The sequence below is a fragment of the Schistocerca gregaria genome, chromosome 5 (assembly GCF_023897955.1).
Source record: "Schistocerca gregaria isolate iqSchGreg1 chromosome 5, iqSchGreg1.2, whole genome shotgun sequence".
Taxonomy (NCBI): Eukaryota; Metazoa; Arthropoda; class Insecta; order Orthoptera; family Acrididae; genus Schistocerca; species Schistocerca gregaria.
Window position 1 is genome coordinate 148,482,674 of NC_064924.1, and position 124,545 is coordinate 148,607,218.

The following is a 124,545-nucleotide window of genomic DNA, read 5'->3' on the forward strand; positions in this document are numbered from 1 at the left end:
ATAAGAGCTGAACCATCAGCTTTCATGAGGTCGCTCCAACTCCCCTGATTGGAACGCAAGGGTCATCTATCTCTGTGTGCTTGACAGTCTGGTTCGGAGTCCCACAGTCACAGACCGGTGACTCTGTAGTGCCCCATTTCTAGAGTTAGTAGGCGCATCAACCACGCCCAGTGAGAGCTGTGTTTAGTTTCACCCATAGTTTCCTTTCGATTTCCGTGTCAGTGGTATCACAGTTATACTTTCTGAGCCATTCACGCTCTTCAGGGTTTTCAGTAAGTTGTCAGTTCTGATCCCACCGGACTCTCACCTCGATATTATTAGCATTTAGCTGTTCTGCTTGCAGTAACGGCGGGTGTCTTGAACGGAGCCTATTCCGTTGCATATTTGGTATGTCTCCCTGTATGGGTAATTCCACGTTCTCCTGTAGCTTGCGGTATTCCCGAAGCAAGATCTCACTTCTACGGATTGCGAGAAGATAGATGTTGCTCAGCAGAGAAAGCCAGTAAACGGGCGTTGCTCGGATTGTCCCAGTTATTAACCGCATTGTGTGTTTCAACTAGATGACGATCAAGTCAGTATGGCAGCTGTATAGCCACAGTGGGGCACAATACTCGGCCTCTCGAAAGACCAGCGGAATGGTTGATGCGAGCAAGGTATCTGCTGAAGCTCCTCATGTCACTTCAAACAATGTTTGAATACTATTGTTACGGATTTTCATCTTGGCAGCGGCATTTTCAACATGTTTTTTATATGAAAGCGTGCGGTGAAGGTGACAAACAAGGAGTGCAGTTGTGTAATTTCATTCTTGTCAAGATGGGGGTGACAGTTTTCTTCCACGCTCAGTGTTCAGTGACGAGGCAACATTCCATTTAAATGGAAATGTTAAGTGTCGTAATGTGAGAATATGGGGTACGGAATAACCACATAAAATTGTATAACGTAGAGCGACTCTCCAAAATTTAATGTGTTTTGTGCAGTTTCACAGAAGAAGGTTCATTTTTCTCTGCCGAGAACACTGTTACATGAAGCATATATCTCGATTGCTTGAGAACTTTCTTTTCCCACAGTTAGAGACTCATTCGAAATTCATTTACCAACCCGCATCTGGAAGTGGGGGAATTTTTAAATTAAAGCATTGCTTAATGATGAATCGGTCGCACTGGACCGAATGGTTCAGCCTACATTACTGGCGTGCGAGGTCATCGGGCTTGGCTGTACGCGATTACTTCGTGTGGGAGTTTACATAAGAATTCGTTTATGTGTCTCCGTTACCAGCAAGAATGAATGAACTGAGATATCGCATAACAGCAGCTAAGGAAGCTGTGACTCAAAACATGCTCGCTGAAGTTTGGGAAAAACTTGAATACCTCAGTGCATCTCAGGGAAGGCATATTGAACACCTATGAAAAGGTATCAAAAAATAACTTTCTGTGTTTGCCATTCAACAAAGAACAAATCTGTTGTATATGTTTATTAGTTTCAGAAATATAGACGTGCCAAATCGGATAACTCTTTTTGATACACCCTGTATAGTGATATCATACCCTCATATAAATGCAGTCTAGCCTCAACTTCGAGTCAGTAACTAAAGGGAGACATAAGAAGAACCAATAAGCCATCATGGTAGTTTTAGCCACGGAGAAATCTTGTAACAAGTCGTTTAGGATAACATATTCGCCATTACATGGGAATAAAGATAAATTACGGAGCAACAAGAGTACAATATATTTCAATATATTTACAAATCCAGATTCACAACAGTAGAGATTTATTTATTCCAAACTTCTCTTTGAATTAGAGGAAATCATTTTAAGTGTGTGCATTTGTATCACAGCACTGAAGAGATAAAGTGAAAAGCACGATATTTTGAAAGGAAGAGGAAGGGGATAACGTTACTTAGACAAATGAATAAGTTAGTCGTGAAGAAGTGACCAAAATACGTTGATACAAAACTGATGACATGGCATTAAAAGTCACTAAAATCAATGAGCGGCCTGTAACAATGAATCTGAGTAAAGCAGAAAGAGAATCAGAAGTTTAGGCACTCAATTATAAACTGACCATCCTGCTTCATTATGTATTTCGTTCTATTCATAGAGAAATTTCTGTTGCACTTCGCATATTTTTAGTGCAGACACGTGACATTAATGTAATTCTATCATTCAAGAGATACTTTTATTTATGAATCAGCCAGATACAAGCATTATAGTGTTGTAAATCTAGTATTTGTTCGCCAGGAAAAAAATACTTTTTTGTACTCCTGAAATTAGCTTTATTTCGGTTTTACATTGTTTCAACACTGGTTTGGTTGAAAAGCACCATTTCTACATTTTATAAGTTCACAGGAGTTCGAAAACTCAGCAAGACGTCGTTATGTACGTGGTTAATTTCCCATACGTTCCATATGACGTCCCATCGTAGGTACTGAGAAGTTAGCACTGTTGATTTCTGTCAGAACGGTAACATGAGTGAAGATGAAATTAACACACGTCAAATTACAACAAAGTTTATAACTTAATTTCTCTATGAGATTTCACGAAGAAGCTTAAAGATGTGCGATAATGCTTCAAATATAAGATTACTCTTCAGATGTAGAGACGGACATCATTCTTCTCTACCTGGTTACTCTTCATCGTTAACTGAAGCTTGGAATCATCTCTTTCGGCGGAACCAATGCACGACGCCCTCTACGAACCAAGATGCCATGGCGACGAGAAGCAACACAGTCAGCAGGTGAATGCACAGCGGGTAGTCTCCTGTCGCGTCACGAACGTAGCCTGAAAAATGGAAAACTAGTGAAGAATCTCATAACGACTCCCTTTTGCTGAAACCACTCACACAAATGGATAAAAACTAGTCACAGAGCCCACTTACATTATTTATGTGCTAATTATATAGTGCAGCGAAATTATATGATTCTCTGCAAAAATATTGTGTAGCTTCTGTATTCATCTGAATCAGAATCTACTTGCTTTTCACAGTAAAATGTCAGGAAGGTGAAACGTTAAATTAGTTACTTAAAGTACTTAAAATAAAAGTAAAAGAGATCTGGACAAAGCAGTCATCTTGAAATTGTAAAGCTGGGATTGCTTACCAGCACTTCATTATATTTTATTGAAGAACTGATGCGATCTCTTCACATACACAGACACCATCTTCTTCAACGTGCCCAGTTTATAAAGCATTCACTTTCAACTTTCGACAACCAGAGTGCCCTGGACAACATCAGATGGACTTCTTTCTATCTCTGGAAGGACAAAGCAGGAATCTTATATCCTGCACTCATATCATTCGTGAAGAGTTATATACTTGAAACTTTATCTACATTTAGGCGTTTTTTCCCGGGTACTGATGCAAGAAGAGTGAATGTATCTGGAGATTGACTGCTTGATGTTGCTCGGTTGCTGCTATTTCTTTAACCCGAAAACAAGGTAGAACTGAACATGCTTTTTCTCATTGGCCAATAGCTGACTGTACACGATTTTATATATATATATATATATATATATATATATATATATATATATATATATATGGTGTTTCAAAAATGACCGGTATATTTGAAACGGCAATAAAAACTAAACGAGCAGCGATAGAAATACACCGTTTGTTGCAATATACTTGGGACAACAGTACATTTTCAGGCGGACAAACTTTCGAACTTACAGTAGTTACAATTTTCAACGACAGATGGCGCTGCAAGTAATGTGAAAGATATAGAAGACTACGCAGTCTGTGGGTGCGCCATTCTGTACGTCGTCTTTCTGCTGCAAGCGTGTGCTGTTCACAACTTGCAAGTGTGCTGTGGACAACATGGTTTATTCCTTAGAACAGAGGATTTTTCTGGTGTTGGAATTCCACCGCCTAGAACACAGTGTTGTTGCAACAAGACGAAGTTTTCAACGGAGGTTTAATGTAACCAAAGGACCGAAAAGCGATACAATAAAGGATCTGTTCGAAAAATTTCAACGGACTGGGAACGTGACGGATGAACGTGCTGGAAAGGTAGGGCGACCGCGTACGGCAACCGTAGAGGGCAATGCGCAGCTAGTGCAGCAGGTGATCCAACAGCAGCCTTGGGTTTCCGTTCGCCGTGTTGCAGCTGCGGTCCAAATGACGCCAACGTCCACGTATCGTCTGATGCACCAGAGTTTACACCTCTGTCCATACAAAATTCAAACGCGGCAACCCCTCAGCGCCGCTACCATTGCTGCACGAGAGACATTCGCTAACGATATAGTGCATAGGATTGATGACGCCGATATGCATGTGGGCAGCATTTGGTTTACTGACGAAGCTTATTTTTACCTGGACGGCTTCGTCAATAAACATAACTGGCGCATATGGGGAACCGAAAAGCCCCATGTTGCAGTCCCATCGTCACTGCATCCTCAAAAAGTACTGGTCTGGGCCGCCATTTCTTCCAAAGGAATCATTGGCCCATTTTTCAGATCCGAAACGTTTACTGCATCACGCTATCTGGACATTCTTCGTGAATTTGTGGCGGTACAAACTGCCTTAGACGACACTGCGAACACCTCGTGCTTTATGCAAGATGGTGCCCGTTCACATTGCACGGCCGACGTCTTTAATTTCCTGAATGAATATTTCGATGATCGTGTGATTGCTTTGGGCTATCCGAAACATACAGGAGGTGGCATGGATTGGCCTCCCTATTCGCCAGACATGAACCCCTGTGACATCTTTCTGTGGGGACACTTGAAAGACCAGGTGTACCGCCAGAATCCAGAAACAATTGAACAGCTGAAGCAGTACCTCTCATCTGCATGTGAAGCCATTCCGCCAGACACGTTGTCAAAGGTTTCGGGTAATTTCATTCAGAGACTACGCCATATTATTGCTACGCATGGTGGATATGTGGAAAATATCGTACTATAGAGTTTCCCAGACCGCAGCGCCATCTGTTCTTGACAATTGTAACTACTGTAATTTCGAAAGTTTGTCTGTCTGCAAATGTACTGTAGTCCCAAGCATATTGCAACAAATGGTGTATTTCTATCGCTGCTCGTTTCGTTTGTATTGCCGTTTCAAATATACCGGTCATTTTTGAAACACCCTGCATATATATATATATATACCACATGCGCATCGTTCACGTAGTACACAGAGGGAGTGCATTCTAAACGCGCATGGATCAGATCACCTTCTAGCCATGAGTATCTTGTTTCACATATAGTTTAATGCGAGAGAAGGTCTGCCTAATTTCGGTAAATCAAGGTGTTCTTACATGAACTTTCATGTCTTATAACCTAGTGCTTGCGTGAGTTATAGGAACGAGTTTCGAAGACCTCTTAAAGTATTATGGTTTTATCTCCCAATGCAAGTACAGCAAATTGTAGGCTTTACTTAAATTACTTAGAGGTCTTGATTTTGAAATAATTTAGATTTCTTCATACGGCTCTGACACAAGGGTAACTGACAAAAGTTTTTCAATGACGTTTTTAGTCTCATGGTTAGTAAATACTAGCAAACCTTAACACACTGGGGCATAAAGAGTTTTTCGTAACATTCATCAACTATTCTGCCACAGCACTAAATTATTAGCAAACGAACGAACAAACAAAAATGCTAGTCTAACAATGACTGAGATTATAAATCTTTAACTGCACTCAACAATGGCAAATGTTGTCACAAAATACCATATAAGTGTCACAGATAACGACTCACTTAATCTCCTAATTCGACAACGCTATGTAGCCTCAGCATCTGATCCGTATTAACAAACTTCCATTTCCAGACAATATTTACTAGTAATAGGTTTGTAGTTTTAAATACTTAATGTTCAATACAAAATTAAAAGTGAAATAGCAACTCATATCACCAAGCTAAACTATGCTCACACGTTCAATAGTTTAATAGCAAGAAATATACTATTTTATACAAATACGGCTACTGTTATTGAGCTTATCCGCTGCTTTCATTTCTATAACCATCTTCTATAAGAAACAACAACATAACACTTCTAAGAACTTTTTACCGCATGGTAGCATGTCGAGTATGATACGGCACAATACAATCCGCGAAACCATTCTGTATAGATGTTCATACGACAATGATACAGATATCTTCTAGGGTGTGGGATACCTAGCGGCACAGATGTCGTCGACACCCACAAATTATTTCCAGTGGCTATTTTTCATATATGGCTTACAGTCATGAATCAAAGGTAGTGATCAGGCTATATTAAGCCTTTCTCTACTCTCCTCAGGACCCTGTTCAAATCGGTAGAATATGTTGTTACAATCATTAGTAGTAACGTACTCTTGCTTGTTTTGGTACTGTTCCCCATGGAGAGGTAGTTTGCCTTCAGCTGTAGGTAACTTCCGAAAGGTGAACGCTTGTTCCAGGTCAAAGATAAAGTGTGAACGACATTTCTGATTAAAAGGCCAACTTCTAGACGACCTCAAAGCAGCTTGAAGTCGAGAATTTATGTACACGTCTATTAATTTCATTTCCAAGTGCTCTACGCATTATAATCTCTGCCGTTCCTTTTTTATACTTACTGGAAAACATCATGGCCACCGGAGCACTCGATAAAATTTTTTGATAGATTGAAGCGCCAAAGAAACTGATATAGACATACGTATTCAAATACAGAGATATGTTAACAGGCAGAATAGGGCGCTGTGATCGGCAACACCTATACAACACAACAAATGTCTGGCTTAGTTAGATCGATTACTGCTGCTACAATGCCAGGTTATCAAGCTTGAAGTTAGTGTTACAGTCGACACACGAGCGATGGGACTGTTGATGACTCTAAAAAAGTTGCCTGGTTGGACGAGTCTCGTTTCAAATTGTATCGAGCGGATGGACGTGTATGGATATGGAGACAACCTGATGAATCCATGAAACCCGCATGTCAGCAAGGGACCGTTCAAGCTGGTGGAGGCTCTGTATTGGTGTGGGGCGTGTGCAGTTGGAGAGATATGGGACCCCTCTTACATCTAGATACGACTGTGACAGATGACATGTGCGTAACCGTGCTGTATGATCACCGAAATCCATTTATGTCCATTGTGCATTCCGACGGACTTGGGCAATTCCAACAGGACAATGGACACCCCACACGTCCAGAATTGCTACAGAGTGACTCCAGGAACACTCTTCTAAGTTTAAACACTTCCGCTGGCCACTAAACACCCCAGATATGAACATTATGCAGCATATCTGGGAAGGCTTGCCACATTGTGTTCAGTAGAGATCTCCACTTCCTAGTGCTCTTACGTATTTATGGACAAGCTTGCAGGTTTCGTGGTGTCAACTCCCTCCAGCACTACTTCAGTCATTAGTCGAGTCCTTGCCACGTCGTGTTGCGGCACTTCTGCGTGCAGGTGGGGCCCTACACGATATTACGTATTTAGGCAAGTGTACCAGTTTCCTTGGCTCTTCAGTGTATAAAGTTTCCCAAAAACGTATAAACGTAGCATTCCGAGGGCACTGTCAAAATAAATAAAATTTTGGTCGGTTTGTGACCGCATTGTCAAAATATAAAATGTAAAACCACCGACGTTTCGGTCAGTGTTTTTTTTTTTTGTATGCGTCCCCTGATACGTCGAGAACAGCCTAAAGAAAATCACTTGCAACAGGGACCGAGACGACAGAAGTTTTACATACTGATAATGCGGTCACAAACATACATACATTTTATTTATTTTTTCCCCAAAAATATTTTTTAAATATTCTAAAAAAGGTGAAAAATATAAATAAAATATTATTTTGTTGATAATGCTTACTGCTTGTCTAATAGAATCGAGGTTTTATTAATGATTTCTACTCGGAGAGAACATTATTTTTTCTGTGAAAAGATTTGGCTGCATTTGGCTCCGCCAACGACGAACTAATAAAATGATTATTTCTCAGTTTTGTCTTTAGTGAAAATGCCCTCCTCATTTTCTCTTTCTGGAAATAAGAATTGTCTTTTATGATGGAAAGTCGTAGCTGATAGGATCTCTTCTGAAGAAAATTTTTGTACCAAAAGTTACAAAATAGGAAAATTGCATGCTTGTAAAGGAAGAAAAATCAGTTTGAGGCAGAATGAACATTCTTTCTTTTTCATCTTCTTCGTATACTTGCCGTTTGACTTGCCGCATACTTGTTTAGCCCGACGGTGTAAAATCATCATAATGTCTTCACCTTAAGGAAAGCACAAAATTATTGGAAATTTTTATTCATAACAGCCTTCCATATGCCCACATCAACGACAATTTATCAGGTGACCCATGAAGAATAAATCATGATAAGATGCATTAATTTCATGTTATTAGGCAAAACCGACTCATTCGTTGGTGGGAACAAGAAAAAATTTTACCCTTCCTAAAGACCTCTTCTCCCAGTGAGGCAACTGAAGCTGATATTTAGAGTTATATCTTGAAATCTGAATCTACCTTTAGCAGTCTTGTAGCAGGATGCACGGCTCCTGGGTTCGGTACTGATATTCTTTTCTTCAGAATACCGACAGAGACTCGACAGGTTTTTCTGGCGCCCTATTATTGTTTCTGCATCGAAACTTGGTATTCAAGAAATGTAAATGGTAGAAAGGGCGTCATTTGGCTCTTCATTACTGTCTCTATTATTTTGTAACAAAACAGCTCTACATGTCTCACAATTCAATATCGGCGTGTCTCAGCTGTGTACCAAAGATGAACTGTTAATATGTATGCAATATGTAGTTAATTATTTGTAGTTGGTTTCACATGAGAATTTTCTTTATTACCATTTGTATATGGTTGTTATCTTCCTAATGAAGTTATTTTGTTAGAAAGTTATGAGTGTCATCTTCAGCCACTTAAGAAGGAGGTGCACGGCGCCGTGTCTCGGAGCACTACTCTTTACTAGCAATCAGTCAGTCCAGGCAGTGTCAGGAAAGAATAATGTGCCCAACAAAATATTAATTATTGTTCACTAAAGTGGTGTAAAATGTAAAATGGGAGCATCGTGTTGATACCTTGACGGTAACAAGTCGTCTCACTCAAATAACTGCCTCGGATGCATCATGTTTCCAAGCAAAATTTGCTTGCTGATTGCTCACGCCACAAGTGCATTGTAGTGTTTGAAAAAAAGCCGTGAAACTCTATGTGGTTATTTCTGCTACTTGATACCAGGTATATTATTGAAATTTGTCATAGTTTTAGTTGTTTTCAGTGTTATTATACCCAAAAAACCGTGACAACCATGAGAGCGACAAGTTATTACAGAGGTGTGCTGCCGTTGCGACCGTTTGCGAAACCGGTCATTATTCAAGTGCAACCGACAGCCAGCCGACAGGAGGACGCCTTGGGGGATATGCCAACACTCTTATAATATTGTTAAAATATAGAAATATTTGTTGAAAAATAATGTTGTAACCACTTATGTTGATATACTCAGATTGTAAACATTAAACGTATGTGTTTCATTTACTCTGTGTCGCTTCATACCGTCTATTAAGATAAAGCGCTTCAAAAGATTTCTGAAGAATATTCAAGAGACTAATCCTTCAGATTGAGTGAAAATTAATTAAATGTAGAAAGGTAATTAGCGTTTCAAAAAATGTTCTTAATATAAAAACGAACAATAATATCTCTCACTATAAACAGTTTATTCTAGAGTGAAGCTGGTTTTTTGATCGTAATGTGGAACCTTTGGCTGTTTTGAAACTGTGCATTCTAAGGCAGAACAATCGAGAAGATCGAAATAAGTCGTGACACTGAACATTCAAGACAGCTCATAATGTGTTTTATTGTGATTACATTACCAGTCAGTACTTACGGTAAGTGTTAATTAACAATTACGTGTAACTGACTTCATCGATAATTATGTAATATCGAAAGGCTCTCCAGTAATCGCTATAAACTTGTGGGAACTTAAATTGTCGTATTAATCAATTTAGAAAGGCAATAACATTACGTCTCGATACTGAATTTGTGCGAGTGTTAATATCTCTGACTACGATACGTTATTAAGTATAGTTTTGACTGCAGATAAACTAAATAGTATCACCGGAAAGCTCATGTTAATCATAGATATTTATTTTCAATTCTGTAGATGAATTATCGAGTCGTGATAATTCAGAGTTGTGTGAAACGTGAACTAAACAGTTTTTTATACCAGAGAGAACATTTAACGATCGATATAATACCGTCCAAATTTTGTTTCGTGAAACTTGCAACTTTTGAGACTATACTGATTTTACGTGACTAGCAGTAGGAAGATCTCGAGGTTTTCTTTGTTTGAAATAAAAGGATATGCAACATTCAACTGAATCTATTAATTGAAGAAGCTATATCGTCGTGAAGACTAATTTTTTTATGAGCCAGCTCTGTATCGGTGTTGCAGAGACTATACACTTCTATCGCTGGAGGCCCGTGGTAAAAAATACAAGAAAGTCTTATACATCTCGAAAATAATTGCCGTGGAAGATTTATGGGCCACTTTTCATAACGAGGAAATGAAGACTGAGTGGTGAATCTCAAGACACACGCCTGCAGCTGGCAACTTGCGTATTGGTGGGGCACAGCAGTTCGCTGTAGGTGGGTATCTGATACCAAGTAACGACATGTCTATACAGCTTATCAGAGAAGATGTTACATTTCATTGCCCCTATTTTCCTTTAAAATTTCATCTATTACCAGTGTAATTTTCACTTACCACTAGACTATTTCTTTTCCTATTCTGTTACGTCAATGAGGTTTTAGAGATAGTATTAATGTTTAAAATCTGTGTGTTTGTTTAGAATAGAAGTTGACTGATAAATACACACTGTTTGCAGTGTGTTCTTTAAATCTGGTGGTAAAATTTTGTCCGCTTTAGCCAATACAGAACTTTGTGCCATCGTCATAGGTGGTTTTGTTTGTTCCAGAAGATTCATATTCTGTTCGTTGGGCTTGAATGTAATCTCGTCGTAAGAATATTATTTGTATGAAAAGTCAGTTGTATATATGTAGACTTAAATAGTGCAAGTATTTTATTTGATATTCTTTCTAGATAAATTCTAAGTAGGTAGGTTGTCCTACGTTTTGTTTGTTAAGGTTTCTCTGGTAAGATTTATGTAATTATGTATCATGATGGATTTCAGTTTTGTATGGTTTTTATATAATTTTCTTATTGTTCCTGGATAAATATCGTTTTTGTAGGCTGTTTAACACAGTGGTTTCATTTCTTTTTATATAGCTGATTGTTCTAGAGGTAAACTGATTATTTGATTAATCATGGAGTTGAAGAAGGGATGCTTTTGTGTTTTTGGATAGCATGAGTTGGCATTTATTATATTATCTGTGGTGGCAAATTTTCGGTGTATATCAAATGTGTGGCGGTTGTTGTATTCGCTTATTTTCAGGTCAGGATAGTTTATTGAAATGTCTACTTCCTTTTCCATAGTAAGTTGGTCATAGTAAATTTGTCACTGGAATGAAACCTGTTTAGTGCCTGATGGATGTTTTTGATGTATGTATTTTTCAGCCAATTAGTATTAAAGTGTCATCTACGTATCTGTAATAGTAGATTACCTTGTTAAACATTGGCCACTGTAAATTTAAAGAAATTCTTTTAATATGTTGGGAAATATACCTGCAATTGTGGCAACAACAAGGTTTCCCATAGCTACTCCATCTACGTGGGTGTATTTTTTCCATTGAATTCGAAATAAATTTGTAATAAAGTCGTTATAAGGAGATCTGTGGTTTCGTAAGTTCTTGCAGCAGAGGTTTTCGTATGCTTTAATGGATTTTGCTTCATACTTTTTCTGTCTCTTGTACTAGTGTGTTGATACATAGGTTTAAATGTCAGGAGAGACAAATTTTCCATTAGGAAGAATTTGTATATATTTTATTTCTTTTGCTAAGTTACGTGAATTTTATGGTACATTTCTTGTTGTATGTGTACAGATTGTTCAATTTTTTACTATTGAAGAAATTCACAATCATGCAGATCGTAACCGATATTGTATGTACTACTGGTTGAAATATAAAGTGAATTCAGTCACTAATACAATACGTACAGTAATACTAAAGTTTCCTTTACAGAGGAATTATTTATTTACATTTTGCAAGCTTAACGTAAATTAGGGATTTTAATGTGTAATATACTTCCTCTTTCAATAATTTCACAAATTTGATTGGAAAAGAAAAGTAATAAAATATTGATTGTTTCATTTGTTCACTACAGGAAGGTGATAATCATGAAAAGTTCTAGCAATGATTCAAGTGCAAATACAAAAAAAATTGTCCTTTCAGAACTAACGACAGTTTTCTTCAGTGAATATATTATCCATTTTCGAATGGAAAATGTGTAAGGTGAGATTTGTGTGGTTTCTTTAGCACTGGTGTATAATGGCCAATAAAAAACTATCTAAAAGACAGATAGGTAAGATGTGAAGTATATGTAAAAAATGATTATTTATGAACGACTCCAATAATATCCACTAAACGCTTTGGATAATAACGATAGCCTCAGCCATTCTTTCAATAGATGTCATAACATGATTAACTTCTCTGAGAAATTGATACTAGTGAAGTAAATTTCAAACCTGTTACTTTTTCAGTAAAGGTAATCACCAACAGCGTCGAAGTTTCATTTTACTAGCCTTTTCCAGTACACAATTTACGTCAGTAGCTGCTCGAAGGTCGTAGTACAGCCACAAAAGTCAAGACACGATTTCCAACAGAGAAGCGACAGAAAAAGAAAGATGAAATAAAAAACAGTAATGTCACAAATTTTTACTTAATAATAGGGCCCTATCATCAGACAAATTTTATCCATTTTTCTCTAAATCCTTAGGAAAGCATCCAGTCTGTACCTTGTGCTATCAATAAATCGTTACCTTCTAAAGTTACTATTGTTATCAGTCCTTTAGCCTTTTCAGCAGTTACAAGAGCAAGCGCAACAATAATTCCTAAGTTTTGTTAAGTTTAAAAGTGTGTGTTACTTCTCAGTGTCACTTTTCTCTACATTTAGTCTTGAAAGTATTAAAAGAAGTACGATTTATAAACAGATTTTTAGCATCGTACTCAAAATCTCTTGCAGTACTCATTACAATACCAATTGCTTTTACATAACTTATCATGCCCCTGTGGACAACTTAGTAAAGACGTGGAGTAAAAAAAGTACAAAACTACCTCGACATGCAGAAACTGTTGATGCCACTATGTTGTCGCAACTGCCGATCTTGATGAATGGTGACAGAAGGACTTTTTCCCACATGTCCAAAGGAAAACACTGGTCGTTGATACCGTCTGTGAGGGTCCAGTATCGACAACATAAAAGTGCAAGTGGCAGCGTCATTGTTATAACCAATCTTCCTGCAGAATAAGAAAATGCTGACTGGTTCCGGCTTGTTCCAATTAGTTCCTACTTGTTGCACCAGGCAAAAGTGATCAGTTACACATTTGTGGCTTTTAGGAAAACAAGTCCTGTCTACCGGACATTCATTAAGAGAATCGTGGTATTTCATTGAACCACAATGCACATATGTTTGTTTTGCATATTCAAGAAACTGGAAACAGAACTGCGAATGCAGATGGTCCCTCAGATCATTTAGTCAATCAGTAACTCTGTCTCAGATGCACGAGTCATCTCTTCATCTCTGCTCTCTACAACAGACGAAGTTTTTACACAGACTGGTTTCATAGAAATTACTATAAATTGGCAATGAAATAACTGTCACTGTTCCTCTGTGTGAGTGCATAATGATAAATAGTCTTGCTGTCTGACATCAGGTTGCTATCACCCGCTGCTAACCAGACTGCCTCCTCCTAGCACCTGTCTGCACAGGGAGCATTCACTGCTATTGATAGGACCTGTGCTGTGTGCAATCGATTTTAGCTTATGCTGTAGTAAAGTCACAGTAATAAAATTTTGCCTTTTTCCATGCGTTGTTTGTTTCCCCAATATTCGACGTCTTTCATGACTGCATCACAACTAACATTGTATGAAACGTTTATCCATGTTTAACTATACGTTTGTCGCAGGTATTAACCGCTCTTTAAAATAGTTCAGTCTGTGTACGTGTGTGTGTGTGTGTGTGTGTGTGTGTGTGTGTGTGTGTGTGTGTGTGTGTGCCAGTTGTTTGTGGCATTTATCAGAAGCGTTACTCGTTATGTTGTCGTTATTCCATAAAGAGTACTCTCTCTGAGGAACCGGTTGTAATATCAAATTAAAAATTAAAATACTACTTCAGGGTATCACGATTAGACCAGTACCGAATGGAGAAAGTGATGTTATGAGACTCCAACCATCACAAAGAACGTCGGAATATAATATCAAAATTAAGGAACCAGCAGTGATAAAGTTTAGTAACGGGGTTTGTATGCTAAATTGCTGAGAAGTGAAACAGTAGAGAATGTGTCATGCGAACATTTCAAAACAGTATTTAGAAGCCTTATTATCTAATCCATTATGATATTTTCATTCAAAGCTCCAAAAGAAGGAAAAATCACCGTATTATCCACGTCCAATACAGTTAACTCCTTCATCAAGTTACGTAGTTATAAAGTTGTGACCAGTGTAGGCTTTTCGTTTGCCCGAGTACTGTAAAACGTAAATCATTTTTCCCTTTCACAAATTTTGCCTTTTTTCGTGGAAGAAAAGTCGCAGATCGTTGGCGGCGCAACACACAAGCATCTAGTTCTTTATTACAATGCGAGTGAGTGTGGCAAGAATTTGTCAACATTAGATTTTAGCAGAGGGTGCCACGTCTCCTTAAAAACAAATACTGTTATTTTTTCATCATTTTTGTGATTATTTGTGCCTAATAGAGGCTGTTTCTTTGACCAGATACTGTAAACTCTATATAATTTTTTCGCTTTCAGATACTTGGACACTCTTGTGGCAGAACACTGGCAGAAAAAGGTATGCTAGTCTTCAGAAGTTGTTCGTAGTGAGTCATGAAAACACAAATCCACTAAATCCTTTACTAAGAGATCAGTCACTGTTCTAAGAATGCGTCAATGTCATCGTAAAAGTAACTTCTTGAGACACTTTGACATTCTGTTAATGGTTGTCTGAACACTGCAATTTGAAATTAATTGTGAAATTTTATGACTTTCTGTACTACCCGTCTCAAACCGTTGCATTCTGGTGGTCTGTGTGAATATTTCCATTTGAAACGCGTTATGCAATTTTTTGACTTTCTGATCCGTTCTGTCGCAATTCGTTTTGACGGACTGTGAACGAACACCATTATCTTACATACATTTTGGAAGTGATTGGCGTTCCGATTCGTTCTGTTCCGTTTAGTTACAAGATGACCACTTTTATCCCAGATACTACTGGGTGGGGCAACGATTCTTAGTTTACAGGGTGAAAATCTTTACCCCTAGGGACAACGAAGCCCAATTTACAGGTTGATCTCTTGCAGTAATATAGTGTTACAAATAACAACTCTAGCATTACAGTTAATCAAAGACCTTAGAGAAACTGGTTTATGTTAAATGTCGATAAAACAAAAAATGTGTGTTTACAAGAAAATACAACGTCTTTTTGATGTTACATATTAATGTTTTATTTGAATTATGGATCCATATGTGCTTCACCCCCCCCCCCCCCATGAACCATGGACCTTGCCGTTGGTGGGGAGGCTTGCGTGCCTCAGCGATACAGATGGCCGTACCGTAGGTGCAACCACAACGGAGGGGTATCTGTTGAGAGGCCAGACAAACGTGTGGTTCCTGAAGAGGGGCAGCAGCCTTTTCAGTAGTTGCAGGGGCAACAGTCTGGATGATTGACTGATCTGGCCTTGCAACATTAACCAAAACGGCCTTGCTGTGCTGGTACTGCGAACGGCTGAAAGCAAGGGGAAACTACAGCCGTAATTTTTCCCGAGGACATGCAGCTTTACTGTATGATTAAATGATGATGGCGTCCTCTTGGGTAAAATATTCCGGAGGTAAAATAGTCCCCCATTCGGATCTCCGGGCGGGGACTACTCAGGAGGATGTCGTTATCAGGAGAAAGAAAACTGGCGTTCTACGGATCGGAGCGTGGAATGTCAGAGCCCTTAATCGGGCAGGTAGGTTAGAAAATTTAAAAAGGGAAATGGATAGGTTAAAGTTAGATATAGTGGGAATTAGTGAAGTTCGGTGGCAGGAGGAACAAGACTTCTGGTCAGGTGACTACAGGGTTATAAACACAAAATCAAATAGGGGTAATGCAGGAGTAGGTTTAATAATGAATAGGAAAATAGGAATGCGGGTAAGCTACTACAAACAGCATAGTGAACGCATTATTGTGGCCAAGATAGATACGAAGCCCACACCTACTACAGTAGTACAAGTTTATATGCCAACTAGCTCTGCAGATGATGAAGAAATTGAAGAAATGTACGATGAAATAAAAGAAATTGTTCAGATAGTGAAGGGAGACGAAAATTTAATAGTAATGGGTGACTGGAATTCGGCAGTAGGAAAAGGGAGAGAAGGAAACATAGTAGGTGAATATGGATTGGGGCTAAGAAATGAAAGAGGAAGCCGCCTAGTAGAATTTTGCACAGAGCACAACTTAATCATAGCTAACACTTGGTTTAAGAATCATGAAAGAAGGTTGTATACGTGGAAGAACCCTGGAGATACTAAAAGGTATCAAATAGATTATATAATGGTAAGACAGAGATTTAGGAACCAGGTTTTAAGTTGTAAGACATTTCCAGGGGCAGATGTGGACTCGGACCACAATCTATTGGTTATGACCTGTAGATTAAAACTGAAGAAACTGCAAAAATGTGGGAAATTAAGGAGATGGGACCTGGATAAACTGAAAGAACCAGAGGTTGTACAGAGTTTCAGGGAGAGCATAAGGGGACAATTGACAGGAATAGGGGAAAGAAATACCGTAGAAGAAGAATGGGTAGCTCTGAGGGATGTAGTAGTGAAGGCAGCAGAGGATAAAGTAGGTACAAAGACGAGGGCTGCTAGAAATCCTTGGGTAACAGAAGAAATATTGAATTTAATTGATGAAAGGAGAAAATATAAAAGTGCAGTAAATGAAGCAGGCAAAAAGGAATACAGACGTCTCAAAAATGAGATCGACAGGAAGTGCAAAATGGCTAAACAGGGATGGCTAGAGGACAAATGTAAGGATGTAGAAGCTTATCTCACTAGGGGTAAGATAGATACTGCCTACAGGAAAATTAAAGAGACCTTTGGAGAGAAGAGAACCACGTGTATGAATATCAAGAGCTCAGATGGCAACCCAGTCCTAAGCAAAGAAGGGAAGGCAGAAAGGTGGAAGGAGTATATAGAAGGTTTATACAAGGGTGATGTACTTGAGGACAATATTATGGAAATGGAAGAGGATGTAGATGAAGACGAAATGGGAGATACGATACTGCGTGAAGAGTTTGACAGAGCACTGAAAGACCTGAGTCGAAACAAGGCCCCCGGAGTAGACAAAATTCCATTAGAACTACTGACGGCCTTGGGAGAGCCAGTCATGACAAAACTCTACCAGCTGGTGAGCAAGATGTATGAGACAGGCGAAATACCCTCAGACTTCAAGAAGAATATAATAATTCCAATCCCAAAGAAAGCAGGTGTTGACAGATGTGAAAATTACCGAACTATCAGTTTAATAACTCACAGCTGCAAAATACTAACGCGAATTCTTTACAGACGAATGGAAAAACTGGTAGATGCGGACCTCGGGGAGGATCAGTTTGGATTCCGTCGAAATGTTGGAACACGTGAGGCAATACTGACCTTACGACTTATCTTAGAAGAAAGATTAAGAAAAGGCAAACCTACGTTTCTAGCATTTGTAGACTTAGAGAAAGCTTTTGACAATGTTGACTGGAATACTCTTTTTCAAATTCTAAAGGTGGCCGGGGTAAAATACAGGGAGCAAAAGGCTATTTACAATTTGTACAGAAACCAGATGGCAGTCATAAAAGTCGAGGGGCATGAAAGGGAAGCATTGGTTGGGAAAGGAGTGAGACAGGGTTGTAGCCTCTCCCCAATGTTATTCAATCTGTATATTGAGCAAGCAGTAAAGGAAACAAAAGAAAAATTTGGAGTAGGTATTAAAATTCATGGAGAAGAAGTAAAAACTTTGAGGTTCGCCGATGACATTGTAATTCTGTCAGAGACGGCAAAAGACTTGGAAGAGCAGTTGAACGGAATGGACAGTGTCTTGAAAGGAGGATATAAGATGAACATCAACAAAAGCAAAACGAGGATAATGGAATGTAGTCAAATTAAATCGGGTGATGCGGAGGGAATTAGATTAGGAAATGAGACACTTAAAGTAGTAAAGGAGTTTTGCTATTTAGGAAGTAAAATAACTGATGATGGTCGAAGTAGAGAGGATATAAAATGTAGACTGGCGATGGCAAGGAAAGCGTTTCTGAAGAAGAGAAATTTGTTAACATCGAATATAGATTTATGTATCAGGAAGTCGTTTCTGAAAGTATTTGTTTGGAGTGTAGCCATGTATGGAAGTGAAACATGGACAATAACTAGTTTGGACAAGAAGAGAATAGAAGCTTTCGAAATGTGGTGCTACAGAAGAATACTGAAGATAAGGTGGATAGATCACGTAACTAATGAGGAAGTATTGAATAGGATTGGGGAGAAGAGAAGTTTGTGGCACAACTTGACTAGAAGAAGGGATCGGTTGGTAGGACATGTTTTGAGGCATCAAGGGATCACAAATTTAGCGTTGGAGGGCAGCGTGGAGGGTAAAAATCGTAGAGGGAGACCGAGAGATAAGTACACTAAGCAGATTCAGAAGGATGTAGGTTGCAGTAGGTACTGGGAGATGAAGCAGCTTGCACAGGATAGAGTAGCATGGAGAGCTGCATCAAACCAGTCTCAGGACTGAAGACAACAACAACAACATGTGCTTCACATTTCAACAAGGCGTCCTCAGTGGGTATCGTGGAATATCGAATTACTTCTCGTTTCTACCTTTAAAACAGTGAATGGAAATACTTCAAAAGAGAATGAAGAGGTCTTTATAGTAAAGCCTCGCAGCTTTTCTCCAAGTAGAAAACCGACTTCAAATTTCAACTTTTTCGTGTAGTCACTCCAGTTTCTCTACAGATAATAAACGCCAGTTCCATCGACAAAATTTTAGAGTTATTTATATTTCGGTATAAGGCACCCATGGCTTCCGATAGCTCGTAGCATTTTTTTTTTCCTTACACTGAAAATACCTGCAAGTAACGAGGACATGCTCTGTGTGCCTTGTTGTAAAAGGGCTCAAGGTGTTGCCTTCTAAATACTGTTTTGAAATGTTTGAATGACACTTTTTCTACTATTTTACTTCTCAGCAGTTTACCATACAAACCCCGTTACTAAACTTTATCATTGCTAGTTCCTTAATTATGATACTATATTCGTGCGTTCTGTATGTAAGATGGAGTCTCATAACATCACTTTCTCCATTCGGTACTGGGATAATTGTGTTAGCCCTGAAGTATTATTTTAATTTTTTAATTTGATATTACAACCGTTTCCTCAGAGAGAGTACTCTTTACGGGATAAGAACGACAACATAACGCGTAACGCTACCGATGAACGTCACATACAATTGGCACACATACATACACACACGCGCGCGCGCGCACACACACACACACACACACACACACACACACACACACACACACACACACACAGACTGAACTATTTTAAAGAGCGGTTAATACCTGCGACAAAATTATAGTTAAACATGGATAAACATTTGATACAACGTTAGTTGTGATGCAGTCATGAAAGTCCTCGAATATTTGGGAAACAAACAAACATGGAAAAGGCAGACTTTTATTACTGTGACATTATTACAGCATAAGATAAAATCGATTGCACACAGCACAGGTCCAATCTATAGCAATAACACATACTTCACTTATCACCTTCAAGCTCACGTTGAGTGCCGCTAGGGCTATTTTTTCCAGTAGTGTTGGTTGTACACTAACAGAGACACACAGCAACATGGATAGGTTTACTAATGAAGAGTTAATAGAAATGCATCTCCTGCAAGGGTGCACTGAACGCAGAGGGAGAGTAGCAAAGTGACACTAAGGTGACGGCATGAGTCGTCGTTGTGTTATAGAAAGCTTTCTTCTATGACTTCATTCTTTTCAAAAACAAGATGAACGAATTTTAAGACATCTATTCAAGTTATCTGTATTAAGATTTTAATACGTTTCTCGGAATACGTAAACGAATGTGTTCTAATTATAACAATCGACACGTATGAAAGTTACATAAAGTGTACTCTCAGTGTAATTCAGAGTGAAATTTCATTAGCACAAAAATTCAAAAACTACACAACGTATCTCTATGTTCACAAGAATAATGTTTTGCTAAACCCTCATGCCAAATTTGGTGCCCCTAACTTTAATTTCATCCTAAAAACGATGAATTATTAATAACTTTCCAACTATTTTTGCAACATTATAAAATAGGGACTTTAAAAAGTATTTTTGCATCTCGGACAAGGATCTATAATGAAAAAGATGGATCACCACATACGCAATTTTTCAACCATTCTCTGCAATGTCTAAGAAGAGGTGCGTCTTATCATGCATCACCATCAGTTCAGCCATGAAACCAAACACTCCATCGCTGTATTGACAAAGTATTTCGCAGAGATGTCAGTTACCTATAAGGATGGATTGCTCTCTCATTCATCCAGCTAGTACATGCACTGAAGTCTAGTGATGTGTGCGAAGTATACTTATGAGGTGTATGTATGTATGTATGTGTGTGTGTGTGTGTGTGTGTGTGTGTGTGTGTGTGTGTGTGTGTGTGTGTGTGTGTGTGTGTGTGTGTGTATGTGTTTGTATGTGTGTGTATGAGAGAGAAAGAGATAGAGGGAGAAATAGTGACTGCCTACGTAATTTAGGTGAAACCTAGACAATTTTTGTAAATACTGTAGTACAAGCAACACGTTTTTTAAATGGCACCATTATCCGCAATTTGGAAGAAAGTTAGGTATTTAAAAAAGGAAATACTAGTGATATCGATTGAACAAGCTGAATACCCACTGTTTCTGTGCCTTCATAGAATATTTTAAGTTCCTGCCTCTTTGACATCGTGTTTGTCACGTCAGTGGTAAGGGGTGATGGAATCATGTGTAATGGGCATAGACTTTGACTTTAGTGGTATCGCACTGCGCAATATTGCTTTCAAAAAGTGCTCGCCATCTAGGATTGTGACAGTGGTATCACATAGTTCAGTACCGCGTTTAAGTGCAAAGTGAGTCAATGTCGCCGTAGCCATAGTACTGATACCATTGTTCTCAACTTTGTAGCTCTTAAATTTTAGAAAAAAGTTCTTATAGCTAACCAGTTCGATAGTAGTATGAAATGTTGAATGAAAAATCGTCACTGAGAGATAAAATCGTATTTGGTTATGAAACCGTAAAGGTAAAGAAATTATAAAATAAAATTATGAAGCAATAAAATAATTATTGTAAAGATAACATCATAAGTTTATCTAATAACATTTGTAAACAAATGCATAGCAATGATCATATGAAAAAGGTTAAATGTTCTTTCATAATGAGTTATCTATAGAAAATCACATAGCTCTGGAAATAAATATTAAAAATCAGTTATTAAATTTAGTGAAAACATTGGTATTACTAGTGACTAAAAGAGAGTACAAACAAACAATTTAAGAAAAATGTACTTATGAGTGGCTATATCATAAAGTGATGGACGTTGTTGGGGGTCCCTTTCTTATAAGTAGATAGACCTTTTAGCAAATTGGAAGGTAAGGGCCATCATAACAGTCATAAACAAATGTTGTGCGGACAACGTAGAATGAAGTGTGTCAGTGTGTCGTTTTTTAATGCAGGAGAAAAATACTGGTAAATTACATAAATCAAACTTCAGTAGCAAAAACTCATGGCGATTTCGCAGTTCCTCAGTTATGGAACTGAGGATTTAGTCGTAACTGTCTAAAATGATCATTGCACATTCCCATAAGTACTTCCATAAACAATGTGAGTTCACAGATGTTTGAAAAAGAAAATTATGCACTAGTCCTCTACTCAGTATATGTAAGTATGTGTGTGTGATGCGGATTTCCTTACCTATAGCGGGGCCAGCAGTGAACAGGAAGACACCGCTTGTCACCATGTTAAGGCCTACGGCGGCTGGAAGCTTGTCGTCGGGGCACACCTCGGCAACACACAGGTTAACGTTGATGATGGCGGCTCCTCGAGAGAATCCAGCCAGAGTGTTCCACACATAGAGCGCCACCGTACTAGAGGTCGTGGCAATCACTGCAAAGAAGAATAGTGGCCAATAGCAAAGCGACGTAAATGGCGGTAGCTCATTCAAAGCTAAATTTTGAGTGGTACACTATCACTTAACAAACGACCAACTGAACCACATGTAATACCAAAGAGAAATGTCAAATGGTTCGCAGCGTGATATACAGTGTTGAACATTTCAAAAAGAAAGTATAAACAAAGCAGCACTTAGATCATGGATGGAAGTTATTCAGTTCAGCAACATAATTTAGTGTCACTCAAAACATAGTAAATGCAAAACATAGTGCATTAAGTATAATTATATTGTTGTCCATAACATTGAATGAAGTAAGAAAGGAAATACAGTAAACAAAAAATAGTACATCCATGAGGTGTCAGTTTGTGCTGAAAGAATCATCATCGTTATCAGTATATAGAACAAGCAGAGACATGGAATATGTCTAATTTAAAGACAAGCTTCTCCAACATTTTCTGACTTCTTTTGCCTCCTCTACCATATTCTAATTGTTTCCCTAGCCTTGAACACTTTCATATATTTCCTTCAGCCTTTTGAGGTCTTTCTCTTGGTTTCCTAATGTCTTTCATATGTTTGGTATCCTTAAATTCATCTCCTGTGTCAATAACGCTCTTTCATCCCTCTAATTAAATTTCCTATTCTTCTATTCCGCGAAGTAAGTTAACTTCAGTGTCCATATTGCTGCATCCTAAGATAAAATGAGTATATACACTTTTCCATATGCCACTTATCGACCTTTGGGGAATATTTGTGTTCCGTTTCTTATGGTGTTGAAAAATTTACTGTTTTTCTACTGCTTTAATTTATCTTTTTCTGCTGTCACCTTCTGGAGCCAGTGCGGTTCTGTATAGACCAGTGCTACCATCAGGGTGAAGCAGTGGCGATGGAGAGAGATGAGTTACATCGGCAGGCGAAGGGGGAAACAGCCAGCAAGGTGTAACTAGAGAGTGCCCGCCTGGACACACAGCTGGAATCGTTGCAGGACAGAAAGGTACACTTAAATCTACATACGTACTCGGAAGTTCATCATACTACGTGTGGTGGAGGGTACCCTGTATCAGTATAATCGTTCCCTTTCCTCTCCCACTCGTAGACAGAGCGATGGAGAAACGATTCTCTATATGCCTCTGTATGAACCCTAATTTCTCGAATCTTAGCTTCGTTGTCCACATGACAAATGTACCCTGATCAGCTAGAACATTAGGACCAACAACCTACTACCGATATAAACCCATCCAGGCGATACGAGCGTTACCTGGCGAAGAATGAGTGCTAGGCAGACACACACAGGGGGGCATGTAGTGTCAATGAGAGTGCTGTCCGTGTGTAGAATGGGGGAGGCGTTTGATATATCTGAGTTTGATCGAAGGTAGGTTGCAGGCTCGGCACGAGCATCTCGGAAACTGCAAGACTTCTCGGATGTTCGTGGAGTGCTGTGGTGAGTGTCTCCGACACGTGGCGAAAGCAAGGTGAAACCACATCCACACGTCGTAAGGTTTGGCAGCCACCCTTTTCATTACAGATGTCGGACGTAGTAGGCTGGGTAGACTGGCAAAACAAGACAGGAGGCGAACTGTGGCGGAACAAACCTCAGACTATAATGCAGGGCAGAGTACATGTGTGTCTGACCACACACTGCACCGAACCGCTTAATGATAGGCTTCCGGAGCCAACGACCCACCCAAGTGCCAATGTCAACATCACGACACCGGCAACTACGACTGAAGTGGGCACATGTCCATCGGCACTAGATGTTGGCGAAGTGGCAGAGCGTTGCATGGTCTGATGAATCACGATAACTTCTTCATAATGCAGACGGAAGGGACGGAATCTGTCGTCTTCCGGAGGAAGAGCTCCTTGACACCTATACTGCGGGACGGAGACAAGCTGGCGGTGACACCATTATGCTCTGGGGAACATTCAGGTGGGAATCCATGGGTTCAGTGTGGCTGGTGCAAGGCGCCATGACGGCCAAGGGGTATCACACATGGGTTTCCGACCACGTATACCCCTTCATGACGATCATATTTACCGACGGCAGTGGCTCTTTTCAGCAAGATAATGCGCCATGTGGGGGTCAAGAGTGTAATGAGTGGTTCGAGGAACACAGTGGCGAATTCCAGTTGATGTTCTGGCCGAACAAAGCGCCAGATCTGTACCCGGATTAACACACATGGGATGTGATTCATTGTGGTGTCGGTCCTCACCCCCCCCCCCCCCTTTCCAAGAATTTAAGGGGATAAGGTAACTTGTGTGTGTATATGTGGTGTAAACTCCCTCCAGCGACCTATCAAGGCCTCACTGTTACCATGCTATGACTCGTTCTGGATGATCAGTGTATGCTGGCGGCAGTAGGATCATGCTCTCAATTTTCTCAATACTGCTCTTCAAAAATAACGTCGCCTTTCCTCCATGGATTCCCATTCGAGTTTTCAAAGCCTCTTATTAAAAACTGTGTGTTGATCGAACCTACCGGTAACAAATGTAGCAGTCTACCTCTGAATTGCTTCGATGTCTTCTGTTAATCCGATCTGGTGAGGATCCCAAACACTAGACTCGCACTCAAGAACAAGTCACACTAACGTCCTATACGCGATCTTCTTTACAGATGAACCACACCTTCTCAAAATTCCCCCAATAAACCGAGGTCCACCATTCGTCTTCCCTACCGCAATCCTAGCATGCTCGTTCCATTTCACATCGCTTGGAAACTTTACGCCCAGATAATTAAACGATATATCTGTGTCAAGCACAGCATTAATTGTGTCGCGCTTGACACAGTGTCTCTCCTACCCAAGGTTCCTTCAGCAAACAAAATGACTGCGTCATTGTGATCAATTACCTATCCAGAATGTCTAACAATGACAGAGATCTTCTATGACTAGAGAAACGAGCACAATCGAAAATACGCAGAAAGCTACAGTCCAGTCATTCCTTTTCAGGAAATATTTCAGTTATACTACATGCAGTAAATGCCGGGTGGCTAGTGCCTCCCGTCGGGTAGACCGTTCGCCTGGTGTAAGTCTTTCGAGTTGAAGCCACTTCAGCGACTTGCGTGTCGGTGAGGATGAAATAATGATGATAAGGGCAACACAAGACCCAGTCCCTGAGAGGAGAAAATCTATGAACCAGCAGTGAATCGAACCCAAGCCGTTAGGTATGACATACCGTCGCGCTGACCACTCAGCTCCCAGGGGCGGACACTGGATGTAGTAATAGTAAAGAAAAATTACACAGTTTAGTTTTCAAATTAGTACCATTACTGCATAAGTTACATGAGAGAGTATAGAAATGGCACCTGATGCGCTTGAAGAGGGTGCGAACATCACAAGTACATTTTTAGATCTATGATAGGTAATTAACCCTTCAGACGAATCACATTAGTATGCTGACATTTCGTGTTGGCACAAGTGTAGTTCGTACACTATATAAATCACTTCAGAAATAGTTAGAACAGAGAATATATTTGTAATAATTGGCAGAACGTGACAACTCTTGGCTAGAGACACAAAGAAAATAGAACGTGATGAAAGTACAGCAAATGAGATCGTTAGAGTAAGTATAGAACACAGTTTTGTATGTTGTGTAATAAAGAAAAACACTGTTCTCACTGAATCAGTTTGTCAGTGAAAGCGATGTGAACACATGAAATCTAAGGAAAGAGAACATGAATAACGTGCTTGATTCTTACGATTCTGTAATCAGTATACAGCAACCGGAAGTTTTTTTGTGTAGATTAGGAAAATTATAAAATATTATTGTATACAGCGTTATGCAGGGTGTTAAATGCTATAAGTGCAGTACATTATTGTCATTGGTACATTAATGAGTGCGTTAGTTGCTTTTTTTCTCTGCACCTAACATTTTTCTAGCAAACACTTTACATTATGCGCTGCCTGATGTTTTCTGTGTGTTTGTAACTGCTCCACTAATTGGACTACACCATCAGTGAAGGCTAAGCACTTTGTGTCCATGCATCCATACATTGACACCTGACGTGCTGCCCAGCTGAAAACATTCGTTAATGGCTTCCTCTTCCCGCATGTACTTGGAAGTGCCTACCCACTTAAAAACACACTACACCCATGGCTATAATTAGTAATCTGAAGTTGAGATAAACACTGTTGTAACGTCGTTCAGTATACGTCTCTCAGTCACCAAAAAAATATCAGCACTTATACCCCTGGAAAAAGCGTTCGACAATATTAAATGGTGCAAGCTGTTCGAGATTCTGAAAAAAGTAGGGGTAAGCTATAGGGAGAGACGGGTCATATACAATATGTACAACAACCAAGAGGGAATAATAAGAGTGGACGATCAAGAACGAAGTGCTCCTATTAAAAGGGAGTTAGACAAGGCTGTAGCCTTTCGCCCCTACTCTTCAATCTGTACATCGAGGAAGCATTGACGGAAATAAAAGAAAGGTTCAGGAGTGAAATTAAAATACAAGGTGAAAGGATATCAATGATACGATTCGCTGATAACATTGCTATCCTGAGTGAAAGTGAAGAAGAATTAAATGTTCTGCTGAACGGAATGAACAGTCTAATGAGTACACAGTATGGTTTGAGAGTAAATCGGAGAAAGACGAAGGTAATGAGAAGTAGTAGAAATGAGAACAGCGAGAATCTTAACATCAGGATTGATGGTCACGAAGTCAATGAAGTTAAGGAATTCTGCTATCTAGGCAGTAAAATAACCAATGACGGACGGAGCAAGGAGGACATCAAAAGCAGACTCGCTATGGCAAAAAAGGCATTTCTGGCCAAGAGAAGTCTACTAATATCAAATACCAGCCTTAATTTGAGGAAGAAATTTCAGGGGATGTACGTCTGGAGTACAGCATTCTATGGTAGTGAAACATGGGCTGTGGGAAAACCGGAACAGAAGAGAATCGAAGAATTTGAGATGTGGTGCTATAGACGAATGTTGAAAATTAGGTGGACTGATAACGTAAGGAATGAGGAGATTCTACACAGAATAGGAGAGGAAAGGAATATGTGGAAAACACTGATAAGGAGAAGGGACAGGATGATAGGACATCTGATAAGACATGAGTGAATGACTTCCCTGGTACTAGAGGGAGCTGTAGAGGGCAAAAACTGTAGAGGAAGACAGAGATTGGAATACGTCAAGCAAATAATTGAGGACGTAGGTTGCAAGTGCTACTCTGGGATGAAGAGGTTAGCACAGGAAAGTAATTCGTGGCGGGCCGCATCAAACCAGTCAGTAGACTGATGACCAAAAAAAAAATGCCCCTAACACTCTATACATGGTTACACGAAAGAAAAAAATACACGTAACTTCCATTTAGTACGAAGAAGGTGTAACTAGACATTAAATTTCCTATCTGTCCAAGGGAATTTAAGTACTATTTTAAAATGAGAGGAACTTTCTTACATGAAGAACTACACTGCAGTGTCGCAGAAGGAACATCCAGCTTCTCGTAGCCCTACAGTATTACAAGACCTTGTTCAATCTTAGTGTAGTGTTGATAAAGGCGTTTTCGTTTTCTGTAAGCCATTCTTGATAGTACCAACTCACCACGTCTAGTGCCCAAAGGTAACTAACGCTCAAAACTGCTACAATAGGTGTTTATTGCATACCTGATTTATATCCTCATAGTGGTGCGAAATTTGAAAAGATATCGTCATCCAGATCTAGAAACACACGTACGAACTTCCGTTTATGTTGCAAAACTCTTTGTCTTTAAGGCAACGTAAAAACAATTATCAGTAGGACAATAAGTTTGAAAGAGGGCCTGTAATGTGGCTATGAGAAGTTGGATGTTCCTTCTGCGATATTGCAGAAATACTTGATAGGAAGGTAGCCACTGTTCATAATTGCTGGCCACCATGGTCACGAATATGTACGGTGGAAAGAAGATCGGGCACCAGATGGCTAAGTGCCAGTAACAAGAGGAAATACCATCGTGTTCGGCATATGGCTTGGAGTATCTTACAGCATCTGCAGGAGCAATCTGAACAGCAGTTGGCACCCCAATGACACAAAAAACTGATACAAATGGGATACTTCAGAGATAGCTCCGAGGCAGCCGCCCTGTTGCTTGTATTCCACTGACCCCAAACCACAGCCATTTCTCACTTCAGAGGTAGCTATCAAGATCTCATTGGAGGGGAGGATGGAGGTTCGTTGTATTCCCAATGAAAGCTAGCTTTTCATTAGTTCCAGTGATGGTCGTATATTGGTTAGAAGCAGGCCAGCTGAGAGCCTGCTACCAAATTGTCTGCGTGCTTGACGCACAGGACCTACACCTGAAGTTAAGGTGTCGGGTGCGATTTTGTATGATAACAAGAGCACTGTCGTGGTTATCCTACTCACGATGACTGCAAATTTGTACGTCGGTCTGATGACTCGACCTGCTGAACGGTATTCATGAACAGTATTCCAGGAGTGTTTTCCAACAGGATAACAATCTTCCACATACCTCTGTTGTAACTCAACATACTCTATAGAGCGTCGACACGCTCCCTTTACCTGCTCTATCACCAGATCTGTCTCCAGTAGAGCCCATATTGGACATCATCGGACTATAGCGCCAGCGTCAACAACAAACAGCATAAACCGTCCCTGCACGGACCGACCAAATGGAACAGGCATGGAACTCCGTCCCACAAACTGCGATCCAACCCCTGTACAACACAATGCAGTGCCGTTTGCTTGCTTTCATTCAACATTTTGGTGATTACACCTGTTATTCGTATACAAGCATTTCACTTTTGCAATGGCTTATCTCACCTTTGATCTTGCAATGTTAATAACTTAAATAGACAAATGTATTCCCAAAATTTCATTACTGCACAGTAATTTTTTAATGTCGTTGAAATTTTCTCCATTAGCTTATGTAAATCATGCTGTGGACAGTTTGCAGTCTGGAACCGCGCGCCCGCTACGGTCGCAGCCTCCAATCCTACCTCGGGCATGGATGTGTGTGATGTCCTTAGGTTAGTTAGTTTTAAGTAGTTCTAAGTTCTACGGGACTGATGACCTCAAAAGTTGAGTCCCATAGTGCTCAGAGCCATTTGAACCATTTTTGACAGTTTGCACAAAACTGATATCTGACTCGTCCTCTCTTTGGTATCTTCCTCATGGCCTCACAGCCACACTTGACAAACATTAACAACAGTTAAACCGTTGTAGTGATGTTTCCACAGCCATTCAAAGCTATTGAGGAAATTACAGTTTTCGATGAAAACAGTTGTACCTGCTTCTGTATTTCGGTTAACATCATTTCTACAAAACCTCGTTATGATATACTAAATTATTCACAAAATAAAATATAATTTAGCCTTTAAGTATGTACAGTCATTCAGTTCGCTATAGTTGAATGCATGAGTTACGGAAATTAGGTTTTTGAATCATTAAGATGCTGCTTTGAGCCTCAGTAATGACTGTCGGGTCTATATAGTTCTAACTTATCAGATACAAAGCCAGTTTCACCAGACCTGTTTCTTGAAGAATCTTTCCTATCAGAAATAACTAAAAAAAGAGAATTCGATGTTAGTTTTGGTTTTGCAGAGACTGGGGTCCTGACCTGAGCGGGTGATTGTACAGAAGATGGCGCCCACGAAGAACGTAATGCGTGGCCTGATCTTGAAACGGTCCGTGAAAGAAGGCACCGTGATCCTGGACACGAAGTCGCCGGCGGCCGTCACGGTGAGGCAGAGCGCCGTGTCGGACAGCGAGAGGTGGAGGTGGCGCTGCAGGTACAAGGGCAGCAGCAGCGAGAAGTTGATGGCTGCCACGGTCATGCACGCCGAGCCGAACATCACGTTGAGGTACACCCAGTTCCGCATTAGGTCCAGGTCCATGAAAGCCATCACTCGACGCCACACTGTTTGAGTCTCTGTGAAGTTGAACAATTAACCTAAATTCGGCTGCAGATTATTCTATCAAAAGAGAATACACACATTTTTTGGAGTGGACAAAGATTTTCTTCAGTCTTCGCAAGAGCTGAAAATAAAACTTCTGTTGATAAAACGTGTTCGATGCTGCAGATACGCAACAACCATCAGGTATGTAATGGAATGACGACAACGGAAATCTGTACCGGACCGAGACTCGAAGCCACATTTCCCGATATACACGAGTGGTCGCCGTAACTATCCGTGCAACCAGACCTAAACATATATATGTTGTCATTCACATCATGTAATTCTCGTACAGGAGGTTGTGATGGGGGAGGGGGGAGGCATTTTGATTGAAAGTCTCTGCCTGGTATCACTGGATTAGTTCGATATTGCAGTACCTGTGTTGTTAAGCGCTATGTGATGTTTCTTCAGAATTGCATGCACATCCTGTCTCGTGCTTCTTAATGCCAGAGGTACTGCAATATCGTACTGATTCGACGATACCAGGCAGCGAATAAGAATCACAAATTCCCCCCACCCCTCCATGCGAGAATTTCATAAAAGGTGAACACTCGGGTTCTAACGCATAATCGATGGCATTTGGATGTTTGGCCAATTCCAAAGCAGTTCATTCCATCACTCACGTAAAGCTGCAAATCCGGGATTGAGTACTGTTTTGGCACAAATTTCCGTTGACGTATTCCATAGCACAGCCTATGGTTGCCTGCATTCACAACTGACTTATTGCATGATGCCTGTAGTCGCAGGAGTGCTTGATTCTTCAGCCATGCATGCATATCTCAAGGAACGTTGCACAGCGTATCTCAACAAATGGGCATTTCAGTATCTACATAATTGTGGTTCTCTAGGTTTACAAGTACAAGAATGACAAGATAAAATTAGTGACTCAGTAATGTACTGACGTGGTGCTTAAATTAAACAAAATACAGTACATGAAAAATGTAATTTGAGATAGAGGCTCGTTGGAAGTTAGGGATAATATAAAAGTAAGCACACTGAAAAGTACTGCAGCTTGTGGTCTAGTGGTTAATATTGTCACCTCTAGATCATATGGTTACAGGTTCGATTATCGGCCGGATCAGACATTTTCTATGTATTGGCTTTGTCTTAATCATTACATCTCTCTTTCATCATCGTGGAAGCTGACGAAGTGGCGTCAAATATGAAGAATTGCAGCAGGTTGCTGAAAAACTCCAGATTAGATATCCCAGCTAATAATGCCATGCAATATTTCATTTTACTGCACAGAGTATTAGTCACTCCCTCAGATATCATGTCTCTTAGCAACGCCTCTACCATTACAATGGCCTAAATAGTGTGAAGAAGAGAGTTCAAAATTTTCTTCACATATGTGGTTGAATCCACACATTGCTAATTAGGCCATATTGGATTATTAATTGTGAAGATGTTAGCTGCTACGTTTTAGCTGCTTTACCAGAAAATCATAGATATTTTCCCTTAGAGCATGGAATGTGGTGATTTAATTGGCCAGTCGAGACGCAACAAATGCTTCTGTGATCATGAAACAGGAAGGGTACGTAGCAACCCTTTGTGACTCCAAATTGAAAGACGGGAGTATCCACGTCATCTGTATTGGGGTGATGTAGGAAAAAGTGCAATGCTAGGACCCTGAAAATGTTGAAATAAGCATCTCGATCATTACCACAGTAAACTTAATGAGTGAAGTTAAGTCATGCTAGGAAGCCCAGCATAAAACACCACAGAACTACCTCTGGCGTGAAGTACATACTCTAAACTCTACAATTTAAATGCCTAATTAAGCCAAAGATGCACTTGACAGCTTCGATCACTTAGAAAGTCCGCGTCCTTGGGTGAGTGATCAGCGCGTCTGATTGCCACACATCGCACCTAGGTTCGACTCCCGGTCGGTTTGGAGATTTTCGCCACTGGGAGATTGGGTGTTGATTTGTCCTCCTCATCACCAACACGCAAGCCGCCCACTGTAACGTCACCTGAAAAACGCTTGCAACTCAACTGCTAAAATTCACAATTTGAGCAAGCACGACCATAATTTTCTCATTTAGAAAGTCACTAAATTGCGACCACGCTACACGCTTCCAGTCATCTTCGGTCGAGTTTCTGAAGACGTGCACTGTGAGCAAAAGCCTTTTGTGAGGCACACGTCTCCGTACGCTCATTGTCTGCAGTTCCCGTAATACTGTTTACTCCGAAACTGCCTGAAATAAGTCTGTATTCATTGTCAGTACTGTCGTATTTGAAAGCAGTCTTATTGGTAACACGTCTACAATTGGTCGTTCCAACCAGTGATCGCTTTGCTACCAGTGTTTTCATGTCGCTCTACGTGGCTCCGACTGGCACTGCATTTTTTGTAGAAACACTGAACAGTCTACATCGAGAGCTACCTCTACGTCCATTACCATTAATTACGAATTTCGCAGCACATCACAATTCCTGGCCTGCCTAGATGTTAGTGTCGGTGCGACCCACGCAGTTCTGGCCGGGTAGACGGCGGACATCTGTAAAGGCCGGCTCCCACTAGAGCGCGGCAGCGGGGTGTGCGGCGACGGCAGCGGCAAGCTTTTTCCGCTTTGATGAGGCTCCTCGCGGAACTGGCGTTCCCACCGCCTGGAAGCGGCAGACGCTAGCGGTAGCCAATGACGGACAGCCACTGAGGTACGGGGCGGGACCCACTGAAATGCCCTGTGCGTTTGATTAGCTATATCTTACACCTACATGCAGGAAAGACGAAGTTGGGTGAAGAAATGCTAATTTTTTATTTTGTGTGCAAGGTACTCTTTCACATATTTCATTATTCATGTTTTCTCATTTCACCATAAACAGATTTCATGACTACCGTTCATGGTTGTTCATTATCTCCTGACACATTGAAACAATGTACGATAAGAGAGATTATTCAGATAGTAAAGCGAGACAAAAATTTGAAATGTGATACGGTAGCAGGTATACGAAAACAGTAAGAACAAAAAGGTTAGGGGGAAGGGATAAAAGTGCAAGCCACCTCATAGAATTTCCCACAGAGCATAATGTAATGATCGCCGGCATCTTGCTTAAGAATCACGAAAGAATGCTATATATTTGGAACAGAGTTTTCGAAACCAGATTTCAAATTATAAGATATTTCCCGATGCAGCCGCAAAACCTACAATAATTTATTGGTTACGACCTGCCGTTTACAACTAAAGAGACAGTAAACAGTAGCAAATTAAGGAGATGGAACTTGAATAAGTCTAGACCCACAGCTTTTCGATAATCTTAAATTTACCATAATGCAACAAACTTAATGCAGGACAGAGGAAGAAATCCGCCAGAATACGAATCGATATCTTTGAGAGAAGAAGTGGTAAATGCAGAAGAGTATGTGAACCGGAAAAAGATGCGGTAGAAATCGTTAGATAAACGTGACATATTGAATTTGACAAGAGGGAAAAATATAAAAATGCAGCAAATAAAGTAGGCCATGAGAAATAGAAATGTCTAAACATGACGTTGACAGTAAGTCCTAAATTGCAACGCGATTTTGAACTTGGAAAACATAGGAGAAAATGAGAAAGAAGAAAGAAAACTTTGCTCAAAGGAGAAGCAACTGTCAGGAACTCATTTGGCAAGCCAGAACTAAGCAAATAAGAGAAGGCTAGAAAGCGGAAGGAAGATGTAGAGAGGAGAGGGGGAGGTGCTGTACAAACTAACATAAGCACAATGTTAGTATCCTGTGAAATGTCTGAACATGCAAGGCAATACTGCTCCTACCACTTAGCTAAGTAGAGACACTGAAGAACTGCGAAACTGTGTTTATAGCATTTGCATGTTTAGATAAAGGTTTTGACAACCTTAATTAAAACATTCTTTGAAGATCTGGAGATGTCATCGATAAAACACAGGGCCAAAAGATTATCTACAACTTGTACAGAAACCAAACTGCATTTCTAAGACTTCAATGACTTGAAAGGGAAGCAGTAATTGAGAAGGCAGAAATAGAGAGGATATATAATGAAGATTGTTAATAACAAGAAAAACGTTCTGAAAAAGAAAATTTGTTCACATCGTATACAAACTCTAATGGTTGCGTACTATTTAACTAAGGTATTTGTGTGGAGTGTGGTATTTGTATGGAGTGCAGCCTTGTATGTAAGTGAAACGTGGACGCTGAACGGTTCTGTCAATGGACGCTTTCAAAACGTGGTTATCAATGCTGAAGATTAGATATGAGGATCGTGTAACTAAAGAAGAGGTACGGAATTAAATAGAGGAGGAAGAGGAAATTACTGCAAAACTTTCACTACAAGAGGGGTAAGTTGACAGGACATATTATGAGGCATCAAAGAGTGAGGGCAAAGCGGTTGAGTTGTAGTATTCTGATAATAATCATCTGTTGAAATGCTATTCTACTATTTTATCTATTAATGTAAGCAGTGAATTTACTCTTCCATGCACTCCTCCAAAAAACATTTAAACCAAAACTGAAATCAGCTGAACACCAAATCCTTCAACTACTGTCTGACAACTATTGCATTCACTTTCAACTTTCTATAACTATCTATTACTGGCTAGCCACACACACATATAGATATAAGGAGAACAGAAATAAACAAACATTAGTTTTCATACAATTCTTTAGGTTGGCAACATGTACACATACAAACCAAACAGGAAGGGACATGAGGTGAACACATTGTAGTTACGACTTGAAAGCAGTGTTTTCGGTATAATGTCTACAGCTAGTGACAGAAGAGAAAAGAGCAAACATGAAAATGTGCTTACGTTCCATAATCTAAGTTTTACTTCAACCTCCAGCATGTGACCAGGTGAGGGGAAACACAGATGTCTGCCAAAAACTCGATTCACTATAAGTAATCAGTTATTCACGTAAAAAAGATGTGAACTGCTTTATAACCTGCAAGTATCATATATCAAAACAAAAAAACTCAACTCTATCGTAGAGTAGAGAGACACATATTAAAGAGGCTGCCAGTTCAGTGGGGAGCCTTGTAATTGTGACACCTGCACAATTGAAGGCCTTTGACACCAATGAATAAAATTATTGACAACATGGCAGATGTCTTAAAGTAAAAGGCGAAACGCGTCTTAAACCAATAAAGTACACTAGATAAAGAGAAAAATGTTTGTTACTTACCAAAGGAAATAATCAATAGCTGTAGATACTTAGCAAATTACATGTTGTGACATACCAGCAAATTAGTTTCGGTTTAACTTCTCATTCCACATGCTATTAAACGCTGTTTAAAAAAAATCATCTATCCCTTCTGAAAAACTGTAGTAACTTTCATAAATCAGTAGATAAACAGATATTGGATATTTATCATCATACATGACCTTTTATAAGTCATCGTTTGCAAAAAAATACGTTTCGATTTCAGGAACCGTTTACGAAATTTGCAGTTGATACAACCATATGGTTTACGACGAGCAGGACAAACTATCGGTCGTTTCGCGAGCGACCCGCGCACGGTCACCGCACAGCCCGTCCGTCGATGTATCATTCAATATCTCGAGAGCGGTGATAGCTATCGTTCTGTTCTCAGCTTTGAAAACAATTTCGATATGTTGACTAAATTTCATACGCAATAATGTATTACTTAAAATGAACTGTACGCAAAGTCCACGCAATGCGTTTTTACCTCTGCACAATCATTAAAATTTCGTGTAAGGGTTTACGTAAATGCGATACAGCAAGTAACCACGACGAATAACGAAAAGGAATTCGGTCCTTTACCGAGAGAAGATATCCGGCTGTAACATACCCAAGAATCAAATTTGTCTACTAAATAGTTTCCTTGGAATCGGATGATAAGTATATCATAGCTGCTGGCGCGTGCGCGCGGCGAAAGTTCTTGTGGCCAGGGGTTCCGTACCTGACGTCACGCTCAGCGCGTTCTGTGATTGGCGGCGCGGACCTGGAGCGCGGCAGGCGGCAGCGAAAGCGTTTCGACATGGTCAAACCGCGACGCAGACCCCGCCACGCCGTGCCGCTGACGGCGTTTCCATGGCAACCACGCTGCGTGCCGCCCAGTTTTGACGCGCGGCAGCCCTAGAGAGAACCAGCCTTTACGCTCTGTACAGCGAGAGAACAGGTCTGACAGTTGAAGTGGCCTTGGCGAACGTGCTTTGCGCATCTACGGCAGCCGGTCATATTCTGAGATTTTGCTTACGTTACCGTGGCAACGCCCCAGTGATGGAGTGGTGCTAGAGGACCCCTGCTGTCAGTCAGTGGTGCTGCGTGCTTCATTCACGTTTGTATGTGTATTCCACTGGTTATGTGAGTTTCTGGCCATATGTATGGAAAATGGCTTCCTGTAGTGCAGAGAAGATGATTGTTGGGAAAGAAGCAACACTAAATTCTCAAGCACACGAATTTACATGCGGTCTGTCTGTTTACTTGACCAGGGATGGGGACAATGGAAGGCCTTTGACACCAATGAATAAAATGATTAACAACATTGCAGAAGCATTGAACATCTCTTCAGCAAGAGTAGAGAGACACATATTAAAGAGGCTGCCAGTTCAGTGGGGAGCCTTGTAATTGTGACACCTGCACAATGGAAGGCCTTTGACACCAATGAATAAAATTATTGACAACATGGCAGAGGCATTGAACATCTCTATAGCAGGAGTAGAAAGACACATATTAAAGAGGCTGCCAGTTCAGCGGGGAGCCTTGTAATTGTGACACCTGCAAAGTGAAGGAAGAGATTGTGTCGTGTGACTGCAACAGAAAATGTGGATGAAAGTGCTGTCACACAACATACATACACGTAATATAGCAGGAAGGCAGGAAGGTGTACCCAACAGTTAAAAAGTTTATGGCTTCACAGACAGACAATGAGTAGTTAACAGGCAGAACAATAAGTCTCTCCATTACTTTTTAAAAACAAGCCAGCTTATGGTGGGAAAAATTCTCTGGAAAAAAGTACTAATGGAATGTGGAGACATTGTAGAAATTTTCTGTGTGAGTTCCTAGCAGTGAATCCAGAGAATATAATAAGAGTACCGGAAAATAGATCAGAGGCTGTGCCCAGTGCTATCGCGTCGTTTCAGTGAAAAAAAAATACTGTCGATTGCCACGGAGAATTGAATACAGATACTTCTAAAGACTACTTCATGAGTCGTGTACTACTAAAAGTCAATTATGGCATGGTTTCATATTGTACAAAGAATCGAACCATTCTGTACATCCAAAAAAAGGCACCAACAGCTGCTGCAAGGAGAGATGAAATAGTCAGCTGGTTGAACGATAAGTAAAATATACTTTGAACAGAATAGGAGAAAAGCAGAGCTTCAAGTATTAGTGAAGCGATTTAAGCCACGGAAGATGTAGTATGTGATGGATACGTTAGCAGAAAACCACAGCCACAAAGTTATACGTCTTCTACCGTATCAATGCCTTCACAACGCGATCGAAGTTGTTTGGGCTCAAATAAAAGCAGATGTCGGGAAGCGACTTAAAACTTTTGCATTGCAAGACACAGAGAGGATGGTAAATGAGGCTGTCACACGAGTAATGGCAGAAGATTCGAAGAGTGTCGTAAAAGAAGTCTTAAGACTAGAGAATCCATACAAAATATTGTAATTTATTTATCAGATGTTGAGGACAGTAATATTGATGGTACCAAAGCCTGTCGAGAGATGATCTATCAGACGAAGATGATCTTGAGGCCACCGTTCTCTTGTATCACAACTAAAGGCAACATCTTCATTGGATATTTTATACGTAACATTCGTACAACTTACTTGTACCAAAACTAAAGGCAACATCTTCAATGGATATTTTATACGTAACATTTGTACAATTTACTGTACCTTGTTAATGTTGAAAGTATATGTGTGTGTTTGTGTAAGGAGGCAAACACTACCAGCGCATGAAAAAAAGAAAAAAAATTGATCAAGGGACACGGCGGTCAATAGAATGTTGCCAACAAGAATGCTGCAATGAGTCGTGCGGCAATGTTATAGGTTCCACTGCCGCGGGACCGAAGTGTGGGAGGGGAAGATCGGACACCCAGCTCCCCACCCCTCCAGTCTCTGGCCCACTGCACTTCCATGATGAATACTGGCGACTGCACTGCCAGCTACCAAAACACTTATTTCGCCGTACGAAGTTTGGTAACTGACATAGCACCCGTGAGGCGAGAAGCGAACTCGAGTGTGGAGTATGGAAACTAAGACAGTGGCAGCTTCACTTTAGAGACAGTGCCAGGCCGCAATGGGCAGTGGTTGACCAGTCTTCAGTGTAAGCAGGGGCCATGTATGGTGAAACAGCCGAGTTTGCTAGTGTACCAGCGTGGCTCACCCAAGAGCGTAACATCCTCATCCAATGAACGGATCACCATCGACAGTGCTGTATGTCCTCGCTGTATGCAACATAGCAGATGGGTTTGGAATGTAATGTATGTCATGGGAGCAAGGTCTGATGATCTGGAGTTATAAGCCTCCACCTCTCCTCCCCTTGCTTGCGAACTACTGGTTGCGAAATTTTGTACAAACACCAGAATTCGAACTGGCTACCGCCTTGTCAACAGCCACAGCACAGGATTGCGTTAGCTACTTCGGCTAAGGAGGCAGATGTAGAGTGCCTCCACTGTCCTGATAACTTGAATGACATTTCTGAGCCTATAGTCTGTAAGAAGCTGACGAATCTTTAGGGTAGGGTGCTTGTAATGAGGAGCTTCCATGTTGTGTTCTGTAAAAGCATTGACACATGTGTGAGGATCAACCACACAGTTCTGACGCCCCCATTGATCGAAAGCCTCAATGCAGTTCATAATCCATACCCAGTCTGCTTCCAACAGAATATCATACATGAAATCCAGTACACATCCATATGACTGACATCCATTGCACATTGTAGTATCTCAGCTCTATTTTCGGCCTCCAACGTAGTAAAATTCATATCGATACGTAAATTGAAATAGATACTATCACTGATGATATAGTAGAGCCAAGCATTACACTACTTTTTGCGTCTTCTTCCGTCTCCCTCTTTTCGAAGACGAAGGTAGCACTAGAAAAGTTCAGTCGGCGTTTATCAGTAAAAGCAGATAAAACGCTTTTTGTTACTAGCTCCACCATTAACTAACATCAACCATTATATGCGGCTTAATCAGTAAGAAAATAATGTTGCGTACATATTTACAATATATTTATGAGGCAATGTACAAGAAGTGCATATTTGTAGAAAACCTTATGATTCGCAAATAAGGAAAAAAACAAGACAGGTAACTTAAACTATGTTCTCGTGTCTTTTGTGCTTTATTAATCGAAAGAATTTTTCATTCTCCAAGAATCCTACCCTTAGACGAGTGAAGTAGATATAGTATTAGAATTTATAACATTATCTGTCCCATGTAGTACACTACAAAGTTATTAATTATCACCAAACTTTACATGAGAATAAGTCAAAAGTTAATGAACCAAAAGCATATATACATTATTTTGCTTATTAAACGGCTATAAATGAAGAAAGTATTATAAAAGCGTTAACCACAGTGAAAGGATCTGCCGTAGTCAGTGATCTATTACAAAAAAATGGCAATCTGAATTTTACGTATTCAAGTAATTGCCAAATTACTATTCCTATTTGTTCACTATTATACTAGCTATACTGATGTGGACTAAAAATACTGAGAAAATGTCCACACAGAAAAGGTAATTACCAAAAGTAATCTTGCCTAGATACAGAATGCAAATTGTAAGAATTTTTATCTTATCTTCGACTTTACACTTACATTTTCAGCACTGTGACAAAACTAATGCCAGTAAAATTATCAAATAATACTAGTTTAAAATTTCAGAAATAGTTGATTGTATAATTTTGGATTTTCAGTACATTTCGAAAGTTTTGATTGTGCAGGTAACATTTATTTTCCTTATTGGGCTTAACGCTCCAAGATTGTTTCTGTCGATTGGTCAGGTTGTTTTGTACACAAGTAGCACTTGAATTAGGCTTAATTGAGTGTGTTATACACAGTAAAATGATTCTTTTTAACTTTTTATTAACTGAGATGTAGTCAGACACTAACATGGATTTACATAGATCATTGTATGCAGGTCACAAGATGAGGAATCATTAACTACCGAACCGGAAATTATGCGTGTAAACAAAATTTTGCAGATTAACCAGGAAAATATTTAAGACACGTTAGTGAAACTGGAATTAGCTGTACCTCTTATTACTAAAATCAGGAAAGAACAAAAGGGAATCACAGAAAAAATAAATACAGAACACAGAATTGTAGAACGAATAAACAAGGCAAATCGGAAGTAGGAAAAATTTACTTTCTCACAGTGGAGCGAAGTCGCTTGGTAAGTGAAGAAGACTTAATTAATGAAATGATTGAAAATCTACCTTGTTGAATGGATAATATTAAGGATGAGACAGAAGAGCACGCTAAAGAGAAACATGGTAAGCACGTTTCCTCAAGAGGAGAAGAAATGACCATTTGAGCCAATGAAAGGCAAAGAATTGAGTAGATGCATTTCTAACTGACGTAGGGATGCAAATAAACAAAATCACAGTGAAGAAACACAGTCCCCCCCCCCCCCCCCCCAGTTCCAACGATACATTTATTGCACACTTCCATGAGTTGTTTTATCTGCACTGTCTGCCAGATGCCTCCTCAGTCTCAACAAAAAAATCTTTTCTGCCCATCAGTGACTGACAGCAGTCTTTGGCCTAGTGGGCAGTGGATGGGGGAGCTAGCTTCTGAAATTACTGAAACTGAAGAAATTATAGGGATGTCATTACTCCTGCAATTTTGCCGTCCATATCTCAATTCAAAATCGTGCATAGTTTAATGAGGGAAAAGAAAAACAAATATGATTGCTGTGTCCTCAAATAATAACAAAAATGAAATGACAGATTAGCTCCAGCGTTTCTAACTAATTTAAATAATAACATAGAAGTGTTGGACTCTGGGACATCTGTTTTCGTTTATGATAGTGCATAAGCTACAGGTGCCAACATCAGCAGAATTAACAATGGTAACAAGTATGCTGTCAACAAACAAAGCAAAATTAGGAAATGCATGTACTACATACTGTGGGAGTGATACCATGTTTCCCTGCATATTTCATCGGCGAAAAAATGCTCCAGCACCAGCAGTTCGTGACATTTCCACTGCGATGGCGGAGGTTCATTCAGCTGTGTTCATAAGATTATGTTAAGATGTCATTCTTAATAGCTGGAATGACATACAGAAAATGACATTTATCTCAGGATACATGGTGAGGTATATTGCATTAATGACTACTGTAGCATTAGAGAAATATTCAGCTTATGATGATTTCAAGAAGGAATTTTTGGCCCAGCACTGGTCAGAAGGAGATATAGGAAGATTACATAAAATGCTTAATTCTGCCACATGTATCATGAAGCAAGGAAATCTGAATGCATACTTTGCAAAACATGTAAATAAAACAAACTATTGGGATCAAGAATTGGCACCCACTGATATGTTAAAATATTAAAGGGAAAATTCTACTTATTTTCAAGCAAAATTTAGTTACCTTTCATGATCACAATATGAACGAATTTTTATCCACAATTGATATTAATTGTTTTACACGAAGAAGATAGGCATAGTAGCGATAACAATACTCATGTGACACATGATAACAATCAGTGGAATACAAATAAGCAAAATGGATGACGCTCCCATAAAAATTCAAATCAGTGAAAGGCACTAACAATGCATGAAGACGTGTGTGGTGAGTGACAAATTAATAATAACAAAGATGAATGACACTCACTTAGATCAAGTAAAAGGTGACGGTAAAACAAATGACCATACAAGTTAGACCCAATGTACTGGTCGGAGATAATGTGACAGGCATTTGTAATTCCACAGATAAATCCACAACTTTCATTACAACGATGGCCTCGACCTGGGAACAAATTGTGAGTCATCTACGAGAGCTGTCTGCGGCTCTAACATACGTAGAAGTAATCAGGTATCACCATTCGAATTCAATGAATCGATACGCCTACAGTTATTGATTATGGCGGTGTCATAACATTGATCTCGACCATCTTATCAGACAAATATCTGCACACGAGAAAAGGCCAGTGCTCCCTGTGAAGCCATGCTGAATCCTATGTTCGAAGATATGCAAAATGAAGCTGTCAAGATGCAAACTCATCTGGAAGCAAAACTTAAACAGATGGAGTGACTCATCATTCATTTTGCTGACAGCCTTATTGCTGACTGGATGCTACATGCTGATTTACTTGTAGAGACGGACACAATGATAGGCTTTTCTGTAGAAGCATTCGTTTTATGATAAGGAATCCGTACAGTGGAGGTAAATTTATTAGTATCAGCCGAATGCTGCTTATGCGAGTGCAGATGATGGACACCAAACCCAAACCCACATATTTGCGCACCGTAAACACTCTCTTTGTCAGTCATACAATAACAGTCAATGAAGATCAAGTATATGAATCGTATCGGGTTAATGACTATCAGCGAGTCAATCCGCACGGCATTATAACTAAACGTAGTGATCTTTTTAGAAGAAGGCAGGAGAAATTAAATGTAAAACCGGAACAGAAGAGAATCGAAGCATTTGAGATGTGGTGCTATAGACGAATGTTGAAAATTAGGTGGACTGATAAGGTAAGGAATGATGAGGTTCTACGCAGAATCGGAGAGGAAAGGAATATGTGGAAAACACTGATAATGAGAAGGGACAGGATGATAGGACATCTGCTAAGACATGAGGGAATGACTTCCATGGTACTAGAGGGAGCTGTAGAGGGCAAAAACTGTAGAGGAAGACAGAGATTGGTATACGTCAAGCAAATAATAGAGGACGTAGGTTGCAAGTGCTACTTTGAGATGAAGAGGTTAGCACAGGAAAGGAATTCGTGGCGGGCCGCATCAAACCAGTCAGTAGACTGATGGCCAAAAAAAAAAGTGCAAACTATAAACTACACCTCACCAACTATTCAGTCTGCCATCACAGTCTATTTCATGGGCAAAAGGACCCACTGTTACCAAAAAGATAACCCAGACATTAAGTTGGCGAATAAATAAAGCATATCAAATATCTGTTGTTCCAACCAAACAAATAACAATCGTCGCCATCGACATTTGGGAGCCTCAGGAGCCTGTTACATGGTAACACTGTATGAAAAATTTAACAAATTTTCACAATCTCTGCTATCAGGTATGTGACCAATATGACCCTGATTAGATTAATATATGCTGAATATTTTGTGAGTGTTGGTATGTCTGAAGCGCTGCCCTCAGATAATGGTACCTCATTTACAAGTGACAAGTGGGAAAGCTTTTTCCAGAACAATTACGTAAAACAAACTTTTATTTGAGAATACCACCCCAAAGGTAATCCTGTCACATGATGCTACTGTAAATTGTTTTTATCTATGCATACTTATGTAGCAGGAGACTGTGCAAAAACTAAGTGAACAGACAATTATAGGTACCATCCAACACAATAGTAGATGATAGGCCAAACAGGACAACATGTTGCACACCATTTGAGTTGTCATCTGACAGTCTGTAAGACAATGAATGGTGTGATCTCCTTTCAAAAGCAGTGTGAAATAAGCAATCTTGTGTGTAAAGCAGCGCAGAGGAAATCATATTTCGGTAAAAACGTTACTCAGACCAGTGACAGTAAATTCTGTAACACGGGCTTCATTTGACATCATCCAAAATCTTCCCAAACACCTCTAAAATAAATTACAAGGAATTTCTGTGGAAGGGACCATATGAAATTATATTTTACCAACCCCCAGGATTGTGTTTACTGAGCCTCCCCAGCTCAGTTAGAATAAAATGATTGTATCCATATCAGCATACTATAAGGGAAAGAAACGTGAGACATGACTCTTGTCTTGCACTGTACATAAATATTTCACACAGACATGAGTTGATATGATTTATGGCGTTTCATAGCAGCACATTTCATGTTTGTGTCAGCAAGTAACCTGTTTGCTACACTGTATAAGAATAACTTATGATAATAATTACGATATCCATATATTGTTTAGCTAGACAGTCTTTTCCATAGATAACCTTACACTAGGATTAAGATACAGAAGGGCAAGGTAGATACATTCCTTGTCGTTGTTATGTAGGTGCAACACTGATGAACGGCGGTTATGGTTTATTTACCAGTAGTTTGCTACATTGTCTTTGTTGGACGTGGCTATATCCCGTCTTTCCTTCTTGCAGTTTAGGGAATAAGCCCAGCGCAGAGTTTGGCTTTGAAGGACAAAGTTTGATATGTTTGCCCAGGTCCAACTTGCAATCATCTTAACATACGTAATGTGACTCTACCTCATGATAAATAAATAATCTATTTGCTAAGAAGTGTGGCTGTATTTTAGAATTGCTTTTTTTAAATCATTACTGTTCAAAGTTGTTTACTATGACTAAGTTTAGTTAGGTAAACGTGTGTTGATTTTACGCTTTTCATTGCACACAGAACGTTGCTAGTAAGAAATGTATGCTGGGGGACTACGATGTTTAATTTATAAGTGTACGTTGCATCCCACAACAAACGGGAGTGCATGTGTTAACTGTACTGCCAGTATGTAGTGCTTAAAGAATTCCTTGTATTGTATGTTATGGTTAAATACGTGAGTTTTGTGGGTTGATGACTATAGGAGGTACAGAGTTGTTGAACTTATGAACAGTCTCCAATGTGTCATAATGAACCACTTGGCATATAACTTATTGACACGTTTCCTCAATTCCATCGAAATTGTTAAACCTCCAAGAATGTGTTCAGGAATATTGTGTGTTTTAGTAGTTTCAGTAGAGTGCTTGGGCTGCGTTTACCCAAAAATTATGCATGAAAATGATTGCGAAGGACGAACTGTTAATTCAAAAGTTAAATATGAAGAATAAAGTGACGTGGAAATTTGTAGAACCGTCTGTAATTCTGGGATCAGTCACTCTACAATACAATATAAATGAGTAAAACGCAGTCTAATCTGTTGGACAAAGAAGCAATACACATCCAGTCTAAAACTTTCCACTTCTTTTTAGCGGTTAGCAGTATAAATTACACCATGAGGTTAAATTTGCTGATAAAATGTGTTGTTCTATCTTGTTATAACTCCTCTTGTGTATCTTTCTATGCAAAATACAGTGTACTACTTTGTGTTTGTCTCTGTAGAGGTAGGAGAGACCAGTGTATTATTTGTAATGAATTGAGCTTTTTTTCGTAAAAACTGTTATTTGTGCACTCATATTCAGAATAAAAAAACAGAACACTATTAACGACTAGAGAAGTGACGTTTATATTCACAGGATATGTACATCAGCATGTTCTGCAGAAGAGATTAGCATTTGAACGGTGTCGGCCCGCGGGTTCAAGTTCAAAACACTGATATCACGGAGCAACACCATCTGCCGGTAAAATGTGCCTGTGGCTCTTGTTCTCTCTATAAACCGAAGAAAATGGATCATAGTGACTTGAGCAGGCGTTCAGCATGCCATGAACACATATGTGCAAACCGAACTCTAAAATCAATGAGTTACAAAGATGGCGCATTATTGACATGAGAGAATGTGATGCAACCATCCGGGAAATTGATGCTCGTGAGGAATGAAGTGTCTAAGCAGTGCAGCGAGTGTGAGCAGAATGGTTCACAGAACACCCTAAAACACGAAGGGATGGGTCACATCCATTGCACCACCTAGACCCCCCCCCCCCCCCCCCGCCAAGCAAGCTCGATACCTCATCTGAATGGTATTGCATATCAGATCTGCGTCCTCCTCGGCTCTGGCGCAACAGTGGAACATAGTAACACATCGCACACTGTCCCAGTTCACAGTCCGTCACCGTCTACTATGGCGTGGGTTACATCCACGTCATCCACTTCTGAGGCTGCATTTTATGAACGTGCAGAATCACGCTGGACGACAATGGTGTACGGGACGATTTCCCTGGGGACAGGAATGGCATCAGATTGTGTTTTTGGATGAATCCAGGTTCTGTTTTGCTTAAAAATGATGGCCGCATTTTGGTGTCCCACAGACAGGGGGAGTAGCATCACAGTCATTAGATTTGTAAAAGACATACAGTGCAACTCTGACCCTGCAGGGCGGGATGCTGTTGGGTGCTACCACAAATCAGAACTGGTGCCCAGGGTACTGCGACCAGTGTAACCTATGTGAATGACATTTGCAACCTACAGCTATACCCTCTGTGCACAAAACCCCAGACGCCATTTTTCAGCAAGACAATGCACGACCAGATCTTGCTGCATAGACAAGTACCTTATTAGTGTCCAGCATATCAGCTTTCTTCAGTGGCCCGCCAGATCAGCAGGCAGGTCGCCAATCGAATTTGTGGTGAATATGGTGAAACAACAGGTACAGCACTGTGACCCAATGCCAACCACCGCTGATGAACTTTGATGCCAGGTGAATGCAGCATGAATGGCTGCACAACAGGACGCCATTCGCGCCTTATACGCGCCAGTGCCATCATATGTGGTAGAGCTTATCCTTGCCCATGGATTACCCTGTGCTTACTAGGCTACAATACACATGCCGAACTAAGGTGACAGTAATGCTAAACATTTCTGCAGATCATTGTAATGTAAATGTTTTATGAATATGAACGTCCAGTCTCTAGTCGTTCAAGGTGTTCTCTTTTTTCTGAACCTGAGCTACACAGGGGTAAAGCAGACCCACATCCTAATTGGCAACACCTCCTGTCGTGCCACACTGCAGCTGTCAATCCCTCCGAATGCCTCATGTTAAAGCTGCATCCGAAATCGTGTATCAAACCGGTATAATGATGCCTGATGTCACTCTGCTGTTGGTTTTTGGGATGGTATACCAACGGTTATGTCATGGTGAAGATGAAGACGATCATCCAGACAAAGCGAGCATATTAATTTCTGATATCGAGAAGAAAACTGTGTAATGTTAAAACATTCGTATAAAACCAATAAACTGCAAAAACTTGAACATTATTCATTGTACTTCAAATACAATACTTGCTGAAAACATAGAAATGGAGGCTGCAGAATAAGAGCAAAGGAGCACAGTGGGTTTGCTTACAGCGGAAAGAGTGCACGAAATGAAAATTAACCGAAGTATAGTGCAAGTCTATGGAGAGCACTAAATTCATTCTTTTGGTCTTCTTTAGAAGCCTTTTAGCATGGTTGACTGCAGTGGACTGTCGATGCATGCACGTGCTCCCCCTATCGTCACATGAATGTGAGCCAATGTCCTTCTACCGGCGAATTTGTAGTTTCAGCGCTCTTATAGATAACACATCTTCTTCTGCAGGCAATGACATTACGATTCATTCACCAATTCACCAGTCTTCATTTGGCAGCCTCTGGCTAGTTTCTTTCTGAATTTTACTTTTGAAAAAATCTATTTGAAACCATGCGCCACCCAGAAATATTCTTGTAACAGTGGGTACAGTGACATGTATAATGAAACATTTTCGTTCATGTCTGATAAACCTTTTAATAGACTCCTGAAAAGTTGAAACCTTCATGTGCTGTAAATCAACGATGAAGTAGCAGTGTTATATTGTGGATGTAAACATTCGTCTGTTGATGTCAATCATTTCCTCATAGCCATTATTTTATATTTTTCTTTTTATGTTTATCAAACAATATTTCAAAATCTCACGATCTCCGTCTAAAAGACAACGATAGCTGTAATAGACAAAGAACTTTGAAACCTTAACAGTAGGCTTCCAAATACATAAATTTTTCATTGTTGTGTAGTGAATGTCTAGAACTGTACACATGAGCCATATATCTTTAAATGACAAAATTAATATCTCTCTCATGGTAACTCAACGTTAATCCAGGAAGTAAGTTACAAACGCAGGCAGAAAAGATCCTAAATTAAAGAATTTCTACCTAAAATGAGGACAGTGTAGTATCTCAGTTTTATTTCGTGCCCTCCAACGTAGTGAAATTCATGTCAATGCATTATATTAAACAGACACTATCATGTATAATGTTGTACAGCAAAGATTTACATTACTCTGCATGTTCTACTATCTGCATCTTTAGAAAGACGGAGATGGCAGCGGAGAGGCTCAGTTTTCGTTCATCAGTAAAAGTAGACAGAAATACGTCTTTTGTAAGAAATTCTGCAATTACATGTGGCTTAATCAGTATGAAAATAATATGGTGCACTCAGTTGTAGTATATTTATGAAACAATGTATAAAGACTGCATACTTGGATAAAGCTTTATGATGCTCAAAGATGAACAGATCAAAGCACGCTAATTGAAACTATGCTTTTCTGTATTCGGTTGTTAATTAATTGCAAATGTCTTTTATGTAACCGAAGGATAAATAATAATAAATTTGTAACACATTATGACCCATGATATAGGTGGCACTGTTATTAGTCATTACGATATTTTCTATGATATTAAAGCAAAGTACAACTAACGAAAAGAACAATTAATATTTTAAATCGTAGAAGAATTCAAATGAAGACTGATGTCGATGGGGTGGTAACTGATGTCTCCTTATCCACCCAAGCAAGAATTTTTTCTTCTAAATGAAGAGTTCAGTTATTGATACTGTCTTGGACATATGTTTTGGATCGGATGTCGCCTACACGCCTGATTCAATATGATAGCTTCTCTATAGTTCTTATTAGCATTACTAAACACTGAAGATATATTTACTGCTTCTGAACGCCGTAAATCACAAGATCCCGTAAATCACAAGTTCTCCAAGACAGATCTACTGTACACTTCAACTTGTAAACATAGGCTGAAGTTTTAAAGGCCTTTACAAAATCAGTGATAATGGTAGTGTATCTTTACTATACTTTCCACACATTAATGGAGTTTCTTGTGTTTAATCACCATAGTGAGTACCTACATGTTCGTCAAGTTAGTCTTCCTTATATAAGCTACATCCAAAACATATCAATCCATTACCTCTTACAAACAACTATTTGTAGTTTCTCCAATTCCTCAAAAAGCAGTTTGCTTAATAGTTGTTGGCTCAGTCGCCTTTAGTCATAGGATTTGTTAACTGAAACTGATACACATCACGTTCTTTATAATCCCCAAATAATTGTGTCATCATGATGGACACAACCTGTAGATTTTCCAATTGCTTTGGGATGTGTAATGTGTTACACATGGGAATGAGCTTTACTACAAGGTTTTCTCTAGAACTGTTGAGTGTATTTCTGCACCACAGTAAAATTAAGCTCTTTAGGTATAGGGTATAATATAATTGTAAGGTATTTTAAACCAGTAGAGAACATTTTTTTTTTTTTTTTTTTTTTTTTTTTTTGTAGCGCTTTGAAAGTCGAACCCTTCAACAGCCACACAGCCACACAGCTTCACACATCCAGATCTAAATTTAATGAGCTCTCTTTTTGTATGATTTAGGCTGAACCGGAGAAATCGAGATGCTATAGACATTACTTTATGTGCTACCGCATATTATTTTTAATTTTAGATGTGGTAGATGTCAAGGCATGTGATTCTAAAATCTGAAGCAAATAATTTTTAAATTGTGTACTGAGATGTTTAGTACTACATCATATTCTGTTCATTTATATGAAGAAATCCATTTTATATTACGCCATTGAAAAATATTATACATATGTATGTATTTAGTAATGGAAAATTGTTGTATTTTACAGTGATTGTTGTATGTTTCTAGGGTCTCACAAGAATACATTAATAGGCAAGTCTGCGAAGATCTTGATCATTCCTAGTCTTCATCTATAGCGTAATGTATGTAGCTGAATAAGTTTGACAATAAACATAAAAAAATTAATGACTTAGGTGACCCACTAAAACCATGAATCTTGTGAAGGACAGGTGGTTTGGATGCCTTTGTGTTACTGATAATCGACCACAGCTGCAACCACATAGGAGGGAAATTTGTGTGGAGAGACAAGAAAATGGTATTTGAAGAGTGGCAGCAGTCCTTTCAGTTGTTGCAGGAGGCACCACTCTGCTCGGTCACCTACCATGTTGGTGCTGCAAAAAGTTGAAGGAAGGGAAAACTAGGAACTTCTTACTTCCTGGGGATAGCAGCTCTACTGTGTGACCTACAGAGCTTCATCGAACCAGTCTTCAGACTGAAGAGTGCTATAGCACGAACAACAACAGCTACAGCAGCAACAACAGCAACAGCTAATCTAAGATGTATATAAAGTACAACAATGTTTAACCTTTGGTATTTAACTAAATTGCTTTGGTATTACGGACTGTCTTTCCAGCAGCAACTTCCATACAGTTTAAGATTTTTTAGGAACAGCGAATATACCTTTTTTGAGAAGTTCTGAATGGTATTGAAAATTAATGCATGCCAGTCAGTTTTAAACATTATTTTAAATATAGAAACTTATGGTAATACATTCTTTTCAGTATGAATTTGTAAAAAGTTTGATTATTTCAAGGAAAACAAATGTACCTCCCTTGACAACTGTGAAGTACTTGATATCGATCCTTTGCTTACAACTGCAAAAGTAAGCCGGAATAGAGCTAACAAGCGTTTAGGCTGCTATAATGATCTGCACTGGTTTGGTCAAGAGACAGATCCTTCCTCATGAACCCATACACGAAAATAAATCTGACAGGCAATGCACTGAATAATTTAACAGAGAGGCCTTCATACGTTAGTACCGGGTGTTGGTTCTTACAACATTCTCTGCAAGTTTAGTTATGTAGAAGGGTTTCCTATACCAAATGAATGAAAAGCCTTGGCCCAAACTGGCCTCAGTTTATTACAATTACTCCTCACTAGCACATGCATAATCAATAAAGTAATAAATGTCACAATAAAGTCATTAATAAAAGACAGAGTGAGAGAAAGTGCTAATTCAGGACTAAAACTAAACTAAACTGAACTTCTCCCGAACAGGCCATGAATACCCTACGGTAATGACCGGCCGCCGTGTCATCCTCAGACCACAGGCGTCACTGGATGCGGATATGGATGGACATGTGGTCAGCACACCGCTCTCCCAGCCGTATGTCAGTTTCCGAGACCGGAGCCGCTACTTCTCAATTAAGTAGCTCCTCAGTCTGCCTCACAAGGGCTGTGTGTACCCCACTGCCAACAGCGCTCGGTAGACCGGATGGTCACCCATCCAGGTGCTATCCCAGCCCGACAACGCTTAACTTCGGTGATCTGACAGGAACCAGTGTTCACATTAAATCAAGTTTAAACCAGAACTAGGCTGATTTGGCAATGCCGACAAAGAAGAAGTGTGATGTGAGTGACTATCGTTATAAATACACATTCTCGAAAAATTATAATCATGGATGTCAGTGCAGTGATTACCCTGATCATGTCAGGAAGTTGTGTGAAACCCACACACAAATTGAAGACGGTGCTTGGTCATGGATGAGCCCTCGATAAGTGCTATTCATTAGCCACAGTGTGATGGGCTGCCCCCCAGAAATGTAAGTCTGAAATTTTCTGTGTGCCCAAAGCCAGTGTCCTCACGGTATCCGCTTCTCCATGTCTCAAAATCCAGAAAAACGTCTCCCACGTCTCCACCCAGAGTGTCCAAAGAAGTTTGTCTTTCCTCTTTACCTAGCTCAGAACCCATACAAAAGATATTTCGCAATCAGAAGAGTCAACTAAGAATCACTAATCATAATATGTCTTAAAACCTAGCCAACGTTTTATAAAGTAACCAGTGAGCTGCCCTAAGAAATACTCAACTGTGAGAAAACTAAGCTTCAGAATCCTGATTTCATATATCTTTTTATGTCCCCAGTGAAATGTTTTCCTGCATTTGAAGTTTCGAGAGAAACTGCCACTTTCTCATTTCGTTTAGATCACGCAATGAGCTTACTTCCCGCCTTGCGAGAGAGAGAAATTCTCACATCACGTAGAGTTGTGCCTATTTGTCGTAATTCCCACAGAGGAGAGAAAAAAAAGCTTTTAACAATAAACAGCTAACAAGCTGCCCACGAGAAAGGAGACCACCCAGCGCACTGCCTTAATTTTGAAATGTTGTCCACTTGTGCCATACTAGCGCCGAGGCAGACAATACCGGACCCGTAAACGTGTATGTTGCTCTCAGCATCCAGGTCGCTGTTCCCTGCTCCAAGTGGCTTAATGTTTGGAAGCTGACTGTTCTTGAAATAAGTGTCCAAGGAATAGAAAAGCAACTGGAATCATTCAACAGAGGAAAGTCCACTGGACCTGACGGGATATCAATTCGATTCTACACAGAGTACGCGAAAGAACTTGCCCCCCTTCTAACAGCAGTGTACCGCAAGTCTCTAGAGGAACAGAAGGTTCCAAATGATTGGAAAAGAGCACAGGTAGTCCCAGTCTTCAAGATGAGTCGTCGAGCAGATGCGCAAAACTATAGACCTATATCTCTGACGTCGATCTGTTGTAGAATTTTAGAACACGTTTTTTGCTCGAGTGTCATGTCGTTTTTGGAAACCCAGAATCTACTCTGTAGGAATCAACATGGATTACGGAAACAGCGATCGTGTGAGACCCAACTCGCTTTATTTGTTCATGAGACCCAGAAAATATTAGATACAGGCTCCCAGGTAGATGCTTATTTTTCTTGACTTCCGGAAGGCGTTCGATACAGTTCCGCACTGTCGCCTGATAAAGTAAGAGCCTACGGAATATCAGACCAGCTGTGTGGCTGGATTGAAGAGTTTTTAGCAAACAGAACACAGCATGTTATCAATGGAGAGACGTCTACAGACGTTTAAGTAACCTCTGGTGTGCCACACGGGAGTGTTATGGGACCATTGCTTTTCACAATATATGTAAATGACCTAGTAGATAGTGTCGGAAGTTCCATGCGGCTTTTCGCGGATGACGCTGTAGTATACAGAGAAGTTGCAGCATTAGAAAGTAGTAGCGAAATGCAGGAAGATCTGCAGCGGATAGGCACTTGGTGCAGGGAATGGCAACTGACCCTTAACATAGACAAATGTAATGTATTGCGAATACATAGAAAGAAGGACCCTTTATTGTATGATTATATGATAGCGGAACAAACACTGGTAGCAGTTACTTCTGTAAAGTATCTTGGAGTATGCGTGCTGAACGATTTGAAGTGGAATGATCATATAAAATTAATTTTTGGTAAGGGGGGGTACCAGGTTTAGATTCATTGGGAGAGTCCTTAGAAAATGTAGTCCATCAACAAAGGAGGTGGCTTACAAAACACTCGTTCTACCTATACTTGAGTATTGCTCATCAGTGTGTCAGTGTGGGATCCGTACCAGATCGGGTTGACGAAGGAGATAGAGAAGATCCAAAGAAGAGCGGCGCGTTTCGTCACAGGGTTATTTGGTAAGCGTGATAGCGTTGCGGAGATGTATAGCAAACTCAAGTGGCAGACTCTGCAAGAGAGGCGCTCTGCATCGCGGTATAGTTTGCTCGCCAGGTTTCGAGAGGGTGCGTTTCTGGATGAGGTATCGAATATATTGCTTGCCCCTACTTATACCTCCCGAGGAGATCACGAATGTAAAATTAGAGAGATTAGAGCGCGCACGGAGGCTTTCAGACAGTCGTTCTTCCCGCGGACCATACGAGACTGGAACATGAAAGAGAGGTAATGAGAGTGGCACGTAAAGTGCCCTCCACGACACACCGTTGGGTAGCTTGCGGAGTATAGATGTAGATGTAGCTGTAGATGTTCTCTCCAAGGGAGCTCTGGGGGCTGGTCGCCTTCCCAAAAAAATGGTTCAAATGGCTCTGAGCACTATTGGACTTAACTTCTGAAGTCATAAGTCCCCTAGAACTTAGAACTACTTAAACCAAACTAACCTAAGGACATCACATACATCCATGCCCGCGGCAGGATTCGAACCTGCGTCCGTAGCGGTCGCGCGGTTCCAGACTGTAGCGGGTAGAACCGCTCGGCCGCTCTGGCCAGCGGTCGCCTTCCCCCACCTGTCGTGAAGCCTTTCTAAGACTCCATTAGATTCCTATTACACAATGGATCGAACATATAAGTAACTGCACAGATAGGAGAAAATAAAGACAATGGTTAGTGGCTCACTCTTTGCTGTCACTGACATCACCAATGCTGTCAGCTTCCAACATTCATCAACTGGCCGAAATATGACATGGATCACAATTAATTGAATCAATTGCTACTATATATGAGGCATGGCGGTCCATCAATTGACTGATGCGTTTCACAGTGACTGAAATGTCATTGGACTGCGAAGAGGTGTCTGTAGGTTTTACAGATGAGATTAAAATGCAGTCAGTATCGTGAATTTTAAGTTCCAGTTTTAACTTGAGCTGAAGTATGTCTTTAATTTAAATATGAAAGTTTCTGTTCCAAATCGAAAATATTCTGTTGGCGTCCACTTACATGGGAAGAAATTATCTTTATGAAGAAATAATAGAAATCAGAGCTCGCACAGATGTATTTACTTGCCCGTTTCTCCCGAGCTCCGTCCGAGAATGGAATGGTACAAAAATGAAGTGAATGTGGTTCTATGAACCATATAGTTGTGATCTGCAAAATAAACATGTAGATGTAGTTGGAGTTCCTTGTTCAAACAGTTTCTTGTTATTGAATATAAGCTTAGATCATTACAACATTACGTGGTAAGGTGATATTTGTACCACTTTGAATGTAATATCTCACTATAAATAGCCGATTATTACATGACATATTATGAGACGTACATTGTCATAGGCAAGCCATATGGACGTATTACTCAGATTCGTTAACATGTGACGTTGCAAGAAATTATCTGTATCATCAGGATACACAAACTCTTTCAGGGACACATAAGAACTGATAAATAGTTAGTTCAATAACTTGGCGCAGTGGTTAGCACACTGGACTCGCATTCGGGAGGACGGCGGTTCAGTCCCGTCTCCGACCATCCTGATTTAGGTTTTACGTGATTTCCCTAAATCGTTTGAGGCAAATGCCGGGATGGTTCCTTTGAAAGGGCACGGCCGATTTCCTTCCCAATCCTTCCCTAACCCGAGTTTGTGCTCCGTCTGTAATGACCTCGTTGTCGACGGGACGTTAAACACTAACCACCACCACCACCACCACCACCACCACCACCTTTAATAATTTGTATTATTTACAAATGCAACAACACTCTGATAAATAATAGCAGGTTCACGGTGCAGGAACCATTATCATATCTATAATGAGCATAGAAGAAGTCTATGTAGCCCACTATTTTAGTATAGATTTTCAAATGTTAAGGTCATAAGTTACAATTTTGTAAGTTGGTTTCAGTTTGATAAATCACATGCAGTATTCTTCATAATACACAGGTCCTTATCATTTAGTTACTGGAGCGGAACGTTTCCAACAAGGAAGGAAGATTGGAACGTATAGTCCCATCACCAATGAGGTCATTAGAGATTGGCTTTTCAAAAGGGGTAATGTAAGTGACATAAGTAACGGAAGGAACAAGGACCCAGTAGAAACATGATTTCAACAACCGGGTAAGGTGGATTAAATACGAGAAGTCATTTACCATAATACTACTTCTAGATTAACATATTGTTCATATGAACTCAAAAAGTGTTTTTGATTCTTTTGTGATTAATAAAATATTAATAGTAAGGACTAACAACGACAGACATAAAATATAAATCAAAATGACAATTTGATATCGGTTATGTCAAAATCAGTACCGAACCTTTCGACATATGTTATAGTTCCTATTGTATACTTATTTGAGTAAAGTTGCCATTGGTTATTGTAATTGGTTTCATGGGAGATTCCATGGTTACAAACTAATAATTACAAAATTGGTTTCCAAAATAGTATGTTAGATGAATCTGCCATTTACTGAGATGACCAACTACATGGTAATTTATTTGTGAAATCCTACTAAGGCATTACCTGTAATGATATAAAGTTTCTAGTAATAATTAATGAAAGCTGTTACCCAAACTGCTAATTTTTGTAATTTTTGCGAGGAAAAGTTAAATGACTTTACAAGGACACTTGACGAACCACCGTCAAAGTGGTAACTGATGAGGCCAGCTAATAATGATACAGGACTCAAATGTGTAACGCGTATTGGATCCTTTGTCTAAGCACTTCCTATTATTTCAGGCAGACAGAACGTACTATACAGCAACATTGGATAGAACGCAAGAGGTACCTGTATCTAGCTTATTCCAAGAAAACAGTTGAGGTGGATCATGGTCCAAAAATCGACAAATAATTGCATTAGACCATTACATGAACAGCGACACAGCGTAACAAAAGCAGTAACTGGAATTCACCCTTAATAAGGACAGCAAGCTTCAGTTCAGCATACCAGCTGGCCCTTGTGGGGCTGGCCCAGTGGATGCTTTATGTATTGCCCTATTCGGTGATGGACTGAGAATCACTAACGTCACAGTTAGTAGAGCGACAAGATGTTGATACATATTCGTCGTTACTCACTCTGCTGGACAGGGCCTGGGTCCTCTTCGCTAGTGGGAGGTAGACACTTCTTGTTTTCGACAGGTATGGCTTCACTCATGTCGCCCAGCTCGGAAGTGGCTAGTGACGCCACGGACGCGAAACGCCTCGGTGGCCGGACCTTGGGCGACTCCTTGTCCAGTGCAGTGCGATCTGTGGAACTGTCTGGCTCGCCCTTCAGTGGCTTCAGCTCGCTGGCGACTGGTCGGCGCTCGGCATGCCACTCCAGTGGCTGGTAGAGGAGGCTGCATGCGGGAAGGTGCATCGCCACGCCTCCCAGCACCAGCATGGCGCCGCTGAAGCCGTAGTTCTCCAGCAGGAAACGCACCAGGTGCGGCATCATCATCTGCCCCACGTTGCCGCCCGCCATAGACATGCCGACGGCACGCCCTCGTGCTTTCACGAAGTACGATTTGACTGCTATGAAGCTAGAGGGCGCCACCAATCCACTGCCGAGACCTGTCCAACGATAGCTGTTGTATTTTATTTGCTAGAAAACTTCCGATGAGAGGTTACAACTATGAAGACAATTACGTTGTTCTTACAATTAAAAACTATTAGTTAGGTTAATTATTCAAGACACATTTTCAGATGTTTGCAAGGAGTAAGGACGATATAAGAAAGATACTAGCATAGACAGAGAGGACATACCTTACTAAAAGAAACCTACTATCATAGCCCTTACATTTCTGGAAATTACCACTTGGAAAGAAGCACTGTGCAGAAGTGAATAATTTTGTCTTAAACGAACGGGAAAGGTAGACCATTGAATCATTTGTGGACTTACAGAAGGACTTTGATGATAAAATGAGCTTATTTGATATAAAATGAAGAGCTCCTACACAGAACAAACGAGGTTAAAAATATGTTGTTAACATGGAGTGGAAGGAGGTGATGGTAGGACATGTGCTAAAACACAAGGTAATAACTTTAATGTTACTTGTGGGAGCTGTAGAGGACAGAAAGTGTAGGGAAAGATAGGAATACATCCAGCTAGTTAACTGACATAGATTGATCGAATTTCGGTAAAAGGTACGCACTTCTTCCTCTGTAACATAAAAACTTCTTCAATGGGACGGGGGTCATGTGATCTCTGAGGATAAATCATCACTCTCCTGACAGTGGTCTGTTTCTCGTACACTATGAATCATATCACGAGGAACAGCATGCTGTACAACACTTCTGGAACGATAGCGTGATACATTGTCTTGTTGAAGCTACAGGGCACTTGAGATGTGCTATAGGTGAACCAACAGATAAACATTATTGGACAGTAGATTCAAATACCACTGGCTGGTGAGAGCAGATGGAACATGTACCAGGGGCCCATTTCATCCCATGTTAACGACCCTCACGCGAGAATACTCCCCTATTTGTCTGAATGTTGCCCTATTGGCAAGTCAATTGCATCGTTCTGTGTGGTTCTCGAGGTAACTGTAGCTACACGTGTGAACGAACATCTACGGTGACTCACAATGGTGTGTTTCAATGTGCTCCCAACGTCCCGTGCCCGTGTTACTGCACCCATTATAATATCTCTACAATTCGACGTACAGTGGGCAGAAGTGCCTTTGTTGGTCAATGACTCCTGTATTCTGGAGGCTGGGGCAACTAAGGCCATTCAAAATACATTAAGAAAAAGATGAAAGCGGGGTGTAGTGCGTTATCAGTTGAGGAGCAGAGTAAATATATTGTCACATAGAAGAAGGTGTAACTGGATGAATGACGAACACTAACTTCAAATACCGAAGGTTTATTCAGCACTTGCACATACAAGAACCGGAGCGAACTGTCTACGGCCAGAACACACACGGTATATATACAGTCACAGAACGTTCCAGTACAATGATTCTTGAGATTTCTGGATACTTCTAGAATGTAATCGAACCGAATATACACTACTGGCCATAAAATTGCTATACCAAGAAGGAATGAAGATGATAAACGGGTATTCATTGGACAAATATATTATACTAGAACTGACATGCGATTACATTTTCACGCAATTTGGGTGGATAGATCCTGAGAAATCAGTACCCAGAACAACCACCTCTGGCCGTAATAACGGCCTTGATGCTTCTGGCCATTGAGTCAAACAGAGTTGCTGCAAAACGTCGTCAAAACTGTTAAGTGCAAATGGTTGTTGTCTGGCAAACGTCCCCATCTGTTGACTCAGACGTGGCTGCACGATCCGTTACAGCCATGCGCATAACATGCCTGCCATCTCGACTGCTAGTGATACGAGGCCGTTGGGATCCAGCACGGCGTTCCGCATTACCCTCCTGAACCCACCGATTCCATATTCTGCTAACAGTCATTGTATCTCGACCAACGCGAGCAACAACGTCGCGATACGATAAACCGCAATTGCGATAGACTACAATCCGACCTTTATCAATGTCGGAAACGTGATGGTACGCATTTCTCCTTCTTACACGAGGCATCACAACAAAGTTTCACCAGGCAACGCCGGTCAACTGCTGTTTGTGTATGAGAAATCGGTTGGAAACTTTCCTCATGTCAGCACGTTGTAGGTGTCGCCACCGGCGCCAACCTTGTCTGAATGCTCTGAAAAGCCAATTATTTGCATATCACAGCATCTTCTTCCTGTCGGTTAAATTTCGCGTCTGTAGCACGTCATCTTCGTCGTGTAGCAATTTTAATGGCCAGTAGTGTAGAAATTAAAATTTTACAATTCAGGTGAGTTTTAAATTGGCGACCCTGCATGCAACAGTCAAGTATCATAACCATTACAGCACGGTAACTGCGCCATTGCTCCCTCCTTAAGAGAAAAGTGTCTCGGTCTTACGTCCTGCTAGTCCCGGAGTGAGTCGTCGGTCCTGCATACTCCGACTCCAAATCACTGATGTTCGCCCTGGCGGTGATCATATACTTCCTTTGCAGCTACGCTTGTAACTCCATTATTGATTGTAAGTAGTTTATACAGTTTAATTATGTGTATGTAACTATGAAGTGATTGTTCTGCGCTAGTTAAGACCTTTGAATTGTCAGAGGAGAAGTGGAAGTTTATGAAGCATATATTGCAGAAACTTACTAATGTGTAAAAATAATGAAGCTTCATAAAATATGTATACTAATAAAGAGGAATTGTACTTTGAATACTGGTTCATACTTAGGAAAGTTTGATTATATAGTAGAAAAGGTGTAGGGAACCCCCTCCGCTACGGAAGGGGCTTGGCGCGCAGTAAAAGGTGGCTTTGGCGGTCAATCTGGGCGGCAAGAGAGAGAGAGTTCATTACGCAGTCAGTGGCCACCAGTTGTACAGTCGACACCGTGGGTGCCAAGCGAGGCTTTCGGAAGCCGATTTACGTTGAATTTGCCTTGGATGCGATTTTGGCTGTAATATGGAGCTCTTATATAATGGAATGGCTCTAAAATGATTAATACGTCGCCAAGAAGAAACTTGAAAAGAGCCTTAAATAGCAAGAGGTGAGACCAGATAGCCGCCTCGTGCTTGCCACCACCATTGTGCCACTGCTCGACCAACTTAAGGAAATCAGATATGTGTGTTAGTATGTACCAGTATGTTTGTGTGTGTGCTTTTTCAATAATAATTCAAGTCATAAAAACATGTGTGTGAACTTTGGAATTGTCCTGATCACAAAACCGTTTTAGGGTCCTATCCTAAACGTACGAAAGACCTAGTATCCTTTTTCTGAATATTATTGAATTGTTTCTACTTTGAATGTGTCAAAGTTTCAGAGCTAAAGTGTATAAATATTGCTAGTTAAACCACCTGCTTCACATGTAATGGAAAAGTCACATTATTTGACTTACAGGAAAATTGATTTTTGCTTTAACTACTACCATGAACTAATGTCTGAAGTTTTATTTGAGAATAACAGTTGAATAAATTACTATATAGTGCTGAGATATAAACAAATTCAAGTGGGGTTAGAAATTCACATTAGTGTGGTACAATTTGTCTCTGAAGCAGTTACAGAATTTTCACGTAGATAAATGACACTTTATGGGCCCCCATTATATTCTTTTCTATTATGAGAAAGTTAAACTAAATATTATTTTTGAGAAAGAAACCTAAAGTATTTCCATAAATGAGAGAGGGTAAAAAAGTGTTTTTACAGTGTTATTTATGTGCATTTGTGGTTCGTGTTATAGTTAGACCATGACTCTTTCCACGCCCAATTTTAGTGTCGTGATGTCATTGATAACATTTTGGTGCTGAATTAATTAATGATTGAGATAATTTACTGTCATCAATAGGAGTAAAATGCAATTTATCTGTCTTTGGTGGCCATTTTATGCAAATAATAACTACTGCTGTATACTGTTCAGTCCGTCCGGTAGTTGTGCGTGTTCATTGCACTTTACAAAGAGAAAAAGAATGAAAGTCCCTTTTACTAAATTATATTTAAATTTCTAGAACGTCATTTTTCAAATTATTATGTCTAATTAGGCTGGCGACCATTTGGTATTTCATTTACGCTAATTTTACTACTTTCATTACTTACAAAATTTAAGTTTTCCAGTATTCTCCTAATTGCCAATTATATGAAATTCATGTTCAATAGGCTCTATCCAATAGGTAAACACACGGTCAAATATAAAATTACTCACAGCGGGTAACGTTAGATGTGAGTGCCTTACACTTGGCGCTAACGTGGAGAAAGACGTTATACGCTCATCGTCGCCTTTCCGCTTGTTGCCTGTCGCTGGAGCTTCGAATTTTACCCTGGGTTGCAGGATCCTTATAGGGCTTCATTCGAAGGACATGGACCGTATCTCTGATCTGTCATCGTCTTGTGTCGGGGTCGAAATCTTCAACCTCTTAAGTACATCAGACAACTGTCTTACAACATTGTAAGGACCAAAGTAGCGCCTGAGGAGTTTCTCAGAAAGACCAACCTTCTGAACAGGAGTGAAGATCCAGACGAGGTCACCAGGCTGGTAGACAACAGGGCGGCATCTCTCGTCATACCATCGGCGATCGTTTTCTTGAGCTTGCGGCGTTCAGAGTCGAGCTAACTGCCGAGCGTCCTCAGCTCTGGTTAACACCTGGCCGATGTAGTCGTCGTTCACGTCATCAGGATGTAACGGAAACGCAGTGTCCATCGTCGTCGTCGCCTCACGCCCGTGCACCACGAAAAATGGCGTAAACGCTATGGTGTCTTGTTCGGCGATATTGTAGGCCAACGTCACAAAAGGTAGCACCTCATCTCAGTTGCTCTGCTCAACATTGACGGACATTGATAAAAGGTTGACCAAAGTCTTATTAAGGCGTTCAGTAAGCCCGTTAGTTTGCGGATGGTACATAGTCGTCACGTGATGAGTAATGGTGCACCGACGGTTTATGTCTGTCACAACATTCGATTGAAAAACTTTTCCTCAATCCGTAATTAACGGCCTCAGGGCCCCGTGTTTTAATACCATGTCTTCCATGATGAATTTGGCTATCTCGAATGCCTCGGCTGTTTTCACGGCTTTTGTAATGGCATAGCGTGTCAGATAACCAGTACAAACAATTATCCATCTATTTCCACTAGCAGACGTTGGAAATCGTCCGAGGAGGTCAATCCCAACACGCTTGAAAGACGTTTCGGCTGGTGGAATTGGTATGAGTCGGCCAGATGGTTACTGAGGAACTGTCTTTCTCCTCTTGCACTTTCGACAGTGCGACACATAGTGACGGACACTCCTAAATACATCTGGCCAGAAAAATCTCTTGCGAATCCTATCGTATGTCTTAATAAGTCCTAAATGTCCGGCCTCAAGTGTGTCATGGAATTTCTGTAGAACATCTAAGCGCATGTGTTTAGGAATCACTGGTAGCCACCTCTCTCAAAAGGGATCAAAGTTTTTCTTGCAAAGTAATCCATTAACTTTTCTTAGACTGTCCTTTCACATCCTCTGACCGATTTAAGACAAGCATAATTTGAGATATCTTGCTCAGCAAAGAGTTCCTGCAGCTAGACAGTCACTATCTACATCAAAGTCTTGATGGTCTTGCAAAGGGTTTCTTGAGAGACAGTCGGCATCTTGGTGTTTTCTTCCACTTTTGTACACCACGGTAATGTAATACTCTTGAAGAGTCGTCCTGTTAGATCCTCTAAAACTGCCAACCAACAAAGATAACGATGGTCTGTAACAACTGTGAATGGCCTTCCATAGAGATACTGTCGAAACTTGCACATGGCCCAAATCACGGGGAGACATTTTCTTTCTGTAGTTGAGTAATTTCTCTCGGCTTTTGTGAGTGTCCCAGAAGAATAGGCTATAACCTTCTCTTTTCCATCTCCGCGACAATTTGCACCAGAACAGCACCGATCCCATACCCACTGGCATCTGTGTGTAGTTCTATAGGTGTTCTCTGATCATACAGACCAAGTACAGGGTCAGTTGTCAGAGCTTTTCGCAGCACATCAAAAGAATCTTGTTGAGCATCACTCCAGATAAATTTAGCATCGGCTTTTAACAACTCTTGGAGTGGCCTGGCTTTGAAAGAAAAGTATTTGATAAAACGACGGTAATAACAACATAATCCGAGGAAGCTTCTCACATCCCTAATACTTTCAGGAATAGGAAATTCCGTTGTAGATCTCACCTTTTCTGGGTCTGGCCGCACAGCTTCGTTTGAAACAAGGTGTCCAAGTATTCTGATTTCTTTCGCTCCAAACCCATACTTTCTTCGATTAAGTTTCAGTCCGCTCTGTTGGAGACACTTAAGAAAGGCCCTCAGTCTTTATATGTGGTCATTCAATGTCTCTGAGAACATTGTAATGTCATCTAAATAACAAAGGCACATCCTCCACATCTTGTGACTTAGAAGATTAGCCATCGTCCGTTCAAAAGTTGTTGGTGCATTACACAAGCCAATGGGCATTACCTTAAACTCATACGTTCCCTCAGGGGTGATGAATGTAGCCTTCTCATGATCAGCCTCATCTACTTCGATTTGCCAGTATCACGAGTACATGTACATTGCTGAGAAAGACTTAGCTCCCTTCAGAAAATTTAGTGTATCTTCAGTTTGTGGAAGAGGGTAAACGTCATTTTTAGTTATCTTATTAAGCTTCCTGTAATCAACACAAAAGCGTCAACTGTCATACTTCTTCCTGAAGAGAAGCCACTGGTGACGACTATAGGCTCTGTGAAGGCTGAATGATGTCATTCTTCACTATTGATTGATGGTCTCCAGTGCTAATTCGGTGCTTCACAGTCGATTTGTCTAATTTATTCTTCACCTGGGATTGAAGCATTCAGAGAACTCTTTAAGAATGGCAAGTGGCTTCTTCTGTTGTTTCTTAGCGAAATTTTGTGATAGACAAGCTAGAAGATCTTGTCTTGTAGTGGTAGCGCTAATTTCGCCCACAGACTCGGCATGGGAGGATTCTATAATGCTGAGCTGTTCTGCAATTAACGACTCAGAGTTTGCAATGCACATGTGTCTCAGAAGGATCTGCGGTTCTCGGTGACAGTTAACTATCTACAATTAACCGAATCCGTTCTTAAATGAGACGGCAAAGGCTTGGATGACCAAGTAATTCTTCAGTGGTATGCTTTTCTTACATTCCACTACAAGATCCGTGGGTTGATGAGTGGCATGCCACGTGATAGGTACCTTTCTAGCGCAGACTGCGGGAATGATCACTTCATCCAACACGTATTCTCCACACACTCGGATGCGCATCTTCCTGTCCACAGTATCTCATATTGTCTAGCATCATCTACGGGCGACCACAATCTATTATTGCCTGAAAAGCTCTACAAAAGTCCCATCCAAGAATGGCATCATGACTACACTTTTGCAAGACGCTGAATTCTCAGGGCAGTGTATGGCCACTAATACCCACGCTAATGACACATCTTCCTGTAGGTTTTATATATTTCCCATTAGCCACCTTCAGCAGAGATGTTTTGACGTCGACGAATACGGTTTTCTGCAACGGTACTTCTCCGAAACGACTGAAGATGATGCTCCAGAGTCCACAAGAGTTTGAGCTGGTCGTCCATCCATGAGGATATCGACGCCGTTTTCTATCATTTTTGTAGTGATCGATGGCGGAGGATTTTTCTCTTCGACGGCATCACCAGCAAGGAACGTCGCACCCTCTAGTTCTTCAGGTTGCGGAGTCTGGGTGATCGGCAGGAGTTTCTAAACTGCGAAGGAGACCTTGATCGGCATGTTGGGGAGCGTCCTCTCCAGCTGCTAGCTTGCGGCGATGGTGACCTAAATCGTCCTGTACCCACATCTTCTTGTTCATCTCCGTCGTCCCGGAGTTGGCGTCGGCTAAGATCGGTCTGCTGTCTTCTGGCGCTGTCGTCATCAAATAACCGCCGCCTTTCTCGACAATAGCGCACCAAATGTCCCGTTCGTCCGCAGTAAAAACATATTGGTTTGTTATCCTGGATCCTCCAGACGTCAGTCTTCCTTGGTGCCGAAACAGATTCCTCATGCGTCATTGTAGAAACGTAAAGTCACTTGGGTCTCGACTCCTTCACCGTTTTAAAGGGAAATGAAGGACGACATATTGCGTTCAATGTCTGATCCACTTCCTCCCTTATGACGTCATGAAGCGTCTCGGTTATTTGCTCGCCGTGCAATCCACGTGCCTTCTGAACTTCCTCTGTCATTATCTGACGAAGAACACTTGTGAAATCAGTTTCTTCCTCCATCAGAGACATCGATACGATGTTTGAAAGCCGCTCAAACTTCTTGCGCGTACTTCTTTTTTGATGCATTGTCTCGATATACTGTCATCATCGGGACAGTCGCAGGTTCGAATCCTGCCTCGGGCATGGATGTGTGTGATGTCCTCAGGGTAGTTAGGTTTAAGTAGTTCTAAGTTCTAGGGGACAGTCACCTCAGCAGATAAGTCCCATAGTCTCATAGCCATTTGAACCATTTGAACTGGCACCATTTTATGATGTCGTCTGCTGTCGAAACTTCCTTCAGGAGTAGGGCTTGATACATATACTCAGCAACACCCTTCATGAGATGTGCAAGCTTTTCTTCCTCCTTCATTCTAGGATCCACTATTTTACACAGCTCCAAGATGTCTTAAACGTAGGATGCTGTACTTTCTCCTGGACGCAGCCTTGCTCATCTGTCGTTGTGTGTCACCGAAATAGTTGCGCAGTTCCGCCAGGGATACTTCCCAACTTTTGAACTTCTCCTCGTTGTTCTCTTACCATTGCTTGGTAGTGCCCTCCAAGTAGAAACACGTTAGCCAAACACACAGCGACATCCCAATTTGTTAAATTTGGCTATACTCTCATATACCTTCAGCCACTTGTTTGGATCTTGGCCATCGTCACCAGAGAACCCGGAAGGATGTCTCATGTGGTGGCACACAGTTGCTGCCATCGTAACGTCCTCTTCTTCTTCTGTCTCCTGTAGATTGTGATCTGTTGAATATGGCTCGAACTCGAGTTTCTCGCCACGTAAACGGCGGCTGTCTCGTGTTCTGATGGGAGCCACTGTGCCGTCGATAATGTGCGCTAACACATCACCCAGCGTCTCCACCAGAATAATGCCACGTAGAAGAAGGTGTAAGTATTTCAATGACGGAAACTAACTTCACTTAATCAAGGTTTGAATTGGAAAAACAAGAGAGCGGAGCGAACTGCCTACGGCCAGAACACATAAGGTATATACCATTGCATCTGTCACATACTTTGTTCTTCCAAAGGTATCTATAGCCGCTTTAGAAACTATCGCTTGCAGGATATTTGTCTGTATTGTTGCTTCTTCTATAGATTCAGCTAAGTGGCAAGATCGTCTGTAGAAGCCGAACAATCAATAATCCTCAGATTATCACTCTCTCTCGCAGTTATGATTTTTAAAATACTTTCTTCTTCTGTTCTTTTCCTCAATGTCTGACCACCTTTCCTAGCACATAATTGAACATGTATGGCCACCATTCATCTTACACCAGTTTTGAGCTCAAAATGTTTCAAGATTTCACCTAAAAATGTAAATTAACATTTTATATTTATCAGTGTGTCTTTTATTATTGCAGATGATCTGTCATCACTCCAAACACGTTTGAGGTAGTGAATACTGTTTCTCCGTCATTCGATGCGTTTTTTTTTTTTTTTTTTTTTTTTTTTTTTTTTGAGGACTACATAATTTATAAATGCTTTTGATTCTAATTCCTCTGTAAATTATTGGAAAATTCAGATTTAAAATTGGCACCACGCAGGATTGCCCATTGTTTAAATCAAAGTTGGTACTCTCCCAATTACTGACTCAGTTAGCTTTCCTGTCCCTTTTCTAATTCATTTGAAAGAAATTTGTTTGTTACTGAAAAGATTTCAAGTTCAGTCTTATATCATTTTTGTGAATAAAATGACTTAATGGCATTCCCCAATTTTCAGTTATAGTTTCTGCTTCCCAGATATTTGGAAAGGCCCCTTGTAGCTTCTTTATTGTCTCAATATCTGCAGTTTTTTACATTCCCTTCGTGGTTGCCTATTTGCTTTAATGTTATTTTGCATTTCAGTCATGCTGGGTGGCTCTGAATTTGTGTAAAAACAGCCCAGATTTTATTCGAGAAGTTTATTCTTTACTATTTAACTACTTGCTGAAATAAATTGTTAGTATTTCACAGTTTTCTTGGTTGATTAGGGCTAATTTTACATCCTCATTTTTGAAGCTGAAAGTAGGTGGTCTTTTGTAGGATTTGTTTAAAAGTTTTGTAGAAGTTCCTGATATTGTTCTTTTTGACGTCTTCCTCAGTCAGTGATGCCTCGCTCCTATCCAACTTCCTTTTATGTGTTCTTATCTTGTTTGATTTTTGACACCTCTGTTGTCTGAAGCTAATACATTCTTCACTGGTCTCTGGCGGACTGCCACGAAAGCCAAGACCGTTTTCTAAGCAATGATGCATTCTCACAGTGTTCATTCCGAATCAGTACTGTTTGTGTCTTTTAAGTGGTTTGCGATGTTGATATCCTATTATTATTTGATCGTATTCCACACAATTCCTCTTGAAGAACATGCCAGTGCCACAGAAAAACTATAGAATTTCATTTAAAAAAGTCTGAGGCATAAATTAGTGGGTGTAAAAATAAAAAAAAGTTCCGTTGAATGACGATATACACTCCTGGAAATTGAAACACCGAGAATTCATTGTCCCAAGAAGGGGAAACTTTATTGACACATTCCTGGGGTCAGATACATCACATGATCACACTGACAGAACCACAGGCACATAGACACAGGCAACAGAGCATGCACAATGTCGGCACTAGTACAGTGTATATCCACCTTTCGCAGCAATGCAGGCTGCTATTCTCCCATGGAGACGATCGTAGAGATGCTGGATGTAGTCCTGTGGAACGGCTTGCCATGCCATTTCCACCTGGCGCCTCAGTTGGACCAGCGTTCGTGCTGGACGTGCAGACCGCGTGAGACAACGCTTCATCCAGTCCCAAACATGCTCAATGGGGGACAGATCCGGAGATCTGGCTGGCCAGGGTAGTTGACTTACACCTTCTAGAGCACGTTGGGTGGCACGGGATACATGCGGACGTGCATTGTCCTGTTGGAACAGCAAGTTCCCTTGCCGGTCTAGGAATGGTAGAACGATGGGTTCGATGACGGTTTGGATGTACCGTGCACTATTCAGTGTCCCCTCGACGATCACCAGAGGTGTACGGCCAGTGTAGGAGATCGCTCCCCACACCATGATGCCGGGTGTTGGCCCTGTTTGCCTCGGTCGTATGCAGTCCTGATTGTGGCGCTCACCTGCACGGCGCCAAACACGCATACGACCATCATTGGCACCAAGGCAGAAGCGACTCTCATCGCTGAAGACGACACGTCTCCATTCGTCCCTCCATTCACGTCTGTCGCGACACCACTGGAGGCGGGCTGCACGATGTTGGGGCGTGAGCGGAAGACGGCCTAACGGTGTGCGGGGCCGTAGCCCAGCTTCATGGAGACGGTTGCGAATGGTCCTCGCCGATACCCCAGGAGCAACAGTGTCCCTAATTTGCTGGGAAGTGGCGGTGCGGTCCCCTACGGCACTGCGTAGGATCCTACGGTCTTGGCTTGCATCCGTGCGTCGCTGCGGTCCGGTCCTAAGTCGACGGGCACGTGCACCTTCCGCCGACCACTGGCGACAACATCGATGTACTGTGGAGATCTCACGCCCCACGTGTTGAGGAATTCGGCGGTACGTCCATCCGGCCTCCCGCATGCCCACCATACGCCCTCGCTCAAAGTCCGTCAACTGCACATACGGTTCACGTCCACGCTGTCGCGGCATACTACCAGTGTTAAAGACTGCGATATAGCTCCGTATGCCACGGCAAACTGGCTGACACGGACGGCGGCGGTGCACAAATGCTGCGCAGCTAGCGCCATTCGACGGCCAACACCGCGGTTCCTGGTGTGTCCGCTGTGCCGTGAGTGTGATCATTGCTTGTACAGCCCTCTCGCAGTGTCCGGAGAAAATATGGTGGATCTGACACACCGGTGTCAATGTGTTCTTTTTTCCATTTCCTGGAGTGTATGTCGTGAAATAGACACTCCTGCGAATCAGTTCAGCGACGTGTATGAAAACATTCCCTTCTCCAAAGAAATTGAAAATAATAGAAGGATAACAATTATGAATAAAAATTAGAAACACCATTTCGATATATTCTGGTAATCAACAGCCCTGATTAAAGTATTAACAATATTTCTTGTCAGCCATATCAACATAAAGCACCGTATTACAGAACAATGCAGTAGAGGATGCTTAAGATGCCGCGTGACACAAAAGAGGAACTAAAGGAAAATAATGTTATTAAAGCAGTAACGATGAAGAATAGTTACAGCCATCCCCTTTTAGACAAATTTTTGCATATAATAAAAACTAAACACAACACATCTGTCGCATCATTGTTGCCACTACAATCTGCTAAATTCAGCACAAAACATGCTCTATGTCCTTTCTTGGAATGCCTGTTCTGTAAGATAGCCAATCTCTTCAAAACTATAAACAACAGAATACGATTTTTCATATTCGTGATATGTACTTCCAGTTACTCCCATAAGGAAGCTGGTATATGCAAACTACTATGTGAATCCTGCCGCACGCGGAGGATGGTACACAGAGCGCTGACGCGGCCTAGTCGATACTAGGCAGTTAGTAAACAACGCTACGCTGCAGTCGCCGCTAAGTCTCCTATTCGCCGATTTCCACCAATGGCAGGCAGTAAAGGAAACTCCAATGGAAAACGCCTATTTCCGCCAATAACAAGACGCAATGCAAACGCCAATAAAATGAACTCCTAGTGCCCTTCCTCCTCATCCTCACATCCAATCACAACACTCTTCCATAGTATATATGTACCCACACTTGCGCGCATTCAGCAGTTAGCGACACACCCTGAGGAAGGCGTCTTGCAACAGACGCCGAAACGTTGGAATTTTATAAATGACAATGCGGTCTCTAACCCAGAAGAATTTTATTGACATTGACAACGGCCGCGGAAGCCTACGGTTACATTTAAGAAGTAAGTCAATGCAGTTTGGCTAAACAGTTCATGGAAAAACACCCTTGCTGTTCGAATAGCTGAACGTTCCGTAAAAGCACTGAAGGTAACCTACAGATTCTTCACAATGCAGACAAGGACAATATTATGAGTATCTTGAAGAAACAGAAATATTTACAAATAATAGCTTGTTAGCACAGAACATCCTCAATGAACAAACTAAAATAGCTAACATTCCTTTCCTAAAATATTTCCAAAAAATACTCTCTCATAGGACACAAAAATAAATTTCGCGAATTGCTAACACAGAAATGTACCCATATACTTCTAACATGATTTCTATGTGATAGAAGTTAAGTGTAAGAACTATTTTCATTATAAATGATTATTTCATACGTATTCTGAAGGACAAATACGTTAAATTTTTTCTGCTACATAGCGGTTATTTACCTTAGCGAAAACATATCCCTGTTAATCACGTATCTTTCACCTCATATCTGATACCTAACGGAAACTATGAATATTTTTGCTTGCAAGTGTCTTTGTAAGCTGTCAGAACATATGAACTGTATGTAAAATCTGATTATCTGTTGTAAGAGAGCTAATGGTGATCCATGTTCTGCTCTGGATGTTCGTAGTGTTATAACACCAGGACACGTTGAACATGATACTACTGCATATTACACGTAAACAAATGTAAAATAATAAAAATGCAAGACTTTAAGGTTATGAAGACACATTCATTTCCAGTACTTGTTCTAAACCACTCTTATTCAATTTTCAAATGTTATTTTCTTCAGGTCCTTTTTAATATTGGTCCGTTAATTTGTTTTCACAAGCGGGTAGCATGGCACGCAAAACAACCAATATCTGACTAGCAGTTCATCCCGTAAAACAGCTGTCGATTGATGAGCAAACTTTTGAAGTCTTTAGTGTCCAAAAACAGTACGATATGTTAAACAAAAAGTTCATTAACCTATTGGCTGGTAGCTGCCCTATAGCACATGGTACGAGAAAAGAGCTACAAGTGCCTCATACCTCGGGTATCGCAATCGAATCTACTGATGTCGCCCATGCCGCTCTCAACTGCAACGTAGACGCACAGTAGATCTCCATATTAGATCACATTACACAACGAATTAATCGATTCGCCATAGGATTAGGAATGCTCAAAATTCAACACTATTTCAACTTTGTCAAGAGAGAAAAAAGTGCGCTGACACAGGATGAACGCACTAATACTAAGCACAGAGACTACTCATATGTTAATGAGAGACACGCAAGACTAGAAAAAATCATACACAAGTACAGAAGAACAGCATGCCACGCCAAACGTTAGACATGCTAAACATATTAAACGAAAGGTGTAGTCTTAAAGCAAGAACTAATTTGACGGTTTTGGGTTGTTCTGTGTTGTTTACGCGATATGTAGTCGAACAAAGTAACAGCAAGAAGGCTAGGACGCAGACTCCTCCGTATGACCCTCAGATCTAGGGCTGACCTGAGACCTAATATCTGCGAAAATCGCAACGCCATCATGTGACTAGAAACAACGTTATGGCACAGACAAAGTAAATTAAAAAAAAAAAAAACTCGATCACTTGGTCCTGAGGATGGACAACAATCACTGAGGATGGAAATTGTGAAATATCGCTCCAGATATGATTCAGGGCAAACGAAGGGTGTTGTGCCGCCATTTATTGTCCTCCTGAGCGATTAAAACCGAACTTTTGCTGCCGACTCAACTCAGTTTCTACGACTGTTGAGAAATGGGATAGTGTAGCAGCTTATCCACAATTCGGATTTGTTAGCAAGTGTCTAACACACTGAAACTACCTGACACATTAAAACAGAACTCCAGGCTGTGACATTTCCCTTTCGCGCGTAAGTGTTCACCGACTGAGTCATCCAAGCACTTATGGCCAACCCTCACAGCTTCTCTTGCCTTCGATACTCGCTCTGCGTGAAAGGCAGAGACGAAATTTATTTGAACATGAACCACTACTGTTGATCTATGACAGAAGTAATCGACAGAAACAAAAGTGAAGGCAAAATAGTACTGCCGCCTAATTGACGCTGCTCTATATGTGGTGATCTGGAACAATATGTTCTACCAAAGACATGATACCATATCTCACACTACTAATTTGTGGTTATTTTAGAGCACTATCCCCGGCCTTTCAGTCATCAGAAGGATCACCATCGATGATCAGTGGCTTCTTTTTGGAGAAAAGAAATAGCTACTCCTATGAGTGACGAATTACATAAACTTTCTCATATCAAGAAACTCGGAGAGTGAATTTGAAACAACTGTGGTCCTAAAAGTGGGTTGCCGTATCAAAGATTAAAAGTGATCAAACAAAAGAAATACTTTGTTATTGGTGATTTTGATTTGATAGTCATATGAAATTGCAATAATCTAAATAAAACGGATTTCAGTCCTTTCTAATTCAAATTGTCCGTTTAACAATGATTGCAGGATAGAATACACAACATAGATAAATTACTGGAGACTGGCAAAATACTGAGAGGAAGACAAAAGAAAAAAATGGAAATCAGACACTGAAAGGATGGGACGGGCAAGAAAGATTAATGGACAGGGATAACTGCAAAGAGAGGAGTTAACTGCAAAAGAGGAATTTCTATAATGTAGGTAAATCGACTCACTAACCTAAGAAGATGCTGTAGGTGATAATGATGTGGATGAAAGAGTTGGCAAAGCTGGTGAGAAGGATCCCAGCCACCACAAAGCATCCCCCGCTGAAAGCCACTTGACGTACACTGAATTTCTTCAGCAATGGCCCCGTGAGAAGGCCTGAAAAATATGTACATGGTTACATTTAGAAAATTTCTTCCTAAAAAGTATTCATTATTTCCTATTATGTGACGGCAGTTACCAATTACGATGAAAGTGTGAAGAATTTTGATTAAATTTCACAAGCAGTTTTCTTGAGAATGGTTATTTACTATATTTACTGGGCTTACAACACACAGATGCACGTAAGCGTCGCTGTCAACATGGCAGTCATCAGGGCAGTAGCCGACTGGCGAATACACAGCCCGCCGTCTGTTCGCTGAACGCGAAAGTGCAGCAATTGGACAAAAATATGGAACCACAAAAACACAACACATTAATATGACGAATACGGTGCACGAAAAACGTTGTCATTCAAAACATCTTCAATTGTCTCTTAGTGGATAAGTACAAATCTTAGATGATTTCGAAGGGAATTTTATTATATTCTTACTCCAAAATTGTGGCACCTTGAGGTGAGGATAATGTTGGATGACGAGCACACATCCTTCCCTCCAGAGTAGACCACTAAGGCTCAATAACACTAAAATGCAGTGACTGTGGTGACAAGAGGAAATGAGAAAATCATCCTCATGCTAAACAAGCCAATTGTGGACGATGTCCGCTCCTGAACAGGGGCTCTGTCATGTTGGACCACAGCATCCTCTTGAGGAACAAATATTTTACCATGGCTAAGACCTGAAAATCCCAGGTGGTTACACAGACCTCGATAGTTGAGAAAATGGCTCTGAGAACTATGGGACTTCACATCTGAGGTCATCAGTCCCCTAGAACTTAGAACTACTTGAACCAAACTAACCTAAGGACATCACACACATCCATGCCCGAGGCAGGACTCGAACCTGTGACCGTAGCGGTCGCGCGGTTCCAGACTGAAGTGCCTAGAACCGCTCGGCTATGGTGGCTGGCGCCTCCATGGTAATGTGACCTTGCAAAGTACTGGTGGGGTCCAAGAAATGGCATTATATAGCTGTGAATATCATCTCCAAACTCCCCCCATGTTTCGTTCTTGGGATATATACTCGTCCAGATCGTGGAATCAGCGTAAAATAACACTCGCCGACGAAATGACATTTTTGCATTGGTTCGCTGTTCAACTTTAATGGCTTCTGCACCAGGTTTCCTGTTACTGACATTTGCATCACTGATGAGTGGTTCTGAAATTTGGGTCCGTCTTGAAATTCCCTCCTAATTGAACGCCCTTCATGTTGTTTTGGTGCTGACACGCTTCGCCTCACAATCATTCAAAACACACTTTCGTCCGCTTTGTGCCTTAGCAGATGATATTTTCTCACTTTTCCTGTATGCGGTGTAAATCTTCAATGCCTCTTGATACCCCAACATTTTGGTTCCCTTGGTTACAGAAGCACCCACCAAATCCGTCGTGAAACACCAAACACTTCAGAATGAGATTTTCACTCTGCAGCGGAGTGTGCGCTGATATGAAACTTCCTGGCAGATTAAAACTGTGTGCCCGACCGAGACTCGAACTCGGGACCTTTGCCTTTCGCGGGCAAGTGCTCTACCAACTGAGCTACCGAAGCACGACTCACGTCCGGTACTCACAGCTTTACTTCTGCCAGTACCTCGTCTCCTACCTTCCAAACTTTACAGAAGCTCTTCTGCGAAACTTGCAGAACTAGCACTCCTGAAAGAAAGGATATTGCGGAGACACGGCTTAACCACAGCCTGGGGGATGTTTCCAGAATGAGATTTTCACTCTGCAGCGGAGTGTGCGCTGATATGAAACTTCCTGGCAGATTAAAACTGTGTGCCCGACCGAGACTCGAACTCGGGACCTTTGCCTTTCGCGGGCAAGTGCTCTACCAACTGAGCTACCGAAGCACGACTCACGTCCGGTACTCACAGCTTTACTTCTGCCAGTACCTCGTCTCCTACCTTCCAAACTTTACAGAAGCTCTTCTGCGAAACTTGCAGAACTAGCACTCCTGAAAGAAAGGATATTGCGGAGACACGGCTTAACCACAGCCTGGGGGATGTTTCCAGAATGAGATTTTCACTCTGCAGCGGAGTGTGCGCTGATATGAAACTTCCTGGCAGATTAAAACTGTGTGCCCGACCGAGACTCGAACTCGGGACCTTTGCCTTTCGCGGGCAAGTGCTCTACCAACTGAGCTACCGAAGCACGACTCACGTCCGGTACTCACAGCTTTACTTCTGCCAGTACCTCGTCTCCTACCTTCCAAACTTTACAGAAGCTCTTCTGCGAAACTTGCAGAACTAGCACTCCTGAAAGAAAGGATATTGCGGAGACACGGCTTAACCACAGCCTGGGGGATGTTTCCAGAATGAGATTTTCACTCTGCAGCGGAGTGTGCGCTGATATGAAACTTCCTGGCAGATTAAAACTGTGTGCCCGACCGAGACTCGAACTCGGGACCTTTGCCTTTCGCGGGCAAGTGCTCTACCAACTGAGCTACCGAAGCACGACTCACGTCCGGTACTCACAGCTTTACTTCTGCCAGTACCTCGTCTCCTACCTTCCAAACTTTACAGAAGCTCTTCTGCGAAACTTGCAGAACTAGCACTCCTGAAAGAAAGGATATTGCGGAGACACGGCTTAACCACAGCCTGGGGGATGTTTCCAGAATGAGATTTTCACTCTGCAGCGGAGTGTGCGCTGATATGAAACTTCCTGGCAGATTAAAACTGTGTGCCCGACCGAGACTCGAACTCGGGACCTTTGCCTTTCGCGGGCAAGTGCTCTACCAACTGAGCTACCGAAGCACGACTCACGTCCGGTACTCACAGCTTTACTTCTGCCAGTACCTCGTCTCCTACCTTCCAAACTTTACAGAAGCTCTTCTGCGAAACTTGCAGAACTAGCACTCCTGAAAGAAAGGATATTGCGGAGACACGGCTTAACCACAGCCTGGGGGATGTTTCCAGAATGAGATTTTCACTCTGCAGCGGAGTGTGCGCTGATATGAAACTTCCTGGCAGATTAAAACTGTGTGCCCGACCGAGACTCGAACTCGGGACCTTTGCCTTTCGCGGGCAAGTGCTCTACCAACTGAGCTACCGAAGCACGACTCACGTCCGGTACTCACAGCTTTACTTCTGCCAGTACCTCGTCTCCTACCTTCCAAACTTTACAGAAGCTCTTCTGCGAAACTTGCAGAACTAGCACTCCTGAAAGAAAGGATATTGCGGAGACACGGCTTAACCACAGCCTGGGGGATGTTTCCAGAATGAGATTTTCACTCTGCAGCGGAGTGTGCGCTGATATGAAACTTCCTGGCAGATTAAAACTGTGTGCCCGACCGAGACTCGAACTCGGGACCTTTGCCTTTCGCGGGCAAGTGCTCTACCAACTGAGCTACCGAAGCACGACTCACGTCCGGTACTCACAGCTTTACTTCTGCCAGTACCTCGTCTCCTACCTTCCAAACTTTACAGAAGCTCTTCTGCGAAACTTGCAGAACTAGCACTCCTGAAAGAAAGGATATTGCGGAGACACGGCTTAACCACAGCCTGGGGGATGTTTCCAGAATGAGATTTTCACTCTGCAGCGGAGTGTGCGCTGATATGAAACTTCCTGGCAGATTAAAACTGTGTGCCCGACCGAGACTCGAACTCGGGACCTTTGCCTTTCGCGGGCAAGTGCTCTACCAACTGAGCTACCGAAGCACGACTCACGTCCGGTACTCACAGCTTTACTTCTGCCAGTACCTCGTCTCCTACCTTCCAAACTTTACAGAAGCTCTTCTGCGAAACTTGCAGAACTAGCACTCCTGAAAGAAAGGATATTGCGGAGACACGGCTTAACCACAGCCTGGGGGATGTTTCCAGAATGAGATTTTCACTCTGCAGCGGAGTGTGCGCTGATATGAAACTTCCTGGCAGATTAAAACTGTGTGCCCGACCGAGACTCGAACTCGGGACCTTTGCCTTTCGCGGGCAAGTGCTCTACCAACTGAGCTACCGAAGCACGACTCACGTCCGGTACTCACAGCTTTACTTCTGCCAGTACCTCGTCTCCTACCTTCCAAACTTTACAGAAGCTCTTCTGCGAAACTTGCAGAACTAGCACTCCTGAAAGAAAGGATATTGCGGAGACACGGCTTAACCACAGCCTGGGGGATGTTTCCAGAATGAGATTTTCACTCTGCAGCGGAGTGTGCGCTGATATGAAACTTCCTGGCAGATTAAAACTGTGTGCCCGACCGAGACTCGAACTCGGGACCTTTGCCTTTCGCGGGCAAGTGCTCTACCAACTGAGCTACCGAAGCACGACTCACGTCCGGTACTCACAGCTTTACTTCTGCCAGTACCTCGTCTCCTACCTTCCAAACTTTACAGAAGCTCTTCTGCGAAACTTGCAGAACTAGCACTCCTGAAAGAAAGGATATTGCGGAGACACGGCTTAACCACAGCCTGGGGGATGTTTCCAGAATGAGATTTTCACTCTGCAGCGGAGTGTGCGCTGATATGAAACTTCCTGGCAGATTAAAACTGTGTGCCCGACCGAGACTCGAACTCGGGACCTTTGCCTTTCGCGGGCAAGTGCTCTACCAACTGAGCTACCGAAGCACGACTCACGTCCGGTACTCACAGCTTTACTTCTGCCAGTACCTCGTCTCCTACCTTCCAAACTTTACAGAAGCTCTTCTGCGAAACTTGCAGAACTAGCACTCCTGAAAGAAAGGATATTGCGGAGACACGGCTTAACCACAGCCTGGGGGATGTTTCCAGAATGAGATTTTCACTCTGCAGCGGAGTGTGCGCTGATATGAAACTTCCTGGCAGATTAAAACTGTGTGCCCGACCGAGACTCGAACTCGGGACCTTTGCCTTTCGCGGGCAAGTGCTCTACCAACTGAGCTACCGAAGCACGACTCACGTCCGGTACTCACAGCTTTACTTCTGCCAGTACCTCGTCTCCTACCTTCCAAACTTTACAGAAGCTCTTCTGCGAAACTTGCAGAACTAGCACTCCTGAAAGAAAGGATATTGCGGAGACACGGCTTAACCACAGCCTGGGGGATGTTTCCAGAATGAGATTTTCACTCTGCAGCGGAGTGTGCGCTGATATGAAACTTCCTGGCAGATTAAAACTGTGTGCCCGACCGAGACTCGAACTCGGGACCTTTGCCTTTCGCGGGCAAGTGCTCTACCAACTGAGCTACCGAAGCACGACTCACGTCCGGTACTCACAGCTTTACTTCTGCCAGTACCTCGTCTCCTACCTTCCAAACTTTACAGAAGCTCTTCTGCGAAACTTGCAGAACTAGCACTCCTGAAAGAAAGGATATTGCGGAGACACGGCTTAACCACAGCCTGGGGGATGTTTCCAGAATGAGATTTTCACTCTGCAGCGGAGTGTGCGCTGATATGAAACTTCCTGGCAGATTAAAACTGTGTGCCCGACCGAGACTCGAACTCGGGACCTTTGCCTTTCGCGGGCAAGTGCTCTACCAACTGAGCTACCGAAGCACGACTCACGTCCGGTACTCACAGCTTTACTTCTGCCAGTACCTCGTCTCCTACCTTCCAAACTTTACAGAAGCTCTTCTGCGAAACTTGCAGAACTAGCACTCCTGAAAGAAAGGATATTGCGGAGACACGGCTTAACCACAGCCTGGGGGATGTTTCCGGAATGAGATTTTCACTCTGCAGCGGAGTGTGCGCTGATATGAAACTTCCTGGCAGATTAAAACTGTGTGCCCGACCGAGACTCGAACTCGGGACCTTTGCCTTTCGCGGGCAAGTGCTCTACCAACTGAGCTACCGAAGCACGACTCACGTCCGGTACTCACAGCTTTACTTCTGCCAGTACCTCGTCTCCTACCTTCCAAACTTTACAGAAGCTCTTCTGCGAAACTTGCAGAACTAGCACTCCTGAAAGAAAGGATATTGCGGAGACACGGCTTAACCACAGCCTGGGGGATGTTTCCAGAATGAGATTTTCACTCTGCAGCGGAGTGTGCGCTGATATGAAACTTCCTGGCAGATTAAAACTGTGTGCCCGACCGAGACTCGAACTCGGGACCTTTGCCTTTCGCGGGCAAGTGCTCTACCAACTGAGCTACCGAAGCACGACTCACGTCCGGTACTCACAGCTTTACTTCTGCCAGTACCTCGTCTCCTACCTTCCAAACTTTACAGAAGCTCTTCTGCGAAACTTGCAGAACTAGCACTCCTGAAAGAAAGGATATTGCGGAGACACGGCTTAACCACAGCCTGGGGGATGTTTCCAGAATGAGATTTTCACTCTGCAGCGGAGTGTGCGCTGATATGAAACTTCCTGGCAGATTAAAACTGTGTGCCCGACCGAGACTCGAACTCGGGACCTTTGCCTTTCGCGGGCAAGTGCTCTACCAACTGAGCTACCGAAGCACGACTCACGTCCGGTACTCACAGCTTTACTTCTGCCAGTACCTCGTCTCCTACCTTCCAAACTTTACAGAAGCTCTTCTGCGAAACTTGCAGAACTAGCACTCCTGAAAGAAAGGATATTGCGGAGACACGGCTTAACCACAGCCTGGGGGATGTTTCCAGAATGAGATTTTCACTCTGCAGCGGAGTGTGCGCTGATATGAAACTTCCTGGCAGATTAAAACTGTGTGCCCGACCGAGACTCGAACTCGGGACCTTTGCCTTTCGCGGGCAAGTGCTCTACCAACTGAGCTACCGAAGCACGACTCACGTCCGGTACTCACAGCTTTACTTCTGCCAGTACCTCGTCTCCTACCTTCCAAACTTTACAGAAGCTCTTCTGCGAAACTTGCAGAACTAGCACTCCTGAAAGAAAGGATATTGCGGAGACACGGCTTAACCACAGCCTGGGGGATGTTTCCAGAATGAGATTTTCACTCTGCAGCGGAGTGTGCGCTGATATGAAACTTCCTGGCAGATTAAAACTGTGTGCCCGACCGAGACTCGAACTCGGGACCTTTGCCTTTCGCGGGCAAGTGCTCTACCAACTGAGCTACCGAAGCACGACTCACGTCCGGTACTCACAGCTTTACTTCTGCCAGTACCTCGTCTCCTACCTTCCAAACTTTACAGAAGCTCTTCTGCGAAACTTGCAGAACTAGCACTCCTGAAAGAAAGGATATTGCGGAGACACGGCTTAACCACAGCCTGGGGGATGTTTCCAGAATGAGATTTTCACTCTGCAGCGGAGTGTGCGCTGATATGAAACTTCCTGGCAGATTAAAACTGTGTGCCCGACCGAGACTCGAACTCGGGACCTTTGCCTTTCGCGGGCAAGTGCTCTACCAACTGAGCTACCGAAGCACGACTCACGTCCGGTACTCACAGCTTTACTTCTGCCAGTACCTCGTCTCCTACCTTCCAAACTTTACAGAAGCTCTTCTGCGAAACTTGCAGAACTAGCACTCCTGAAAGAAAGGATATTGCGGAGACACGGCTTAACCACAGCCTGGGGGATGTTTCCAGAATGAGATTTTCACTCTGCAGCGGAGTGTGCGCTGATATGAAACTTCCTGGCAGATTAAAACTGTGTGCCCGACCGAGACTCGAACTCGGGACCTTTGCCTTTCGCGGGCAAGTGCTCTACCAACTGAGCTACCGAAGCACGACTCACGTCCGGTACTCACAGCTTTACTTCTGCCAGTACCTCGTCTCCTACCTTCCAAACTTTACAGAAGCTCTTCTGCGAAACTTGCAGAACTAGCACTCCTGAAAGAAAGGATATTGCGGAGACACGGCTTAACCACAGCCTGGGGGATGTTTCCAGAATGAGATTTTCACTCTGCAGCGGAGTGTGCGCTGATATGAAACTTCCTGGCAGATTAAAACTGTGTGCCCGACCGAGACTCGAACTCGGGACCTTTGCCTTTCGCGGGCAAGTGCTCTACCAACTGAGCTACCGAAGCACGACTCACGTCCGGTACTCACAGCTTTACTTCTGCCAGTACCTCGTCTCCTACCTTCCAAACTTTACAGAAGCTCTTCTGCGAAACTTGCAGAACTAGCACTCCTGAAAGAAAGGATATTGCGGAGACACGGCTTAACCACAGCCTGGGGGATGTTTCCAGAATGAGATTTTCACTCTGCAGCGGAGTGTGCGCTGATATGAAACTTCCTGGCAGATTAAAACTGTGTGCCCGACCGAGACTCGAACTCGGGACCTTTGCCTTTCGCGGGCAAGTGCTCTACCAACTGAGTTCGAGTCTCGGTCGGGCACACAGTTTTAATCTGCCAGGAAGTTTCATATCAGCGCACACTCCGCTGCAGAGTGAAAATCTCATTCTGGAAACATCCCCCAGGCTGTGGTTAAGCCGTGTCTCCGCAATATCCTTTCTTTCAGGAGTGCTAGTTCTGCAAGTTTCGCAGAAGAGCTTCTGTAAAGTTTGGAAGGTAGGAGACGAGGTACTGGCAGAAGTAAAGCTGTGAGTACCGGACGTGAGTCGTGCTTCGGTAGCTCAGTTGGTAGAGCACTTGCCCGCGAAAGGCAAAGGTCCCGAGTTCGAGTCTCGGTCGGGCACACAGTTTTAATCTGCCAGGAAGTTTCATATCAGCGCACACTCCGCTGCAGAGTGAAAATCTCATTCTGGAAACATCCCCCAGGCTGTGGTTAAGCCGTGTCTCCGCAATATCCTTTCTTTCAGGAGTGCTAGTTCTGCAAGTTTCGCAGAAGAGCTTCTGTAAAGTTTGGAAGGTAGGAGACGAGGTACTGGCAGAAGTAAAGCTGTGAGTACCGGACGTGAGTCGTGCTTCGGTAGCTCAGTTGGTAGAGCACTTGCCCGCGAAAGGCAAAGGTCCCGAGTTCGAGTCTCGGTCGGGCACACAGTTTTAATCTGCCAGGAAGTTTCATATCAGCGCACACTCCGCTGCAGAGTGAAAATCTCATTCTGGAAACATCCCCCAGGCTGTGGTTAAGCCGTGTCTCCGCAATATCCTTTCTTTCAGGAGTGCTAGTTCTGCAAGTTTCGCAGAAGAGCTTCTGTAAAGTTTGGAAGGTAGGAGACGAGGTACTGGCAGAAGTAAAGCTGTGAGTACCGGACGTGAGTCGTGCTTCGGTAGCTCAGTTGGTAGAGCACTTGCCCGCGAAAGGCAAAGGTCCCGAGTTCGAGTCTCGGTCGGGCACACAGTTTTAATCTGCCAGGAAGTTTCATATCAGCGCACACTCCGCTGCAGAGTGAAAATCTCATTCTGGAAACATCCCCCAGGCTGTGGTTAAGCCGTGTCTCCGCAATATCCTTTCTTTCAGGAGTGCTAGTTCTGCAAGTTTCGCAGAAGAGCTTCTGTAAAGTTTGGAAGGTAGGAGACGAGGTACTGGCAGAAGTAAAGCTGTGAGTACCGGACGTGAGTCGTGCTTCGGTAGCTCAGTTGGTAGAGCACTTGCCCGCGAAAGGCAAAGGTCCCGAGTTCGAGTCTCGGTCGGGCACACAGTTTTAATCTGCCAGGAAGTTTCATATCAGCGCACACTCCGCTGCAGAGTGAAAATCTCATTCTGGAAACATCCCCCAGGCTGTGGTTAAGCCGTGTCTCCGCAATATCCTTTCTTTCAGGAGTGCTAGTTCTGCAAGTTTCGCAGAAGAGCTTCTGTAAAGTTTGGAAGGTAGGAGACGAGGTACTGGCAGAAGTAAAGCTGTGAGTACCGGACGTGAGTCGTGCTTCGGTAGCTCAGTTGGTAGAGCACTTGCCCGCGAAAGGCAAAGGTCCCGAGTTCGAGTCTCGGTCGGGCACACAGTTTTAATCTGCCAGGAAGTTTCATATCAGCGCACACTCCGCTGCAGAGTGAAAATCTCATTCTGGAAACATCCCCCAGGCTGTGGTTAAGCCGTGTCTCCGCAATATCCTTTCTTTCAGGAGTGCTAGTTCTGCAAGTTTCGCAGAAGAGCTTCTGTAAAGTTTGGAAGGTAGGAGACGAGGTACTGGCAGAAGTAAAGCTGTGAGTACCGGACGTGAGTCGTGCTTCGGTAGCTCAGTTGGTAGAGCACTTGCCCGCGAAAGGCAAAGGTCCCGAGTTCGAGTCTCGGTCGGGCACACAGTTTTAATCTGCCAGGAAGTTTCATATCAGCGCACACTCCGCTGCAGAGTGAAAATCTCATTCTGGAAACATCCCCCAGGCTGTGGTTAAGCCGTGTCTCCGCAATATCCTTTCTTTCAGGAGTGCTAGTTCTGCAAGTTTCGCAGAAGAGCTTCTGTAAAGTTTGGAAGGTAGGAGACGAGGTACTGGCAGAAGTAAAGCTGTGAGTACCGGACGTGAGTCGTGCTTCGGTAGCTCAGTTGGTAGAGCACTTGCCCGCGAAAGGCAAAGGTCCCGAGTTCGAGTCTCGGTCGGGCACACAGTTTTAATCTGCCAGGAAGTTTCATATCAGCGCACACTCCGCTGCAGAGTGAAAATCTCATTCTGGAAACATCCCCCAGGCTGTGGTTAAGCCGTGTCTCCGCAATATCCTTTCTTTCAGGAGTGCTAGTTCTGCAAGTTTCGCAGAAGAGCTTCTGTAAAGTTTGGAAGGTAGGAGACGAGGTACTGGCAGAAGTAAAGCTGTGAGTACCGGACGTGAGTCGTGCTTCGGTAGCTCAGTTGGTAGAGCACTTGCCCGCGAAAGGCAAAGGTCCCGAGTTCGAGTCTCGGTCGGGCACACAGTTTTAATCTGCCAGGAAGTTTCATATCAGCGCACACTCCGCTGCAGAGTGAAAATCTCATTCTGGAAACATCCCCCAGGCTGTGGTTAAGCCGTGTCTCCGCAATATCCTTTCTTTCAGGAGTGCTAGTTCTGCAAGTTTCGCAGAAGAGCTTCTGTAAAGTTTGGAAGGTAGGAGACGAGGTACTGGCAGAAGTAAAGCTGTGAGTACCGGACGTGAGTCGTGCTTCGGTAGCTCAGTTGGTAGAGCACTTGCCCGCGAAAGGCAAAGGTCCCGAGTTCGAGTCTCGGTCGGGCACACAGTTTTAATCTGCCAGGAAGTTTCATATCAGCGCACACTCCGCTGCAGAGTGAAAATCTCATTCTGGAAACATCCCCCAGGCTGTGGTTAAGCCGTGTCTCCGCAATATCCTTTCTTTCAGGAGTGCTAGTTCTGCAAGTTTCGCAGAAGAGCTTCTGTAAAGTTTGGAAGGTAGGAGACGAGGTACTGGCAGAAGTAAAGCTGTGAGTACCGGACGTGAGTCGTGCTTCGGTAGCTCAGTTGGTAGAGCACTTGCCCGCGAAAGGCAAAGGTCCCGAGTTCGAGTCTCGGTCGGGCACACAGTTTTAATCTGCCAGGAAGTTTCATATCAGCGCACACTCCGCTGCAGAGTGAAAATCTCATTCTGGAAACATCCCCCAGGCTGTGGTTAAGCCGTGTCTCCGCAATATCCTTTCTTTCAGGAGTGCTAGTTCTGCAAGTTTCGCAGAAGAGCTTCTGTAAAGTTTGGAAGGTAGGAGACGAGGTACTGGCAGAAGTAAAGCTGTGAGTACCGGACGTGAGTCGTGCTTCGGTAGCTCAGTTGGTAGAGCACTTGCCCGCGAAAGGCAAAGGTCCCGAGTTCGAGTCTCGGTCGGGCACACAGTTTTAATCTGCCAGGAAGTTTCATATCAGCGCACACTCCGCTGCAGAGTGAAAATCTCATTCTGGAAACATCCCCCAGGCTGTGGTTAAGCCGTGTCTCCGCAATATCCTTTCTTTCAGGAGTGCTAGTTCTGCAAGTTTCGCAGAAGAGCTTCTGTAAAGTTTGGAAGGTAGGAGACGAGGTACTGGCAGAAGTAAAGCTGTGAGTACCGGACGTGAGTCGTGCTTCGGTAGCTCAGTTGGTAGAGCACTTGCCCGCGAAAGGCAAAGGTCCCGAGTTCGAGTCTCGGTCGGGCACACAGTTTTAATCTGCCAGGAAGTTTCATATCAGCGCACACTCCGCTGCAGAGTGAAAATCTCATTCTGGAAACATCCCCCAGGCTGTGGTTAAGCCGTGTCTCCGCAATATCCTTTCTTTCAGGAGTGCTAGTTCTGCAAGTTTCGCAGAAGAGCTTCTGTAAAGTTTGGAAGGTAGGAGACGAGGTACTGGCAGAAGTAAAGCTGTGAGTACCGGACGTGAGTCGTGCTTCGGTAGCTCAGTTGGTAGAGCACTTGCCCGCGAAAGGCAAAGGTCCCGAGTTCGAGTCTCGGTCGGGCACACAGTTTTAATCTGCCAGGAAGTTTCATATCAGCGCACACTCCGCTGCAGAGTGAAAATCTCATTCTGGAAACATCCCCCAGGCTGTGGTTAAGCCGTGTCTCCGCAATATCCTTTCTTTCAGGAGTGCTAGTTCTGCAAGTTTCGCAGAAGAGCTTCTGTAAAGTTTGGAAGGTAGGAGACGAGGTACTGGCAGAAGTAAAGCTGTGAGTACCGGACGTGAGTCGTGCTTCGGTAGCTCAGTTGGTAGAGCACTTGCCCGCGAAAGGCAAAGGTCCCGAGTTCGAGTCTCGGTCGGGCACACAGTTTTAATCTGCCAGGAAGTTTCATATCAGCGCACACTCCGCTGCAGAGTGAAAATCTCATTCTGGAAACATCCCCCAGGCTGTGGTTAAGCCGTGTCTCCGCAATATCCTTTCTTTCAGGAGTGCTAGTTCTGCAAGTTTCGCAGAAGAGCTTCTGTAAAGTTTGGAAGGTAGGAGACGAGGTACTGGCAGAAGTAAAGCTGTGAGTACCGGACGTGAGTCGTGCTTCGGTAGCTCAGTTGGTAGAGCACTTGCCCGCGAAAGGCAAAGGTCCCGAGTTCGAGTCTCGGTCGGGCACACAGTTTTAATCTGCCAGGAAGTTTCATATCAGCGCACACTCCGCTGCAGAGTGAAAATCTCATTCTGGAAACATCCCCCAGGCTGTGGTTAAGCCGTGTCTCCGCAATATCCTTTCTCTCAGGAGTGCTAGTTCTGCAAGTTTCGCAGAAGAGCTTCTGTAAAGTTTGGAAGGTAGGAGACGAGGTACTGGCAGAAGTAAAGCTGTGAGTACCGGACGTGAGTCGTGCTTCGGTAGCTCAGTTGGTAGAGCACTTGCCCGCGAAAGGCAAAGGTCCCGAGTTCGAGTCTCGGTCGGGCACACAGTTTTAATCTGCCAGGAAGTTTCATATCAGCGCACACTCCGCTGCAGAGTGAAAATCTCATTCTGGAAACATCCCCCAGGCTGTGGTTAAGCCGTGTCTCCGCAATATCCTTTCTTTCAGGAGTGCTAGTTCTGCAAGTTTCGCAGAAGAGCTTCTGTAAAGTTTGGAAGGTAGGAGACGAGGTACTGGCAGAAGTAAAGCTGTGAGTACCGGACGTGAGTCGTGCTTCGGTAGCTCAGTTGGTAGAGCACTTGCCCGCGAAAGGCAAAGGTCCCGAGTTCGAGTCTCGGTCGGGCACACAGTTTTAATCTGCCAGGAAGTTTCATATCAGCGCACACTCCGCTGCAGAGTGAAAATCTCATTCTGGAAACGTCCCCCAGGCTGTGGTTAAGCCGTGTCTCCGCAATATCCTTTCTTTCAGGAGTGCTAGTTCTGCAAGTTTCGCAGAAGAGCTTCTGTAAAGTTTGGAAGGTAGGAGACGAGGTACTGGCAGAAGTAAAGCTGTGAGTACCGGACGTGAGTCGTGCTTCGGTAGCTCAGTTGGTAGAGCACTTGCCCGCGAAAGGCAAAGGTCCCGAGTTCGAGTCTCGGTCGGGCACACAGTTTTAATCTGCCAGGAAGTTTCATATCAGCGCACACTCCGCTGCAGAGTGAAAATCTCATTCTGGAAACATCCCCCAGGCTGTGGTTAAGCCGTGTCTCCGCAATATCCTTTCTTTCAGGAGTGCTAGTTCTGCAAGTTTCGCAGAAGAGCTTCTGTAAAGTTTGGAAGGTAGGAGACGAGGTACTGGCAGAAGTAAAGCTGTGAGTACCGGACGTGAGTCGTGCTTCGGTAGCTCAGTTGGTAGAGCACTTGCCCGCGAAAGGCAAAGGTCCCGAGTTCGAGTCTCGGTCGGGCACACAGTTTTAATCTGCCAGGAAGTTTCATATCAGCGCACACTCCGCTGCAGAGTGAAAATCTCATTCTGGAAACATCCCCCAGGCTGTGGTTAAGCCGTGTCTCCGCAATATCCTTTCTTTCAGGAGTGCTAGTTCTGCAAGTTTCGCAGAAGAGCTTCTGTAAAGTTTGGAAGGTAGGAGACGAGGTACTGGCAGAAGTAAAGCTGTGAGTACCGGACGTGAGTCGTGCTTCGGTAGCTCAGTTGGTAGAGCACTTGCCCGCGAAAGGCAAAGGTCCCGAGTTCGAGTCTCGGTCGGGCACACAGTTTTAATCTGCCAGGAAGTTTCATATCAGCGCACACTCCGCTGCAGAGTGAAAATCTCATTCTGGAAACATCCCCCAGGCTGTGGTTAAGCCGTGTCTCCGCAATATCCTTTCTTTCAGGAGTGCTAGTTCTGCAAGTTTCGCAGAAGAGCTTCTGTAAAGTTTGGAAGGTAGGAGACGAGGTACTGGCAGAAGTAAAGCTGTGAGTACCGGACGTGAGTCGTGCTTCGGTAGCTCAGTTGGTAGAGCACTTGCCCGCGAAAGGCAAAGGTCCCGAGTTCGAGTCTCGGTCGGGCACACAGTTTTAATCTGCCAGGAAGTTTCATATCAGCGCACACTCCGCTGCAGAGTGAAAATCTCATTCTGGAAACATCCCCCAGGCTGTGGTTAAGCCGTGTCTCCGCAATATCCTTTCTTTCAGGAGTGCTAGTTCTGCAAGTTTCGCAGAAGAGCTTCTGTAAAGTTTGGAAGGTAGGAGACGAGGTACTGGCAGAAGTAAAGCTGTGAGTACCGGACGTGAGTCGTGCTTCGGTAGCTCAGTTGGTAGAGCACTTGCCCGCGAAAGGCAAAGGTCCCGAGTTCGAGTCTCGGTCGGGCACACAGTTTTAATCTGCCAGGAAGTTTCATATCAGCGCACACTCCGCTGCAGAGTGAAAATCTCATTCTGGAAACATCCCCCAGGCTGTGGTTAAGCCGTGTCTCCGCAATATCCTTTCTTTCAGGAGTGCTAGTTCTGCAAGTTTCGCAGAAGAGCTTCTGTAAAGTTTGGAAGGTAGGAGACGAGGTACTGGCAGAAGTAAAGCTGTGAGTACCGGACGTGAGTCGTGCTTCGGTAGCTCAGTTGGTAGAGCACTTGCCCGCGAAAGGCAAAGGTCCCGAGTTCGAGTCTCGGTCGGGCACACAGTTTTAATCTGCCAGGAAGTTACCAAACACTTCGGTTCCCATGGTTAAAGAAGCACTCACCACATGAGCACCAACAGTTTTCCTACGTCTGCATTCGGTTAGCTCCTGCATAATGCACTCATAACTATAGGTAACACTTCTCTGACCGCTACTGCCGGTCGGGGTGGCCTAGCGGTTCTAGACCCTACAGTCTGGAACCGCGCGACCGCTACGGTTGCAGGTTCGAATCTTGCCTCGGGCACGGATGTATGTGATGTCCTTAGGTTAGTTAGGTTTAAGTAATTCTAAGTTATAGGACACTGATGACCTCAGAAGTTAAGTCCCGTAGTGCTCCGAGCCATTTGACCGCTATTAACATTTCCAACGTACTGAGGACATTGCGCAGATGCCGTTAGTGGTCAAATTCAATAGCGCAACCTGCAGGCTTTGGCAGCACCTGCATTGATGTTGCTTTTCTCATAGACTTCCCATATTTTTGTCCAATGCCTCTACGTCGACAAGCGCCATTAATGTTAACCGATTTCGACTGCCCTATTATTAGGAGTTGATATTTCAGCTGTGTTATGTTGTCAATCGACAGTCGTGACATATGAATTTGGTTTTGTTCCGGCTCTCAAATTCTTCCTTTCCTTTACTCGTTGTTGATAACAAAGGGAGTACTTGTCCGCAGTCTCACTATAAAAGCTTTCTCTAGATATTTTGTTTCGTTTTCGGCTTATTTAGCATGACGAGGGTAGGGCTTTCAGGTCCTCAAACACTTCTGGTCGAGAAATGTAAGGGCCAAACCTTTTTTTCTTTTATATATTAGAAAAGATTGGCGTCTTAGGAAATCACTTTATCGTCAGCCAGTGACGATTTTCTTTTATTTAATTCTTGCGCGACAGTTTTCGGCTAATAATTCCAATTTTCAAGTGCGTTTTTCTTTTTACTGTCCTGTTTACGTGTGATGTTCTGGATGTATGAGCTGCAGTATTATTTGTTGCCCTTACCGTAATATATAAACAACGTGCAGTATTATAATTAATTGTGAACACAATGCGCAATTTTATAATTAATTATGACTCTTAATGTGTAGCTAATGGCGAATGTGGGAAAAAATATTTTTATTTACGATATTCTAGTAGTCTTCTGTTACACACACTCACATATCAAACATCTCCCACACAATTTAAAATTCATGGTACATGTTGCTAAAAGTTAACGTACAATAACAAATACTCACGAAGATATTTTACGTATAACTGTTGACTCAAAAAGTCGTCTGCAATGAACGTATACTATTCCTTAGGTCAGAAGGTATTTTTTTTATATCGGAATCATTATTTGTTTTTATCACTTTCTACGAAAAACTGTCGTGAAAGTGCACGGGACAAAGGAATGTAACATTCTGACAGTTTAGCGATGCTGTAGCCCTGGAAGACCCTGGCATGTAGTAACAGCAGAACAGCTTGATTTCACTCAGAAATGGCTATTTTTAATGTTGTTACTCCCAAATTTCCCAGCCACTGAAAGGGGCGGTGTTTTTCCGATACCATTAGGAAAATTTAGTTAAACTAACACCCCACTTTCTGTTAATGTTCACATATAGTGATATCTGAGTGAAATGCGTTGTATACAGCTCACAGTAACCAAGTGGTAATCGTATCATCGAAAACACGAGAAATGCATTACGATCTGATTTGTTAAAGTTCAAAAGGGACTGCTTATGAGTATATCCGCGCACTTGCCACGTACTTTCCGGTGCTTTGCACTCCGTCTTCAGTCCACGAGTGGCCTACCGGGACCATCCGACCGCCGTGTCATCCTCGGAGGAGGATGCGGATAGGAGGGGTGTGTGGTCAGCACACCGCTTTCCCGGTCGTTATGGTGGTATTCTTGACCGACGCCGCTACTGTTCGGTAGAGTAGCTCTTCAACTGGCATCACGAGGCTGAGTGCACCCCCAAAAATGGCAACAGAGCATGTCAGCCCGGGTGGTCACCCGTCCAAGTGCCTACCACGCCCGACAGCGCTTAACTTCGGTGATCTCACAGGAACCGGTGTATCCACTGCGGCAACGTCGTTGTCCCTCTGATACTTTCCACAGATTGTAATTCGTTTGAATTCTTTTAAAATAAATATCAGACTCATTTTAATACGCTCAGAACCAAGCAACATTTTTATATTCTTGGAAATTAGCTGAAATTCACGAAAGATCATTTGGCTTTGTCCTTGCTCTTTGTCCTTGCTCTTATGCCTTCCGTGAACCTGTGACGCTTACCTGTTCTGCTTCCCAGGTATCAAGATATAGGTATTCCTTCTAAATACACTTTCCTGGCTGTAACATTCATCCCATTAGCATATTTACCTGTGACGCTTTCCAATATATTTAGAGCCAAATTCAAACTGTCCAATTTAAGCTACCGCTGCAGCATCGTCAATAACACGTATTGTGCTAATTTTGTGTCCTTGGCGAAATGCAATAGTGCTTTAGTTCCATCATTCACTTTTCAGCCCACAAATGCACATGAAAGATGAGAATGAACTTACCTCACACGTTTTCTACTTCTGATTTCTTATACAAATCTGTCAGTACGGACTATTCTAACTCGCTTTGAAGAAAGTGAATGGTTTTTCCATCTGTGTCTCTTATCGATACCACACTAACCGAAAATTGTAAAAACCATTTCAAAGTTCATAGGTCATCTACATTTTCAGTGTGCTTCTCTCAATACGCAATCGGTTCACTGCATGTTTATATACACTAGCCGCTTGGGGACGCTTCAGTAGCGGGTTTCAAAAAACGGTGGGCGTGTTGTAAGCCATTGTCTTGGACACCGTTTTTATCTTACCGACGGATTACATACGAAAAATACCCTGTACATTAAATACGGTACGTTCCTGTATTTCAACGTGTACTATACGTAGAATAATGCTCTCGTCAACCTAAAAAGCACCTGAAGTGCTTTTCTGTGGTGATACCTGACTTTGAAACTTCTTACTCCTTGTGGTAAACGTGTGAGGCTCTTTATTGATTGGTTATTTGTTTAAAGACCACAGGGATACTCGTGCGTATTATTTCCTGTCACAAAACTAGAAGAACAATAGTATTTATAGGCTTTGAACGAGTTAACATGATAAAACATTAGTCTTTATAGACTTTAAATGCCATATCGGCAGGTGTCCTCCTGTCTCTGTCCTCTTTAGATTGGCTCATAACAGCTACCTCTCACACACAATTCTAATCCCAATGCTTCCATCAATTTCTATATGACAGAGTAAAGTAACTTGGTTCTTCATGGAATTCCTTGACTCGGATATGCCTGCCACCACGACCTGACTTGTACACCTGATAGTCGTAGCTGATTGCCTGTTACTGCACTGTTTGCCTTCAATTCTGATACACCCTTCTAGTAAAAATGTTTTGGGTCCATTTCACTTTTAACCCTAGGAGGCGTGTGAGGGCATTTAAGGTCAGATACTGAATTAATCATGCGTTTAATCATATTAAAATTAGAAATAATTTAACCCTATCTTATGTAATCGTTGGCAACGGCCTTGCTGCAGTGGATACGCCGGTTCCCGCCAGATCACCGAAGTTAAGCGCTGTCGGGCGTGGCCGGCACTTGGATGGGTGGCCATCTGGGCCGCCATGCGCTGTTGCCATTTTTCGGGGTGCACTCAGCTTCGTGATGCCAATTGAGGAGCTACTCGACCGAATAGTAGCTGCTCCGGTCAAAGAAAACCATCATATCGAACGGGAGAGCGGTGTTCTGACCACACGCCTCTCCTATTCGCATCCACGGCTGTCGGATTGTCCTGATGGGCCACCTGTGGCCTGAAGACGGAGTGCTTTATGTAATCCTTAAAAATATGTCTACAACTAAGAAACATGATAAAATTGTATTTAACATAGCAACGATTGTATGAAAAATTGTATTGTAAATGCTATGCACATAATGCGTGAAGGGGAATTTTCAGACATGTTGTAATCTAATACCTTAGCAAGCGATTTTCTGCCAGTCCTAGAATTCTGATACTTGTGTTATTTTTATACTGGAAATTAGTACACCGACTAGACTCTAGCAACAACAATAATGGACTTCCTGCGATTTCTGAAGTTGACGTAAGTGAAAGGGGTTGATCTCATAGCTGATATAAGTACTTGTGTTAGATATTTTCTGTGTTTTTCTTCCTTCTCTTTTTCTCTGACAAAGTAACTATTTAGATTTCCTTTCTAATTAAGAAACATTCGTTTCTTACAGTATGGAATCATTTGGTAGTTCTCGAAAAAGACAACCTGCTTATACAATGAATTTAGATGGTCCTAACTCTTCAACGATTATTTCTGAATGGTTGGACGAATGTGAATATAGTGTCGCTTCTGAAGATGAAATTGATCCTGCATATAGACTTACGTCGGACAGCGCAGAATCTGAAGAAAGTAGTGATGGATCTTGGGTTGTAAATAATGTAGGCTTACAAAGGATAGACAGGCCTACTAATACAGCGCAGCCTGCAAATTCACATAATATAGTAAGGACACCCCAGCTTGCAAAACACAAATTATATACCAAGCACAAAACTGCCTGAAAATGCAAGTAACGTACTCAGTGAAGCAAAGGACCACCTCCTTCTAGCAGAACGCTTAATCATAATATATTAAAAGTTTCCCCACGTTCTGTTAGGGGAACAAATACACAAACGCCAAAAGACACTTGGAGTTAGGTCATCACAAATAAGGTTGTTAATGAAATAATTCATTGCACAAATGTGGAAGGCCGACCATCAGCAGCTATAATGTGACAAAGAGGAAATCAATACATTTTTTGGAATGCTCCTATTAACTGGCAGTTACAGATGCTGGAATGTTCCTATAAGAAAATTGTTCCACCACTCTACTGGGAGTCCTGTTTACACGGCAACTTTGTCTATAAAGACGTTTGAAGAAATAAGGTTCGACTATAAACACACCCGACAAGCTAGTAGCCAAGATGATAATGTGGTAGCTTTTCACAATGCGTGGGAACGATTCGTAAGCAAATGCAGGCAGAGAATATCCAGGAGAGAACACCACTATAGATGAGCCACAAGTGTTTTTCAGAGGACGCCAAAGAACAATAAGAGTGCAGTGATGCCATAGTTGATGAGACTCACAGAAAGAATAAACGAGAGATCAGGTGTGGATTCTCTTGACCAAAAGATACGTTCTTACACTAGCGAAAGACAGCCAAGTAGATGTCCGTTTGTTTTATAGGCTAATGTAATGGTTGGTGCAGATATAGACTGTTTCTTTTTGCTCTCAAAGTAACATTCACAATATCACAATGGAAAAACACAAAAAAGAAGGATTTTCTTGAAAGACTTGTCCTTAGAACTTATTCGTCCACATATGGAGCTCAGAATCAAAATTCGAAATTTGCGACGAAAAGTCCTGCAAGCGCTGGCTAGATGTGGCCACAAACATACACCAGGAAATTGAAATCGTCCATCAAAATGCCTAGAGGAAGAATTTTTTTGATGCGTCCTAGTGAACTGTAAAGGAAAGTCACTCAGTGTTGTTCAAAATGTTCTAGCAATGTATGCAATGAACATAGTGTGCTTGTTAGTGAACATTGTTTACTATAATGGGTAGACATTTGCGATAGGCAGTGCAATCTTTACGTGGATAAAATGTTTTGTTTAAAATATTCGTTGCAGCTATGTAGCGAGCAACTCAGCCCTTTTCATTTTTTCTATTTTGTATTTGAATGCTGTATGCATATTGATATGCAGTGCACCTCACCAATGTGCAATTCGTAGTTTATACAAATTTTAGTATAAGTTATTATATACCAAACATAAAAATCACTGAAAAACTTACTGAAACTTATTCCATTCAAGTTAATGTCCAAACTTTTTTAATGTTTTCCTGTTTCATAAGGCTGTATTCACTCGTTTATAAAAGTAATTCTTCATAATAAACGCAACAAGACTGAAAAATAACGATATTTACAGAAATTTCAATGAGTGCTTCTGAGACCCCCATCATGCAGTAACATCGAGTCGAACGCTCAGCATCCAAGGTTTAACAACATTACTACAGAATTAGTGATGTTGGACAGTTTATTCTGCTTCTTTAGCAACAACTTAGTGATAGCGATTTGATCGTTTCGAATCCAAATATAACATCAGAAAGCGCCGGAAAGTATTTTCAGACTTTTGTGCAAAGCAACTCACTCCAGTTTAATTTGGATTTCGAACAACATAGATTTGTTCACTTACATTAATTAGCAATTTCTCGTATTTTGCACCCAGACATCCCTCTCTACCATCCATATTCTGCAGACTCTGTTTCAAGTGAAACAGGTTTCCAAAATTATTTCTGTCAATAAGACTTGAAGCACTATATGCATTTCATAATAAACTCACCGGAGAACTGCATGACAGCCATCATGGTGTTCAAGATGACGGCAGCGCTGGTCGTGTTGAGGCCCAGTGACTGCAACTTGTCTCCAAACAGCAGGCTGAATGTGGCCACAAGGCACTGACCAGTCATCTGGTGTGTAACACAAAAAAGACAGTGGTGCTGAGAATGACAATAACATGTGAAGGCAAGGCGAATGGGATGTCATGAAGAGCCAACGAAGGCCTGAAAAGATGAAAATTGCAAGAGTAGCTACCTGACTGGTGTCTGCAGACCATCGGCCGCAGAGTTTGCAATTTCTTTCCTAACGCTATTTTCTGAGTTCTATCGAATCATTGATATTGCGAAAACTCAAACATGACTTATGTATTACTTTACAGCAACATGAATAACGAAAATAACTAATTATCAGTTCCTAATACTTCTACTTTGACGTAAAAAGAATCGTAACACAAAGAAGGAGTTGTGCGACAAAGCGAACGTTAATAGGTGTGTTTCTGCATCTGTAAGATGTTGTGTGCTCAAATTTCGCGCCAGTCCCTTAAGAGTGGCGTTAGTAGGTCCACTTTGAGGATGCAAATCAGCTTTGATTTAAATACATGCTGTATCGGTCGAGAGCGTTAGTTACCTTTGAAATTGGACGAGGTAAGCTGAAGTTAGCAAAAATTCCTTTAAGGTGACAAAAACGCCATTATGTACCGTATTCCCTGAAGTTGTGGCGTGTCATGTACTGTTCGCACTACAACAGCAGTGCAAATGCGCCAATGCAAAAAATGGTTCAAATGGTTCTGAGCACTATGGGACTTAACATCTGAGGTCATCAGTCACATAGAACTTAGAACTACTTAAACCTAACTAACCTAAGGACATCACACACATCCTTGCCCGATGTAGGATTCTAACCTGCTACCGTAGCGGTCGCGCAGTTCCAGACTGAAGCGCATAAAACTGCATGGCCGCTAAGGCCACGCCAATGCAGAACGTCGTCTTGGCACCGTCATCCTATGGAATATAACAACACGCAGATTTTGACACGCACTTCCTGCTACTGGGACAGTGTTATTAAGGAAGAAGTGGAAATTAAATTAGCAAATAATCTTCTAAATAGAGATGCGGGTTTTTGATTAAATTGGGGTGGAATCCTGTTTTCTCACTTGTCGAAAAACAGGGGGACAGAAATTATGATACCTCACCCATTGATTATTAATGTCACTGTCGATAACTTCTCACTTCGGCCATATTTGGTTTGTAATAGCACTAGCGTCTACAGTGTGTGATGTGTGTGTGTGTGTGTGGAGGGTGAAGGAGGGGTGGGTGGAGGGGGCTTCATCTTTATGGAGTTTCTCTGAAAACCGAGTTTTTAAATTCGCATGCTCAGCGTTTACTTGCTGCGGTTTTGCCTTGGAAATCGCATGGTTGTGCTCCTGCCAAAATATCAACGGCTGTCCCGTAAGTTCGAATACATCGAAAATTTTCACTTGATAAGCGAAAAGGAAAAGTTTCGTCATTACCCACGAATTTGATTGAAATAATTTTTGATTATGGGAATGTCAAATGGAAACATCTTCCATGGTGGAAAATGTACGGACATTGTTGACGAAAAGAAAATAAGGCCAGTTGCTAACACAGATGCAGAAAGTTGTTAGGAGCTTAAGACATAAGCATTTCGTATGATTTGAAATTTGACCAGCTACAAACTGTTGCGATGTATGCTACTTCAATTGGTCTGTGGAAGCGGCTTAGCGTTATTCATGAACAATGATCTGAAACAAATAAAGTTACATTAAAACAACGGTTTTAATGATAGAATATTGCACTATAATACTATCGTACATTATACTGGAAAACCTGGAACATTGGCTGAATGTCCTGCAGATGTTGGTGAACCAGTGGAGAAACAGACAAAACTGATAAAGTTTTAGGATAACTTCCGACGAAATACGTTTCGTTTAGTATCGCTTAGGACTTGTGTGATGAAAGGAAGCAGATATGAATAAATGAATGAATGAAGAGATTCGCTTGTCGCAGACAGAAGAAATGGTAAGTGCATTCGCTACTGTTAGGGTTGATCAGAAAGATGTTACTATGTTAGTGCAGACAAAGAAACTTAAGAAAAGTTCTTGCGTACAAAAAGATTATTGAGTGTTATTATTGCCATGAGAAAAGTCGTTATAAAGCTAAGTGCTACAAATAATAGCAAAATATTCAAGAGAAACACGGGAACCGAAACATCAATCTCTAAGGGCAAAAATTAGAAACATTTTTGCTACTTAGATAATGTTTGACTGGGTGATAGTACTCCATCAAAACGAACGACTTCACATAAGGAATGTATTTTAATACTTAAAACTCTATAGACGGTGAGAACACTAACAATGAACAAAGCTAATGCACTTCTGAGGCCGTTCTGGTGTCATCAAAATACCTGCCAACGGGTATGTATGTGTTGGTGTCACATTCACATCCGACTACGTCTTCTGGCTGCTTAATTTTCTTTTGTCAAGCAGTGTATTTAGCAGTGAATTACTTTGGCCTCTTCATAGTACATATATGTGTCTTTTAGTAGGTGGTTTTGAGCATTTCTGGAAACTGTTTGCGGATTCCCCTTCTGCTCATGATGTAACTTGTTCCATAGTCCTACGTCAAAAGCTTTGATACATTCTCTAGATACAATGTTAGTACTGACAAACTTAAAAGTAGCTTCAGGAATCATAGAAGTACTATTGTAAGCGAACGGGAACTAGTCAATGTAAATGTAATATTGGAACGCTTGAATATTCCTCTGCGCTATAACATAGGTAAATGGAGATCCAGAACAGGGCACATATATCTCTGAAGACTCTGTTATGCAAAGCTGGAGGTAACAGGGTCTTAACTTTTTCAAAATCAGTTCAGTATTTATAAGTGTTAACACGTCTGTGTATTGTGCTCAATTACCTCATAGGTGATTACATCGTCCAGCGGCATACACATGGGGACATAGACCATGTAGTGAGTGTATGAGTAACGTTCCTAAACGATGTAAAATTGTTTGCGAATGAAATAATTTTCCTAGGGAGGAGGAATCAAGTGAAGTGTATTCAGTTCATTATTCAGTTTAGTATTCAGTATCACCACAAGACAAGTGTGACATCTTCTTGTGCAGTGTTGCTGTGACTGTAATGTTTGTGGAATGGTGCAGAGGCAAAGACCAAAGTGAACTGACAGAGAAGTAGTTTGGTCTATACTTAAGAATAACAGGATACTCATGAGATTTAAATTGATGATAATAATGAGTTATTGGTCAATGGTCTGCAGTATGGAATGTAGATGTGGAAGAGGTACCCTCCTTTCGATATATTTGAAATCATGCAGTCATTTCATTACTCTGAAAGATGTTCCATAGATGCAGTACATTGTCTTTCGACTTACATTGCCGAGCGCGACCCCTAACACAATCATCCAACCCCACCCTCCATCGGGCGGAACTAGTTCATACTCCACAGTTTCTGCTCCAGCCATCTCTGCATCTGAAAAAGAGAACAGGAATAATTAGCTGAAAAATCCATGTCAGTATTATGAAGTTAGATGAACTTCCTAACGAAGGCCATGTGTCCTTCAGCTCTGAGCCTTGTCTGTTGTGTACATCTACATTAATAACTCACTGACAGAAGATGTATTTAACAAAATCATCTGTTAAAACATTTTCTCCTTCAATTTGCAGATGTAGTGAGAGAATGAAGTGATAAGCATCTGCCGCAACATTCCAAAACCTGAGACTTTCAACCTTACTGAAACCAAAATTACGGTTTGTCTATACACTTGAAGTCTATGTTAAACAAACGTGATATGGGTTCCAAAAAGCTGTGCAGTGTTCCTGCGTAGGTCTTACAATTGTTTTGAAAACAAACTACACCTTCTCAGTACCATCCACATATTTTTCTTTCACACGCCAAGCATGTTTCAATTAAAAATTATCTGAACTTTCAGCTTTGTACAGTGGGAACAATCCCGATATGATTATCTGAGAGTTTTTACCTATTCCGTCAGGTATACATGGAGTGAAAACATAAAATAATATTCTAGGATGCACAAGTTGCAGAACAGAATGTGTGTAAAGATCAGAAGAGTGTGAACGTAGATTTTCTGGGCTGATACTGCTGACAAAATCTAGCTTACACTTCCATCCATATTGTTATGTTCAAATTAGCGGTGTCACGCTCTTCATCTTCTGGCGAAGTGTCGAGATTTTGTGTGCGTCTCATATAGACACCGGGTTGTCAAAAAGTCAGTATAAATTTGAAAATTGAATAAATAACGGAGTAATGTAGATAGAGAGTTACAAATTGACACACATGCTTGGAATGACTTGGGGTTGTATTAGTCTGCGGACCTGGGAGGCCAAGCATGACGAAAGTGAAGGTAGAACACGATCATTACCGAACGACGCCCGCAAGAGATCTTTCGCGCGTCTAGCAATATGGGGTGTTCTTTTTTATTCTAATAAAACCCCTTGTCATTACAAACATGTGTGTCAATTTATACCTCTCTATCTACATTATTCCGTGGTTTATTAAGTTTTCAAATATTTACTGACTTTCTGATCACCCGGTATATAAACAGCGTCTGACTTTTCCCCCTAAACCCTTGGATTAGAGATCGGCGTCTTGTGCTATGGTGTGGACTGCCTTTCGACTCTTGGTGATTGTAGGTCCATTTAACACCTCCCTCCGCACCCACCTGAGCACGCCCCGGGGGCGCAAGAGGGGGATGCCCACGTATTCTCGACACTTCACCTACAGATCATGAGAGTGACATTTATCGAAACATTGTGGAATGTCAACAAACACACATTGACAAATCCTGAGATGATCTCCTCAGCTCTTAAGATTATTACACCAAACTAGTGACTTGGAGGGCGTGTGTTTTTACTATCGAAAATCTCTATCCCTGCTAGTGAAAGGGAGAACATTTCTTGCTGTCAGTGTGCCAACGTGTTTTAAATGGACATTTCAAACTGAGATCGAGCATGCACTATCACTTCACGACAAGAAGGGTTGTGAGCATCGGAAGCTTGTAGCTAGTTCGACAGCATTGAAGAACCGCCGCGAAGTGAGCTGCTGATATCTGTTAGATGTAATTTGTGGTTCATAGGTAATGTGGGGAGAATGTATTCTGGTGCATAGATGTCGACCTAAAAGTTCCCTTTTGAGATCGTTTGTGCAATGTATATGCAACGTACCGCGACTCCAGTGCGAATATTTAAGCTCAAGGCAAGGGATTAAAGTGGCATTTATGTGTTTCTGAAGTGTCTGCGGTAAACGTTGCAGTATGAACTATGACGACGTTATTCCTAAATGCGTCCAAACAGGACCAGCATGCTGTTATTATTTTCTTGGCTTCCAAAGGACATACAAATTAGACATCCATCAGAGGGTGAAGAATGTGGGTAGGGCAGCATGTCGGTCGAAAATCACCCTTATGGAATGATGCGCTAAGTTCTGTACTGTTGGCGAATCGACACAAGACGCCAGTCTATCTGGGTGCTTTACTCTAGTGGGAGACACTCGAGTATGAAATGTGAACAGTTCCTGTCAGATAAGGACGCCCAGCAGGTTGTTATGGTGTACTTCACGCAGCAGGACGCAATGTTTTGCCAAACACGGATATTCAAACTGGTGCGTCAGTGGAATGGTTGCCTCAATGCTCACAACGATTTTGCCTGATTGTCATAGCAACTGTGGACAGTACAGCCATCGAACGTAAACTTTTTGATCTCCCTTTATATCCATTCTGTATGGTGCAGTGGGATGTTTACGCAACTACACAGATCCGAAAATGGTCACATATGATCAAAACTAGACATTTGTAGAGAAATGTGCAACTTAGTCGGAAAAGTAAACTATATATAAGTTTCTATAAAATATAATAGACACTGCATGCCGCCATTGTAAAGAGAACTGCTGGACTATGTTAACCTATACAATATGCAATCATGTCCACACTAACAATTTCATACCGAAGCATCGATCACAAACAACAGAACTAAGCTCTGGCGTCATTCTATACAAGTAACGTAGTCAAGGAAACTCCTGAACGAAGGGGAAGAGTATAGCAGTGGCTGTATATCACTGAATGTTTCAGGCATGATATCCTTGGGTACAACACGGGCTTGGGCTAGTCATACTCACAGGTGGTACTATGTGTAGACGTCGGTGTCTCATATCACTGGCGAGATTAATTTGAGGTCTGTGTATTGTCAAGACAAGATCCTCCAGCCAACTGTTCAGCACAACAGTCAGTGTTGTTGCAAAGGGTTCGTCTCTTAAAACGAGAATGCTTGAGTGCTAGGCATGCAACTCGCAAAACACATCCATCCAGCAGGAATAACCCGACTGAGCAGGGTTGTGTTTAGTTCAAACTTCTTGGGCGTCATAGTAACACTCCCCACTCACAAATGGCCAGAAAACAAGTGAGACAGTGAGTATGTGAACGCGTCATAACGGTTGAAGCTAAAGTGTAAGAAATGTGAGACGTGGCACACATCTATGAAGTACAAAATTACGGAAGACAGGACATGCTGCAAAACCATAATGAAACACAAATGTAAGCCGACTTGCACAAATCCACTTTCATAATTAATGTAACGTCAGAAGTAAATCGAAGACCTCAGGAGATGATACTGTGCCGCTTCGCCACACATTGTTGTTGAGGTGAGCATTGAGATGTTTGGCTCCTTGCGGTGGATTCCCCTGTGTGCCGAAGCGGACGCGATAGGAGTCGGTTTTGAGTCTACAAACAGGAAGACCCTGAGGTGACAGCAAGCTGACTACGGGAGCTGGCAGTGTGACCTCCCTTTGTTATTACATTGTTTATAAGGAGCGGCGGTGCGGTGGCGTGATTGTTTACAGGGGTACTTGCAGCATTCAGTTTTTTTAGTCTGTCCATCATCGGATTAGCGCCTGTTGCTGTGGATGTTCCAAACCAAGATTCTCAACGAAACCTTGGCATACCTATACGAGAACGCTCGAGTTCCCAGTAAGGAATGTATTGTCGGTAGATTTACTTTTCTCAAGGAAATATCATGTTATCATTGTTGTCTGCTGTTGACTCCTTAACTGTAGACTGTACTTTAGGTGGGTCAGCTCCCCATAAATAGTGGACTTGGAACTGCCGGTGCTACCAAGGGTGTGTTCCCAGACTGCTGGTGTTCTGACTTGGGCAAATGAAGTAGATCAGATCGTATAAGGTGACGTTCCAAATTGGTCATAGTCATAATGGACACACCTGCGTCGATTTGGGGTCAAAGCTAATGAAGTCTGTTGCTGCTGTGCGTGTTGTGTGTGAATGAGAAATAGGTCATTCGTAAGGAGTGTTACACTGGCTGAACATTTAACTGTTTCCTGCGTTAATACTAATTCAAATTTCCAATCCATACAGGTGGCCAGGAAGGGTTATATTAGTCGTTGGTATTTAATTTAAATAAGTATTTTGTATTGTTGTTAATTATACATGACACATAATGCGATGTATGATTTTGTCTCGGGGGTTTGCACCTGTTTGCACCTGCCACAAACCGGCCATGTGTCAAAATTTAGGGAGCGGAGGTCCAGCATCTGCAGTGCAAAACCAACAATGCCTGTTATAGTTCGCTCACATCTGCAATTCTTGAAATTTCCTCCACTGGTGCCAAGGTCATGGAGAGGGACGCGGAGACCCTATAGTGGCGTCTCACGAGAATCTGTAGGGTGGTTACCAACAACTACGTTGACTGTTTGTTTCACATATAAATATATTATAAAATTTTTACTCGGTAACTGGATGTCATGCACGTTAAACAATCAACCCGACTGTATTTTCGTAATTTATAACCCTAGGTGCCGTAAAATGTTTTATAATCCGCAAGTGCTGCACGTATAAACGAAACCGTGTTATTACACATTAAGTCCACTGAAGATGCCTTAACGTAAAAGGTGAAACGCGTCTGGAGCAAATAAAATACATTGCAGCAAGAAAACAGTAATTTAATGTATAAAATAAGTACTTCAATCTGGGTTTTTAAACTCTGCCCTCTGTCTAACACAATGAACATTTTTTTCCTATTCATCCTAACATGTTCCGACGTCTGTGTCCTCTACTACGGGTTGGCAGTGGTAGCGACAAAGTGGTTAATAAAAAGCAGAATGGCTGAATCGCATTTTTAATTAATGTATTACAACGGAAAAGAATCAAAATTTAAATAATTGTTTGCCACTTAAATTGAATACTTGACAGTTCAGAATGTATGTCTTCTTTCATTTCTTTCAAAGAACGTCCTTTCACTAGTTACAGTCAGCGAATACCTAGGGTTCTTTGCAACTACTTAGAGAATGATATGTACAATGTATATCTACATCTACATCTACATCTACATCCGTACTCCGCAAGCCACCTGACGGTGTGTGGCGGAGGGTACCCTGAGTACCTCTATCGGTTCTCCCTTCTATTCCAGTCTCGTATTGTACGTGGAAAGAAGGACTGTCGGTATGCTTCTGTGTGGGCTCTAATCTCTCTGATTTTATCCTCATGGTCTCTTCGCGAGATATACGTAGGAGGGAGCAATATACTGCTCGACTCCTCGGTGAAGGCATGTTCTCGAAACTTCAACAAAAGCCCGTACCGAGCTACTGAGCGTCTCTCCTGCAGAGTCTTCCACTGGAGTTTATCTATCATCTCCGTAACGCTTTCGCAATCACCAAACGATCCCGTAACGAAGCGCGCTGCTCTCCGTTGGATCTTCTCTATCTCCTCTATCAACCCCACCTGGTGCGGATCCCACACTGCTGAGCAGTATTCAAGCATTGGGCGAACAAGCGTACTGTAACCTACTTCCTTTGTTGTCGGATTGCATTTCCTTATGATTCTTCCAATGAATCTCAGTCTGGCATCTGCTTTACCGACGATCAACTTTATATGATCATTCCATTTTAAATCACTCCTAATGCGTACTCCCAGATAATTTATGGAATTAACTGCTTCCAGTTGCTGACCTGCTATTTTGTAGCTAAATGATAAGGGACCTATCTTTCTATGTATTCGCATCACATTACACTTCGCTACATTGAGATTCAATTGCCATTCCGTGCACCATGCGTCAATTCGCTGCAGATCCTCCTCTGATGATCCGAAAAATAAACTACCTTAGGACAGGCCCATGAGGAAAGGAATGTGCTGATTCAACATCCGTCAGCACCTTGTATCCTGTGTCATATTACAAGTGACACAATTGTGCCTGTCATAAATCAGACATGTGTCAAGGTTAGGGATGGCAGGTTCAGCATTTGTAGTGCTGAGGCGGTTATGCTTGTTATGTTTCACTAACATGTGTTATTCCTGGGATTCTATCATTATAAGCCATGGTCATGGAGGGAAACAGCCCTCCTGCCACAGCCCACCTGGACACTCATCATGCTGTCAGCCAGCTGCATTCAAGCCCTCTCCCCCCCCCTCCCCCACCTTTGAGAAATTTCAAGTTGCCTGCTGCGCAGCAACCGTTTCTCAGTTTCTCATGTAACTGGGTTCGATACATTTCACTGACATCAGTAACTACTATACCTTATCATCAAGGCAAGGCCACCCTCCCCCCCCCCACCCCCACCCCACCCAACCCCAAGTGTGCTGGAACTTTCGTCAACTACGTTTGCATTACTGACTTCCAAAAATTCGTTTAAGGACTGACTCACTAGACATATCGATAAATTTCCTTCAAATCTGTATAGCACCTGCCATGGTGTACTGCAACCTGCAATTTTGGTTGAAAATGTACATAACGATTTAGGAATTCGTGTTTGTTGATCATGAGTTTTACTGTAATTGCTACTTCACAAACCCAGAAAACGCGAAATAGAATCAAGTCCTGTTTCACGTTCTAGTTGCTTACTGTCACCAACAGATGGATCCCCACTTAAAAAAGTGACAAACGTTCATTCTCTCTACCATGAGTCATTCTCACTGACAACGAAAGTTGTCTGTACTGGGCAAACTCATTCAAAGTTCACTCTATGAGGCACACTTGGATTAAGACACAACAGAGCCTGAAATTAATTATTTTCTATAGTGTCAAAGTATTTTGAAATGTCTTCAAAGTTCGTTGGCAACACGGATCAAATGTCTAAGACGTAACTGAGGATAAGTACAAGAAAGAAAAAAAAAACGCTGTAAGCCTCAAAGCAATTAATTTACAACATCTGTGATGTCACAGTATTCTAAAACACGTCAGGATATGGAATGTCTATGTTTCAGAAACATCTAAATACGTGAAGTGTGTATTCAGTCTGAGTAAAAAACGTGACGCTTAAGTGGGTCATCGCAGTGTGCGTACATCAAAATTACTTTGCTCACGTATCTCATTATGACTGTGCATTCCAAGGTATGTGTCAGGGGAAAGGGGAGAGTGAAGAAAATATATCACTATAAAAAGTAATCGATGACAAATAATCCCAAAATGATTGGACACCTAGCTGAGGTTAAGTGAAAATGAAGCATTATAAGGTTCAAATTAATAATGTCCCGACATCTATGGTACAGCAACGTTCTAAAACGAGTCCGAAAATGTAATGTTTACGAATGGACCGAGTGTTTGATCCCTGTGCGAGACTGTTTACGTACACACACGATGACTTGCATCTTTCTTTTCAACTACTCTGTTATGAAATATAATTACTTCGACGATTACACGTAATTCCCCATCGCTATCGCTGCAGTAGTCACATTATTTCGTTTCTTTTTTCTATGTATTAAGACGTCGATATTATCTACTCTGCAAGCCGGCCATTTGATGCTGTCACACTCACGCACATACTTTAATGTTTATGTACCTTACTTCGCAATATTTACAGCTATTTTCTTTGGCCTTTGATAATTGGAGCTTTGAACCATGAGCTGTGTGGCTGAGTACTTCATATTAAGACTATATTTCAGCTGTAGCAGCATTAAGTACTGGTAGAATCTCTTATGCCATTTTTGGTTGTGGCCCCTTAAATAGTGGAACGCCACCACTTCTGAATGTGCATCTACATATGTTGTTGTTGTTGTTGTCTTCAGTCCTGAGACTGGTTTGATGCAGCTCTCCATGCTACTCTATCCTGTGCAAGCTGCTTCATCTCCCAGTACCTACTGCAACCTACATCCTTCTGAATCTGCTTAGTGTACTCATCTCTCGGTCTCCCTCTACGATTTTTACCCTCCACGCTGCCCTCCAATGCTAAATTTGTGATCCCTTGATGCCTCAAAACATGTCCTACCAACCGATCCCTTCTTCTAGTCAAGTTGTGCCACAAACTTCTCTTCTCCCCAATCCTATTCAATACCTCCTCATTAGTTACGTGATCTATCCACCTTATCTTCAGTATTCTTCTGTAGCACCACATTTCGAAAGCTACTATTCTCTTCTTGTCCAAACTAGTTATCGTCCATGTTTCACTTCCATACATGGCTACACTCCAAACAAATACTTTCAGAAACGACTTCCTGATACATAAATCTATATTCGATGTTAACAAATTTCTCTTCTTCAGAAACGCTTTCCTTGCCATTGCCAGTCTACATTTTATATCCTCTCAACTTCGACCATCATCAGTTATTTTACTTCCTAAATAGCAAAACTCCTTTACTACTTTAAGTGTCTCATTTCCTAATCTAATTCCCTCAGCATCACCCGATTTAATTTGACTACATTCCATTATCCTCGTTTTGCTTTTGTTAATGTTCATCTTATATCCTCCTTTCAAGACACTGTCCATTCCGTTCAACTGCTCTTCCAAGTCCTTTGCTGTCTCTGACAGAATTACAATGTCATCGGCGAACCTCAAAGTTTTTACTTCGTCTCCATGAATTTTAATACCTACTCCAAATTTTTCTTCTGTTTCCTTTACTGCTTGCTCAATATACAGATTGAACAACATCGGGGAGAGGCTACAACCCTGTCTCACTCCTTTCCCAACCACTGCTTCCCTTTCATGCCCCTCGACTCTTATTACTGCCATCTGGTTTCTGTACAAATTATAAATAGCCTTTCGCTCCCTGTATTTTACCCCTGCCACCTTTAGAATTTGAAAAAGAGTATTCCAGTCAACATTGTCAAAAGCTTTCTCTAAGTCTACAAATGCTAGAAACGTAGGTTTGCCTTTTCTTAATCTTTCTTCTAAGATAAGTCGTAACGTCAGTATTGCCTCACGTGTTCCAACATTTCGACGGAATCCAAACTGATCCTCCCCGAGGTCTGCATCTACCAGTTTTTCCATTCGTCTGTAAAGAATTCTTGTTAGTATTTTGCAGCCGTGGCTTATTAAACTGATAGTTCGGTAATTTTCACATCTGTCAGCACCTGCTTTCTTTGGGATTGGAATTATTATATTCTTCTTGAAGTCTGAGGGTATTTCGCCTGTCTCATACATCTTGCTCACCAGCTGGTAGAGTTTTGTCATGACTGGCTCTCCCAAGGCCGTCAGTAGTTCTAATGGAATGTTGTCTACTCCGGGGGCCTTGTTTCGACTCAGGTCTTTCAGTGCTCTGTCAAACTCTTCACGCAGTATCGTATCTCCCATTTCGTCTTCATCTACATCCTCTTCTATTTCCATAATATTGTCCTCAAGTACATCGCCCTTGTATAAACCTTCTATATACTCCTTCCACCTTTCTGCCTTCCCTTCTTTGCTTAGAACTGGGCTGCCATCTGAGCTCTTGATATTCATACACGTGGTTCTCTTCTCTCCAAAGGTCTCTTTAATTTTCCTGTAGGCAGTATCTATCTTACCCCTAGTGAGATAAGCTTCTACATCCTTACATTTGTCCTCTAACCATCCCTGTTTAGCCATTTTGCACTTCCTGTCGATCTCATTTTTGAGACGTTTGTATTCCTTTTTGCTGCTTCATTTACTGCATTTTTATATTTTCTCCTTTCATCAATTAAATTCAATATTTCTTCTGTTACCCAAGGATTTCTAGCAGCCCTCGTCTTTGTACCTACTTTATCCTCTGCTGCCTTCACTACTACATCCCTCAGAGCTACCCATTCTTCTTCTACTGTATTTCTTTCCCCTATTCCTGTCAATTGTTCCCTTATGCTCTCCCTGAAACTCTGTACAACCTCTGGTTCTTTCAGTTTATCCAGGTCCCATCTCCTTATGTTCCCACCTTTTTGCAGTTTCTTCAGTTTTAATCTACAGGTCATAACCAATAGATTGTGGTCAGAGTCCACATCTGCCCCTGGAAATGTCTTACAACTTAAAACCTGGTTCCTAAATCTCTGTCTTACCATTATATAATCTATCTGATACCTTTTAGTATCTCCAGGGTTCTTCCACGTATACAACCTTCTTTCATGATTCTTAAACCAAGTGTTAGCTATGATTAAGTTGTGCTCTGTGCAAAATTCTACTAGGCGGCATCCTCTTTCATTTCTTAGCCCCAATCCATATTCACCTATTATGTTTCCTTCTCTCCCTTTTCCTACACTCGAATTCCAGTCACCCATTACTATTAAATTTTCGTCTCCCTTCACTATCTGAATAATTTCTTTTATTTCATCGTACATGTCTTCAATTTCTTCATCATCTGCGGAGCTAGTTGGCATATAAACTTGTACTACTGTAGTAGGTGTAGGCTTCGTATCTGTCTTGGCCACAATAATGCGTTCACTATGCTGTTTGTAGTAGCTTACCCGCATTCCTATTTTCCTATTCATTATTAAACCTACTCCTGCATTACCCCTATTTGATTTTGTGTTTATAACCCTGTAGTCACCTGACCAGAAGTCTTGTTCCTCCTGCCACCGAACTTCACTAATTCCCACTATATCTAACTTTAACCTATCCATTTCCCTTTTTAAATTTTCTAACCTACCTGCCCGATTGAGGGATCTGACATTCCACGCTCCGATCCGTAGAACGCCAGTTATCTTTCTCCTGATAACGACATCCTCTTGAGTAGTCCCCGCCCGGAGATCCGAATGGGGGACTATTTTACCTCCGGAATATTTTACCCAAGAGGATGCCATCATCATTTAATCATACAGTAAAGCTGCATGTCCTCGGGAAAAATTACGGCTGTAGTTTCCCCTTGCTTTCAGCCGTTCGCAGTACCAGCACAGCAAGGCCGTTTTGGTTAATGTTGCAAGGCCAGATCAGTCAATCATCCAGACTGTTGCCCCTGCAACTACTGAAAAGGCTGCTGCCCCTCTTCAGGAACCACACGTTTGTCTGGCCTCTCAACAGATACCCCTCCGTTGTGGTTGCACCTACGGTACGGCCATCTGTATCGCTGAGGCACGCAAGCCTCCCCACCAACGGCAAGGTCCATGGTTCATCTACATATATGTACATTAATTATTTCCGTTTAATAAGGTTCCTTTCATTTTTGTAGTACTTGCAGCAATGGAGGATGGTCACACAATCGCATGCTCACAGGCAATGTCTTGTCATATGCAGTTGGTGTTTTTTGGTCATGTTTTCGTAGATGTCCTGCATAATACGATAAGCATCAGACTGTGTTGGTATTTTAATGAAATACACAGACAATTTATATGCAGCTGTATTTAATTTGAAGCATCATTATATTCCTGCCTGCATTATCTTTACTCCCCCCTCCCCTCCCTCCCCCCCTCCCCATCTCCTATCCCTGCCTATTCTGTTGATGAAAGAAAGAAACGTTGGGTGATGACATTGCACACGTTATCAGACTGAATACACTTTATGTATTTAGATACTGTAACAACGTAAACATTACATTTTATGGCGTAATTTAGAATATTGCGGCACAATAGATGTGGTAGAGCAATTAATTATACATTTTCAAAGCTTCTTTTGTACATAACTTCTAGGTGGCCAATAATTCTTTAGCGTCTGTTAGTGATTTTTTCTGGTGATACATTTTCTCCCCTTTCCACATGACAAATGCCTCAGAGTTCACAATCACAGTGAGACATTTGTGGAAAATAATTTTGATGTAAACATCCTGTGATAATCTACATAATTACACTTTTTGTAGCGACTAAATACACTTTGCGCATTTTGATACTGCCACAACATAGAAATTTCATTGTCGGTTGCATTTTAGAATATTGTCACGTCATTGATGTGGTGAAGAAGTTTATAGCGGTTTACAGCTTTTTTCTTGTATTCAACTCCACTAGGTCTTCGATAATAGATGTTAACATCGCTCTGTCCGTGTTGCCAACGAATTCTGCAGACATTGTTAAATACTGTGACACCATAGAAAGTGGTTAATTTTAGGCTCTTCTCTTAAACCAAGTGGGTTTCATAGAACGAACCGACAGTGAGAATAATTCGTGGTACAGGGACAAACTTCTGTTGCTTTTTTAACAATGGATCCGTCTGTTTTGACAATAATCAGCTGCGATATGAAATAGGACTTGACTGTATTTCGGTTTTTCGGGGTTTTCAGAATAGTGTGTAAGGTGAAACTCAAGTTCAACAAATACGAATTCCTGATTCGTTATTTACGTTTTACAAGCAAATGTCGGGTTTTAATTATGTGTAGAGAAATATGCTTCTATTCACCCAAATGTTCGACGACTTCGGCACGTGTCGACAGAATTCCAGGAATACGAGGTGTCAGCGAAATGTAACAAGCATTATAGCTTCAGCACTGCGGATACTGGGTCTCTCGTCCCCAACCTTGACATTAGTCTTGTTTACAACAAGTGCAAATGTCGCAGCTACACTATGTCACAGTAAACGAAGTGCTCACAATTTCTGAGTAGGCACCTTTCTTTTCCCGTGCCCAAATTGTAATGTAAGTTATTTAACATTTTGTGAGTGGTTACGAACAACAAGAAGTATTGGCTGACTGTAACCAATGAAGATACGTACTTTCAAAGAAGTGAAACAAGCCATTCATTGCAAACAGACTTCTGTTTAAATGCCGTGGCGAGTAATTATTTATATTTTGATTTCTTTGCAACTGTAATACTTTAACTAAAAATGTTAAGCAACCATTCTGTACTTTATTGACCGAGATGTCGCTCCCACTTTGGACATTTGACAGGGTACATAGATGTCGAAACTCGTTACGGTAAACAGAAAAAAATACATTTTGTTTGCTAGAAGGAAAAGTTTAAAAAACCAAAATTTTAACAGTCATTTTATAAATTTAAATGGAGCAGTTCTTGCTACAATGTATTGTGTTTGCTTCAGACGCGAAAACACTTGAGATCCTAATTTTTACGTAAATAAATTACTACTTACAATTACTCGTTTTCCTGGCTGAAATCTGGTTTCCTCTCATCTGATCGTAGATTAGAGGACACACTATCACTCCACCTATGAAACGTAGACACTTTTCAAGTCCGCTTTTTCTCTTAATTACATATTTCGATAAGGTAACTGCTGAAACACAACACTACTAATGTAGCAGTTACAGCAGATTTTCTTTCGACAATCATAATTTCTGTTGTAGCAAAGTTTTCACTTGATATTGGTAACCAAACGAACGACATAATAATAACTGTTCCCTTCTCGTCTGTTTCTAGTTATGAATGTGTGTGTTTCCAAGTGTACATCACACTAATATTTTTTTAAAATATATAATATAATATTAAGATATTCGGGAGGGTAGGGCTCTGGGTAGTCAGGGACGAAATTGTAGAAAGCTGAATGCGGATCTAATAGTTGTCAGACAGTAAATAGCAAGTCATTGAGGTTTGTATGGTTGGATTTTTGGTTCAAAGGTTACTTACAGTGGACCATAGGAGAGTGAGGGGAAAGAATTGCGAGGTATTATTCTTATGATCATTTGTTGGAGTGTTGTTCCAGTATTTTATCTATTAATGTAAATTGTGAGTTGTTTTCCTCTTATAAGTAGTCAGACAAAAGGGTTTTCATCTCTGATTTGGTTTCTGTATATGATAATTCACTTTTAATATCAGGGGGTGTCATTTATTGTATATTTCGACTATTTTCATGTTTCCTTCTCTACAGATTGGCTTTTGATTATGGTCTTTGAGATGTTCAGCAAAAGTAGAGTGGTTTGTCCCGTATTTCCATGCTCTCATGGGTACTTCGTATCTTTCATCGAACTTTCTACCTGTTTGCGTCAAGTACCTCTCATCACAAAAGTTACATTTTAAATGATGTATACCTGCTTTTTCGTACGTGTATGTCTGTTGTTAGTTCATAGATTTGTCTATTGCGTATGCTGTGTTTATGCCTTGCTTTTGAAAATGTTAGTGATTTTATGTCTGAGTTTGTGTTTGTATGTCACTGAGTTTCGTATTCTATCTTCTCTTGTATTTTCGTGCTACTTTCCAGATTTCAGCCGGAGAAACGAATAACTATAAGTAGTATCTAAAAATTAGGATGTGAGCTGTTTTCTAATCTACAAGTATCTCTTGTAAAGACAAAACTGTACTGTTCCATTTAAATCCACTCAAAATGCCTAAATGTATAGTGAAAAGCGTTTGGAGCAAACAAAATAGATCGCGCCAAGTAAAAGGCGTTTGAATTTGTAGAATGAGTATTTATGTACTTGCTCACGCAAACAAACCTACCAAATTTAAGTGTTTATCTATGAAGTAGAAGGACCTGTCCAGAAGAAATTATTTCAGAGTAGATTTATAATCTGCTTTGCAGCTGAAGAGAACCACTGGGTTGATGCAAGAGACGTAAACTTAAAAGATTTCTCAGGAAGGCTTCTGTAGTCTAAACACAGTTTTAAATCTGAAATTTTAAATATATCTGAAATGAAAAGTTTGTAATGAAACTGTGTTATTAGTTTTGACTTATGCGACTGAAGAATGCAGTTTAAATACGAAAGAATTAAGACCGGGCTTGGAAAGTTGTATGTTTGGTAAATATTAGGAGTGGTGGGAAACACACACAAATGGACCTGAGGAAACACTGAGGTGTACGACGTCATTACGATGATTATGGTGGGAGGTGGACAGTTGATATTTTAAATCATGCTTTGATTAACGAATTTCAACCGTAACGGTTGCTGGCCGTCGTGGCTGTCCACCAGTCGCCCTTCATCCTGCCTTAATGTCACTGCACACTATTGCGACAGTCTGCCTGTCGCAACATCACAGATTTATCGTACAGGTGCTATCCAAGGCCGCTCTCCTCTTGTTTATGATCAGAAACAGGTAGCAACTTATCCGTACATCTGCGATTACGGATGGTGATAAATTCGCAACACCTTGCAACATCAGATTATCAGTCTGCAGTGGAGATGTACACTAAGGTCTACTTTATTTATCGACGCGTAAGCGTAACTCCATTCTCATTTATTAATCACGTGTCATCATTCTGTCAGTGTTAAACTAACATAGTAACAATATGTTTACTTCCTTGAGTCTTACAACGGTATCCTGCCTGCAGTGTTATATCTACAATATCGCAGAGAGCTGTAGTAAATGACGATCTAAACAACAAATAATCTTCCGGTGTGTTGCGGAGTGTACTTCGTCTGCTGCTATCATTTGCCGTCTTCCTGACCCATGGGTTGGGTTCCAAGTTAAGCCTCTGAATAAGCCCGAATTCTCTGGTTTTCTTGTCATGGTCGTTTTGCAAGCTGTGATTGCATTGGAGCAATACGTAGCCTCCCTTATTGGAAAGTACTCTCTCGGAATCACACACTTTTGAATACTGCAAGTCTTGTAAGGTCTGAAACGTGAGGTGGATTGCATTTCTGCTATGCTTTCCCGCTTAATGAACAAAACACTGCTGTTAACACACTACTGTTATTTACGAATTTCTATTTCCTACACGATTATCCAAGAAAATGTGGTTGTCGGGAACGCGTATTGGAATCAGCGGCCACCTACTGCTGACAAATTTTGCTACACAATGAGTTTTCTCTCCTTTCAACTGTTAGTTTTAGATTCGGTGACTGTTACAACGTTAGCTCCCAGCAGATGTCTCATAATATGTTGTAAATAGCTTCCTATTTTTAACTCTCAAAATCTTCAAAAATTGACAGTGTTTTTATCCTTTGGATAGTTTAATCATTCCAGTTTTCATCTGCCAGGGAGTTTTACATCAGTGCACATTCCGCTGCAGAGAGAAAGTTTCATTCTAGAAATATCCCCCAGGCTGTGACTAAGCCATGTCTGCGGAATACCCTTTCTTCCAGGAGCACTGGGCACCTCTTCATTCACATTTTGATTTCCTATGGACCCTGTATGGAGCCGTCTGTATGCAACGTATGGTGGACAATGCAACTGGTGTGACGTCGCAAGTTCTTTGCGGGGCCCGTATTTCTTGTGGGTCCGGGGACAAGTCCACGTGACATGTTCGCAGCAGCGTCGGAGCATTTCACCATAGAGAATTGCGATGGTGCTATGAATCAAAATCTGACCTTTCCTCCGTATCGATGACAAATCCTAATCACTGTCAGATACTAAATCTGCCATTCGTTTCTGACAGCAGAAGTATTCCATACAAAGGTTCCTTCATGTTGCCTCAGTTGTTTTGCTGTAGCATCGCAACCACATCAGGAGGAAGGTAAGCCATCGTTATCTACCAGTAACGGTAAATTAGCGTCATGTATGTCGAAGGTGCTTCCCTCTCTCCGTAGACTGAACAGTTTTTGCCCTTTAGCCACCACCACACTGTCACGCTGTAACATACGCTCCAACACTCATAGCGTTCGATGCGGAGAGCTGATGCAAGTCTCTGTGATGCTTTCCCATTTGCTAAACGTACCACTGGTGTCTGATCTTCTTATCTCTTCCATAAATCCAAATTTTTAAGGGTCACAGACGGCACACCAGCGTAGATCAGTAGAAAGAAGTTATTATTTTGTCGGTGAGCTACTTTTCCTTTGGACCTCAGCTCAGTGTGTCATCTGTCTTTGTCCTATTAGCTTCATGTGGTCACACCACTCGCTCTACATTCCTACTTCGGCACATCTGAAGCTTGTGTCTGTTTCTCATGCTTGTAAACGGACAGTTATCATCTTAATAACAATAATAATGGATCTTTCCAGCATATCATGAACAAAATGTTACATTTGTCTAGACTGATGGTCAACTGCAGTACCCTGCATGAAGCTCATGAAGCTTCGATCCTGTTCAGAGTTTCCTCCACTCCAACACAATTTTTCGGATCTTGCGACTTTCCTTTGTACGATGTTATTCGTGAACAGTGTCAAGAAGCTTTATTATGCACTGAAGCGCCAAAGAAACAGGCATAGGCATGCATATTCAAGTACACCGATATGTAACCAGGCAGAATACGGCACTGCGGTCGGCAACGCCTATATAAGATAACAAGTGTCTGGCACAGTTGGTAGATCGGTTACTGCTGTTATAATTTAGGTGAGTTTGAATGTGCTGCTATAGTCGGCGCACGAGCGATGGAGCACAGCATCTCCGAGGTGGCAATGAAGTGGGAATTTTTCCATAAGACCATTTCACGAGTGTACCGGTAAAACAAACCTACGACGTCACTGCGGCTGGAGAAAGATCCTGCGAGAACGGTACCAACGACTGAAGAGAATCGTTCAACGTGACTTGAAGTTGGAGTGACATAGGACGCCTGATACCTCTAGATAGGACTGTGACAAGCGACACGTACGTAAGCAGCCTGTGTGATCACCTGCATCCATTCGTGTCCATTGTGCATTCAGATGGACTTGGGCAGTTCTAGCAGGACAATGCGACACCCCACACGCCCAGAATTGGTACAGTGTGGCTCCAGGAATACTCTTCTGAGTTTTAACACTTCCACTCACCAGACATGAACGTTATTGAGCATATCTGGGAAGCCTTGCAACATGCTGTTCAGAAGAAATCTCCACCTCCTAGTACTCATACGAATCTATAGACAGCCCTGCAGGATTCATGGTGTCAGTATCCTCCAGCACTACTTCATACATTAATCGCGTCCATGCCACGTAGTGTTGTGGCATTCGTGCGTACTCGCGGGATTCCTACATGCTATTAGGCAGGTGTACCAGTTTCTTTGGCTCTTCAGTGTAAATCACGTACTTTTGCGCTCCTCTAACACTATAAAAGATCTACTGTGATACCTTAATTAAAACTTTTTTGTGGGAATTGGATAGCGAGCGATAGAAACAGACTGACATTCATACACTACACACCTCAAAAGAAGTTTTGCATCACCGCAGTTCCCAGATCTCCTGAAGATAGACGTTGACTGCGGATATTGTATCACAGACACATTCCCTTTGATTGTTCAGAGATGTCACTAAACCCGCCAAAAAATGTAAACAACACACGAGCAGCGCCTGTTAGACGGAGGGGGTCCGACAGCCGATCAGTTTCAGTCATTCCACTAGGAAGGAGGTACACGGCTCGTTTTGTCTTTAGTTCAACGATGCCTAGACGGTCAGTACCGCGGTTCGATCGCGTCTGCATTGTTACTTTGTGCCAGGAAGGTCTCTCAACAAGGGAAGTGTCCAGGCGTCTCCGTGTGAACCAAAGCGATGTTGTTCGGACATGGAGGAGGTATAGAGAGACAGGAACTTTCGATGACGTACCTCACTCAGGCCGCCCAAGGGCTACTACTGCAGTGGATGACTGCTACCTACTGATTATGGCTCGTAGTAACCCTGACAGCAACGCTATCATGTTGAATAATGCATTTCGTGCATCCACAGGACGTCGTGTTACGACTAGAACTGCGCACAAAAGGCTGTATGGTGCGCAACTTCTCTCCCGAAGTCCATGGCGAGGTCCATCTTTGGAACCAAGTTATTATGCAGCGCTGTACAGATGGGCCCACCGACATGCTGAATTGACCGCTCGGGATTGGCATCACGTTCTCTTCACCGATGCGTGTCGCGTATATCTTCAGCCAGACAATCGTCGGAGACGTGTTTGGAAGCAACCCAGTCAGGCTGAACGCCTTAAATACACTGTCCAGCGAGTGCAGCAACGTGGAGGTTCCCTGATGTTTTGGAGTGGCTTCATCTAGGGCCGACGTACGTCGCTGGTGGTCATGGAAAGCGCCGTAACGTCTGTACGATACGTGAATGCCTTCCTCCGACCGATAGTGCAACCATATTGGCAGCATATTGGCGAGGCATTCGTCTTCATGGACGACAATTCGCGCCCCGATCGTGCACATTTTGTGAATGACCATCTTCAGGATGACGACGTCGCCCGACTAGAGTGGCCAGCATATTCCCCAGGCACGAAACCTATCGAACATGCTTGGGATAGGTGGACGACGTTACCCACCAACCACTCTGGGGGATATACGAGGAAATGTCTTTGAGGAGTGGGACAATCAGGACCAACATTGCCTGGATGAACTTGTGGATCGTATGTCACGACGAATACAGGCATGCATCAATGCAAGGGGACGTGCTACTGGGTACTAGAGGCACCAATGTGTACAAGAATCTGGACCACCACCTCTGAAGGTCTCGGTGTATTGTGGTACGACATGCAATGTGTGGTTTCCATGAGCAATAAAAAGGGCGGAAGTGATGTTAATGTGTTTATGTTGGAAGTCCTTACGTACGGCGGACCAACTTGATTGTGCTAGAAACGACGCAGGGAGGAGAGGACTAACCAAGGTGTTACAGAAATCATCCCAGCATTCAGTTGTAATGACTGCAAAAAAGGTGACGGGATTTTCCAGAGGAATTTTGAACAACACTCCTTAAAAAGACTAGAACGCATGCAGCATTTTCACGTGATAATGATACAAACATTTAGGGTATGTATATTCTCTACTGGTTTCATTTGCAACAACCATGTCCACAAGAAAAAAACTGTATACAACAATGGATTAAAAATACATTTTCGTCAAATACGACATGCCAATTGTAGAACATTCATTGACGTTTACTGTTTCTCGCCTGTGAATATGGTTGTTATAAGTGAAAACGGTAGAGAGTAAATATGAAATTGTACACCTGATGGTGCAAATGCACTCTTTTCAGTAGTCAATAGCCGTAGACAAACACCGGTTAGAAGTTTCATAAACGTAACGGTTGTGGAGTATGATAAATGTGCCAGTATGATTTAGGGATAGGTGATCTGTTTAACGACAGAATCCAGATTTGTAAGAGAAGACTAGGAAACTCCCTTCCATCCAGTAGTGCTTCTTAGGTGTGTACCGTGAAATCGCATAAAGAGGTCTCCCGTTACGTGACATGAAGTGAACAGCAGAAACGTGATTACTGCTACGATAATGACTTGCTACTTTACCTGGATGTAAATGCTCAGCAGAACCCCAGCACTTGGACCTCTATCATTCCACTGTCACGACTCCACTCACTGTGTCACCTGAAGCGAACTTCGCTGCGTGTTATCAACGCGGATACCACTCGAAATGACTCGTTCGATAATTGCCTGTGATCAGTGAGACAATCGATAGCATGGTGAAATATGTTTGTCCTCCAGTTAATGTAGATTTGGTTCACAGTTACTACACACAGATTTGAGGCAACAGCTCCTGTTATTATTCCTGACTTTCACTGAGTACAGCGTATAATTTATCCTTCCTTTTTCCGAAGCCGGCCGCTGTGACTGAGCGGTTCTGGGCGCTTCAGTCCGGAACCGCGCTGCTGCTACAGTCGCTGGTTCGAATCCTGCCACTGGCAAGGGTGTGTGTGATGTCCTTAGGTTAGTTAGGTTTAAGTAGTTCTAAGTCTAGAGGACTGATGCTTAGAGTCAGTTGAACCAATTTTTTTTCGAAGGAGCACCATACCAGCCTATGAATTTATTGTAAACGTTTCTTTACTATCCCGTTCCCACGTGGAACGGGTTTTTTCATCAGCACATATACAATAGTTGTGAGCACTGGACAAAGTTGCTCCAGCTGTATGGTTACTTTATTTAACAAGCACGACCGGTTTCGTAACGTTAGTTACGTCGTCGCGTGAAGGCAGTTACAACACGATGTTGGAGTGCAATTGCTATTAATCTTTCCCCCAATTCCTAGAAGGCGCTTGGCCGCCACCTGCTGTGAACACGTCTGATTTCAGGTGACAGCTGCACATGAACAACATCCGCAGCTTCACGTGCGGCTATCACCGGCCCGTAGCTAAAGTTCACAGTGTGAGCAGCCACGCGCCTCATTGTTCTTGTACACCCAAAGATGGGCTTATAACTGTGCGAAACCAGCCATGATCTTGAACCTATAACACTATTTACAACTGACGTGGTTAATTATCCGACTCTACAGAAAAAAATATAAAAATACAGTAAATGAAGTGAGCAAATGTGGATGCTCACAGTTGGAAAATTAGACTGACAGAAAATGCAAAATGGCAAAGCAGGGATGCATAGAGGACGCGTGCAAGGCTGTAGGGGTATTGAAACGATCTTTCGAGCGAACAGAAGACACAGAATGAATATGCAGACGCCAAGCCAGTACTAAGCAAATAAAGGAAAGCTGAAAGGTGTAAGGAATATATGCAAAGGCTTTACAAGGCAAATGATTTTGGAGACGCTCTTATAGAAAGGAAAGAGAAAATGTATGAGGATAGGATGGAAGATATGATACTGCGAAAAGAATCGAACAGGGCACTGAGACTCTAGGTGGAAACAGGACTCCTGGAGTAAATGACTTTCAGTCAGAATTATCGAGATCCTTAGGAGAGCTAGCCGTAACGAAACTATACCACCTGGCATGCGAGATATATCACACAAGCGAAATACATCTGACTTCAGTAAGAGTGTGCCATTTTCAAAGACGTCAGGCACCGAATGTTATGAATATTACCAAGTTACTAGTTGCTTAAGCAGTAGTGCAGTCTTTGATGTTGTAAGGTATCAATATTGTACTCCTTATTTACCGCTGGCTTCTGGATCTTCGAGGCTATGCGCGCCTTTTCTCTGAGAGAGAACTGTGTTGCTGTATAATGCTTTTGCGCATAGCCCCATCGCTAATGAGCAGTATGAAGGAATTGGTAGAAAGTGTAATTAAGACTCAATGTGTTACGTCTTTTCGTAGAAGATAAGTGCTCGGGAAATTCAGTTGTTCCGGGAAGATACGAGCGGGATTAATAATAAGATTTATGACTAAAAGAGTGTCGTGCCAGAGAATAAGTAATTTTCGTGGAGAAACACTTTGACAGTAGAACGTAAATAAAAAGGCTTCTTGATCAGTTCTTACCTGCATAATCCGAGTGAAAGTGCAATGTGGAAATGGTTGCTTCAGTGTGAATATGGAAGAAGCATAATTGTTACCAAGATACTCGATGGCACTGTTTGTGTAGTGCGTTACGTGACAAAGGGAAAATGAAACAAAGAAATTTTATTTGTACTGTTATTATTAAAAATTACATTTTCCATTTTAGGACTGAACAACATTAATATTTAAAGAGTACACCGAGGTGACGAAAGTTGTGTCGAATCTTCCTTCGCCTGGCACAGTGCAGCACCTCGATGTGGCATGGACTCAACAAGTTGTTGGAAGTTCCCTGCAGAAATATTGGTCCATGCTACCTCCATAGGTCCCCATAACGGCGAAAGCGTTGCCGGTGCTGGATTTTGTGCACGAACTGACCTATCGTTTCTGTCCCATAAATGTTAGATGGAATTAATGTCGGGTCTCTGCTTGGTCAAATCATTCGCTCGACTTGTTCAGAATGATCTTCAAACCAATTGCGAACAGTTTTGACCCGGTGACATGGCGCATTGTCGTTCATAAAATTCCATCGTTGTTTTTGAACACGAACCCCATGAATGCCTGTAAATGGTCTCCAAGTAGCCTAACGTAGCAGTTTCCCTTCAATGATAAGTTCTGTTCTACCAGAGGACCCAGTCAATTTCACATAAACACAGCCTACACCATTATGGAGCCGCCACGAGCTTGCTGAGTGCCTTTTTGATAATTTGGGCCCACAGCTTTGTAGTGTCTACACTACATTTGAACACTACCATCAGCTCTTACCAACTGTTACGACTTCTGCACCACTTGTAAGCAACAGACACAGTGGCTGCGCCAAAGACTGAGACGGCGTGGAGTTTTACAATTATTTATCGAACTTTCTTTACAACTTCTCCCTCGTCGTCGCTGCTCAGGCCTGCGGATCCCTCCGCCTGGCTGCTGCTGTGTAGATTCTCCGACAATAAGCGCAAAGCGTGCCGCTGATCGCACTCGGGAGACTTAGGTCACCAGTGCTCCGCTGAAGCCAGGATGCCCTGTGGTTGAGATGAACTCGTCGCCGCTCGGTGCCCCAGTACAGGCACGCCCACGGAGCCGCGTCGCCGTGAGGTGAGCTGCCGACGCCTGCTGCACCGGCGGCTGGGAAGCCGTCAGTTGCGATGACCGCGAGGTCCCGTCATGGACGGACCACGCGCCGTGGGCCCGGGTTGCCGTGAAGTCCGGGCGTCAGTCCCCGACGGCGCCTGTGATCGAGACCGCGCTGCGGCCGGTCCTGCTGGAAGTTCTCAGCCATGGTGCCGAACGAACTCGGGCAACCTCCAAAGTTGAAGTTGACATCTGGCGGCGAACGGATGACTCCTGCGAGCTGGAACAGACTGGTGGAATCGTCACCTACGGAGATTGAACATTCGGACACGGACCACGTCCGTCCTCAGATACGAACTGCTCCCTAATGGGTTCTGTCTGTTGCTGCCTGCGCTCCACTATTTATATACTGCAGGAGGACGTTTTGTACTCTCGGTGGCAGCTTTTTGTTGATACTTCAGCAGGATATTGCAGTGTAAGTTAGCGTGCTGGCCTCACCTCCCCTTACTCAGCACTCTCCAGGCGCTCGGTCTGTGTGCGTCCTTGCGTCAGTCTGTTGGTAGACTGCTGTTGTCAGCAAGGCTATCTGTGCTTGGCTACTTCGCAACGCCTCGGTCACCAGCGTGCCCCTGTTTTGCCATTCTCCACTGCGTGAAGCAACACTTACTACATGGGGCTTCAACACAACGGAAATCGGGACTTATATGATCAGACCACGGCTCCGCAGTCCCAGTAGTCTAGGGCCTAACCGATATGGTAACCAGGCCAGGAGAAGCTCTGCAGTCAATATCGTGCTGTTAGGAAAGGCACTGGCCATCCCGCCCGGCTAGCCACATGGTCTAAAGCACTACTTCCCGAGCGAGAAGGCATGCCAGTCCCGGGCTCGAATCCGCCCGGCCGATTTGTGTCGAGGTCCAATGTGCCGGCGAGCCTGTGGATGGTTTTTAGGCGGTTTTCCATCTGCCTCGTCGAATGCGGGCTGGTTCCCCTTATTCTGCCTCGGTTACACTACTTCGGCGACTGCTGCGGAAACACTGTCTCCACGTACGCGTACACTGTAATTACTCTACCACGCAAAGATCTGGGGTAGCATTCGTCTGGTATGAGACGTTCCTAGCGGTTTCACTGGAAGACAAACCACACAATAACCTGGGTTCGGTGTGGGGTGGCGGTGGGGTGGGTGGACTGCTTGTGCACCACTGATGCCTACGGCGGAGACGAAGCCTCCCCATTGTTTCTAGGTCCCCGGTTTAATACACAAAGGCACTGGCTTCGTTCGTCTGCTGCCAGAGCCTATTAAGCCAAACTACGCTGCTCTGTCTTAATGGATACAATCATCGTACTTCACACACTGATTTCTGTGGTTATTTCATGCAGTGTTGCTTGTCTGTTAGCAATGACAACTCTACGAAAACGCCTCTGCTTTCGGTGGTTATGTGAAGGCCGTGGGCCACTGCGTTGTCCGTGGTGAGACATAAAACGTGAAATCTGGTATTCTCTGCACACTCTTGACGCTGTGGATCTTGGAACATTGAATTCCCTATGATTTCCCAAATGAAATGTACCACGCGTCAACCTCCAAATACTATTCCCCGTTCAAAGTCCATTAATTCCCGTCGTGAGGCCATTATCAAGTCGTAAACCTTTTCACATGAATCACCTGAGTACAAATGACAACTCAGCCAATGCATTGCCCTCTTATACCTTTTGTGAGCGGTACCACCGACATCTGTATGTGTGTATTTCGCTATCCCATGACTGTTGTCGCCGCACTGTTCTATGAAGACCAGTTACAGATGTCCCTCTAATCAAATATTTGAACAATTTGTTCAGCATCCCACTCGAAGTGTAAACGTTTGGGAAAAATCACTCGCAACAAACAATCCGGAGTAAATAGGGAGCTTTATGACGGATACAGGGATTATTAACCAGGACGTCGTTGTAGCGAGACTGAATACCGTAACACCAAAACCCACCTAAAATAAAAACAAAACCTATCTATTTAAAAAACAGATAAAATATCAATTGACACCTTCCTATGAGACACCCACCTCCCCTTCTGCATTATGGAAGCATAGGTCGTATGCGCCTTAAATTCACAGAAATAGTATCGGAAGCAATGGAGAGACTTATACCAAATAAATTAGTAAACGTCGGAGCTGACTTGCCTTGATACACTGTTGCAGAGGCAACGAAAAGAGCAAGATCCCTACAACTGGCGAAGTTTTATAAAAGTTCGAAATTTAGCGCTAATTTCAGTGCGAGACACTTTTAATAGTTCCAACAACGAAAGTCTATCTAGAAATCTGATAGAAAATGCAAAGAGATTCTTGACGTTCAATACACCAGCAGGAAGATAGAATCAGCACTTCCACTAAGGGATAGTGACGGTAACGTTACAGATGAAGTGCCACTGAAGCAGAGGTACTAAATACAATTTTCCGATGTTCCTTCACCAAAGAAGACGAAGTAATCAGTCCAGAATTCGAATGAAGAACTCCTACCAACACGATTATCTTACAAGTAGATATCCTGAGTATAGCAAGCCAGTTTAAGTCACTTACTGGCCGTGCGGTTCTAGGCGCTACAGTCTAGAGCCGAGCGACCGCTCCGGTCGCAGGTTCGAATCCTGCCTGTGTGTGATGTCCTTAGATTAGTTAGGTTCAGTTAGTTCTGTTCTAGGCGACTGATGACCTGAGAAGTTAAGTCGCATTGTGCTCAGAGCCATTTGAACCATTTAAATCACTTTCTAAACGCAAGTCCAACATTCCAAAATGCATACCAATTACATTACATTCGGAGTACGCTGATATAACAGCTTCGCACTTAATTACATAAATCTCGCGCTTGACGAAAGAACTGTATTCAAGACCGGAAACTTTCACAGGTCACATCGATAGTCAAAAATGAACGTAGGAGTAACCCGATGAATTACAGACCCAAATTACTCACGTCTATATGCTGTGGAGTTATGCGATATCTACTGTATTCGAACATTACGAATTACCTCGACGAAAAAGATTTGTTGGCACTCAGACAGCGCGGATACAGAAAATATCGTTCTTTTGAAACACTGAAAGCTCTTTGTTCTCACGAAGTAATCTTGCTATCGGCAGGGAAAATCAAATTGATACCACATTTCTAGATTTTCAAAAGACATTGGATGCTGCTCCTCACAATCTACTTGTAGTCAAATTTCGTTCCGATGTATTGTCTCAGTTATGCGACTTGATTCGTGATTTCCTGTCAGAAAGGGCACTGTCTGTAGTAGAAGTGATCTTTGCCGTTCCACAAATGAGTGTTATAGGCCCACTGCTACCTATATAAATGATTCCGGAGACAATCTGAGCAGGTATTTTAGATTGTTTTGGGATGATGCTGTCATTTACGATCTAGTAAAGTCATTAGAAGATCAGAATTAATTCAAAAATTATTTAGACTTGATACAGGTATGGTACGAAAAGCATCAGTTCCCCATAAATAATGAAAACCGTGAAATCATTCACATAAGAAAAGTAATCAGTTAAATTTCGGTAACACGATAGATCACATAATTTCCAAAGCTGTCAATCCAACTACATATCTAAAAATTGTAGTTTCAAACAAACTGAAAAACTCACGTAGATAATGCTGGTGGGAAGACAATCCATAACTGTTATTCGTTGTCAGAATACTTAGAAGATGCAGCAGGTCCACTAAAGAGACTGCCTATACGTTTGTTTGTCCTCTTCTGGAACTTGCAACGAAGTGTGATCCGCACCTGATAGAAATGACAGAGGGTACCCGAAAAGTTCAAAGAAGGGCGGCTCGTTTCGTATTAAAGCGAAATAGAGGAGAGGCTGTAACGGGTGATACGAGATTTGGGATGGCAATCACTATAACAGGAGGGGCGTTCAGTTGATTTAATTCGAGATTCCAGTATACCATATTATTCCCCATAAACCCCATTTTTCAAGAAAACCCTATTCTTCAACATAATTTCCGATCAGTGTGACGGCGATACGCCAGCTTACTGCGAGCGCCCGAATGCGCGCACGTTCGATGTTCGAGTCAACAACTTGCTGAAGCAGTAAACTCCGCATTCCCCACTTACTG

The 124,545-nt window shown here is 42.2% G+C and overlaps 1 protein-coding gene and 1 pseudogene across 1 annotated transcript; one reads left to right on the forward strand and one right to left on the reverse strand.

Moving 5' to 3' along the window:
• Nucleotides 1-2,248: 2,248 nt before the first annotated feature.
• Nucleotides 2,249-117,533, reverse strand: LOC126272521 (monocarboxylate transporter 2-like). Its single transcript, XM_049975429.1, has 8 exons — nt 117,459-117,533; nt 97,712-97,809; nt 94,306-94,432; nt 72,671-72,814; nt 56,515-56,991; nt 29,790-30,101; nt 22,036-22,227; nt 2,249-2,777 (listed from the first exon to the last, which is right to left on the reverse strand). The coding sequence occupies exons 2-8, from the start codon at nt 97,799-97,801 to the stop codon at nt 2,653-2,655; spliced, it is 1,467 nt and encodes a 488-aa protein (XP_049831386.1). The 5' UTR covers nt 97,802-97,809; nt 117,459-117,533; the 3' UTR covers nt 2,249-2,652.
• On the forward strand, nt 91,443-91,560 carry LOC126274498 (5S ribosomal RNA; annotated as a pseudogene).
• Nucleotides 117,534-124,545: the final 7,012 nt, after the last annotated feature.

Coding starts and splice junctions, on each gene's coding strand:
- LOC126272521 (XM_049975429.1), bottom strand. CDS start 97,801: ATGGCTGGAGCAGAAACTGTGGAGTATGAACTAGTTCCGCCCGATGGA. Junction 22,228..29,789: donor CTGTACAATCACCCGCTCAG/GTCAGGACCCCA, acceptor TCTTCTTTGCAG/TGATTGCCACGACCTCTAGT. Junction 2,778..22,035: donor CACTGCTGGCCCCGCTATAG/GTAAGGAAATCC, acceptor TCCATTTTTCAG/GCTACGTTCGTGACGCGACA.